General features: G+C 50.0%; 6 non-coding genes and 2 pseudogenes across 6 annotated transcripts; 6 read left to right on the forward strand and 2 right to left on the reverse strand.

The window, feature by feature from the left end:
* Positions 1 to 11,734: 11,734 nt before the first annotated feature.
* On the forward strand, positions 11,735 to 11,807 carry TRNAK-CUU. The gene has a single exon. It is a non-coding gene; the product is annotated as a tRNA-Lys (tRNA).
* A 652-nt stretch (positions 11,808 to 12,459) lies between these two features.
* TRNAE-UUC lies at positions 12,460 to 12,531 on the forward strand. The gene has a single exon. It is a non-coding gene; the product is annotated as a tRNA-Glu (tRNA).
* A 3,910-nt stretch (positions 12,532 to 16,441) lies between these two features.
* Positions 16,442 to 16,550, forward strand: TRNAL-CAA. Its single transcript has 2 exons — positions 16,442 to 16,479; positions 16,505 to 16,550. It is a non-coding gene; the product is annotated as a tRNA-Leu (tRNA).
* Positions 16,551 to 19,028: 2,478 nt separating this feature from the next.
* LOC123359749 lies at positions 19,029 to 19,217 on the forward strand. The gene has a single exon (XR_006575916.1). It is a non-coding gene; the product is annotated as a U2 spliceosomal RNA (small nuclear RNA).
* A 4,358-nt stretch (positions 19,218 to 23,575) lies between these two features.
* On the reverse strand, positions 23,576 to 23,739 carry LOC123359748. Its single transcript, XR_006575915.1, has one exon. It is a non-coding gene; the product is annotated as a U1 spliceosomal RNA (small nuclear RNA).
* A 26,966-nt stretch (positions 23,740 to 50,705) lies between these two features.
* On the forward strand, positions 50,706 to 108,676 carry LOC123359745 (annotated as a pseudogene).
* Positions 108,677 to 112,432: 3,756 nt separating this feature from the next.
* Positions 112,433 to 112,526, forward strand: TRNAI-UAU. Its single transcript has 2 exons — positions 112,433 to 112,470; positions 112,491 to 112,526. It is a non-coding gene; the product is annotated as a tRNA-Ile (tRNA).
* A 19,874-nt stretch (positions 112,527 to 132,400) lies between these two features.
* On the reverse strand, positions 132,401 to 132,571 carry LOC123359756 (annotated as a pseudogene).
* Between the last annotated feature and the right edge of the window lie 11,013 nt (positions 132,572 to 143,584).

Genomic DNA, 143,584 nt, shown 5'->3' on the forward strand with positions numbered 1-143,584 from the left:
CCCAGCTTCGGGGCCTGTACGTGGGGGCACGTTTCAGAGTGGCAAACGGAAATAGGCTGGCCAGGGCCATGAGGACAATGACCCAGACAAACGGGGAGGGACTTGGTCCAGGGGTGGAGGAAGACAGAAAAAGGGACAGGCATGGGATTGGCTTCCTGTCTTTTTTCCTTTGCTCAGCATTTGACCTGTGATTGTAATGGGGAGACTTGAGAAAGACCTGTGGCCGCCGGCGAGGTAGGTGGCCGCCCCGAGAGCGCAGAGCTGAGCATTTTCCGCTGGGCTGCTGCCTGCGCCCCCAGCGCCTGGTCGTGATCGTATAGTGGTTAGTACTCTGCGCTGTGGCCGCAGCAACCTTGGTTCGAATCCGGGTCACGGCGTTGCTTTTTGGTGGGGAGGGGCTATCCTGCAGCACGCCTTGTGGTTTTTCCATCCTGGTGTTACAGAGATAGTGTACTTTCTTTCTTTCTTTTAATAAAATCCTTTTCTTTTTAGAACCTGATTGATTTTTTCCCTTGTTTGGATTTTCAGGGGAAGTGGAGGGGGAAAAGTGAATCCCTCTTTGTTTGATTCAAGGAGTTTGAACCAAGGTATCTTTCCCAACAACTAGGAGAGGGGGAAGAAGGTGGGGGAATGGTTTATTTCCCTTAGGGTTACGAGTCAAGGAGTTTGGATCTATGTTCCCCAGGGAAGGTTTGGGGGAACAGGGCGTGTGATAGACACTGGAACTTCTAGAGGGTGGCAGCTTTACCAGATCTAAACTAGGATTTAAGTTGAGAGGGGCCCATGCAGGTCCCCATCTTGTGGATGCTAAAGTTCGAAGTGGGGAATAAACCTATGACGGGGCGATGCCCACATACTCCGAGCCTGTCGAATAAGGGCTCCTGATGAGCGTGGTGGACGGGAGAGTCGGCCATCTGACTTTTGGCCTTGCTGCCCGTAGCGGTCAGGCCGAAAAATCAAAAGCCATCCTCCCCAGGCCCACAGCCACCCAGGGGCTCCTCTGCACCATCTTGCATGAGCTGGTGGAAGTGGAGCCTGGAACTGAGCTGATGCGCTGAGGGTTATTTGCACTGTGCGCTTCACATGGAGGTGAAAACACGGGGCACAGATCTTTGAGCACAACCCTCATCCTGAGGAATGGTGGCGGGGGGGGGAGGGCTGCATAAAGAGAGACCGGCTCTCCCTGGCGGGGCTGCAGTGGCTCTTCACAGGGGCAGTCCCACGGCCAATTGGTACCAGAGTTTTGCCGGCCTCCTTTCGTGGGCTGACCTGGCTCCTCTCTCTTTAGGGAGACTGGTGACCCCAAACTTTCCAGAAACCATCATAGCGAGGCCAACCTGAGCACAGACACCTGCTCAGCACCCCGGGTTGCAGCCCTGAACCCTGGCAATCAGCTACGCCCAGCTGCCCACCCAACAAGTGTTACACGCAGGAGCCTTCGTGCCCCGTGTGTTCAGGTCCTTCCCAGCGCCAGCTTTAAACTCCGCTGCTCAGTTCTAAGCTTTGGCCACACGGGGGCAGCCTGGAGCTCAGCCAACACCTCCCGTTGCTGGTTGCATTTCCCACTCCTCGTGGCAGGTTCACACCCCGCAGGCAGATCTCTGAATCGGAGCCGAACCGTTCCCCAAATCCAGCGCTTTAGCAGCAGCTTTGCTAGGAAAGCGCTGACGTCCCCAAGTAAAGTAAGAGCCAGAGCGCTGTGTCCAGGATCTTCTCTTGGGCCCCTCACCATGGTGTCTGTCAGGCGCAAGGAGAAACCAGGGAAATGTTTTCATGGCGTTTAAGGGCAGAAAGGGCCATTAGCTCAGCTAGTCTGACCCCCGAATAACACAGAATTACACCATGACACGTATTGATCCCACAGACTTTAGACAGATCAAAGCGTTTCAGCCTCAGGAAGGAGGCTAAACTGGGTGCCAGAGGCAGCGAACAAGGGGCCCCCAAGGCAATGGCAGGGAGCTGACGAGGTGAAATATGCCCAGATGATCCCAGCAGGCAACCCACCCCCATGCTGCAGAAGTGGGAGTCCCTGTTCCTCCTGCCCTTAAGAAACTCTGGTGGTAAGTGGGTCCCCCCAGTTCCCCAGATAAGAATCCTCCATGTGGTTTCCCTGGCTTCACCTCCAGATAAGAACATTGTGTGGAGGGAGTGGGAGGAAGGTTGTCTGGCAGATCTGTAAAGGGGGACTGTGTCTCCCTGTCTGGCCCAGGCTCCTTGGAGGAAGTGATCTCAGTGTGTCTGGCTGTCTCCATTCCTCCCACCCATAAGAATCCCTGGTGTGTGGGTGCACCCTAGACCATTAAGGATCTCTGGTGGGTGGGTGTCTCTCTATCCCTAGTCAGGATCTCTTGGGCGTGCCTGTATAAAAGGAGACTTTGACTCACCCAGGCTGGGCTGCCACCATGGAACAGACCAGGTCCTTCTGTGGGGGGTTTGCGTTCCTCCAAGGCTGTGATCTCAGTGTGTGTGGGTGTCCCTGTCCCTTCAACCCTTAACAATCCCTGGTGCGTGGGTGCGCTGGGCCCCATTACAATCCCCTCTGTCTTACCCCTCATGAGGGATCTGGTGGATGTGGGTGTTCTCCATGCTACTGGGGGTGTCTGGTGCCCCTGTCCCTCCGGGTTAACAGTGGAGTGTGTGGGTGTCCCCCCGCCGGTTAAGTATCCGTGTTGTGTGGATGCCCCCGTTCTTGTCATTAAGAATGGTGCAATGGAGCATATGGGTGTGTCCCCCACCCCATGAACTAGCTCCCGTGTGTGGTTCCCCTGCCCCCATCCAGGCTGTGTGGTGTGTGGGTGTCGTTGTTCCTCTTTTCAAGATACGTGTTGCAGGGGGGCATTCCTCCCCCCAAGTCAGAATTCCCAGCGTGTGGGTGCTCCCATCCCCCCTTCAGGCTCTGCGGGGTGGGGGGGTGTCTAAAAGAGACTGCATCTCACTGTCTTGCGCAGGCTATGCTGCAGGGGCTATTCACTGGTGCGATCCCACTACTGGTCAGCACGGGAGTTTTGACCTGCTCCGTTTCCAATCTGGGCCAGTTCACCCCTTCTTAGGTAACCTGGGGACCACAAGATCACCATATTGATGCCAAACTTAGTGCAGACACCCAATCGGCACAGCCTATTGTAGCTTAGAACTCCTCAGCTCAAGCGACCCGCCAGCCTCAGCCTTCCCAGGAGCTGGGATCACAGGCACCAGCCACAGGGCCCGGCTGCTTTTATTGCTTGGCAGCTGGAGCTTTAAACTCTGTTTGTGAGCTCTGTGCCTTGGCCAGACGGGGACAGCCTGGAACTGGGAAATGCTCCTGCTTCCCCCGCCCCCGTCTCATGTCGCGCTGCAGGCGCCGCTGTCCTCCCAGGTAAGATCCCGGATGTTTCGGTGCCCCCTTCCCCCGCCCAGGTGTCCGGGTACCTCTGCCCCCCATACAGAATCCTGGATGTGTGGGTGTCCGTCCCTCTGCAGAGGATCCTGGAGTGTGGATGTCCTTGTCACCCCCTACAAGATCCTGGGTGTGTGGGTGCCACTATCCCCCCAAGTAGATCTCTGGTGGGTGGGTCCTCAGGGTGTGAGTGCTCCCATCCCCCGATACAGGCTGGGGGGGGGGTATAACTGGCTCTCCCTGTCCTGCCCAGGCGGTGCTACAGCAGCTGTTCACAGGGGCAGCAACCCCACTGTCACCCTGCAGCTTTAACCTGCTCCAGGGGTGACCTGCTTCACCCTCCTTTGGGAGCCCGGGGACCCCGAACTTCCCAGAATCACCTGATGCCAAGCTTAGCACAGACACTGCTCAGGATGGCAGGGTGCTGCCCTGAATTCCTTCAGGTCGCCTCAGCCTCCAACTGCACAGCAAGGATCCCACGTGAGAGCCTTTGTGCCCCACGTGTCCAGCCAGGTCAGTTCCAGCTCCAGCTTTCAACTCTGCTTGTCAGCTCTCCTCTCCGGCCACACGGGGGCAGCACTAACAGTCTCATCTAAATTTGACCCTTCAGACTGCAGATTATAACCAAGCGGGAGATTATAACCCAGGAAGCCAAATCCTTCCCCAAACTGACAGTTGAAGCAGAAGATCCCCTTGGAAAGATCAGGATTTTTGCCTTTAAAAACAAGGAAAATGTGCATTGTTCTCTTCTGTCTACAGCGAGAGATTGAAGAAGCTCAATTGATTTCATTGACTGGAGGTTAAGAGGTGATTTAATCACTGTTTTAAATACGTTTTACAAATTCCCAGAGGGGGGAATATGTGATTTAAAGGGTTCTTTAATTTAAGCAAGCAGACTTCCGAAGAAGTGGGTATTCACCCACGAAAGCTCATGCTGCAAAACGTCTGTTAGTCTATAAGGTGCCACAGGATTCTTTGCTGCTTCTACAGAACCAGACTAACATGGCTACCCCTCTGATATATGAAAAGAAGGTCAATGCATATAGGGATCGAACAGAAATCCTCTTGGGACAGTTCCACGAAGCTTTCGGAGAGGTAATCGAAAAGCCTCCGCAGGAGGTTCCTGGGGAGAGGTGCCTTATTGGGTGCTCCGTGGAAGCACACTCTTCAGCGCCAGGCCATCCTGAGGTATAGTGGGAGCATTGCCTCGACCAGCATGGCAGCATAGGGCCCTGGTCTGTGCAGGGATTCACGCAGCATGCGCTCTCTGTTTCTCCTGGTGACCCGCCTCAGGGTGATCTCGCTCGGCAACTGCTGCATCTAATTACTTTAATGTTACTATTGTGAATGCTTGACTTTTCCTTTGCATAACAATGACCGTCGTTTAACAGCCACGTGTTGGAGGCTGCAGAGGAAAAGCATACAGGGATCTTTCCCGGGGACAGCCGCGAGGGGCTGGAACAGGGTCAGACTTTATGCTTTCCAGATTGCCTGCAGCAGGAGGGCACTGCTATCCATTAACTGTTAAGCAGCCTAAAGTTTACGGCTTACCAGGCCTGGCTGCTACACGGATTCTGCTGTCCTGCCCCGCTTGTCCGATCTCCAGTGCAAGACCCCAGGCAATGAAAGCCAATGCCGAAAATTCGAACTTGTCCTGAGAGCACATGAGATTAGGTGCCCTGTATGGTCTTGTTCACAGAAACTGAGTAGATTGTGTTCAGTGTTCGCAAACATGTATCTTTGCAAGGAAATCACTTCCTTTTTCCCATCACACAGCTGCAGCTCTTTCCCGAACTGCCCCGGCATCCCCCTCACAGAGGCTGGCGCAGATTAGGCGGTGAAAGAAAAAGACTCGGGACGAGATGTTCGCTGAACTGATGGCCTGCTCCAGAGCCGAGGCGGCCCAGCAGAGCCAGTGGAGGGAGACCCTCTCTCAGCAGCAGCGCTCACACAGCGAACGGGAGGACAGGTGGCGGCAGGAAGACCAGCAGGCGACTCAAACGCTGCTTGGACTAATGAGGGAGCAAACGGACACGCTCCGGCGCCTTGTGGATGTTCTGCAGGACCGCAGGCAGGAGCAGAGAGCCCCCCTGAACTGTATCTGCAACCGCCCTCCCACGCCACAAAGTCCTGTCCCCCCCTCACCCAAAATCACAAGAAGGAGGGGCGCTAGGGGCCGTGAAAACTGTCACTCCACCCCAGCAGAGCGCTCATGTACCAAACAGCTCTCATTCCCTAAAGTATGAGAATTGCTTCCCTTCCTGGCTCACCCGATCCCAAATCCCAGTTTCATCCCCCAACTGTGTAGTTGAGTATTAAAAATAGTTTGCTGTTCATTACTGTTTCCGTCATGTTTCTTTGCAGAAGACTTTGTGTGAAGGCGGGGGAGGGGTTTGTTAATTGCATAGGACAGCCACCATTAACAGGGTACAGACATGGGGGCAGGATCAACAGCAGGTCACACACACAGTGCAGTCACTAGGCACCCGGGTCACTCTGCGAGGTGTCTGCTGCCCCAGGTCAGTCTGGGAGGTGTATGTTGCCCCAGGGTCCGAGCGCCTGGCATCCACAAATGGCAAGGCAGGCTGCCCTTACCATGCCCTTCCACCCTAGCCGTGAACCTCTCCGATGCCCTGAGGCCCAGCCAGAGCCATCATCCCCCCACACCTACTCACCCTTCCCACACACCCCTCACCCCTTCCTGCAAACCCACCCCTTCCTGCACACCCTCCTGTAACCGTCCTCCCCCCAGAGACCGCTGTAGGAGCAGGAGCCTGTCAGTCCTCGAGTGTAGAAGCGGACTGTACATCACTGCACACCGTACCCACCACAGTCTGCATCCCTGTTTGAACCCTTGAACGCGAATTCGTTAGTAAAGAAAACTTTGTTAATTAAAAATGTTCCAATAACTTTATTTTTAAACATCTGTTGGAAGGGGGGAAACCTGGTGAATGGGGTATGTAACCGCTGAAAAAAGTGAATAGTAACTGAAACAGGGGCAGGTTCAGCTTCTCTGTAAAGAGACTGGACAGTCACAGGTTACCCTGCTCTCTGAGGAACCTAGCTTTCAAAGCCTCCCGGATGCACAGCGCTTCCCGCTGGGCTCTTCTAATCGCACGGGTGTCTGGCTGAGCGTAATCAGCAGCCAGGCGATTTGCCTCAACCTCCCATCCCGCCATAAAGGTCTCCCCCTTGCTCTCACAGAGATTGTGGAGCACACAGCAAGCTGCAATAACAATGGGGATATTGGTTTCGCTGAGATCTGAGCGAGTCAGTAAGCTCCTCCATCTCCCCTTGAGACGTCCGAAAGCACACTCCACCACCATTCTGCACTTGCTCAGCCGGTAGTTGAAGAGCTCCTTGTCACTGTCCAGGGCGCCTGTATAGGGCTTCATGAGCCAGGGCATTAGCGGGTAGGCTGGGTCCCCGAGGATCACTGTAGGCATCTCCACATCCCCAACACTTACTTTGTGGTCCGGGAAGAAAGTACCTTCCTGCAGGCGTCTAAACAGACCAGAGTTCCTGAAAACACGCGCGTCATGAACCTTGCCCGGCCACCCGACGTAGATGTTGGTAAAACGTCCCCTATGGTCCACCAGTGCTTGCAGCACCATTGAAAAGTAGCCCTTTCGGTTAATATACTGGCTGGCCTGGTGGGCCGGTCCCAGGATAGGGATGTGAGTGCCATCTATAGCCCCACCACAGTTTGGGAATCCCATCGCGGCGAAGCCATCTATGATGACCTGGACGTTTCCCAGGGTCACTACCTTTGAGAGCAGTAGGTCAACGATTGCGTGGCCTACTTGCATCACAGCAACCCCCACGGTAGATTTGCCCACGCCAAAGTGGTTCGCTACTGACCGGTAGCTGTCTGGCGTTGCAAGTTTCCAGAGGGCTATGGCCACTCGCTTCTGCACACTCAGGGCTGCTCGCATCCGGGTGTCCTGGCGCTTCAGGGCAGGGGACAGCAAGTCACACAGTTCAAGGAAAGTGCCCTTACGCATCCTGAAGTTTCGCAGCCACTGTGATTCATCCCAGACCTGCAGCACTATGTGGTCCCACCAGTCCGTGCTTGTTTCCCGGGCCCAGAATCGCCGTCCCATAGCATGAACATGACCCATTGCCACCATGATCTCCGCGGCGCGGGGTCCCGTGCTTTCTGAGAGGTCTGTGCCACTCTGACACTTCATGTCCTCACCGTGCTGCCGGAGCCTCCTCGCCCGATTTCTCAGCAGCTGACTGTGGAAGAGGTGGACGATTAGGTGCGAGGAGTTGACAACGGCCATAAGTGCAGCGATGATCGCAGCGGCTCCATGCTCGCAGTGCTGTGGCGTCTGCGCTGTCACTGACCAGAAAAGTGCGGTAACAGATTTCCCGCCGGCGCTTTCAGGGAGAGAGGGCGGGAGTGATGGTTGAATGACGACAGTTACCCAAAACCACCCTCGACACATTTTTCCCCCAGCAGGCATTGGGGGCTCTACCCAGCATTCCAATGGGAAGCGGGGACTGCGGGAACTGTGGGATAGCTGCCCAGAATCCACGGCTTCCAATGTCGACGCTTGACCCGTTAGTGTGGACTCACAAAGTCGAATTAGTGTCCTTAGTGTGGATACACAAATTCGAATTCATAAGGTCGAATCCACAAATTAGACCTAAGTTAAATCGAACTACTCTTGTAGTGTAGACATACCCTTAGAGACTAACAAATTTTGAGCATAAGATTTTGTGTGCTAAAACCCACTTCATCAGATGCATGCAGTGGAAAATGCAGCAGGAAGATATATATATATATATATATATATATATACTCAGAGAACATGAAAAAATGGGTGTTGCCATACACGCAATAACAAGAGTGAGCACTTAAGGTGAGCTATTATGAGCAGGAGAAAAAAGCCTTTTGTAGTGATTATCGGGATGGCCCATTTCCAACAGTTGACAGGAAGGTGTGAGTAACAGTAGTGGGACAAATAAACATGGGGAAATAGTTTTACTTTGTGTAATGACCCATCCACTCCCAGTCTTTATTCAAGCCTAATTTAATGGTGTCCAGTTTGCAAATTAATTCCAATTCAGCAGTCTCTCGTGGGAGTCTGTTTTTGAAGGTTATTTGTTGTAATATTGCGACTTTTAGGTCTGTAAATGAGTGACCAGAGAAACTGAAGTGTTCTCCAACTGGTTTTTGAATGTTATAATTCTTGACATGTGATTTATGTCCATTTATTCTTTTACGTAGAGACTGTCTGGTTTGGCCAATTTACATGGCAGAGGGGCATTGCTGGCAAATAATAGCATATATCACATTGGTAGATGTGCAGGTGAATGAGCCTCTGATAGTGTGGCTGATGTGATTAGGTCCTATGATGGTGTCCCCTGAATAGATATGTGGACAGAGTTGGCAATGGGCTCTGTTGCAAGGATAGGTTCCTGGGTTAGTGTTTTTGTTGTGTGGTTGCTGGTAAGTATTTGCTTCAGGTTGTGGGGCTGTCTGTAAGCAAGGACTGGCCTGTCTCCCAAGATCTGTGAGAGTGAGGGATCGTCCTTCAGGATAGGTTGTAGATCCTTGATGATGCACTGGAGAAGTTTCAGTTGGGGGCTGAAGGTGACGGCTAGTGGGGTTCTGTTACTTTCTTTGTTGGGCCTGTCCTGTAGTAGGTGACTTCTGGGTACTCTTCTGGCTCTGTCAATCTGTTGTTTCACTTCAGCAGGTTGGTATTGTAGTTGTAAGAACACTTGATACAGATCTTGTAGGTGTTTGTCTCTGTCTGAGGGATTGGAGCAAATGCGGTTGTATCTTAGAGCTTGGCTGTAGACAATGGATTGTGTGGTGTGCTCTGGTGAAAGCTGGAGGCATGTAGGTAAGTATAATGGTCAGTAGGTTTACAGTATAGGGTGGTGTTTATGTGACCATCGCTTATTAGCACTGTAGTGTCCAGGAAGTGGATTTCTTGTGTGGACTGGTCCAGGCTGAGGTTGATGGTGGGATGGAAATTGTTGAAATCATGGTGGAATTCCTCAAGGGCTTCTTTTCCATGGGTCCAGATGATGAAGATGTCATCAGTGTAGGGCAAGTAGAGTAGGGGCATTAGGGGATGAGAGCTGAGGAAGCGTTGTTCTAAGTCAGCCATAAAAATGTTGGCATACTGTGGTGCCATAAGGGTACCCATAGCACTGCCACTGACTTGAAGGTATACATTGTCCCCAAATCTGAAATAGTTATGGGTGAGGACAAAGTCACAAAGTTCAGGCACCAGGTTAGCCGTGACATTATCGGGGATACTGTTCCTGACGGCTTGTAATCCATCTTTGTGTGGAATGTTGGTGTAGACGGCTTTTTGGCCTGCTGCTTCTCTGTCTGGGAGGTTTTTGTCAGCCCTGGCACACAAAAAGGGCATCATTGCGAGCGCCCACGAAGGGGAGATGAATTTTTGCCTGCTTTGCTCAGCTTGACTTGCTTCCTCACCCCATTCCTGCCGTAGATCCTGGGTTGCCTGGTGGCTGAAGATGGTCCATTGTCTCAAGCGGTGCCAGAGCCTGACACAGTGCCCCTGGGCAGCCTTTGCTCTGCACATGCTGCCGTGCACATTTGCAAATACTTTACAGCTCCTGTCAGTAAGTTCTGGGGACAGTTGCTCACCTTCAGAGGAAGCTCCCTAAAATTGGCCTGTCTCACCCAGTGGTACATTGACCTCTGTTCAGACTGAGCCAAAGGGGGGGGGGGGACTCGCTGCTGTGGCCGCCGCTGCTGTGAGGGCGGCCACTGTTGCGGATGAAGCCATTCTGCAAGCACCTTCCACCTAGCCATCCACTGAAAATCGTGTAGGGTGTAAGGTGGGGGTAGAAGAACACTAGAGGGGGGGCTCCCCCTTCCCCCACCATCGGCCATCCCATACCCGGTGCTGCACCCAGTGGGGTAAAAAGAAAATACGGCCATATCGGAAGAGTCAGTTGCGGTCTTTGCATTTGCCCCACCATTCCCCTCGGGCCTGACCTGCCCTCCAGCTCAGCCACCCACTGAAAATTGAAACACAAAACAGTAGAGCCGTACAAGGCTTCAAAGCCCACCAGGCCCAACCCCCCTTCTAATACGGCAGAAAAGCCACACTTCTCCTGACTAGGTGGGGACGTCCTATTGCCCCACAAGAAGTGGAAGGCCACCGTGTTCAGTCTCAGCAGCACTCGTGGAGCAGGGGGAAATACATGGCTGAGGAAATTCCCCACAGATGGGTCAGGAGCATCACAACCTTGTAGATAATGACGAGGTCCACTTACGCCACTGGCTGAGCCATTCCTCACAGGACAGAAACCATTTCTCCCAGTTCACATTCCCCACCTCGTCCCCAACCGAACGCTAGAAGGCGGAGCCATCAACCTGCTCACTCTTGCAGCCCTCCTCTTCCTCCCTGACTGATAGGGGGGAGCATTGAGCCTCCCTCCCTTAGGCCCTTCAGCATCCCTGGGGAACACCAACACCACCCAAGTGACTTTGGGCCAGTAGGTCAACCAATAGGGCTGCCTCCTAGGCCAGGCTGCAGCCCAGCTTCAGGACTCAGAGAAAAGTTGGTCCATTGTCCATTCCCTCAGGGGTTAAGAGCTGGAACCCCTGTGCTCAGGGTCACAACCTCAGCCCAACCGAAGGCACTGAAACAAACTCAAATGATGCTTCAGCTTCCTCCCTCAGCATCACAAGACCAACACAAAGAAAACTCCTGAGGAACGGGGCTCTGAACATTGCCAGGTTGTGAGTTCCGTGCCCTCAGGAAGCAGCCAAAATGCTCGAACCCCCACCCACTTCTCTTGGACCGCTGGCAACATGGTGTTTGCACAGGAGCTGCAAGCCCGTCTTTCCTGTCTTTGTCTACCCCGGCCCCTTCCCCCCAAAAGCTTTCATCGGACGCTGGAGGGACCTAAGGACCTGCAGGTTCCCGCACCCACCTCCTAAAGCAAACAGTCCTTCCCTTCTCTGACATTCCTGGAGCCGCACATCCTTGGAGGAGTTTTACCCCAGGGGGTTCTGATTCCCTGCGAAAAGATGTGTCTGGCGGCCGGCGGGGAACTGTCTTCTCTGCCCCCTCTTGGGGCGCTGAGAAGCTTTTTCTGAGAAACTGCACCTCCTCGTGGGAGAATCCTAAATTCCACCCTCCCACCCAGGTTTCTCTGAGCAGCTGCTAGATGAACCCCACTTCTCTGGTCTAGACACCAGCATCTAACTAGCCTTGGAACGGGCCCTGTTTGCTAGCTGGAGAGCAAAGGAACCAGGAAAGAAGGCAAATGTCAGGAAACGAATCTCAGCACGCAAAGAAACTTCCTTCGCTCTTCTTGTGCACTGTCTGTGCCTTTGCTACCCCTTGAGGCCTAGCCCGACTAGCTCAGTCGGTAGAGCATGACACTCTTAATCTCCGGGTCGTGGGTTCGAGCCCCACGTTGGGCGTTTGATCTTGCACTCTTCGACATCACTCTCTCCCTTAGAGTCTCAGAGCATAACAGAATCCACTCTTTGTCCTCTCAACCAGCTGAGGCAGTCTCGGACCTTTAGTACATCATGAAGACAAGACACATTGACAATTCCATGGTCCTAAGAGAGTTGAGTCTCTTCTAGCCCAGGCAAGAGAGGGGAAAAAAAACCTTTCAGAAGCTGATTGCCCCCCACCCCCTGAGCAGCCATCTAGAGATTCTCTACTTATTTCTATATCTTTGCCAGCGCTCAGTAGTTGAGATAACTGCTTCTTTCTCAAATCCTCCACCAGCCCTCTTCATTCGGATGGAGATTGCTTAAGGCTGATGATTCCAACCACATCTTATTCATCCCTTGTACATTTCTGTAAGCCCATGGAGAGTAAAACAAGATAGCAATAAAACTGTTTTTTAAAAAAAAAAAGACATGGCCTCAATGTATAACAATACTGGAAATTGTTTTAATATGTTTTCTGTTTCTTTTTCATATCAGTGCTAAAAATAGGAAGGGAACCGTAAGGAAACGAAGAGCTCAGAGCTTGTGTTAACCCTCTTTGAAGACGAACGAATGGCCTCAGTTGGACAGAAAGTAGGCCTAGAAAGTCAAGCCCAACCCCCAAAATGCAATCTCCCTGGTGGTCTAGTGGTTAGGATTTGGCGCTTTCACCGCCATGGCCCGGGTTCGTTTCCCGGTCAGGGAGTTACTCTCTTCAAGAAAAGTCTACTTTTCCTTCCTCGCTTGGAGTTCAACTGGAAGAATGCAACTTCCTGGCCTCCTTCAGAATGCTTGGAAACTCTTTGGAGGCCATGGGGAAAGCAAAGCTTCCAATTACTACAATATGGCTATCTGCCCCTTAAAGCCCAGCCTCTGCACCCTTTTACACAAATACACTTACTTGTGCAAACAATTTAATTTTTCCTTCTTACCTAGCCTAACCTAAATTAGAACAACATTGCACTTTGACCCAAGATCTTTTTTTTTTCTTTTCACTTTTCTTGGTGAAACCAAACCAAACCAAACAATCATTTTGGGTCCACCAAAATATTTCACTAAATATAATATTCATCCAAAAACCTTTCACCCAGCGCTATATACAAGTCTTTGGAAGTAACCACCCCGGAGAAAGATCATTAAGCTTTTCCATTCCTAAGATCTAGCCGCTGAAGGCTTCTGAGCATGGGCTATGGGCCTTTCACCTCTAGGCCAGTGGTTACCCTCTTGCTCAGGTGGCTACTGATGAAAGGCAACGTGGTTTAGTGGCAGATCCATTTCAGCCTCCCTCTTCCAATGTCTACAGGAGGGTGTTTGTTTCGTATTGCATCTAAGAATCAAATCAATTCTCTTGAAACCTCAACCTGGAATCAAGGTGATTGTAGGTCAAGGAAGGAAGGTTTTGTTCATCCTGTTCTAGTAAATGCTCAAAGTTGCGATGGTTCTTGGAGCTTCCAGACACATTGGCCAGAATTTTCAGAAGGTCTCACACCCACCGCTAGGGCCAGATTTGCAGAAGAACTAGGCTCCCAGTTAGGCACTAAAATCTTTAGCCAGATTGTCAAAAAGGCTTAACCTATTTTTCCAAAAGATGAGTTATTTTGGAAAAAAGCTTGTAAAGATTGTGGGTGCTGGTTACTTGTCTATGTGGCCCACACTGCTGGAGTTGGAGGTTCACCATTGTTTTCTCAGAATGCGGTGTCCGTAGTCTGCCTCAGTTCTGGTGTCCATCTTTTATTCTCCTAATAAATCAGCAGGGAGACTAAAACAACATCAGACTCACAGGGCTCCCGGAAACCTGCCAATTTGGCTCACGGTGAAGGTGTATACAAATCATCTGTGCTGCAGAAGGGCTCTGGGAGTTGAAAGAGTTGTGAATTTAACCCTCTAGGTTTCGGGCCTAATCTGAAACTGTTTCAAAACCAATTCCTTAAATAGACCATAGTTTGAAGCATCAGCAATAGGCATCTTACTGAATATATCCAGAGCTTTCCCAGCCAATTTGGCAACCAAAGTTGTCATCTTCCCTTTCCCGAATAAGCACTTTGTCTGTCCTCCGGGCAACACGCTTAAAAATCACTACCAGTGTCTCAAAGCAATCAGCTGTGCACATATCCTGCTCGACTACGCCACTGTGATGGGTTCGGTCACAGAGATCCCCTTGGGACTGAAATTACTTCCGAGCCCGTTTTCCCTGCCAGCTTGGGACTCCAGAACCCTGCCTTGTTGAGCCAGACACCCTAGCCTGCTGCAACACAGACCCAGGCTCTGGGCCACACCCCCAAAGCTGCAGACTTTAACTCAAAAGAGCTCAGCACCTGTCTCCAGCACCCAGCTCCCAGTGGGATCCAAAACCCCAAATAAATCCCTTGTACTCTCTATAAAGCTTATACACGGTAACTTCCTAAATTCTTCACCCTCTAGGTCACTGATAGAGAGAGATGCACAGCTGTTTGCTCCCCCAGGGATTAATCACTTCCTCTGGGTTTATTAATAAACAAAAGTCATTTTTATTAAGGTTAAAAAGTAGGAGTTAAGTGATTTCAAGTAATAACAGACAGAACAAAGGAAGTCACCAAGCAAACTAAAACAAAACACGCAAGCCTAAGCCTAATACATTAAGAAACTGATTCCAGGGAATAGCTCACCCTCAGAGGTGTTCCAATCAGCTTCTTTCACAGACTAGACTCCTGCCTAGTCTGGGCCCAATCCTTTCCCCTGCTTCGGTCTTTGTTACTTCCAGCAGACATCTTAGGTTTTCTCATGACTGGCAGCCCCTTTGTCCTGCTTCACCCCCTTTTATAGCTTTGGCATAAGGCGGGAATCTTTTGTCTCTCCGGGTCCTCACCCTTCCTTCTAAACGGAAAAATACCAGATTTAAGATGGATTCCACTATCGTGGTCTCTGTAAGACCCCTAGTTTCCATTCTTCCTGGGTTGGCCCACATGTACACAGGAAGGTTTGCAGGTCAATAAACCATTTACAACCAATTGTCAATGGGAGCCGTCAAGGTTTTAAACAGCCATTAGTGGCCCACGCTTTGCACAATTACAATAGGACATCAGAGTTAGACTTCATATTTCCAGCTTCAGAGACAAGAATGAGATATGCATACAAATAGGAGGCATATATTCAGTAGGTTAGAACCTTTGTTATGATACCTTACAAGAGACCTTTTGCATCAAGCATATTCCACTTACATCATACTCACACTTATAAACATCTTTTCATAAAACGTATGGAGTGCAACGTCACCGGGTGCCCTACCTACCCTGCTTTCGCTGCTTCCTGATGGCACAGAATTGACAACAAAAGAGCCAGGCTAGGAGGCTTCTAAAACCAAGAGAGCTGTTCTATCGCATCCACATCCTCTCAGGAGGTGTCAAACCCCCTCTCTCCGTTTCCATCCCCCAAATCCTATCAGCTCAATGAGTTTTGTCCCTGGAAGAGCCTCGAGGGAGGCAGAAGAAGCGGAGAGGATTGCGTTGGGGGTAAATAAAACAGAGACGAGTTGTTCCTCTTGGGATTTTGGTGTGTTTCCCTGGTGATCCTGACGGAGGAACGGGAAGCATAATTCCATTTTTTTCAATGCCTCGGATTGGGTTCAGCTGGTGAACTCTCTGCTCTTGTTCTCACAGGGGAATGGAGACTGGACCGGTTTCCCAATTTGGACAGAAAGTGGCTTGCCAAAGCCGAGGAGAGCCTGCTTCCTGCCTGCACCGAGTTGACAAACTGGGGAAGCCAAAGCTGAGAGACCCTGTAGATGAAGTCAGAATGCTATCCACTCACATGGAGGGGGAGCACAAGCCCTCCCTGGGTTTCTCTGCCCAAATTATAATCAGTTGAGTGATTTTCCTGGACGAGCCTCTAGGTAGGCAGAAGAAGAAGTGAAGAGGGTTGTGATGGGGTAAATGAAAGCCGAGGACTCTTCCTCTTGAGATGTCTTTGTCTTGCTCTTGTGATTCTGATGGATGAACCTAAAGCGTCATTTGAGCGTGTTTCAGTGCTTTTCCTTGGGCTCAGGTTGTGATGCTGAGCACAGGGGTTCCTTCACTCTCTCTGCTTGGACCCTCTGTAATGGGGAACGGACCAGCTTTCGAAACAGCCTAGTGGAGCTGAACGAAAACAGCAATAAACATCCAGGTTCACCCTAGATTAATCTTTTTTCCCCAATTTTCTTGGGGAAACAAAACAAAAACATGGTTTTCTTAAGAACTCAACACCCATTCAGGCTCCAAACTCTTTTGCAAGATTTCCAGAAGGGCTCAACACCCTGAGTGCTGAGCTAGTTTGGGAAAAAAACCCAAACAAGGCCGGTACCGATTGTGAGTGCTGGCTGCTTGACTCTGTGGCCCACCGTGCGGGAGTTTGAGGTTCTCATTAAGCTAAGGGTCTCTATTCTGCCTCTGTCCTAGTGTCCATCTAATAAGTGAGGGGGGAGATTAGAACACCTCAGAAGGCACAGGGTTGTAGGAAACCTGAAACTTTAGATGAGGGTGATGGTGTCTAAAAATCAGATGTGATGTAGGTATTGAACGAGAGATGCTGTCTTGGCCTCCTTGAGCGGCTCATACAATATTGAAGAAAAGGAGGGTTGAGAGAGCTGCTTTTGTCCCAGCATCAGGATGGCCGAGTGGTCTAAGGCGCCAGACTCAAGGCTCTGTCTTTCCCACAACTGGGGCTTCTGGTCTCCTGCAGGAGACGTGGGCTCAAATCCCACTCCTGACACAGCCTCTTGATTCCACCTCAAGAGGTGGCCTGGTTTCAATTGCCATTGGAAGAGCCCTTTTTTAGGAGCTTTCTTAGAGTAGCGGCAAGAGAAGTTAGAGGGAATCGCAGCAATAGCCCTGGGAAAAGCCCTGGTCCTCCTCACCTGCCCTTGCCCAGCAGGACGCCTTTTCGGGCCTACACAGCTCCTCACACAACACCCGCCTGGGACCTTGCCCTCACCTACCAGCTCAGCAGCACCTTTTTTCCTCTCAAAACCTCCTCTTGCCACCCTCCCCCTTCCACACTTCACACTCACCTCATCACAAACTCACCCATGGCCCCTTTTGTTTCTCAAGCGCCTCTGGAGGGACGCATCTTCCCAGGCACACAGATCCTTCCCTTCAACGCGCACTGGACGGACATTCGAAACACAGCCCTTTCCAGGAGGGAATGCGCTGCTTTTGGACCCTGGCGCCCAGCAAGAAGTCCTGGGACTCTTTTTCTGACCGATGGACCCCACTGACTTGCCTTTACCAAGCAGAAACTAAGGACCGGCTGATGGCTCTCTTTGCAAACGGACGCCATCAGACTGAGCCACGAGGCGTGCTGCAGGATAGCCCCTCCCCACCAAAAAGCAATGCCGTGACCCGGATTCGAACCGAGGTTGCTGCGGCCAGAGCGCAGAGTACTAACCACTATTCGATCACAGCCAGGTGCTGGGGGTGTAGGCAACAACCCACTGGAAAACGCTCAGCTCTGTGGTCTCGGGGCAGCCACCTACCTCGCCGGCATCACAGGTATTTCTCAAGTCTCCCCATTACAGTCACAGGTCAAATGCTGAGCAAAGGAAAAAAGACAGGAAGCCAATCCCATGCCTGTCCCTTTTTCTGTCTTCCTCCACCCCTGGACCAAGTCCCTCCCCGTTTGTATGGGCCATTGTCCTCATGCCCCTGGCCAGCCTATTTCCCTTTGCATTTTTCCGTGGAGAGGAATGTTTATGAGTTTGTACCCAATTTTTTAAGGCTTTGCTTTGGCAAGGCTGTTGCCTGCTGTGAGAAAAACAGAAGGGGGCTACCTGAACTGGTGTCACTGGCTGAAGCTTTTCTATAGTATATGAAAAAAGCTCAGAGCTCTGAAAATGGTTTTTTTTCTTTAAGATTCTCATGTTAGTGAGATGGTTTCCTAGCTAGCAGGGGACTGTTTTGTGATGTGCATTCTGCTGACTCTTTGGTTTTGTATGTTTTTGGAAGGAACGGTGGAGGAGAGTATCACGGTTGAAGAGCAGCAAAGAAATGCGTTGTTGTTTGTGTTAACGTTTGGTTTGTCCTAAGAGTGTCTGGTTTGGAGTCATTTGTAACTCTTTGGTTAGTTATTGGTAACGGCTTCTTATTGGGCCCCTGAGTTGAAAAGCTGCTCTTGCAGATTTTAGTTTGTCATTGTTGGAAGGTCAGTTCAAGAGCTGCTTTCTTAGTCTAGTCCGTGAGGGTTCTTCCGCCGCCCTCCTTAATATACCGGTACCTTCCAGAAGGTGATTGCATGGTTTCCCTCTTCTTCCCACCGAAGAGAAATTGTCCATCCCTTTCCTGTTGGGAAAACACCAGTGTTTTAACTTAGGAAATGGTCAACGTTTTGCCCAGACGAGGGCTAGTTCATAGGAGCAGAAGAAGAGGAAGGTTGTTGCCCTTTGAGTCAGATTCCTAGCGTTTCAGGCCAGAAGGAACCATCCGATCACCTCAGAGGGACTAAGGGGCACCAATGCCCCAAATGGCGAGGAATTGCTTTGATCCAATTGACTGTCTGTTTGAGCTAGGTCTGTGGGAAGGAGCAGAAAAGAGCCTCGGGGCTGCGGAATAGCGCTTGCATAGGCTTTCTTTGCCCTGTTTTGCTGTAAGAGTTAACAGTGAGAGATTGGTAGTCCAGGTCAGTGGGTGGCTTTATGGAAATTAGGAGTATAGAGGGGAAACTAGGGAGAGGAAGGCGTCTGCAAGACTTGTCTGTCTTTGAACAGAATTGTGTGTTAAGGGTTCTTGCTTCGAAGTCTTCCACTGGAGTCATTTCGGGGAAGTGATTCTCAGGTAGAGTTCCCGAGTTGTGGTGTTTGTTTCGTGTCTGGGAGCTCGTCCTGGTGAGGTCGAAATGGGTGGGCGCAGGGGTGTGCATGCGTGGCAGAGTGTGAGCATTGTTTCTTGGCTCCTTGGTGCTCAGATCAAAGTGTAGTAGAAGGTCACTTTATTGCCATTACCCAGTCCGCTCATTTATTCGTGCCCACGATTACCTATAACCTGTTTGTATGAGTGATGTACCCTCACTGTTTGCTGCCTGTACCTTGAACTCACCCACGGTATAGCCCGCATTGGGGACATGACAGACTGTGTATATGTATATGCCGTCCAATACCCAAACGCTAATATTCCCCTACAACCTGTATGTTACCCCCAATGACACAATAACTGATGCTTCAAACACTTTGTATTGTTTATTTTTAAATATCCTCTAATAAATTTTCAAATATTCTCTAATAAACTTTAAATCTGTTCTTATCAGTTTAATCTCTGATATGTCCTTGATGTGAGGGCTGTATATTAGCTTAATTTTTGAAGCAGGGGTGGTTAGAACTGAAGCTTGCTTTGTCTGCCCCATGCATCGACCTGGTATTGCAGTGCTTCCAGGAACGGTGTATCTCCTTTAGGGGAGAACCTTCTGGTTAGAAAAGCAGAAAAGAGTTGAACTGTGACACTTTCTTTAATGCAGATGTTTTTTTGAAGTAGCAGAAAAATCTGGGTGTTTTTCTTTCTTTACAGTTTCTTGGAAGTGTTTTTTGAGACTATAGATGTAAGAGGTTCTTCTTTGTCTTGCTAGAGAATTATTTAAGAAGCTGGACTCCTTCTTTCTGCTGTGAGTCTTTTCAACAGTATGAGGGACAAATGCTTTCCAGATTCTGGGTCTGTTGGGGAGATGGGGTTTTTTGGTTTGTTTTTGTTTGTTTTTTGGGGGGTGGTTTGGGGTGGGGCGGTTGGTAATATTCGAGGTCATGTGTATATCCACAACTGCATGAGTTACATAGACTTCTCCCCACCCGGCCTACGTTCTATGTATCTTGGTTCGTAAGATCAAGACAAGGCACTAGGTGTCGTGCTGCACCCGGCACACAGGGCCCCCAATCCTGATTTTTTCCCCCCAAGCCTACTGTAATCTAAATGCTAAATAATAACCCTTAGCTTCTCATTGTTGCCACCCTCACTATTGGAAAATCCCCAAAATCACGACAGTGGCTTACAAATCAGGAGGATTCTTTTTTTAAAAAATGTAATGTGGGTTCTCTTTCTTTCCCTTCTGGTTTTCTGAACCAGGCAAGCTAGAAACTTACCTTTCTAGTATGGCCAGAGCCCCAGAGAACAGGAGCCCCCGGCGCCTGGGGCTGGCAGGCAGCGGGGCTCCTCACGGTTGTGTGTTGCACACTTTGATTTCACCCACCAAGTATCAAGTGTGAACTCCTCAGACACTAGAACAGCCTTAACATGGAGTCACAGACAGACCCCTTGGGCACCCTGACTCTATCTTGCCACCCAGGTGTAGTAGAAGCTGCTGTAACATGCAAGCTCTGTATGACCTTTAGGGCTAACCCTAGCCAAACTGCCGGGATCCCTTGCTGATGCTTAGAAGGTGTGCCGGCTCCCTTAAGTCCAAGCAGCATCGGGGCGGGGGGAACAACAGTTTTTTCCTGACAGGGATTTTTATTCCATTCCCCCAGAGCTCAAGCTGATGGGGGCAAGTGTTTGTGCAGGGCTCTGCCTCCTCGGGGGTGTGTGAGGGGGAGCAATCAACCAAGTCTTTTGTCCACGGATGATCCACAGTGGCTTGTCTGATGTCTCAGTCAGGGCCTTCTCTTGTTGGAAAGGAGATGATGCCTCTTCTGGTAAACTAGCATTTCACACTAGGTAATGCTTCTCTCCTGACTGGTGGCGAGGCGGCGGCAAGGGGGTTTACAGCTTTAGTGCCAACGCTTATATATCACCTTACAACATGGGCTACGGCTATTATAGGTGAGAATAATGCATGCAGCAACTCACGAGCTTTTCGTAAACTCTAAACACGTTTTTATAAAGCTAATGCCTGTTTTAACAACACTAACAAACAGGTGAGCAAGACTAGTTTCCAGCCATGAGTTTGTCACTTTTCAGTAAGGCCTAGGGGCCTTGGCATGAGCTGGCACCTGGTCTGCCAGTGTCCGAAGAGGATCTGCCATCTCTTATCCCCAGGTGTCTGTACTGGGAGCAGTACTGTTCAACTTATTCATAAATGATCTGGGGAAAGGGCTAAACAGTGAGGTGGCAAAATTGCTCAAGATAATTAAGTCCCGGGCAGACCGCCAAGAGCCACAAAGAGATCTCACAAAACTGGGTGACGGGACAACCGAATGGCAGATGAACGTCGGTGCTCATAAGTGCAAAGTAATGCACATTGGCAAACATAATCCCAACTATCCCTGTAAAATGATGGGGTCTAAATTAGCTGTTACCACTCGAGAAAGAGATCTGGGAGTCGTCGTGGATAGGTCTTTGAAAACATCCACTCAATGTGCAGCGGAGCGTTGGGACTCATTAAGAAAGGGACAGGTAATAAGACAGAAACTATCATATTGCCTCAATATCAATCCATGGTACGCCCACTTCTTGAACACTGCGTGCTGATGCGGTCGCCCCAATCTCAAAAAAGATATATGGGAATGGAAAAGATTCAGAAACGGACAACAAAGATGATGAGGGGATATGGACCAGCTTCCATCTAAGAAGAGATTCATAAGATTGGGACTTTTCATCTTGGAAAAGAGACGACTAAAGGGGGATACGAGGGAGATCTATAAAACCATGACCGGCGTGGAGCAAGTAAATAAGGAAGAGTTATTTACTCCTTCTCATAACACACGAACTAGGGGTCACCAAATGAAATTAATAGGCAGCAGCTTTAAAACAAACAAAAGGAAGTCTTTCTTCACGCACCACACAGTCAACCTGTGGAACTCTTTGCCAGAGGATGTCGTGAAGGCCAAGACTATAACAGGGTTCAAAAAAGCACTAGATAAATTCATGGAGGATAGGTCCATCTATGGTGCTTTGCCAGCGGTATCCCTAGCTAGGTATCCCTGTTTGCCAGAAGCTGGGCATGGGCGACAGGGGATGGAGCACTTGATGATTCCCTGTTCTGTTCATTCCCTCTGGGGCACCTGGAATTGGCCGCTGTCAGCAGACAGGATACTGGGCTAGGTCTTTAACTTGGACGGGTAGCTGGGAAGACGGTAAATCAGACAGAACCCGTTCAACAAACCTCTTCATTTCCTTGTTATTGCCTGACTCCTTTAATTCATTTCCTTTTCCTTATTTCCCAGCAGACTGACTAGCCACCAGATTTGGGTGCTAGCAGAGGGACCTGACGAGCTCCTTCTTTTCGGCAGCGTTGAACTTGCCAGGGCACAGTCAGATTCTGGATGCTCATCTGAATGTAACGCCTAGCGCTCACCTTTATTTCTGTGTCTTAGCTCTTTTGGGCCATCGATCTTTGGTCTGACCTGTAGGATCCCTGCATTAGGAGAGATGGCTAATTAATGAGCCCATAAACCTTGGAAATCAAATGAAACCTGAAGTCCGTAGAAGACCCTCGAAAGGCCCTTGGGGGGTGGAGTGCGAGCTGAGGAAGCGTTCCCTGAACAGCTTACCTCTCCATTCTCGTTTTCCTGTCCTGAGCGCAAAAGCCAGGAAGCAGCTCCGGGTAAGGAGGGGATACCATATGTGTGCAGTGGTTAGACAGGAAACAGCGAGGAATTGGACTCGTATGGAGTGAAACTGTAAGCATCTTCTGTATGCCTGATGACTGCAGGTTTGAGAGAGTTATGTGGGAAGTGGAGGCTTTCGGTGGGCTTTCAGAGGAAATGGAATGGAAAGGCAGCCGAAAGTGGAATCCCAGGTTTTTAAACAGTCCTCCACTAACACACCAAACAGCTCAGGTCTAGTTACTCATTGAAAATTAGAATAAAGTTACAGCAAGATTTCATCATAAATGAAGTCAAACCCTAAAGATTTCAGAACACAACTGCTATAAGGAGCCACGAGGGAAGCAATACAAAGTCAACCTTGCCTCAGAGAAAGGCAGTTAAACAATTTCTCTTTTTTAAAGCAGCATAATCTCCCCAAACGGAAGGGCACTGTTCCCGGAGAAGGGTCCTGGAGAGGGTTTTCCTCGTTGGTGCCGGCCATCCACCTCCCCGAAAGGCGGGAGCTAGGTCGACGGAAGAATTCTTCCGACCAAGGCGCGGACTGATGTAGCCGCGCCGATTTACGTTCCCCGTGCAGACCAGGCCCGAGGGTCGGTGCGTGCTGAACAGTTAAGTCAAAACAGCTCCGTCCGTCAGAGGTGTGCAAAAGGGAAAACCCGCTCCTGGGTGACGCGGCCACGCCTACCCTAACCCCCAGCGTAGCTAAGGGCATTCGGGGAGGCGGTGGGTGGGCCTCAAGCGACGGAAAGCCCTCCTCCAGCACGGGGTTGTGACAACCTAGTCTCCGTAGCACAGACAGGGTGGCCAGCAAGCAACAAGAACAGACAGCGAAAGCCAAAGCGGCCCCAGGGCAGGGGGTGAGGCTGCCTGTTGGACGAGGGGACCAGGTGGGACAGGCGTTTTGGACAGGCCGTCCTCTCGTCAAAGGCGGAAGAGCCTGAGAAGGAGGGCTGGGCAAGAAACTACAAGCAGGCAAAGAAGCAGAGCAGGCAGGCAGCTCCCCTTAGAGCCAAAGAAGGCACCGGTCCAAGCCCCCCCAAAAGCAGACTAGAGAACAGACCAGGGAAAGCCAAGAACACAGAGAGCCTTATAAGGCCCGAGTAAAGTTTCAGAGCTGAGCTTTGTTTACGAGAAGGAATGACAAAAGTGCAGGGCCTGTGGAAAAGAGCACTCCCAAAGCTACAGAAAAAAACCTGCTTTCCTTAGAGTGTGCTTTGCAGGGCACTAAACCTAAGCAGCCCATTTTTGGTTTTCTGTTGTTCCAACCAATTGCCAGGGGAGAGCGCAAACGCAGTCCCCCACTACCACAAATTATGCAGTTGAGTTTCCCACATTTGGGGAAATCGCAAGGATCAGCCCACCCGCAGTGCAATGGATGAACCTCACCCTAGGAAAACCACCTTCATGATCATGGTATCTCCCCTGCCAGGTAAGTATGAGTTCCTGCTGCCCGGCCGCCGCCCGCCCTCGCTCGCCCCGCACTTATAACACACGGGGCGGACCGACCGCCGGCCTCACCCACACCGGCCCCCACTGCCGACAGCCGCCCTGACGCGTCCCCCGGAGACCGTCCCTTCTCCACGCCGAGCTCCCGGTGCCAAAGTCTGGCCCTGCCTGGCAGCCTGCATCCGCTCCCACAATGCTCTGCTCGCACACAGATCTGCATACCTGCTCCCGCGGCTCCGCCCCTCCGCTCGGGCCCCGCCCCCTGCCCGCCCGGGCCGCCGCTCTTGCCTGCCCTGTAGTGGTAGCCGGGTCCCGTCCCGGGCAGCCAGGCCAGCAGAGAGACGACGTGGCCCACCTGCTGCTGGGGAACGAGCGCAGCCTGCGTGTCGCTTCTCTCTCGCTCGCTCTCCCCCCACCGGAAGTTGGTCCAATACAGGAATGACCTCCCCTGCCTTGTCTCACGTCAGTTTCTCCTCAGGGCAGAAGGTCGGGCGTTGTCAGCCACTCTCCAGAAACTGGACGGCCACTCGATCCCTTTTGTTATCTGCCAAGTGAGGCTGAGTGCACTGGCAGGCAGGGCCGCCCAGAGGGGGGGCAAGAGGGGCAATTTGCCCCAGGCACCGAGCCCCACAGAGGCCCCCACCAGAGTTTTTCGGGGCCCCTGGAGCAGGGTCCTTCATTCGCTCTGGGGGGCCTGCAATACTCTTGCGGGGCCAGGTGCAGGAGCTTCTTCCGCTCCGGGTCTTCGCCGGCGGCTGGGGTCCTTCCGACCCGGAGCGGAAGGACCCCCCCGCTGGCAAATTACCGCCGAAGACGGAGCGGGACCCGCCGCTGAAGTTCAGCTCGGTCTTCGGCGGTAATTCGGCGGTGGGGGGGCCCCCACCGCGGGTCTTCGGGGCACTTCGGCGGCGGGTCCTGGAACGGAAGGGCCCCCCGCTGCCAAAGACCCCAGGATCCCAGAATCCTCTGGGTGGCCCTGCTGGCAGGCAGCTCCACATGGAGCTTCCCTCCTAGACATCCCTGGACGAGATGAGGTGGTGCATTGCCAAAGGGGGCGGTTTGAGCAGGGTTGTGTGTGTGTGTGTGTGTGTGTATCTAATTTTGGGAAGTGAAGTCACAAACTGCTGGAGCTGGTTTCCTATTGGTGTGACTGATTTTTGCAAAGCTTCCCCCCCCATCTTCTTTTGGCACTAGGGCTTTCTGCGCTGCCGTTGACAAGGGCAGCGGCACAAGGGGCTCAGGGTGGAGAATCAGGGAGCCGGCGGGGGGGGGGGAGGGGAAAGGGTGCACGGGGGTGTGTGTGTCACAGGGATAAGAATAACATTTAGCCCTTGCACGGCAATGGTGGTGCACTCACGCACTGCCACAGCTTCTAGTACCATGATTATTTATCTGTACAACAGCAGCACCTACAGAGACCGGGGCAGAATCAAGGCCCCCATTGGGCCAGGCGCTGCCCAGACACAGCGAGAGACAGGCCATGCCCCAGAGAGTTTACAGGCTCCACACCCAAAAAGTGGGAGGAGAAACAGACCCAGTGTCACACAGCAGCACTGAGAGCAAAACCCAGGACTCCTGGCTCCTCCTGCTCTAACAACTAGACCCCACTCTGCTCCCAGAGTTGGAGACAGAACCCAGGAGTCCTGGCTTCCCAAAAGGGCAGGAGTGGGGTCTAGTGGTTAGAGGAAAGGAAGATGGGTGTCAGGACTCCTAGGTTCCAGTCCCAGCGCTGGGGTTAGAGTGGAGTTTCGTACGTTAGCACAGGTGGGGCTGGGAGCCAGGACTCCTGGGTTCTTCCCATCCCTGTTGGAAAATTATAGTGCTAATGAAGCCTTTCCGTATCCCCCCCTGAACCACCTTGCACAGCAGGAGGGGGGCTGGGCAGGAAGCGGTGATGGGGTGAAAACTACCAAGAAATGCAAATCCTGGAAGAAGCCTGTGCCAGGAACCGGGTGGTACAGAAACCACGGCCCCATCCACACCTCTAACCTCCCCCTTGGCTGGCACCCAATCCACCCCCTGTGAGCCCTGGAGGGCAGGGAATAGCCATGGTGCTGGGCCCCCCATCAAATTGAAGTATTCATTGTCACAGTGACTCAAGGTGTGTGCACAGAATGGGGATGGAGTGTGTGTGTGTGGGTGGATGGATGGATTTCTGCATGTGTTTGTGTGGTTTTCTGTGAGGGTGTTTGTGGCTGTGCAAGTGTGTGTGTTCATGTGGCTGGATTTGTGCATGTGTTTGCATCTGTTAGCAGTTGTGTTGATCATAGAATCATAGAACTTAAGATCAGAAGGGACCATTATGATCATCTAGTCTGACCTCCCGCAAGATGCAGGCCACAAAAGCCGATCCACCCACTCCTGAAATAATTCTCTCCCTTGACTCAGCTGTTGAAGTCCCCAAATCCTGATTTAAAGACTTCAAGTAGCAGATAATCCTCCAGCAAGCGACCCCTGCCCCATGCTGCAGAGGAAGGTGAAAAAACTCCAGGGCTACTGCCAATCTACCCTGGAGGAAAATTCCTTCCCGACCCCAAATATGGCGATCAGCTGAACCCCGAGCATGCGGGCAAGGCTCTCCAGCCAGACACTCAAGAAAAAGACTTTCAATATCCCAACATTGACCCTCGGTACTAATTACCAGTGGTCGCACGTTATTGACCTATTGACTAAATCACGTTATCCTATCAAACCATTCCCTCCATAAACTTATCAAGCTTAATCTTAAAGCCAGAGAGGTCCTTCGCCCCCACTGTTTCCCTCGGTAGGCTGTTCCAGAATTTCACTCCCCTGATGGTTAGAAACCTTCGTCTAATTTCAAGCCTAAACTTCCCGACTGCCAATTTATATCCATTTGTTCTCGTGTCCACATTAGTATTGATGTTGGCTGGATTTGTGTGGGTGTTTGTGTATATTAGCAAGTGTGTGTGAGTGTGTGTGGCTGCATTCATGCATGTGTTTGTGTATGTTTGCAATTGTGTGTGTGTGTGTGCTCTGCTGCCTCTCTCAGCACAACAACTGTTTCTCTGTATGTCACAGCCCCCATACCACCGACCCCAGTGGTGATTTCCCCATGTTACAAGGGCTGGCTGGCCTGACCCTTCTCCCCTCTGCGGAGTGTGGCGGGGGCTGCAGCTCACCCCCTGTGGGGCAGGAGGGCCCAGGTGTGGGGCACTGGGCTCCGATGCACCTGGAGAGCAGCTCCGATGAGGTGGGGCAGGGCGTGTGGTGTCCGTTCTGTGTTGCCTGGTGCTGGGCCATTGCACAATCCCCAGCCACGCCGCACAGCGCGCCCCGAGAGGGGGCAGGGGGCCAAGCAGACGATCCAGCACGAGGCGGGTGAGGACGTGTGGTTGGGGGGAGGAAAAGCCTTGGGTTGCACTGGGGGAGTGCAGAGCAGGGGTGACACCCCAGAAACCTGCAGCAAAGGGATGGACAGGTGGGGTGGGTGGATAGAAGAGGCAGCAGGACTAAAATCTAAAAGGGGAGTGTGGGGTCTAGTAGTCAGAATGGGGGAGGGGGGTTGGTGGTCAGAATTCCTGGGTTCTATCTCCAGCCCTGGGAGGGGAGTGGGAGTCAGTCAGGGCCGGCTTTAGGAAGTGCGGGGCCCAATTCGAACATTTTTGGCGGGGCCCTGGCAGGGATGACTAAAAAAAAAGCGCCTTTCATTTCTTCCTTGTATTATTTACTTTCCATAACTATATAAATAATAAAATTATATATTATGTACATTGATCCATATATGCTGTTGATTGGTTATTAATGACTGCCGTTTCACATGTGTGGGTCACCGCCAATCCCTGGGGGTGTGCACATGTGTGGGTCCCAGCTGCTCCCTGCCCTCCCTCATTGAAGCAGGTATGCAGGGTTACTGCCCTGGGAACTGCAGGGCAGCAGTGGACATGGGGCTGGTTGGAGGCAGGGCAGGGGCTGACTGGAGGTAGGGTCTGGCTGCAGGCAAGGCAAGGGGTGCGGGGCTGGCTGCCTTCAGGCAGGGCCACAGGGGAGTGCAGCAGGAGTTGGCAGGGCTGGAGACAGAGGATTGTGGGACTGGCTGGCTTCAGGCAGGGGGGTGCAGCAGGGGTTGGCTGGAGACAGAGCAGGGGGTGCAGGGCTGGGTGCGGGCAGGGGTGTGTGTAGGGCTGGCTGGCTTTGGGCAGGGCCACAGGGGTGTGTGGCAGGGGTTGGCTGGAGACAGGGCAGGGGGTTTGGCAGGGGCTAGCTGTGGGCACGGGGTGCAGAGCTGGCTGCAGGCATGGGGGGGCAGAGCTGGTGCAGGCAGGGCAAGGCAAGGGCTGCAGTAGAGGCAGCTGGAGCCCTGGCCCTTTAAATAGCCCCCAAGACCCCCGCTATCCCAGGGCTCTGGGGGCTATTTAAAGGGCCCGGGGCTCCCCTGCTTCTACCCCGCCTCAGACCTTTTAAATAGCCGCGGGAGCCCTGATGAATGCATAGGGGCAATGGGGCTCTGGCGGCTATTTAAAGGACCGGGGTGGCAGAGGCAGCTGGAGCCCCAGCCCTTTAAATAGTCCCCGGAGCCCCCCTACTACCCCAGGGCGCCAACTGGGAGAGCGGGGCTGCAGGGTAGGGCTTGCCGCACTACGGCCGAAGCTCCAGCCGGGGCCGTGGGGCTTGCCGCACTCTGGCCGGAGCTCCAGCTGGGGCCGCAGGGCTTGCCACGCTCCAGCCGGAGTTCCAGCTGGGAGAGCGAGGCTGTGGGGCAGCCGCGCTCCCGCCTGCGCTTTGGTCAGGGGAGTGGGGCCACAGAAGACCCCGGAGCAGGGAGACGGCAGCCGGAGTAAGTAAAAAAGAAAATTAAAAAGGCGCCAAAGGCGCGGGGCCCAATTCCCAGGAATCGGGCGAATCGCCCTAAAGCCGGCCCTGGAGCCAGTGGTTAGGGTGTGTGTCGGGGGGGAGAGCCAGGACTCCTGGGTTCTCTCCCTGGCTCTGACTCTCTTGTGCAATCCCTCGGCAGTTACCCAACTCGCCAGCGTGTGGGAGCGAGGGGCTGGGGCCTGGTTGTGACACAGCCCAGAGTCCCGTACTGCCCCTTTGTTACCCAACCGGGGCAGGGTGGGGGATGGCCTGGGAGACCCGCTAAGAAAGGCGCTCCTGGTGGGTTTGTGTGTGGGTCACGCTGCCCCCTGCTGGATAGACCCCCCTCTAGGTCAGAACCAGTCTCAGCCCGGGTCAGACCCTGGGAGCCCAGCCCCCTGTGTCGCCATGGCCATGTCTATTGGTCTCCTGGAAAGGTCCATTCTCATTGGTAGCTGTTCAGTGGCAGTGAGTTCCACAGGCCTCGGCACAGGCTGTGTGGGGCAGGAGGTCCTTGTGTTGGGAGCAGTGGGAGTGAACTGTGTGCGGTTGTGTCTCTGAGCACAATTGTGAATATTCTGGTGTGTGTGTGTGTGATTGTGAGTGTGGCTGGGGGTGTGATTGTTTCTCTCTTTGGGGGTTGGGCTAGCAGGCCCCTCTGGGTGTGTTGTGTGTGAGTGTTCTTGGGACTGAGAGTCCCTTTGTGCGTCAATGTGTGTCACTTGCTGCAGGATGCAAAATCCTGCAAAGAAAGACACACACACACACACACACACACACACACACACCGGGGCTGAGCCCCACCGGCAGGGGGCAGCAGGGACACACACGTCTCTCCTGGGCCAGCTTGGACAATTTCCCATCACGACCCGGCACAGTGCTGGTGCCCCCACACGGGGGTGGGCAGCGACCGGGCGGGGGGGGCAGATGTGCTGGATTCAGAAGGAAGCACTTTGGGAAAATCAGTCACGGCCCTTAGCAGAGCTGGGACACAGACCCAGTGACCCTGCACCACCCTGGGAGGGGAGTGGGGTCGAGTGGTCAGAGCAGGGAGGGGGCTGGGCACCAGGACCCCTGGCTTCTATCCCTGGCTATGGGAGTGGAGGGGGTCTAGAGCAGGGGGACTGGGAGCCAGGACTCCTGGGTTCCACAGGGGAGACTGTTTTTTCCTGGGCTCCCCTCCCTAGAGATCCCAGCCCAGCCCCCTAGTGGAGAGTGAGTGGAAGCCGGGGAAGTTGCTCTCCCACTTCAGAAACATGATTCAACACCCTCCCCCCATGGGCTGTGACATCATGGAACCCCCCCTCCCCCAGGCAGACAGTGGAAGCCCCGCCCCACCAGAGAAGGGGGGGTCTAGTTGCACCCACAACAATCCCACTCATGGTTGCAAAGAAACCCCACCCAGCCCCACAAACCACTGCTAGGACAGGATCTGCTGCTTTCTTTACCAGCATGAGCTGCTCCCGGCCAGGCACCACACCCCAGTCACACACCTTTGGTCACTATGCAGCTCAGTGGCAATCACTGCCCCGAAGTGACTCCGGTGCAGGCACCCACAGCACGAACTCCCCACACCGGATTCTGGCCACACGCAGAGAATTCTCTCCGCGGGCTCCTTCGGTTCCTCTCGCTGCTCTCCGTCCTGCCGCCAGACACTGCTCATCTGCATAGCCCCGCCCATGGACACGTGACACCTTCTGTCGTTTTGGTCTCCAGTGAATGAGTTGCCTGCGGGGAGTGAGCACGTCAGCGCACGTCACAGCCGCCGGGCGGGGATTGTCTGTGAGCCCCGCGCTGGGGGCGGGGCTTCAGGGAGAGACCCAGCCCCATAGACAGCCTGGGGCAGGGAGATATTGGGGGAAGGGATGAGGGGATGGGGGGAGAAGGGGGGAGGGAGAGACCCAGCCCCATAGACCTGCAGGGACAGGGGATCTTGGGGTCAGGAGGGGAGAAGGGGGGTTGGCAGAGACCCAGCCTGGGGTGCAGGAGAAATGGGGTGGGGTGGAGGGAGACATGTGGGGTAGGGGTGGGGTGTGTGAAATGTTGGTCCAGGGAAACTGAGTCACTCCCAGGACATCTTGTGCAGGGGGGAGAGCACAGGGGCAGGGAGAGAGCCCCAGCCCCACAGAGCCCCAGAGGGATATTGGGGGCAGGGGAGGGGATGGAGGGAGGAGAGACCCAGCCCCATAGACCCATAGAGGCAGCGGGATATGGGGGGTAGGAGAGGGGATGGCAGAGGAAAGGCCCATCTCCATAGACCCGCAGAGGCAGGAAATGAAGGGAGAAGGGGGGAGGGAGGGATCCAGCCCTATAGACCTGTAGGGGCAGGGAGATATTGGGGGCAGGAGTGGAGAAGGGGGTTGGCAGAGACCCAGCCCGGGGTGCAGGGGAAATGGGCTGGTTTGGAGGGAGCTGGGGAGGAGAAGAGACACAGGGCAGGACACATGTTGGGACAGGGAAACTGACTCACTCCGAATACATGCGGAGCAGGGCAGGGTGGAGGCAGATCATGCTGGTCCCAGGGTAATTTCGGGGGGTTCTGATTCCCCACTCAGCCGGGGGGCTCCCCTCTGGGCTGAGGAGCCCTGGGGTGGGCGGGTGCAGGGGCTGGGTGTGTGTGTCAGGCTGAGGGAGCTGCCTGGGCAGAGGGGCTGGAACCAGGGGCGGCTCCAGGCACCAGCACACCCAGCGCCTGGTTGGGGTGACAAGCTGCGGGGAGGGGGGCTCTGCTGGTCACCGCTAGGGCAGCAGGCAGCCCTGCCCCTCCCCCACTCTACCCCCCTCCCCTCCCCTCCCCTCCCCTCCCAGAGCTGGGGGAGAACCCAGGAGTCCTGGCTCCCAGCCCTGCCCCTCCCCCGTATTTCCATATGGCTCCATCCAACAGCCCCGCCCCCGAGTGGGGAGAGACGAGGCCAAGGGAGAAGCAGGCGGCGGGGGGGGGGGGCGGGCCGAGACCCCGGGACACGCGAGTTCGCGTCACGAGCCGGAGGGGGGCGGGGCGGGGATGAGGAGTTGCTTTGTGGGGGAGGTGTCAGGTTTGTTAGACAAAAGGGCCAGATATATGCTTAAGCCAAATAAGGCCAGATATATGCTTAAGCCAAATATATCTTCAGGCATTTGTCATTTTCCCCACTTGTTTTTCCAGTTGCTACCCCCGTCCAAAATTACACAAGATATATATATATTGTATACCAAAAATGGGAATGAGTTAAACAAATGTGCCTGCCATGGGAGAGGATGCAAAGAAAGGGGGGAGGCGAACAGGTGGTCTCTAATTTCTGCCAGACACAAATGTAAAGAATGCATAGGTTAGCAGAACTCGACACGCTAAGTTGTCTGTTTGTGGGTATAAAAGGACATGTTTCGGACCTGTATATTGTGCTCCTTCTCAGGCACGAGCCGAGAAAGACACCCACTCAGCTGATTGAATAAAGAATCTGGTAGCCGTCCCCCTGTCTCTCCGTGCCTCCTTGGGGTAATTGGAAACGCTCCAGGGAGAACGAGCCTATTTGGCTAACAAATGGCGACCGCGAAGGGACTTCTCTCCCTGTAGGGGGCATTTGACCGGCGGCCGAGGACGACCTAGGAGAGTGGCCACCTCGGGCTGTGGTTTGCTCGAGCTCCAGGTCGCCTCAATCGGCCGGGACGGCTGCGCCCCCTCTATAGAGAACTCCACAGGACACGGAAGCAGGGCGGATGAAGCAGAGGGGAGTCCAACTGCCGGACGCGGCCACTCCAGGCGGTAAGTGCGTTTGCCTGTCGGGTTTGAGGTATAATACCTAACAGGAGCGCCCCTGCAGTGTAGGTTGGACACGGGAACCCTCTAGGTAGCACGTGCATGGGATAGTGGACTGCAGTATGCTATGTTGTTATATCAAATGTGTAATGTTCCTTGTTAAATAATTACTTGCCAATGACTAACTCCACCAGTTCGTGGGCTGTTCTGGGCAATTACTGGGACTTGGAACAACCCCAGGGATTGATTCTGTTTTTGACAACAGTATTCTTATTCTTTCTATTAATGTTTTGTTGGAGACCAAAATTATAATCATTTGAGCAGGCAGTTAGGGAACCTGTGTGTGTATGAAAGGAGTGAATGCCGCTGACCAGGTCTGGGACTTAAGCTGATCCTAGCCGCCCCAAGATTTCTGCGAGAGGAAACTCGATGACCAGAAAATCTTGATCGCAAGGGGGGTCAGCTGAACCTCGTGACCCAGTGGAACCCTGAATGAATGATACTCCTCCTCTTCTTTCCCTCTAATAGATCAGGTCAAAATATAATGGGGTCCTCTCAAAGCACCTTTCCTGGGACACCCCTAGGGTGTATGTTGAATAATTGGAAAGCGTTTAGACGCCAGGCTGATTATGGCATTGTATTATGTAAGGACAATCTTATAAAGTTCTGTACTCTGGAATGGGCATCCCTCGGGGTGGAATGGCCCGAGGGGGGAACACTCAAACCAGAAATCGTACAAGCTGTGCATAGCACTGTAACCCAAAAAGGCAATTGGGATCAGTATCCTTATATAGATATTTGGCAGGACCTCGTGGCCAACCCCCCCCCATGGTTGCAAAAATGTAAAACACGGACTATTAAAACTCTAATGGCCCGTGCCCCCATTAGGAAGGCCGGTACCCCTGTTAAGAAATCTTGTCCACCAGCTGTAATTCCCTCTGCCCCTGATCCTATGCCCCCTCCCCCTCTGTATCCCGGCCTCCCGGTCCTGGCAGCCCCAATAAAAGGCCCCCCTCCCTCTGAGGATATTGCCTCAACTGCGAAACAGGAGGACAAGTCAAGCATCCCAGGAACCTCCAGGCAGGAGCCCCCTCAAACCCCCTCAGGCCCCTGGGAGAACACTAGGAGCAGGGCAACGATTCACCTCAGCCCCGCAATATCTTTCACAAGGAAGGTGGGGAAGATACCACCTGAAGATACCCAACTAACCCTTACTCACTCCCCAGACGGGGGTGAGGGTAACACGGCACACACGATGCCCTTAAGGGAGGCTTTAACCTCAAACGGTCAACTCACTATGCTTTATGTCCCCTTCACTAGCAGTGATTTATATAATTGGAAGCACCAAAATCCCCCGTTCTCAGAGGATCCAGCCCCGCTAACGGCAGTATTCGAGACCTTAATCTCGGCCCATAATCCTACCTAGGGCGATATGAGAGTAGCTCTAAATACCCTACTCACTGCTGAAGAAAGGCGTTTAGTCCTCTTAAAAGCCCGTGAACAGCTAGAAGAGACAGAAAAAAACGCAGCCAAGCTGGCAGAACTATTGCCAGAAAGCCCTCCTGATTGGGGGCATGGTAGCGATGACTTAGATAAGCACCGCAACTATGCCGCCGCTATAGTACAGGGCATGAAGCGCTGTATTAGAAAAACACCAAATTGGGCTAAGCTGTATAATATTCGACAGGAAAAGAGTGAGAATCCAGCTGCCTTTTATGAACGTCTGTGTAGCACTTGTAAGAAATACACAGACCTTGATCCGGAAGGTGCCAATGGAAAGCAGGTGTTGATTCCCCTCTTCATTGGACAATCTTATGAGGACATTAGGAAAAAGTTGCAAAAATTGGAGGGGGCATCGGGTAAAAATATAGGGGAGCTTTTAGAGATTGCAATGAAGGTTTATGATCGCAGAGACGATGAGGAACGAAAGAAAGGGGCTCGCGTTTTGGCACTGGCCCTAAGGGAGGGAAATGAGGAGAAGGGGGGTAAGGCTAGAGGACGCTCGGGGCCACCGAGTAGGAGTAAGGGAAAGGGTCCCCGTTTAGGTCGGAATCAATGTGCTATCTGTAAGGAGGAGGGACACTGGAAAAATGAATGCCCCCGGAGGCATGCAAAGGGAAAAGAGTACACGGACAGGGCTTTTCCCTCCCCCGTTTACTACAGCAATACGGGACTTTCGGGGGAGGGATCTTCCCCATAGGGGGGCCGGGGGACCCAGCGGCCCCTCCTGGCAGCACAAGCTGCCAGCTTGGATCCCACGGTAAAAATTAAAGTGGAGGGCCGCCCAATTGAAGCCCTAATCGATACTGGGGCTACCCTTAGTTTACTCCCCCTCAATAAGGCTCCCCGGGGTAGAGCTCAGGGACGTGCTGTTGTTCAAGGGATTGAGGGACAGACTACAGCTTTGGAGAAAACTCTCCCTCTCCTAGTAAAAGTCGGGGATCAACAAATCTCTCACCAGTTTGTTTGCAGTCCCTCTTGCCCCATAGCATTGCTCGGACGAGACATCCTCACTAAATTACAGGCGGAGATCTCGTTCGAAAACGGGAAAATGGAAGTTAGAATCCCAAAGCAACAAACCTCTAACTACCAGATGGCTCTCATAAGTGCTAGAAATCACTCCTCGGAGTGTCAGGAGAGTGGCGAGAGCCAGCTGCCGGGGGTTAACTCTGAAGTTTGGGCGGAGGGGGGAGGGGCTGCCCGAGCTAAGAATGCTGCACCAGTCCATATCTCCCTTAAGGCAGGAAGCAGCCCGGCCCGAATTCGACAATACCCCCTTAAGTTAACCATTCGGATCGGGCTGAAACCTCTGATTCAAAAGTTCCTGCAGTGTGGATGGCTAAGGGAAGGCACATCCCCGTACAATACTCCGATAATGGGAGTGCCTAAACCTAATGGACAGTATCGATTGGTCCAGGACCTGAGACAGATTAACAAGCTAATAGAAGCCCCCTACCCGGTCGTCCCAAATCCCCATACGATTTTAGGCCAAGTACCTAAAAACCACGGCTGGTTCTCGGTAATAGATTTAAAAGACGCCTTCTTTTCCATTCCCCTTGATTTAGAATCTCAAAAGTTGTTTGCCTTTGAATGGGAGGATCCGGACACCCACTACAAGGCCCAATATCTCTGGACCGTTGTCCCACAGGGGCTCACCTGTGCGCCTGAGATTTTTGGCAGCCAGCTAAAAAGGGACCTGGCCCCATTCCTAGCTAACCATCCTGCATGTAACATAGTCCAGTATTGTGATGATCTGCTCTTAAGTACTGAGACAGGGGCAGCCTGCAAGGAGCACACTATAGAGCTCCTTAATTACCTCGGGGAACAAGGATATAAAGTTTCAAGGGAAAAAGCTCAATTAGTTAAGCAGCAGGTCACCTTCCTTGGATACCACCTCTGCCAAGGGAGTCGTAGTTTGGGTAAAGAGCGGATCCAGGTTATACTTGATAGTCCTCAGCCCCGGAATCCCCGAGAATTAAGGGCATTTCTGGGACTGACTGGCTTTTGTCGGCTGTGGATCCCTGACTATGGGGAAAAGCCAGACCATTATATGAGTCCCTGACTAAGGAAGGTTTGCTTCACTGGGTATGGACCAAGGAAATGGAAAAAGCATTTCGAGAGCTTAAAGAAGCCTTGGTTCAGCCTCCGGCTCTAGCCCTCCCAGATTCCCGAAAGCCATTCACCCTATACGTTCATGAAAGGGGAGGGGTGGCAGCTGGAGTCCTGTGCCAGAGGTCAGGACCAACCTGGCGACCCATTGGCTACTATTCAAAAGTCTTGGACCCTGTCGCCAAGGGATGGCCTGCCTGTTTACGGGCCGTAGCAGCAACTGCCCTCCTCGTTCAGGAAGCCGAAAAATTAACCCTGGGTGGAGATACTGAAGTTGTGGTCCCCCACGGGGTGCCTCAAATACTGGGAACTGGTGCGGGGGAAAAGCATCTAAACCCCAGTCGGCATACTAGATATGAGGTGGGGCTCCTGTTGGCCCCCAATCTGACCTTTAAGACAGTCAGTTCCCTTAACCCGGCCACCCTACTGCCCGATCCCCAGGCCTCCTCTGAGGCCGGTCCTATTCATGACTGTATTGAAGTCTTACAACAAGAGACCAAACCCCGATCTGATCTCTCAGACCTGCCCTGGCCCAACCCCGATGTTGAGGGATATGTCGATGGGTCTAGTTATGTGGTAAATGGCAAGCGATTTACTGGGGCAGCAGTGGTGATTAAGGATAAAGGGATACACAAATTTAAACTCAGCCCCAACTTATCTGCTCAGGCAGCGGAACTAGTGGCTCTCATTGAGGCTCTCCGCTTGGGAGCCGGGAAAACCCTTAACTTGTATACCGACAGTCGGTATGCCTACATGGTAGTGCATGCACATGGGACCCTGTGGAGAGAAAGAGGATTCATTACGGCCTCAGGCCAAAAGATTGCACATGGGAGCCCTAATGCTCCCTCTCCGGGTTGCCGTGATACATGTGCGTGCCCATGGGAAAGCCCCAGAGGCCGAACAGCGAAGGTATAATCAGCTGGCTGATCAGGCTGCGAAGGAGGCCGCCCGAGATGGGGCCCTATGGCTTCTCATGGTTCAGGACACTGAGGCTAAAACCCCTCCTCCCCAATACACGGCCGAGGAGATAGGTCAAGCCCAGGCTGCGGGAGGCCGGCAGGTTTCCTCTGGATGGTGGAGACTGCCTGGGGGAGAGGTTTTTGTACCCAGGCCAGTACTCCAGGAAATCTTCCGGCTCTTGCATAGAGAGGGACATTTGGGGTCTGGGGCAATGGTTGATTTGGCCTCCAGATCCCTTAAGGGGCTGGGTATGCACATGGAGAATTGTTAATAACTGTGCCGTCTGTCAGCAAACAAACCAGAAGGGATGTGGCCCTCCTGCCCCGATGGGAGGCCGACCATGGGCTATGTTCCCTTTTCAAAGGTGGCAAGTTGACTTCGCTGAGGTGCCCCCTTGCAGGGGCTATAAATACCTGCTTGTATTTGTTGATCAACTTACCGGATGGGTGGAATGTTACCCCACCCGGCATTGTCAGGCCCGGGCTGTCACCAAGGCCCTGGTACAAGAAATACTTCCTCGTTTCCATCTCCCCGAAGTAATTGAGTCTGATAGGGGAAGCCACTTTGTTTCACAAGTGGTCCAGCAGGTGTCCCAGGCTCTCGGCATACAGTGGAAACTACACACACCCTGGAGGCCGCAGAGCTCGGGTCAAGTGGAAAGGATGAATAGAACTCTCAAAGATACTCTTACTAAAATATGCACAGAATCTAACTTAAAGTGGCTCGATGCTTTGCCACTCGCCCTCACCCGCATTCGGAGGGCCCCGCGAAAGGGTCTTAAACTTTCACCCTTTGAGCTGGTCTTTGGGTTTCCTCCCCGAGTACTTATCCCAGGGTTCCGGGAGGACGTAACCTGGGAAGTGGGAAATGACTTATTATGGAAACAGGTTTCCGGGTTGCAATCTGTTTTGTTACAGCTGCATCGATACGCGGCGCCTTTCCAGGCCCTTCCCTTGGACCAGACCGTGCATCCATTCCGGATCGGTGACCAGGTCCTTATCAAAAAGTGGAAGCGCGACCCTCTCACGCCAAGGTGGGACGGTCCACACACTGTTTCACTCATCAGCCAGGCCGCGGTTAAAATCCTCGGGAGCGACAAATGGACACACCACACACGGGTTAAGCGGTTCCTGAGTCCGGACCTGGAAACCGACTCAACAGACAAGGACACCAGCCCTCTGTCCGCCCCAGCTCCGGAGGCCCGGGGTGGCACGGGCGAAGACACCGTCTGGGAATATCAAGGACTTGACGGACTGAAAGGGCTATTTAAGAAAAAACGATAATGAACTTATTACTGATACTATTGCTTATGTATTCACACTGCTACTATGGTTGGGAAAATAGGTTTGTACAACTAGGGGAAACAATAGCTAATTCCTTTAATCTTAGTAGTTGCTGGGTATGTGGGGGCCCAGGGGATTGGAATGAGTGGCCTTGGGTAGCCCAGCCGGTACAAGATAAATGGTGGATTAGTAATTTGAGTATAGTCCATGATGGAACGGGACATTGGACTGAGGATAGCAGTCCTTGGCGCCTCTATTCTTCTGGAGTAGGGATCCTTTGTCTCAATCGGACTCGACCAGAGGGAGTGTATGTGGGAGAAAGCCGATGTGACTGGACCCTATCTCTAGGGTTTGACTGCTACGATCACCCTAGTTGCCATACGTATGACTGTTCTAAATATCAAGGGCGATGGAACGACACCCACGTACAACTCACTAATCATAGCTGGGTACAGTGTTCTTTCCAACATCATCGCAGCGAGGGTTGTAAGGCGGTAGCAGGGGATCATTTCTTTGATTCCCTCTTTATAAGCTGCCAGCGCGATGATACCATCAGTAAGGACCATGTGGTACGTTGGTATCAGTGGGCATGGCAGCACCTTAACGGAACTCGGGTAACCCATTTTAACCATTTCTGGTCTACGACCGATAGCCCTAAATTTGGCTGTAATTGTGCTTGGAGGGAAGGGGCTGGGGCGTGGAAATGTGACTATTGTAATCCCGACGGTACGTCCATTGTCCTAGGGGGTCCCCTAGAAATGGGTAACTCTTTATATTATGAAGAGCCAGGCCCCGAAGACGACCCCGAAACCTGGGAGGGCCCCTTTGCAAAAGGAAAATGGGCCCTAAAAGGCCATTATTGGATATGTGGGCAATACGCTTATCGAAGATTGCCTCCAAATTGGTCAGGAATATGTTATGTCGGGTACATTAGGCCCTTGTTCTTTCTACTACCCCAGGTGCAGGGAGGCAAATTGGGAATTAAGGTATATGATGATCTGATTAGGGAGAGGCGGTCTGTGGATTCTTCATTGACCGCTGGAAGCTCCCAAACGTGGGGAGCTCAGGAATGGCCCCCTGAAAGAATTATAAAACATTATGGACCAGCTACATGGAATCCAAATGAGTGGATTTCAGGGGCAAGGGAGCCCATTTACAACTTAAATCGGATAATTAGGCTGCAAGCCATCTTAGAAATAATAACTAATCAAACGGCTGCGGCTCTTGATCTTTTAGCCGATCAGTCCACTCAGATGAGAAATGTGATTTATCAGCACCATCTAGTTCTTGATTATTTGTTGGCAGAGGAAGGAGGAATCTGTGCCAAATTAAACGAGTCTAATTGCTGCTTACAAATAGATGATAATGGAAAAGCAGTAAAACAAATAACAAAGGAATTGAGGAAGTTAGCCCATGTCCCGGTCCAAACCTGGGGTGGGTGGAATACAGATTGGTTTACATCCTGGTTGCCGCAACTAGGATGGCTCCGAGAAGGTTTTCTTCTCTTTGTATTCTTTATTACAACCCTATTAACCCTAGCTTGCTTCGCTCCCTGTGTAGTTACCTTGGTCCGACGAGTGGTGAATCGAATGATACATCAACGGATGATGGCCATGTATCAGCCAGTAAAAGCTGAAGACTGGGGGCCGTAAGGCTCTCAAATTGCTTTTTAGGGGTGAATTGTTAGACAAAAGGGCCAGATATATGCTTAAGCCAAATACGGCCAGATATATGCTTAAGCCAAATATATCTTCAGGCATTTGTCATTTTCCCCGCTTGTTTTTCCAGTTGCTACCCCCGTCCAAAATTACACAAGATATATATATATTGTATACCAAAAATGGGAATGAGTTAAACAAATGTGCCTGCCATGGGAGAGGATGCAAAGAAAGGGGGGAGGCGAACAGGTGGTCTCTAATTTCTGCCAGACACAAATGTAAAGAATGCATAGGTTAGCAGAACTCGACACGCTAAGCTGTCTGTTTGTGGGTATAAAAGGACATGTTTCGGACCTGTATATTGTGCTCCTTCTCAGGCACGAGCCGAGAAAGACACCCACTCAGCTGATTGAATAAAGAATCTGGTAGCCGTCCCCCTGTCTCTCCGTGCCTCCTTGGGGTAATTGGAAACGCTCCAGGGAGAACGAGCCTATTTGGCTAACAGGTTGACCCAGGGACCCGCCCTCACCTGGGCTGGAGAGGACGGAGGCGCCCCGGGGCAGGCTGGGAGTTGTAGTTCCTGGCTCGTCTCAGAGCGGAAGTGAAGCGCCGGTTGCTCAGACAACGCGCCCTCCCGGTGCACACTGGGAAGCGTAGTTCTCTCTCTCTCGCTCCGTCACACACACGCGGCCTCTATCGGAGGAGGGGCCGTAACTCGTCACTTCGCCGCGCCCCTCCCCGCTCCCTGATTGGCGGAGAGAGCGCGGGACAGAGACTCGGCGCTTGGCGGGAGGCCCCGGTTCCCTCGCCCCGAGGCTTCGCTGCCCGTCGCCCCCCCGCCCCCGGGCGTGCGCTGCGGCCGTTGGGATTCAAATCCTGCTGGCGGCCAGGTGGGCTGCGCGGCTCAGTCCCCACGGGCGGCTCCGGAGCGGGGGGGTGGGGGACGCGGCTCGGGGGCAGCTGGTGTAACGTCAGAAACATGAACCGCTCCCGATTCGCTACTTTGGCTGCACTGAGCATGCGCGGATTGAACTGAGCATGCCCAGTAACCCTCGCTGTCGCCGCTGCCCTCTCTCTGCCCTCACCTCTACTCGCGATTTGCTGCCTGCTCTTGGGGGGTGTTTAAAATGCTCAAGGGGGCAAATCACAGCCGGGGGGGGCTGCCAGGGTCTGAGCGGGGCAGAAATTTACTGGCCGGGGTGGTCAAGCTGCTGTAGGCAGCGGCAGGAGAGAGGCTGAAGGGGGAAAATCGGGGGTGGGGGTGGGAGCCGCGGTTAAGCCGGGCGGGGGGGGGGGGAAACGCTGCCAGACCCTGTGTGGGGACAAAACCCCCGTTTAGGGAGGGGGGACAGGGGCCCCTCGGGATGAGCCCCCCGCTGCGCTCGCAGATCTGGGGGGGTCGGGGCTGTGGGGGGGGCACAGGCTGTTTTCAGTTCTGCCGCGTGTCAGCCCTGGAGCAGGCGGGTTCCTGGGGCTGGGGCTTAGAGGCACCGGCAGCCCAGCTCCCAGACTGTCAAAGCCCAGACACCGCAGCTCCTCGCTATCCTGTACAAGTGCTGCGGGGCTGTTACTGCTCCAGCCAGGAGACTGAATGCGGGAAATATTGCACAGACGCCCCCTCCCTCCCTCCCTCCCTCACACTCTGCCTCTCACATTGTGACTATGGAAAAGTGTCTTCTATCATTTTCTATGTCTATATGAAATCACTGCAGCTCCTTTCTCTTATACAACGTGCTGAGCTGCTAACTCCCTCCCAGAGCCCGCGTGTCCGCACCCCCTCCTGTACCCGAATCCTCTGCCCCAGGTCAGAGCCTGCACCCCTCACTCAAACTCCCCACAGCCTGCAACCCTCCTGCACCCCCAACTCCACCCCAGAGCCTGCACCCCAAACAGGGACGGATTAACCTGTTGTGGGCCCGGTGCTAAACATTTGTGGGTCCCCATGGGGGAAATGGGGACATGAGGCATGGGCTCAAGGTCAGACACCAAGAAGACCAGCGCCATTCGTATTCTGGTTTTGGATAAAATACTTGATCTTGCCTACATCATAGAAACCTTCCTCCCTCCAAGTCTACACCCCACTGCACCCTTTAGCAATAAAGTACCCATTAAAGAAGTTCTGAATCAGTCGTCTTTCTTCCCAATTTAGTTTTAACAATAAAGCTGCAACCTAAGTAGCTATGGGAGATGACAGTGCAACTACTAGGTATTGGTGGGGGAAAAGTGTGCTAGTAATGTCCTGGATATACTGGCAGGGCCGGCTTTAGGCCAATTCAACCAATTCCCCTGAATCGGGCCCTGCCCCTAAGAGGGTCCCGCGCCCAAGCCCCGGTTCGGTGTATTGGCAAGAGTCAGTGCACTGTACCGGGGTGGCCCGGCTTCTCCAGGGGACAATTTAAAGGGCCTGGGGGCCCTTTAAATTGCTACCCCTGCCACACTGCTGGAGCCATGGGGTAGGGCTGTTGGGATCTGTGGGCTATTTAAAAAGTCCGTGGCCCCCGTTGTTTCTATCGCCCCAGCCCTTTAAATAGCCACTGGAGCCCCGCCGCTTCCCCAGGGCTCTGGCAGCTGTGTACATGGCCAGGGCTGTGGAAGCAGGGGAGCCCCAGGTGGCTGCTGCTACTCTGGTGGGGGAGGGAGGAGGAGGAGGGAGCACTTACCATATCGGGTGGTCTGTACCCCCTGTACCTGCACCCCCTGCCCTGTCTCCAGCCAACCCCTGCTGCACCCCCCCCGCCTGAAGCCAGCCATTCCTGCACTTCTCTGTCTTCAGCACTGCCAATCTATGCCGCACCCCCCTATGGCCCTGCTTGAAGCCAGCCACTCCACCCCACCCCACCCCACACACCCCTGTCTCCAGCCATTGCTGCACCCCTTGCCCTGCCTGCAGCCAGCCCCATGTCCACTGGTGCCCTGCAATTCCCTGGGCAGTAACCCTGCACACCTGCTTCAATGATGGGAGAAGAGAGCAGCTGGTACCCAGACATGTGCACACCCTAGAGTGACCAGACATCAAGTGTGAAAAATCAGGATGGGGTGGAGGTTAATAGGATCCTATATAAGAAAAAGACCCCAAGATTGGGACTGTCTCTATAAAATCGGGACATCTGGTCACTCTAGCACACTCCCAGGGAGTGGTGGGGACCCACACATGTGAAGCGGAGTTCATTTCTAGTTCAGTCCCATCTTTTTTAAAAAGAACTGTAGGTAGTGTTAACATACAGCCATATTTTCCCGGACATGTCAGACTTTTTGGTTCTTAAATTGCTGTCCGGGAGGAATTTTTAAATCTGGAAATATAGTAACCCTATTGGTACCAGAAATACATATCCTGGCACATCCCTTAAACCAGAACTTTTTATAGGGAACCGGTTGCTAAGAAAGGAAAGGCTTTTTTTTTCCCACTTTTTTTTCCTTTTTTTTAAAGTAATCCCTGCTGGGGCCCTGCCGAAAATGTTTGAATTGGGTGGGCCCCAAACTTCCTAAAGCCAGCCCTAACTAGTCTGTTCAGTGTTATAGCTTTTAATATGCTACTGCAAACACTGTAATAGAGCATTAATGTCCCAATGTACTGTAGCTTGTTTTAACTTACCGTAATACTAGAAGTGGTGCATGTGAACATTGCCGTAACGAGGGCAAGGCGAGTGAGGCACTTGCCTCAGGCACGGAAAGTGAGGGGCTCAGAAAGTCTCTCCTTCAGCGGCAATTAGGCAGCAAGTCCTTCCCTCTGAGAGGGACTGGGGGACCCGTTGCCGAATTGCCGCTGGTTGTCAGCAATGGAGAGGGGCAGCACATATGGCTCTTTTGCAGAAATTCGTTGGTGGATCCTTCCCTCCAATAGGGAAGAGCCGGACATGCTTCCTCTGTTCCTTGCCTTGTGTGCAAAAATCCCTAGTTACAGCTCTGCATGTGAAGCTCTCTTAAAAGCTGACACTACAGTAGTGATATTCCCAAGCCAGCATGCATAGGGCTGGGAGTGAGGAAGGGGAATGCATTTAGGTATAAGTAACATTTCTCACACCAAACAGGAACTTTTCCAAAGTTCATTATTATACGTTGTCTTACAAACACCAAAAACTATTACATATGCACAAAGGTCAATAATCACCCCCTCCCCATATATACAGAGTTGTGCTTCTGCATATAGTATCTATCTCAGATTAATATTGAGCTACCAGCTGTTCAGGAATCAGTAAAGAGTCAGCTGCCAAGCCACATGTTGAATCCTATTGCAAACAGTATGGGTGACCCATGAGGCATTCTGAAGCAAGAGATTACTGTAAAACTTTAAATAAGACGCAGAAAGAATAAAATTTTCCTAGGTTTTGTTTGTGTCAGATTTATTGTATTATGTATAGTAGGTGTTTAATATAAAAACCAGGTACTATGGTTTACAATGTTATAACAAGAGATTATGCTATTACCATTATCCAGTCAACTTGCACACTACTATTTTGAATGAGTGATAATTCACAGAGAGAGAAAAAAGAAAGCTGAATTTAGATAATTATTAACCAGGTTCCTGATTATTCACCAGCCACTTTGCTTCAGGCCATGGCATAAAGCACCATAAACCCAGGACAGTATGAACAAGACAATATTCACCTCGAATTGGCATCTACTACACTCCCTGCCCCCGCATTGATTCAATAAGTAAACAATCACTTGAATGTGGCACAACATATTTAAGTCCAAATACCCTTGAAATATCAACAGACACCTGTTATCGCAACATTTCTGTGTATTTACTGCTGCCAAAAATTTAGTAAAATGTATTTGGAGGTGCATATCAGACATACAATAGAGGGCCCCATTAGTTTTGCTGTACAGTTCATAGGGTCCATTAATTGTACACAAGTATGCGAACAGCTTAGTCACATTTTAAAATTAAGTAAGACAGAGCACATTGATTACAAATCATTTTGTTTTTATAGGACACTCTTACATATACGTATCTTATTTGTAAAACGAAGGATCCCTTGCATGTCTGTCTATATTAATTATGTGCTCGACGTGCCCCAATTATTAATGCATTAATAACTTTGTTGACTGTCAACAGGTACAAGCCATCTCAGCAGTAGTTTCCACTGTCATTCTCTCAGGCAGAGCTACTCAAATGAAAGTGAAGGTAAATGCTAACACACTTTCATACATAGCATGAGAAAAGCACAGTTTCATTCAGTGAGATAAACACAGGTTGAAACAGCAAATACAGTGGTATGTTTGATGTGGAGGAGTAGTCTAATAGTAATACATGTAATGATTTTGGGAAATACAGTATAATGTATATTTCATGGTTTGGTTCACTGGAAACTATAATTGAAATTCTAATTTTTTGTTTTTTAAATAAACACAGAGTGAATTACTTCAAAATGATATATTATTGCTTCCTTACCACACACCAGGTCATTGGGTTATTGTGGTAAGATGTTTTGTATTGTACTATAATTTCCCTTGTTGCGGGTTTTCAGTGAGTTCAGTGCATGCAAAGGAAAGAGGAATGTGAATGTTATAAAAAATTGCTACTGTCACTTTACATTGTTCATGTATACTGGAAGAATACATTCTGTAAATAATTGATTGATTTCACAACATGCTTATATCTTGTGTGTTACTGAGACATTACAAACGACAATATGTTAGTAGCATAATGCTTGTTGATAAATCAGTATAAAGTTTTTGAAAAAATCTCATTACCAATAAAATTTGTGAATATATTGAAACTTACAGATAGCCTTGATGGAAAAAAAAGGAATTGTTAATAATTGACTCCTTGTGTGATGAGATCAGATATGAAAGGACATGTCTGAGGAATTGGAGGTGATTTATTAGATACTTACTTTTACATTGGACATTAACTGTTCCATTTAAATTTTTTTAAAGGGAATGTAACAATAGTGAGACTAATATCTTCCTGTTAGCTACAAGTAAACATTGAAACAGCATGTACTTCTACTGAATATGCTTAATAATGGACTTTGAGTGAACTTGTGTGATTTGACTCTGGGGAAAGACTTCACAGAATGTGGACACGAAACAGTAGCATGTCGCATGTTTGAGAATGTGTTATTATCAACATGGGGCACAGCAAATCAGGTGATACATTGTGTAAGTGTGAGACAATAATATGAAAACAAGTGTGTATATATGTGAGCAATAAGTCATTTAAATGACTAATTAAAAAGAGAGAGAGAATGGATTTTTATCTATGTCCAGAAACCAGAGGGGGGGAAAAAGGAAAGCAAAGCTCATTTATGCAGTCTGCTAATGTACCATATTCATCATTTCATAACGCTATATTTATTTTTAAGAAAGCGTGGAGGACTACTGCATATACTGCAACTGTATCAACTGTGAAAGAGAAAATGAGGATTGCACAATGGTAAGAAACATAGTATTGAATGAGAAATATATGCCATAAACTGGTTAAGGATCATGATTCCTGTAAAAATTCCACAACAGTAATCATTTTCTTCATGCTGATAGTCATATATTAGGTAACGCTCCCATGTGGAAGGAATAGCATGAGTGAATGCTAAGTATGTGTAACATTATAACTTCTGTGATTTCATTTCTTAATTGTTACTTATCAAAGGTCCAGTGTGATTCTTGCAAGAGGTGGGCACATATACCCTGCATTACAGAAGGAACCAATCAAGAAAACCTGACAGATGAGAAGAAAGAGTACAACTGCAAGAAATGTGCATAGTTCACTTCATTACCCCCCAAAAAAAACCCAATAGAAAAACCCATAGTTTAAATGCCTCTTGTTCAAAACATAAAACTATATTTCTTTGGGTTGCATTATGTATAATCAGAATTTAATAAAACGTGTTTTTACTTGAAAAAATTATTCTCCGTATTTGTGTCCATATATATAATGCAAATTATAAAATTATAAAAATAAATTTAAAAAAAGAAAGTGGTCTCATCATGGGCATTCTCCATGCCCCCAAACCTTACCTCCCTTTTCACGTATTCACACGCAAACAAGGGAAAGCGCGCACCTCAATCATCCAATAGGTCCATTTGGCACATTAGCCAGGAGGAAGCAGATCGTGAGCGTTTACGACCGCAAACCCCATCCCTCCAGATTTGCAACCATCCCCGGACCAGTGACAAGGGCACAACCATCCCCAGACCAGTGACAGGTGCACAACCATCCCCGGACCAGTGACGGGTGCATAGGCAGCCAAGTCATTGGAAATAATCAAGGAGGAAGCCAGTGGAAAAAATGAATGGGGCCACTCTGGTTATCACCTTGGGGTCGGGGCGTCCTCTGTACCCCCAAACCTTATCTCCCTTTTCACTTATTCACACTGTGACGAGGCGGTTCTGGCGGGACCAAACTGAGAGTGCCAATTCAGGACAAATTGCTCAAACAGGGCAGTCACAGCCCTAGGCTGGGGCTTTTCCACCTCTATGGCAAACCAAACCAGCCAGACAAAAAGGACTTTGGTTACACCCCACTGGCTAACACAAGTCACATAAGCAATTTCCTTAGACACTCCAGTCTCCCAGTATCACCACCAGACCCACTCATCCTGGGGATGAATGGTTATGAAAACCAACACCCCAATAAAAGAAAACGGTTCTCTCGATCCCAAAGGACCAAGCCGCAGACCCAGGTCAATATACACATCAGATCTTACCCACAAATCACGCTGTTACCAATCCTTTAGAATCTAAAATCTAAAGATTTATTCATAAAGGGAAAAAGGTAGAGATGAGAGCTAGAATTGGTTAAATGGAATCAATTACATACAGTAATGGCAAAGTTCTTAGTTCAGGCTTGTAGCAGTGATGGAGTAAACTGCAGGTTCAAATCAAGCCTCTGGAGAACATCCCCTGCTGGGATGGGTCATCAGTCCCTTGTGTAGAGCTTCATTTCCTAGCAAAATCCCTCCAAAGGTAAGAAGCAGGACTGAAGACAAGATGGAAATGAGGCATTAGCCTTATATAGGCTTTTCCAGGTGTAAGAACCTCTTTGTCTTTACTGTGGAAAATTACAGCAAAATGGAGTCTAGAGTCACATGGGCAAGTCCCTGCATACTTTGCTGAGTTTCAAGGCATATCTGCCTTTTCTCCATGGGTCAATTGTGTAGCTGATGGTCCTTAATGAGCCATCAAGCAGGCTAGGCAGAGCTAACACCAACTTGTCTGCGGTGTCACCCAGAAGCAGAGCACAAATACAAAATACAGACAGTACAGAGCCAATACGTATAACTTCAACTACAAAATGATACATACATATAGACAGCATAATCATAACCAGCAACCCATAACCTGGTCTTAGACACCTTATATGACCCCCTTTACCTAAGATTTGGTGCCACTGCAGGACCTTGGTTGCAAACCATGTTCTATATGGTCCCAGTTTATATCAATAACGTCACACACACACAAAACAGTGAAAGAGCGCGCCTCACTCATCCAATAGGTCAATTTGGCACATTAGCCAGGAGGAAGCAAATCGTGAGCATTTTCGACCACAAACCCCATCCCTCCAGATTTGCAACCATCCCTGGACCAGTGACAGGTGCATAGGCAGCCAAGTCATTGGAAATAATCAAGGAGGAAGCCAGTGGAAAAAATGAATGGGACCACTCTGGTTATCACCTTGGGGTCAGGGGAGTGCTCTGTACCCACAAACCTTACCTCCCTATTCACGTATTCACACACAAAAAAGTGAAAGAGCATGCCTCAAGCATCCAAAAGATCAGGGTTCGGCAACCTTTCAGAAGAGCTGTGCCGAGTCTTCATTTGTCTCTCTCATTTAAGGTTTCGCATGCCAGTAATACATTTTAATATTTTTAGAAGGTCTCTTTTTATGGCTATAATATATAACTAAACTATTGTTGTATATAAAGTATATAAGGTTTTTAAAATGTTTAAGAAGCTTCATTTAAAATTAAATTAAAATGCAGAACCCCCCAGGGCCCTGCAATAGGTCAATTTGGCACATTAGCCAGGAGGAAGCAGAATATGAGTGCTTTTTACCACAAACCCTGTCCCTCCTGATTCGCAACCCCATGGATCAGGCGGCAGCAAGTCCTGAGCAGGAGCCCAGATGGTTACGTTGTGCGGCAGAAACTGCAACTGGTTGCAAAATGGGAGGGTTTTGAAATGTGTCGTCGCACCGGCCCTCACAGAACATATTAAAAATCCCCACTCCAACTGGTAGTATCAAAAAGGAACCGCAGGATAGACTATGCATGCACACTAACTTTTTTCCACCTGGTGACAGTACATTGTTAGTGTGGTGTAAGGCTTCCACATCCGCTGCCCTGCAGTTTTGTTCTGCAAATAAATAGAAGTCATCAGCACTCTCACCATAGGCACTTACAGGAGTAAGAAAGAAAAAGAGTAAGAAAGACAAAAATGCCAGCAAACGGGCTTTTAGAGGGTTTTTTTCCAGAGCGATTGGCAATACCACCCATCAATTATTTACCATTATTTTGTCCTGTAAACGTCAAGCAGATACAATTAAACCTGCTCCAGTTTTTAAGTAAGAGTTGTTAGACTTGACATTATTGACACAGAATATTTTGTTTCTACTACTAAATAATCAAGTACGGTAATTGTGCAATTGGTCTTAAATGTCACTCCATTAAATACTGTTTTGCTCTGCATGTAGGTGTTTGATGTGTAGTTACACCCCTTATTAACACCTGAGAAACTACAAGTGACAGCTGTCTTCAGAATCAAAGAATTTGTATTCAAATACTGCACTGTAACCAGTTTATCTGCTGTCCAATGGCACAAGAGTGAATTTTTCTAATCCTCAAAAATTTTCATCCAGGAGATTTTCACTTCCTAAATTGGCAAACAAAACACGGCTTTGTTAATATTTACCACTTTAGACCCAACTCCTGCAAGACACAGAGTCCCTATGAAACTACTTAGCGTTTTTGGCTGAGTAGGGACTGAAGGATTGAACCCCCAAAATGCCACATTTTATTTATAGTCATATATAGGCACATCGAGGAAAAAAAGCTCTAAATAATCAATATGGACTCAGCCTAGCAAGAAATCCCTTCTCTCCCTGGGGTTGGCTGAAGAACTAGAGAGCATCTGTTTCCAGTATTTTATTTATCTTTTAGTCAAAGAACAATCCATTTCAAGAAAAAAAAGCACAGATACACATATGGCCCCTGAAGCTGCACATGAGGAATTTTCCATGGGAACAGTGCCACTGAGTTCAATGGTTTGCAGGATTGGGGCCTCCAAACATAAACAAGAAAGCCAAATGCTTTTTTCTATCTTGCACTACATCTACAGGAATCTAGTAAAGCAGCTACATGTGCATGCATGTTCTCCTCGCTGCTGCCTCCTTGGCTAAGTGGAACTGAATTGGCAGCAGCTCTGTGGATTAGGCAGAAAAGGAGCAGAAGCGCCTTTGCACCTGCTACGAAGCAGATGTGAAAGGGGACTATAACCACCCCCCTAGGCCAAAGCAGAGCACCTCGGAGTGGCATTCCAAGGAACTACAGCCTGGGACGGGCTCTGCGGTTCAAACTTGATTACATTTTGATGCATTCCAGCAGGCAAGTTAGCGCACATGTGCAAAGCAGCCCCCAGCTAGCTTCTACTGCAGGCGCAGGAAACACTCCTTGCTTGGAGCAGCCAGCGCTGCCAGGACTCGGAGAACCAGCCCCCCAGCACCGAGAGCGAGCTCTGGGTGCTTGGTAAACTCCCCCAAGCAGCGCCCTGGCTGGGGCTTCGCGCACCGACTGACTCCGGGGCTCGCTGGCTGCAGCAGGGCTCCCGGGGAGCCACGTGAGCGCAGCGGCGCCTCCCCTCCACGCCAGTCCCCGGGGCCAGCGCAGCCGCCTCGCCCGAGGGCTCGCCGGTCCCCGCGCGCTTGCCCGGCACACGCAGGAGTTCCCCGCTCGGAAGATGCAGCCGCTCTGGAAGAAATACTTCGGCCACAAGTCCGTGCACGAGGTCGCCATGGACGCGTATCTGGCCAGCCTGGGGCTGTACGGCAAGCTCACGGCCCGAGACGCCTCCTGCCTCTTTCGGGCCGTTTCCGAGCAGGTAGCAGGAGTTTCACCCCCGCCCCCCCTTGCGGGCTGGGCTTGTGCCTGTGCCGCTCCCCCGGCCCTTCCTAGCAGCCAGTTCATAACTTCGCCTCTCCCTGCCCCCACGTTTCTGGGCCCCTCTCTCCTAAACAGGGGCCGCTCAGCTTGCAAGTCCAACCCCACTTACTTTCTTGGGTTGGGGTTGGCTGAGGTAAGGCCCCATTTGGATTTTGAAGCAGAGCGGGAGCTGGGTTAGGCTGCAGCAGTATAAAGTGACAGGGGTGCCTGTGGCACCTTGTAGGCTAACAGAAGTCTTGGAGCATAAGCGTGCGTCTGACCAAGTGGGTGTTCACCCACAAAAGCTCCTGCTCCAGGACTTCTGTTAGTCCAGAAGATGCCACAGGACTCTGTGTCACCTGGTATTTTTGGCTTTGAAGTATCCACCTTAGAGACATCTTCATCTTTCTCTCCATTCCCAAAGCTGGAGCAGCAGGAGTTGCATCAAAGTTTCCAGTTTTGGTCTCCCTCTTACAAAATGGGGGTTGGTTCTAGTTTTGCAAAGTGAGCTGTAGCTAGGGTCTAGTTTACCTTTTCTCCCAGCTGCCAAAGGTTGGGGTAAAGGGTTGCATTTGGGCTAATGCTCTACCAGTGGTTACCTAATTAACAATCATTGATTTTCCTTTAGCAAATTCAAATTCTTCCCCTTACAAATGCATGGACAAATAACAGAAGGCACAGATGTGTATCCAAAAAGGGGGGAGGGATAGCTCAGTGGTTTGAGCACTGGCCTGCTAAACCCAGGGTTGCAAGTTCAATCCTTGAGGGGGCCACTTAGGGATTGGGGGCAAAATCAGTACTTGGTCTTGCTAGTGAAGGCAGGGGGCTAGACTCAACAAGGTTTCTTCCACTTCTAGGAGATAGGTATATCTCCAATTATATATATATATATATATATAAAGGTTCTATTTATGAGTAGCTTATAAAGGGTTTTATTAAATGATTAATCACTTTCTATAGACTGTTAGTTGTAATTGACCTATAGACCTGTTGGACTGTCTATCACAGCCATTTGCAAACTTTTGTACTGGTGACCTCTTTCACATAGCAAGGGCCCCCCTTACACATTAAAAAACACCTGTTTATATATTTAACACCATTATAAATGCTGGATGCAAGTTGCTCAGGCATTGGCTTCCACCTCAGGTGGCAGGGCTCAGGCCTTCAGCCCCATTCAGTGGGGCTTCAGCTTCCTGCCCTGGGCCCCAGTGAATCTAACGCTGGCCCTGCTTGGCGGTCCCCCTGTAACTTGCTTACCGCCCCCCAGCAGGCCCTGGACCCCCAGTTGAGAGCCACTGATATGAACTATATGGAAAAGGAGCCTTAGTGTAAAAGTACAATTTAAAATGAGCTGCAACCCTTTCGTTTCAGTGCCTTTTAACACCTTCTCTATTTTCTAGGTCTTTTCTTGTCAGATTCATCACAGGGAAGTCAGGAAGGCTTGTGTTTCATTTATGAGGGAAAACCGACAGAACGTTGAGGTTGTAAGTAGACTTGTGTTTATGAGATGCAACGTTTTTTGTGTAAACTTAAGAAATAATGGGGGTGTTTACACATCAACGTTATTTACATAGATCTGTGCACTGAAAACCTACATGGCGCTGTACTGTGTTTTGTTGTTAGTGTCTATGTTTTGACTAAGCACAGGTTTAAGCTAGAGAAATTGAGGGGAAAATGCTTGCTCATTTGCCTTGCTCTGTATACTGTCCATTAGTTTCTAGTCAACTTACATTTGTTTTTAAACCTTGGAAATATATGGCACAACATTTATTTGTAAAAGATAATATACATTTATTCTAAACCTCTGATCTCTCGCTTTAAGGAACTGTGATTACAGTACCATATAGACATTAATAAGCTGTCTTGTGAAACTGAATCTTCGTGTGTGTGTGTGTGTGTGTGAGACAGACATTCTGTTTTGAAGTAAAACATGCATCTGTAAGAAAAGTGGAATACTGCACGGCTCTTAAAGCACATAAAACACCATGGTTAAATGTCACTGCACACTTTCAGTGGATGACCACTATTTTCACCCAGCGAAGACTCTACTATAACGGAAGTGGTAGAGGTCTGTGGTTTTCATTCAGAAGATCACAAATTCAACCCCTGCCAACAACTGCGGTGCCTTTATATACCTAGCCTTAGTTTGTTACAATACTACTGAATATTCAGAAATGTACTTGTTGCTACTGATGGATCAGTGGTTGTCAGCAACAGGTAAACTTACCAGTATAGACAGGTCCTGTGAATCCTTTGAAACAACTTGGTTCTGGAAGAGCATTCTGAACACTCTACTGGCTATCAGAGCTCTAATTCATCCCTGCATCTTAAGGGATCAATTCTAAATGTTTTATCCACAGAACAGATGTTGAAAGCAATAAACTCGCTTCTTTAGTATTGTAATACTGTCCAGTCTTTCACATCAAATGATTTTAAAGTGCTTTGTACACTGTGGACGTGCCCCACATAATGACAGGTGTCAGAGTAGCAGCCATGTTAGTCTCTATCCGCAAAAAGAACAGGAGAACTTGTGGCACCTTAGAAACTAACACATTTATTTGAGCGTAAGCTTTCGTGGGCTACAGCCCACTTCATTGGATGCATAGACTGGAACATACAGCAAGAAAATATTTATACATACAGAGAACATGAAAAGGTGGAAGTAGCCAGACCAACTGTAAGAGGCCAATCAATTGAGATGACCCCACTTAAATGCAGCTACCCTTGGGGTGGAGGGAGACATCCAGCTGGTCTCAGAACATGCTGCATAATAGTGAGATAAGAGATTTTTTTGGTGACAGGCACAAGTGCCTACTCACAATTATTGCTGTGCTATTTTAACTTCCATACAGAGCAGACAAGATCTTTGTCTTATCCAATAAAAGAAAAAGACAGTAAATCTATGTGGCATTTAATAGATTGGCTTCAGGGAGAAGGGCTGGGGTGAGCAATGCTATGTATTTGCACTTGTGTATTTTAGGATATCTACCTTCCCAACCTTAAGCTATCCGTTTTCAACTTGAGGAACAGATATAAAATTAGATAATAGCTAAAATTGTTACCCTGCAATTTAAAAACAAACATGCTTGAAAAGTCACTTTTGCAATGCACTGCATGGGAGCAGGTGGGGCAAATTGTTAAAATTAAACTATATTCAGACCAAAGTATTAGTCCCAGATAACCAAATTGTACATTTAGTTGTGCATGAGATATCTGTAGAAGCAGCAAAGAATCCTGTGGCACCTTATAGACTAACAGACGTTTTGCAGCATTAGTCTATAAGGTGCCACAGGATTCTTTGCTGCTTCTACAGAAGAAGACTAACACGGCTACCCCTCTGATACATGAGATATCTGGACCTTCCAGACCTCATGTTTGACACAAGACATTCCCATGTGCTTCCTTAATATGTTTGAGGAAACACTGCTATAATTCTGACTTTGACTTTTTTTTTTCTGTTCGATCTAGTGCAGGGTTTGGCAACCTTTCAGAAGTGCTGTGCCGAGTCTTCATTTAGTCACTCATTTAAGGTTTCGCGTGGCAGTCATACATTTTAATGTTTTTAGAAGGTCTCTTTCTATAAGTCTATAATTTATAATGAAACTCTTGTATGTCAAGTAAAGAAGGTTTTTAAAATGTTTAAGATGCTTCATTTAAAATTAAATTAAAATGCAGAGCCCCCCAGACTGGTGGCCAGGACCCGGGCAGTGTGAGTGCCACTGAAAATCAGCTCGCATACTGCAGGCTGCCTACCCCAATCTAGTGCATATAGATAAAACAGCTTTTCAGCAAGAAGTTACCTCCTTTACTAAGCACATACCTATGCAATTGTTCCTAAATGTGGGGGGCAAGGGAGAAATCATTCATGATCAGGAAGGCTACTTACTTGCCTTATGAATCTGAAGGCTGTTGGGCTAAGACCACTGCCTATATGTTGACCAATATGGTCTCATTGTTTCTTTGTACTCCTTCCTCCCCCAATTAGACAACAGATGGATATAGACTTGAATTGTAAGCTCCTTGGAGCAGGGCCCATCTGTTGTTTGTACATTGCCAAGCACAATGGAGTCCTGAGCCATGACTTGGTCCTAGGCACTATGTAATACAAAAAGAAAAATATTTTCAGTTTTCTTCTAAACTCTTTAAATACAAAGTGCAAATTCTGACTCTTAATGTTTCCAGCAGATTGAATAATGATATGCATCTAATTAAATCAATTCTATCTTTTCTTTTTAAGTATGTGGAAGGATCATTTGAAGAATATCTGGAATGGCTGGGAGATCCAGAGGTAAGGCCAGATTCGTATTCCTGAGGCTGAGCCCAAAAAGCTCAGGATGTTTGCTAGAATGTGGGTTTGAATGTTGTTTCTGTTGTACCTCAGTCCTGCTGTCAGATCCACATGCACCTGAACAGAGCTCTCTTGATTTCAGTAGGACGTTGCGTGGGTGCAGTAGGACTCCAGATCTGATGGCAGGATCAGGGCCTTGGTTCTTGCTTGTGGGCAAAAGAGAGGCATTGTCAAACCACAACAATGTAATTTCAGCTGAGGGAACCAAACTTTGGTCCTGTCAGCCTGGACCTTTAAAAGGCTGTTCCAAAATTGGGTGCATAATTCATAGCAAATGTTTGACAAATTTTGCATTTTTCCCAGTTTTTGTGGGGGAACCCTGCTTTCTTACTGTAGCAGGGTGGTCACCCGCTCCTGCCTTAAAAGGTTTGGAACAGCCCCGGGGGAGCCTAAGGCTGGGCTGATGGGGAAGCAGCCACAGCTGGGCCATGCCCCAATCAGACCGTAGCTGGCCTTGTAAAAGGCTGTGAGCCAGGCACTCAGGCAGGCTCCCTGCAGGCTGGGAGAGAGCAGGGCCCGGCTGATGGGATGGAGGGTGGAGCTGGGGAAGGAGCAGGTGGAGCTGGGGAGCTGAGGCCTGGTGACCTCCCAGGCTACAGGCCTGATATCAAGGCCTAAAAAGGTACTGGGTGGCAGGGGAAGACAGCAGGCCCGAACCCTCTTGCCTAGGATGAGTGGCTTGTACACTGCAGTCTGCCGTGGGGGCTTGGTGGTGACTGGCAGTAGCCCAGACTAAGGCAAGATGGGGATAGTGGGTTGGGGTTTCTCCAGGAAGGGGAGACCCAGAGGCAGAGTGTGGGGGGGGTTACTGCCAGGGGCAGCACCCCAGGGTAAAGGGGCACCGGGGTCTGGGAGGGACATGGAGGCCAGCGGCAACAGGACACCGGCCTGTAGCGGGTGCTCTGGTCTGGAAAAGAGCTAATTCCCAATGACCAGCAGGAGGCGCCGCAGGGGTGAGCACACCCTTTATACTTACTGTTTCTTTGAAGATTTTTAACTAGTGAACATGAGCAGGATACAACAGTATCTAAAGCAAATGTAGCATGTTTATCAAAGAAATATTTAAAAATATATTTGAGACTGCCTCAGGTCTAGCTAGTAGAGTTTAGCTGCAACTTTGCGCAGGATTATTGGGCCAAAACTTGAATACTTAATTGTCCCATGTCTGTGATCTTCTCTTCAGGAATCCTCATATTTTTACAAATTTCCAGATGCAGAAAGAATCAGAATTTTAAAAAAGATGGAACTTAAGTATTTTAGGGGTACATCATCACTTCACATTGATTCTCTCCTCCCACCCCTTGTTGGGTTTTCTTCAATGCCCACAAATATTTAAGGCAGCCTCTGAGAGGTTTTACACTTACCACTAACTTGTAAGGATTGAGGAGTAGACCCTTCTCCTTTTCACTATAAAACACTGTTATTGCAGAGGGAAGTATATTCAGATTTACTCCTTTGCGTAGGCGTGCGCAGCACATTTCATTAGGGTGCGCACCCAGGGAATTTTATTTTAAAGGCAAACATTTATTGAATACTCAATCATAAGGATGTTATTTTTATTCATCAAACAAACTAAAGAAACTAAAACTTAACTAAACTTAATTAAAAAAAAATTAACAACTAAACTTTACTTAAAATGAGACACAAAATACCACATTTTTGCTGTAGTGATAACCAGGCGTATACAAAGATGCAGTCAATTTTCATGATCTTTAACCAGATAATGAGCTAACCCAAAGTGACCAAAACAGATTAAGGTTTCTTCATCTTCCTGTCCTAGAGAATGAGCCGTCGCTCACCAGGTGTTATGGACTTAAATTCCTCAGTCACATCATTGTAATTAACTGACACAGCCAATTCTTGTTCATTGTACAAAATCATGAGTTGCGGCGCTGTTGGGACAGTGTACTTCTTAGTTTGTTTTTTACATGTGCTAGTTTCGAAAAGGCGCTTTCGCATGAACAGCTTGTCTGCTCCTTTTCTTCTCTTAACAACGAACTGATCCATATTTTAAAATTAAAAGGAGGTGTCATACGATTGAATTAAAACATAAAGCCACGGGCTTGTTATGCTATTTCAGTAGAGAACACGCGACAAAGATTACAAATACTGTAGACACTGTGCTGGGCACGCCTGACGCGGCCACTGATCTAGGTCAAAGAATTTTCTAGAATCATAGTCGGAGGGGAGGACCAATGGTAATGCGGTGCCACAGCAGTGGGGACGCATGCTGCGAGCGAACGTGAGCTTTCTATATAGAGTATCATGCGATTTAAATTAAAACGCAAAGCCATTTTTTTTGAGACATTAGGGCAGGCGTGGGCAAACTTTATGGCCCGAGGGTTCCAAAATTGTATGGAGGGCCAGGTAGGGAAGGCTGTGTCTCCCCAAACAGCCTGGCCCTGCCCACTATCTGACCCCCACCCACTTCCTGCCCCCAACTGCCCCCCTCAGAATCTCCGACCTGTCCTGCTCCTTGTCTGCTGACCGCACCCCCAAGACCCCACCTCCCCCTGCTCCCTGTCCCCTAACTGCCCTGACCCCTATCCACCCCCTGGCTGAGTCCTGACAGACCCCCGGGACTCCCACGATCCAACCCCCCGTTCCCCATCCCCTGAACGCACCTCTCCCCCGGCCAAACCTCTGCCCCATCCAACCCCCTCACTCCCTGTCCCCTGACTGTCCCCGGGACTCCCCGCCCCTTATCCAGCCCCCCGGCCCTGGCCCCTTACCATGCCGCTTACCCCCGCCTCCCCCCTCTCCTGGAGCCTCAGCGAACCATGTCCAGGAGCTCCTGCCGCTCGGCCCATCAGGGCTGACCACATGGCTCCATGCAGCAGGAGCTCACGTCCCGCCGAAGCCACGCTGCTGCCGCACTGTCCAGGGCTGCTCCTGGACATGGAGCGCTGAGGTGCCGGGGGATGAGGGGGGAGCCTCCCTGGCCAGGAGCTTAGGCGGGCCGGGCAGGACGAGCTTGCCCACCCCTGCATTAAGGTGTGCTTGGGCACACCCTGTACGCACGCCTATGCTCCTTTGTAGAACTTGGTTTGAGTCTTTTAGAGCTTTAAAGATAGGGGCTAAGAATTTTACACAGTAGTTAGAGCTGGTCAGAAAATGCTTTTAAAAAAAATCATGAAAAATGTTGACTAGCTGAATTAATGGTATATAGAGAACCAGTATAGCGTTCCAGGGACTGCAGGGCAGGCTCGGTGCTCAGCTCTACTCCATGTTTGATGAAGAACAGTTATTTTCGTACCTTCTAACATGATCTCAAAATATTTGTATACACATAGGGAAGGGCTGGCCAACTGGAAATAAGCGCTCTATCACTGATGTATAAGTAAGTCTCTTTCTTTTTTATTTTAAATTAAAATTAATTTTGTAATGGGCTTTGGATGCTTAAGGGTACTAGCTGTGGGGCCCAGAATCTCTTGATTAATAGATTTTTAAGGCTAGGAGGGATCATTATGATCATCTAGCTTTGAGGCCAGCTTGGCTTAGGAGTGACTGCCGGTCAATATTTATTACATGAATGGGTGGCTGCAGACCAATGCCAGGTAAAGAGGATCCCACGTCCTGAAATGTACTGAATTGGCATCCTAGGTAAGTCTCCCAAGAGGACAAAGACCTGGTGGCCATGGAGATTGAGCTAACCCCGACTACTGGAGGTTTCATTGCTGCTGCCCAGGCAATACTGGCTCTGTGAATTATCAGAGGGCTTTGGTCTCTAATGATGTCTATTTGGCATTTTTCATAACTATTAAACTCTTTTTTTTAAAAAAAAGTCTACGGTGAGAGACTTACTGATGGGAAGTGTGTGAAATGATGTGGAGTTGTGTGCACTGGAAACATCTAATGCTGGCTGTAAAAGTTAACTGCCAACACAAAAGTAAAACTCTGTGCTCGCTATATGAGGTGGCCTTGAAAATTCAGGAAGTGAGACGTGCTGCTCGGTGCACATGCCTAGAAATGCATTTAAAATAAATTATCATTTCAACTGACATGTGCATCTGCCGCAGGCACTGTCTGTCTTGCTAAAAAAAAAAATACTGCCACTTCTGGAGAAACAGTTTAGGAGTCTACTGGCAGAGACGCTAAAACACTCTGCATTCTGTTCCAGTCCAAAATGAACAATTAGATTTCTACAAGGTTCTAATGGCATCCTGTACTGAGGTTTTAACCCGTTCGGGAACTAATTTGTTAAGGGTTAATTGCCTCACTGTCAGAACAATCAGTCTTTAGTTATTGCTTAAATTTAATGTCGGCATTCACTTGTTAGGAAAAATATTCTGCTCCCATTCTCTCTATTAACCAACAGTGGATTCTCCAAATTATTCCTTCCGATATCTTCACAACAAGCACTTGCATTAAATGCCTGCTCTCTCTCAATTCTCTTGATTTTTCCCCTTCTTGCCTAGCCGAGACTTTATTCTGTACTAGAACCCTGGACGGCCACCCACTTGTGCTACAAACAATGGCTTTGAAGACAAGGTAAGGAAATGGGAGCCAATTTTCTACCCTCCCACTCCTAGATGGCTCTAATTTCACTCCATTCGAATGAGCTTGTCACTTCCATTTTGCTCTTGTAACTCCAGTGAAGTGTCTGCACTTTTTGCCCACTCAAAAAACAAAACCAAAGCTAACTTCAACAGGGGCTAGGGACACCATTCCTTACCCATCCTGGCTAATGTCCATTTATGGACTTAACCACCATGAATTTATCCAATTCTCTTTTAAACGCTGTTATGGTCCTAGCCTTCACAACCTCCTCAGGTAAGGAGTTCCACAAGTTGACTGTGTGCTGCGTGAAGAAGAACTTCCTTTTATTTGTTTTAAACCTGCTGCCTATTAATTTCATTTGGTGGCCCCTAGTTCTTGTATTATGGGAACAAGTAAATAACTTTTCCTTATCCACTTTCTCCACATCACTCATGATTTTATAGACCTCTATCATATCCCCCCTTAGTCTTCTCTTTTCCAATACAGTTCCCTGTGGCTATTTTTTATAATCTAGCTAGAATGAGACACTTGGATTTGAGTTGCTAATGAGCAAAGTGAAGGTGTCAAGATTAAACAAATATATGGGTGAAGAAAGGGCACTCTTTTCCCTCCCCCAAAAGTGAGCAGAGGAGATTTTTGGGGTGTATTTTTTTTTCCTTCCTGGATAGAAATTAATTAGCTTGATTTTTTTTTTTGTGGGGTTTGCATTATGTAAAGCGGTAAATAGTCTAAACCCACTTGAGGTTTTGACACAATTACAGGGTGTAGGGAAAGTTCTGTATTTAGCTTTTCCTCTAGTTTGATACTAGTGGGCCAATAAGTTTTTGCAGTTTGGGGATTTGAAATGTAAGAGTGATTGGCATTTAGCGTCTAGACCATTAGTTGGTCATAAGGTAGCTGACTCTCAGAAAAGTCTCTCATATTTGACCTTTAACAGTTCATGAGATGACTAAAGAGTATCCATGGGGGTAATAGACAAACTTATTTGTATACCTGCTACAATCTCTTCTATAAGGATCAACTCTGTTTCTAACACTCTGTTTGTATTTATACTAAGCACCGCCATTGTTTGGACAGTGAGTTAAAGCACTGGCCTTAGAATGAGTAAAGGAGTTGTAGTCTTGAGCTAGAACATGTTTAGTTTTCTTTGATTTCTTCCTCAAAGCTTTTTGTTTTTTTTCTTCAAGATCTTGCTGTGTTGTTCCGGTGACTCCCATTACGACTCTGTGTATACAAAACAATTTCAGGCAGATGCTGCTGTTTGTCAGGGTAAAATAACTCTCTTACTCTTTCCATTACAAATAGTGTATTTGAAGTACTTCTCAACATTGTGGTCTTTCTTGGGAGGAGAGGGGTACTGAAGGGAGAAGAAAGTGGAAAGCTCGTTAACCATTTTGAATGGCGTTTAGTGTAATTGGTATGTGGTGGAAGTCCACAATGAGCACATCCGCCACTCTAAGGTCACCTATCAGACTCCAGGTGTTCTTTGTTTTGACTCGGTGCCAGACCATTGGGTTCTGTGTGCTTTGTTTTCCTAGCTGTCTTGTACGAGATCCTGTACAAAGATGTGTTTGGCGTGGAGAAGGAGGAATTGAGAACTGCAGTTGACATGTTTGGAAGTGGGGCAAAAAGAACAGAAACAGTGCCTCTGTTGGCAGTGAGGATGCAAACTTTTATTGCCTTCCCAAGGAAGGGTCCAACACTTCATCAGAAAAGAGGTACTAGTTTAAAAACAAAATATCCTGTGAATGGTAACTGATCACTTAAAGGTGGGTTTTTGTTTTTATTTTGCGGGGGGGAGACTAGCCTACCAGTTGTTTTCTGAGCTGCCACGTGGAACATCTGCCTTCATTCTCCAATGTCCTGGTACCGAGCCAGAGTCTGAGCATATTGTAGAAAAAGCAGCATGCTTTCCCTGGGACTGGGAAGTGACGTGTGGTTGAGCAGCAACCTCTCCCACTGGCTATAGTCAACTGGCACTTTCTTACTGAACAAATCACAAGTAAGCAGAAACATTGGCTTCTTTTAGCGAGAAACAATTATGCTACTTTAATTCCTATTAGTATGGCAGCAGCAAGACTGCTAATACTATGAGAAAGTGAGCTGGATTCTATTCTGGCTTGTACATCGTTAACAAAACTATGCCCTAAGTTTAGGACCAAACCCTGCCCTCATTTGCAGTGCCACTGTGGAGCCCGTTTATTTCTGATGGGGTAGGAACCAATGGGATTGTACAGATGAGAGGACAACATTTGACCTTATTAATGGTGATGAAGTGCAAGCCAGAAAGAACTCAACTTAAGTTGCTGGCTCTGGCAGTTCTTAAACATTTTGTCACTTAAGGACTCCTTAACAAGGGTGTCTAAGATTTAAAAAAATAAAATAAAAAATAAGGGTGGGGGGACTCCATAATGCCCATGAGTGGAACAACTGAAGGAGTGTTCAAGTTTGCAGAATGGAATGGGGCTGACCTTTCCTTAAACATAAAACAGTGTTAGCTGCTATTGCATGAAAGACCTGAATTGAAGGGGTTGGAGTGCGGGGGAGAGCATTTTATTTACAATCAGAAAAAGGTTTAGTGTGTTTGAGTGTTGCAGGTGCACAACTTCATATTTGTACTACATTAAATAGTGTTCGGTTCTGGCTTGCATCTTATCACTTGATGGCACCATAATTCTTCTGTAAGGTCATTCAGCCACTTTGATCTTGTTGATTTCAGTGCTGGTCAGAAATCTTGCTTTGTATTTTGTAATCCTATTTTTAAATTGCTTAGAGAGGAAGACTGGGAAGGCAACAATACTGACAATCCACCTGAAGATAAACTCAGACAAGGCACTGAAGAGGCAAAGGTTTGGCAATTAAGGGAGAAGCCTTCAATTCTTTCTCATTAGTGTTTATGATACTGTGATTAAGGTTGAATCAGCCCTTCCTATTCTAAATGCTGCTGTTGAGGAAATAAAACAGGTGTAAATCCCCAGGCTTACATGTACATGTTTCGTTTTTAGCCCTGGTATTCTTTATCTCGTCTTCAAAATTAATTGTTGAGCCTCTCAGAAATAAGCTTTTTATGAGATAAGACTCTCTTGTTCTCTAGCTAGCTTAAAAACAAAATTTGGCAAACAATCCCTCATCTGGACTCTTACTTAGAAACCATCTAATTTATCTTATTTAATCTAATTTTATTTTAGGCACATGAACAGTGCTGCTGTTCCATTTTACCAGGCCTGGCTCAAAACACTGCTCTAGCTAACATTCAAGGAGCCTGTGTGTGTGTGTGTGTGTGTGTGTGTGTAATATATATTACACACACTCATTGACTTTGATTTGAAGTTGTGTGGTCAGCCGCTTCTGAACGTCAGCCCCTAGTTAGTTTCCTTACCTATTTTTACCTTGTCACTAAAAACTTTCTATCCTGAAATCATAGAATCTCAGGGTTGGAAGGGACCTCAGGAGGTCATCTAGTCCAACCCCCTGCTCAAAGCAGGACCAATTCCCAACTAAATCATCCCAGCCAGGGCTTTGTCAAGCCTGACCTTAAAAACCTCTAAGGAAGGAGATTCCACCACCTCCCTAGGTAACCCATTCCAGTTCTTCACCACCCTACTAGTGAAAAAGTTTTTCCTAATGTCCAACCTAAACCTCCCCCTCTGCAACTTGAGACCATTACTCCTTGTTCTGTCATCTTCTACCACTGAGAACAGTCTAGATCCATCTTCTTTGGAACCCCCATTCAGGTAGTTGAAAGCAGCTATCAAATCCCCCCCTCATTCTTCTCTTCTGCAGACTAAACAATCCCAGTTCCCTCAGCCTCTCCTCATAAGTCATGTGGTCCAGCTCCCTAATCATTTTTGTTGCCCTCCGCTGGACTCTCTCCAATTTATCCACATCCTTCTTGTAGTGTGGGGCCCAAAACTGGACACAGTACTCCAAATGAGGCCTCACCAGTGCTGAGTAGAGGGGAATGATCACATCCCTCGATCTGCTGGAAATGCCCCTATTTATACAACCCAAAATGCCATTAGTCTTCTTGGCAACAAGGGCACACTGTTGACTCATATTCAGCTTTTCGTCCAACGTAATCCCTAGGTCCTTTTCTGCAGAACTGCTGCCCAGCCATTCGGTCCCTAGTCTGTAGCAGTGCATGGGATTCTTCCATCCTAAGTGCAGGACTCTGCACTTGTCCTTGTTGAACCTCATCAGATTTCTTTTGGCCCAATCCTCTAATTTGTCTAGGTCCCTCTGTATCCTATCCCTACCCTCCAGCGTATCAACCACTCCTCCCAGTTTAGTGTCATCTGCAAACTTGCTAAGGGTGCAGTCCACACCAGAGTATCGTCTTGTAACACTGTTTTCGGATAGTGTTCAGATGTAAAATGGGGGGGTTATTTTTTTACTTTTATGGTAGCAGTGTCTGCACAAAGGCTCATGTTCCATAAACGTGTTTGGGTTCAGAGTAACAGTAAAGGAGCGGGGTCAGTTAGTGTGCACTCTGAACTGTCAAATGAGACAAGTGGTCCCTTCCTCTCCAGCTCTCCAGGGGCTTGAGCACTAGGGAAATGTTACCCGTTCTCCCCACATCTCATCTTACACACCAGAGAATCCCAAATCGTGAATGCAACACTAGGTTCACTTCGCTCATCACGGAAATTCAGTCCATTCCTTTCTGGGACTAAACAGGGCAGCCAGTTCCCAGTGTGCAACAGCACTATACAGACACTTTGGGAGTGATAAAGGAAGAATAACTTTTCAGAATTTCCCTGTCAGGGAGATGTAAGTAGATTACAATTATCCAGCTACATCCCATCCCGCCTTACAAAATGATCACAACTGGTCAGCATTTGGTGTTTTCATCTCTTCCATCAGCCAGGCTGGGCTTTCGACTCCCAGTACAGCTACACTGCCTGCTCCTTTTGGTGAGGTGCGGAGTAGATACACTGTACACACCTCTAGCATGGGTATTTCTAGCAGTGTAGACAGTGAGGCACCGCTTAGGCAAGTAGAGTGAAGACCTGCCTGAACCTGGTGTGTGTGTACTTGCACAAGCAGTGCTTCTCCTGTCTCTCTGCTCGCTGCAGGGAAAGGCTGCAGGAGCCTTTCTCTGCTGCAACGGCCTGCCAGAGCCTTTTCTCACAGAAGGGAAAGGCTTAGGCAGGAGGACGGTAGTGGAGACAGACCCTGGTAGTTCCCTCCTACCAGAGCTTTTCACTGACGCATGTAGCTACGTGCCACTGTGTGGATGCAGCCTGCTCTTCACTGATGTGTAGCTACACATACCCTACGTACCACTGCAGGTGGTATGCAGTGAAGCCATAGCCTCACTGCTGACTCAGACCTTTGCTACACTGGAGAGTTGCAGCGCTTGTGGTGGCTTTACAGTGCTGTAACTCACTCCCCATCCACACTGGCAAGGCACATACAGCGCTGTATCTCCCTGGCTACAGCGCTGCATGTACTCCACCTCGACGAGAGGAATAAAGAGAACAGCGCTGGTGCTGCAGCTCTGGGGTGCCAGTGTAAACAGGGAATAATCTTATTACGCTGTAACTGACCTCTGGAAGCTTCCCATAATGCTTTTAAGTAAAGATTACGCTCTTTGTTTTGTTGTGATGCCTCTGTTTGTTTTGTTGTGAACTCTGGGCTCCTGGAGCTGCATATCAAAAAAACAAACACAGCTCCTGTTTGCTGTGAATGAGCTCCCTTTGGAACGCCCACTGCTAGTGTTTGCTTGAAGAGAGAGGGCTTGAGGAGAGAAGCAGCATGGTGGGAGGGAGGGGAGTGGGGATCCATTTCAGGGAGGCTGCTTATCTGGTGCTTTCAGTGAGCGAGAGAGGGGTGCGGGAGGGGGTTGTAACTTGCAAGGCAGCTGCTGACAGAGTGTCAGCTCCAAAAATGCACACACTCTCTCTCTCTCTCTCCCCCACGCTCCCTGTCACACTCCACCCCACCCCCTTTTGAAAAGTACGTTGCAGCCACTTGAACGCTGGGATAGCTGCCCATAATGCACCGCTCCCAATGCCGCTGCAAATGTGGCCACGACAGTGTGCTGGCAGCTGTCAGTGTGGCCAGACTGCAGCGCTTTCCCTACACAGATGTACGAAGACAGGTTTAACTCCCAGCGCTGTACAGCTGCAAGTGTAGCCATACCCTCAGAAGAAAGGGACATCCTTTGTTTCTGGCCCAACATTTCTATATAGCATTGCTGCACACTGGTCCCAGAAAAGACTGAATTTCAGTGATGAGCAAAGTGATCCTCTTGTTGCATATGTATTTCGTAAAGTGCTTTTGGATCCTTTGTGCCTCCCAGATTGTCTTGCATGCCAATCTTCCTCCAGAGCCCGACTGCTGGCAGTCACATGGGAGTTGTCACTATGCTTTGTGGCATCCCAAGTTGTGGGGAGAGTGCAACGTTTCCCTAGTGTTCAAGCCTTGGAAGGGACTACTTGGTAGTTCAGAGTGCTCACACAATGATGTCCAGGAAAATACAGGAGATAATTCACTCATTTCAGCCTATAATACTTGAGTGCAATTCTGGGTAATGGGTAAAAAATGAACCGAGCTTAAGCTTTCACTTTGATCTCTTGTAGAACTTAAAAAAACTGATTACTTCATGTTTGCTGGGAGACGGTACTATGTAGGAGACAAGTGTCAGGTTAGTACTTGAAGCAGATTCAGTAATGATGAATGATTAAAGTTGCTTTAAATAAAGTATATTAAGTCATAAAACTATCTGAACTCATAGGATCTTCAGAGATTTCTTCTCTCATTATAGCTATTAAATATGATGGGGTCATCTGAATTATTTTTTTTTAATTAACTTTCTGTAAATTCAAAACTAGCACAAGATAGTACATGGGAAAGGCTGCTTGGAAGCTGACCAGGAACCAGTGCTATAAATCCTGAAAGTAGAGGAGTTTAAGACTGAACTCTTGAAATGCACAGACGCCACAGCGACTGGCACTGTATACAAACCTCAGCAGAATGGAGATGAAAGATGGACAATAAGGGTTTTTTACGTGCGTGCAGTGGGTCATGTTTAGTAGTTGAATCGTACAAGGCAGTTTTGGTTCTGACCTGTCTGCTCCCTGCCTTTGTTCCATCCATGAGGTCATCTCTTCTTCTTTTTCTTCTTGTTGTTTGTATCTGTTCCTGCAGTCTCTCTCCCTCTGCTGCCCACTCTTCTACTGTCTCTGTCAGGTAGGGCAGGGAGTGCTGGACTGAGGTATTCCAAGACTCTGAAGCTAACTCAGTGGTATGTGAGCAGCATGAAAACAGCTCCTATGTTACCAACCATTGGGGGGAACCAGAGCACCATTAATGTGTCACCATTTGGGTTTACCTACCCCCCCCCCTTTATTTCCTCCTCCAGGTATGTCTGGAGCCTGGGGTTAAGTACTACAGTGCTCATATCCAGGAAGTTGGACCTGATGACAACATGGTGGCCGTGTTCATTGAAGAGCTGGCAGAAAAGTGAGTCTGCACATACACACCTCTCTCCCAACAGGCGTTTAAATTGTGGCTGTCGGAATGTTTTGAAACTCTGGGTTCAGTTTCTCTTCAAAATATAAAATAAAAACCAGACCCCATTCCTTACCAGTTTAACAGCATGGCAGTAGCTACCATTCCACTGGTAGCAGATGGCAGGGGTAATACCTCTTGGATTTTCACTGAAAACATTCAAAGTATAATCTAACTACCATGCAGAAGAGTCTCCTGCTTGTTGGGCTGAGTTCATGGTGAACAATGAGTCTATACAACAGGGTTCTAGAACTTCTTAGGAGTGGGACTTACATCACAGCTAAATAGCAGGTTGGCTTTAGTCCTTGAAGTTCATTCTGACAACTCTCATTCAAGTTCTCTCCTTGCCCCTCCCCCTTAATTTGGGGAGTTTTGTAAATGCCATACAATCAATGTCATACCTCTAGCAAAAATGCCACTTGTTGGGACATCCCAAAATTACCTCTGATGATCTGTCTGGATTGTTATCTGTAAGATTAAAAAGCCCAACTCTGGTGCTATGTGCACGTTATAAGTGACAGGTATTGCAGTGTGCCCTTGAGTGAAAGAATGTGCAGGAGTTAAAGACTGGATTAAAGATAAATTAAAAACAATCCTGAGAGTAGCTAGCTAGTCTCTGAAAGCCAAGACAATGCTGGGATCCAAATTTTAAAAAGTAGGCGGGGGGGCATTGACTAGTGTACACATTTTACATTACTGTGCATGCTACTAGTGCTGTTCCGGGGATGATGCTGCTTCTGACACTGGATCTGTCTCTAAAGGATGGCGTTGCCATCAATGCAAGTTCCATGTCTATAGCAGGGGAGTCTTTTGTTTTGCCCTCATCTAGCTCTGAGAAATCTCAAGTAGGGTTACTATACGCATGGGTTGGAAGGCTAAAAAAGCTATATTTAAACTGTCCCCTGGCTTTGGCTAACACAGATGTACATAGTTTAGAAATGTATGTCTTTGTTTTTATGAGCTTCTTAAATAAAGAGAAGTCTGTTTAGTAAGAGCTGCTCACACTTGATGGCAGTGTTTTTTGTCTAACGTGGCACTGACCTGCATTAGCATGCATTCCTTGGGCACTACTTACACTAGTATTTTTCATGTAGGTATATTGTTCCATTGGCAAACTTTAAACCAGTGACACAAGTGACTCCTGACCCTGTCTGCAAAGGGGTTCCCAGTCAAAGAGGAGGAAACGATGAGGAAACGACTCATTCCCCATGGGAATCACAAAGTAAGGTCTTAAGGGAGGGGTTCGAATGATGAGTACTGGCTTGGCCTAGCCAAAATTGGGAGGCCACTCTGTGCGTACGAAGCTAATTAAACATTCTGCTCATCTACCTCTTAAGACTTAAATTAGTATTTTAATAAGATCACACATTTGGTTGCATTTTTCTGGGTGGGTGACTTCCCCCCCCCCAAACTCCATATGCAAATATTAACTTACAGAATTTCTTATGAGAAATTGACTAGCACTACTTTATAATCTGAATGTACCTCTGGAGTTTGTTGTTTCTCCATTTAAGGCAGTCACGTAGATCCGTACAGATGTTTAATTGGTCTAACTTCTCTTTTCCACTTGCACCCCCATTATTTTTTTTTCCTGTGCTTCTTTGAAATTGCAGGAATGGATATGAAATCATGGAAGAGACCGTTTAAGAGAGCCCATGGGAAAGAAGCTTACATGACAATGGCTTATAATCGGAGTCAGACAGTTCTTCCACCCTGGCTACAGCACAATGTTCCTTCAGGTCACCCTTCTCCATTTAATTACTCTCAAACTTCTGGGAATACAGCATCCTATGGTCACTACCATCCTCCGAGGCATGGCAGGGGATATAGAATGCCCAGGTATGAATCTTAATAAAGACCAGTATTCATTCCCTGTTCGGGCTCCCACAGCTTTAGCCCTAGCTAATCTTCAGCTATTTAATAGATGATTCTACAGGTGAGTTTCATCTGAGAGACTCTGTAGGCGCTTCTTGGTAGCTGGATATATATATATTGACTGGGAACATTTCACTTCAGGACGAAATGCAGAGATAAAATTTCTCGATACTTTAAATGACTGCTTCATGGAGCAGCTGGTACGGGAACCTACAAGGGGAGAGGCGACTCTAGATTTAATCCTGAGTGGAGCGCAGGAGCTGGTCCAAGAGGTAACTATAGCAGGACCGCTTGGAAATAGTGACCATAATACAATAGCATTCAACATCCCTGTGGTGGGAAGAACATCTCAACTGCCCAACACTGTGGCCTTTAATTTCAAAAGGGGGAACTATACAAAAATGAGGGGGTTAGTTAGACAAAAGTTAAAAGGTACAGTGACTAAAGTGAAATCCCTGCAAGTTGCGTGGGCCCTTTTTAAAGACACCATAATAGAGGCCCAACTTCAATGTATACCCCAAATTAAGAAAAACAGGAAAAGAACTAAAAAAGAGCCACCGTGGCTTAACAACCATGTAAAAGAAGCAGTGAGAGATAAAAAGACTTCCTTTAAAAAGTGGAAGTCAAATCCTAGTGAGGCAAATAGAAAGGAGCACAAACACTGCCAACTTAAGTGCAAGAGTGTAATAAGAAAAGCCAAAGAGGAGTTTGAAGAACGGCTAGCCAAAAACTCCAAAGGTAATAACAAAATGTTTTTTAAGTACATCAGAAGCAGAAAGCCTGCTAAACAACCAGTGGGGCCCCTTGACGATGAAAATACAAAAGGAGTGCTTAAAGATGATAAAGTCATTGCGGAGAAACTAAATGGATTCTTTGCTTCAGTCTTCACGGCTGAGGATGTTAGGGAGATTCCCAAACCTGAGCTGGCTTTTGTAGGTGACAAATCTGAGGAACTGTCACAGATTGAAGTATCACTAGAGGAGGTTTTTGGAATTAATTGATAAACTCAACATTAACAAGTCACCGGGACCAGATGGCATTCACCCAAGAGTTCTGAAAGAACTCAAATGTGAAGTTGCGGAACTATTAACTAAGGTTTGTAACCTGTCCTTTAAATCGGCTTCGGTACCCAATGACTGGAAGTTAGCTAATGTAACGCCAATATTTAAAAAGGGCTCTAGGGGTGATCCCAGCAATTACAGACCAGTAAGTCTAACGTCGGTACCGGGCAAATTAGTTGAAAGAATAGTAAAGAATAAAATTGTCAGACACATAGAAAAACAAACTCTTGAGCAATAGTCAACATGGTTTCTGTAAAGGGAAATCGTGTCTTACTAATCTATTAGAGTTCTTTGAAGGGGTCAACAAACATGTGGACAAGGGGGATCCGGTGGACATAGTGTACTTAGATTTCCAGAAAGCCTTTGACAAGGTCCCTCACCAAAGGCTCTTACGTAAATTAAGCTGTCATGGGATAAAAGGGAAGGTCCTTTCATGGATTGAGAACTGGTTAAAGGACAGGGAACAAAGGGTAGGAATTAATGGTAAATTCTCAGAATGGAGAGGGGTAACTAGTGGTGTTCCCCAAGGGTCAGTCCTCGGACCAATCCTATTCAATTTATTCATAAATGATCTGGAGAAAGGGGTAAACAGTGAGGTGGCAAAGTTTGCAGATGATACTAAACTACTCAAGATAGTTAAGACCAAAGCAGACTGTGAAGAACTTCAAAAAGATCTCACAAAACTAAGTGATTGGGCAACAAAATGGCAAATGAAATTTAATGTGGATAAATGTAAAGTAATGCACATTGGAAAAAATAACCCCAACTATACATACAACATGATGGGGGCTAATTTAGCTACAACAAGTCAGGAAAAAGATCTTGGAGTTATCGTGGATAGTTCTCTGAAGATGTCCATGCAGTGTGCAGAGGCGGTTAAAAAAGCAAACAGGATGTTAGGAATCATTAAAAAGGGGATAGAGAATAAGACTGAGAATATATTATTGCCCTTATATAAATCCATGGTACGCCCACATCTCGAATACTGTGTACAGATGTGGTCTCCTCACCTCAAAAAAGACATTCTAGCACTAGAAAAGGTTCAGAAAAGAGCAACTAAAATGATTAGGGGTTTAGAGAGGGTCCCATATGAGGAAAGATTAAAGAGGTTAGGACTCTTCAGTTTGGAAAAGAGAAGACTAAGGGGGGACATGATAGAGGTATATAAAATCATGAGTGATGTTGAGAAAGTGGATAAGGAAAAGTTATTTACTTATTCCCATAATACAAGAACTAGGGGTCACCAAATGAAATTGATAGGCAGCAGGTTTAAAACAAATAAAAGGAAGTTCTTCTTCACACAGCGCACAGTCAACTTGTGGAACTCCTTACCTGAGGAGGTTGTGAAGGCTAGGACTATAACAATGTTTAAAAGGGGACTGGATAAATTCATGGTGGCTAAGTCCATAAATGGCTATTAGCCAGGATGGGTAAGAATGGTGTCCCTAGCCTCTGTTCATCAGAGGATGGAGATGGATGGCAGGAGAGAGATCACTTGATCATTGCCTGTTAGGTTCACTCCCTCAGGGGCACCTGGCATTGGCCACTGTCGGTAGACAGATACTGGGCTAGATGGACCTTTGGTCTGACCCGGTACGGCCTTTGTTATGTTCTTATGTTCTTATATTTTTTACCCTTTAAACTTAGGGGTTCTGCCCGATTTACAAACAGGAACAACATGGTTGGCCCTCAGATACCATTGTACCCTGATCCAGGGAAGAGATGTTATCAGAGCTATGGCAATTTCTCCTATCTGTCCCAGTAAGTGAGTATACATTTCTTTACAAAACATTGTACTACAAATAAGTGGAAAATAAGCTTTTAAAATGGCATGATACTAAACAATAGGTAAATAGCACTTCTGCAAACATATGTAAGGACATTTCCAAAAGAAGTATAATTTAAGAATATTTCCATTAAGTTTTAACGCCCGTGTGTGTGTCTTGATTTTTCTCTACAGTTCGTATAGCCATAGTCACCAGCAGTTGCAGTATCTCCATCAGGCAGGTCCACATGTACCACAGACTGGGGAGGAGCCTCAGGCTTTGGAAGAAACCGTAACTTCCAATGAAACTGAAGGAGGAGATGAGGCCGCTTTCCCTGCTGTCCCAGTAAGTCATGAGCCAGAAGTTCATGTAAAAATGTTTGCGAAAAGGAAAAGCCGGTACAAGTGTTCAATGTTGGGGTGGGTTGTTAACACACTGCTCATATTTCCTGCAATAGGCTTTTCAGACTTGCACGTGCAGCTTTGAAAGATGCAGAAGGGAGCTCTCTTGTTTGCCATGCTCTAATTAGAGTCTCTTAGTTAAATAACTATGAAAGCTTTGTAGAGATTCAACTCTTAGGAATTTACTCCAACTTTCTACAGAAAGTCTTGCCACTCCCCTGTTGCATTTATGTGTAGTATGAAGTGACACGTTGTTGTGATGTTAGAGAACAGCACGCTAATACTCAGAAGCTACTTTCTTCTGCACAAGGAAATAGCAACAACCTCCAAACGGACTTTTTCCTGAAATCGCCTTTGCACAGCAAGTTTCTATAAAAGGAAGCGTACTACAGAACTGCTCCCCACCAAGACAGTCAGGCCTTTGGGGAGCCTTCTCTCCCTTGGAGCAGACTTGTTCAGGGCAAGAAGCTCCCATGGCTTCACTTCCTGGGTCTCTCCTTGGAGCATTCAGCATATGCCCCTCCGTGCGCTTCCCACAGCGAGCCCGCCCTAGTGGGGTCCTGGGGAAGCCACAGGGTCCTGCACCCCCACTTTGCAGTCAGACGTGACTCTCAGCCAGCCAGTAACACAGAGGTTTATTCGATGACAGGAACACGGTCTAAAACAGAGCTTGGTACAGAGAACCGGACCCCTCAGCTGGGTCCATTCTGGGGGGCAGTGAGCCAGACCCCCACGTTTGCACTTCACTCCTCATCCCCAGCCAGCTCCAGACTGAAAACCCCTCCAGCCCCACCTTCTTTCCCGGGCCAGGAGGTCACCTGACCTCTTTGTTCTCCCACACCTTTAGCATCCCCTTGCAGGGGGGAAGGGCCTGGCCATTAGTTGCTAGGTGACAGAGTGCCAGGCATTTAGGTGCACTGGCCCCTTGCTCTGCAGCAATCACACCCCCTTATTCTACCACCTAGATATTAAGAACTGCATAGGGGACACTGAGGCACCAACACAGTATTCAGAGCAAACATTAAGAACATTAAGAACATAAGAACGGCTGTACCGGGTCAGACCAAAGGTCCATCTAGCCCAGTATCTGTCTACCGACAGTGGCCAATGCCAGGTGCCCCAGAGGGAGTAAACCTAACAGGCAATGATCAAGTGATCTCTCTCCTGCCAACCATCTCCATCCTCTGACGAACAGAGGCTAGGGACACCATTCTTACCCATCCTAACTAATAGCCATTTATGGACTTAGTCACCATGAATTTATCCAGTCCCCTTTTAAACGTTGTTATAGTCCTAGCCTTCACAACCTCCCCAGGTAAGGCGTTCCACAAGTTGACTGTGCGCTGTGTGAAGAAGAACTTCCTTTTATTTGTTTTAAACCTGCTGCCTATTAATTTCATTTGGTGACCCCTAGTTCCTGTATTATGGGAATAAGTAAATAACTTTTCCTTATCCACTTTCTCAACATCACTCATGATTTTATATACATCTATCATATCCCCCTTAGTCTTCTCTTTTCCAAGCTGAAGAGTCCTAGCCTCTTTAATCTTTCCTCGTATGGGACCCTCTCTAAACCCCTAATCATTTTAGTTGCCCTTTTCTGAACCTTTTCTAGTGCTAGAATATCTTTCTTTAAGGTGAGGAGACCACATCTGTACACAGTATTCGAGATGTGGGTGTACCATGGATTTATATAAGGGCAATAATATATTCTCAGTCTTATTCTCTATACTCTTTTTAATGATTACTAACATCCTGTTTGCTTTTTTGACCGCCTCTGCACACTTCATGGACATCTTCAGAGAATTATCCACGATGACTCCAAGATCTTTTTCCTGACTCGTTGTAGCTAAATTAGCCCCCATCATGTTGTATGTATAGTTGGGGTTATTTTTTCCAATGTGCATTACTTTACATTTATCCACATTAAATTTCATTTGCCATTTTGTTGCCCAATCACTTAGTTTTGTGAGATCTTTTTGAAGTTCTTCACAATCTGCTTTGGTCTTAACTATCTTGAGCAGTTTAGTATCATCTGCAAACTTTGCCACCTCACTGTTTACCCCTTTCTCCAGATCATTTATGAATAAATTGAATAGGATTGGTCCGAGGACTGACCCTTGGGGAACACCACTAGTTACCCCTCTCCATTCTGAGAATTTACCATTAATTCCTACCCTTTGTTCCCTGTCCTTTAACCAGTTCTCAATCCATGAAAGGACCTTCCCTTTTATCCCATGACAGCTTAATTTACGTAAGAGCCTTTGGTGAGGGACCTTGTCAAAGGCTTTCTGGAAATCTAAGTACACTATGTCCACCGGATCCCCCTTGTCCACATGTTTGTTGACCCCTTCAAAGAACTCTAATAGATTAGTAAGACACGATTTCCCTTTACAGAAACCATGTTGACTATTGCTCAAGAGTTTGTTTTCCTATGTGTCTGACAATTTTATTCTTAACTATTGTTTCGACTAATTTGCCCGGTACCGACGTTAGACTTAATGGTCTGTAATTGCCGGGATCACCTCTAGAGCCCTTTTTAAATATTGGCGTTACATTAGCTAACTTCCAGTCATTGGGTACCGATGCCGATTTAAAGGACAGGTTACAAACCTTAGTTAATAGTTCCGCAACTTCACATTTGAGTTCTTTCAGAACTCTTGGGTGAATGCCATCTGGTCCCGGTGACTTGTTAATGTTGAGTTTATCAATCAATTCCAAAACCTCCTCTAGTGACACTTTAATCTGTGACAGTTCCTCAGATTTGTCACCTACAAAGCCAGCTCAGGTTTGGGAATCTCCCTAACATCCTCAGCCGTGAAGACTGAAGCAAAGAATCCATTTAGTTTATCCACAATGACTTTATCGTCTTTAAGCGCTCCTTTTGTATTTCGATCATCAAGGGTCCCCACTGGTTGTTTAGCATGCTTCCTGCTTCTGATGTACTTAAAAAAACATTTTGTTATTACCTTTGGAGTTTTTGGCTAACCGTTCTTGAAACTCCTCTTTGGCTTTTCTTATTACACTCTTGCACTTAAGTTGGCAGTGTTTGTGCTCCTTTCTATTTGCCTCACTAGGATTTGACTTCCACTTTTTAAAGGAAGTCTTTTTATCTCTCACTGCTTCTTTTACATGGTTGTTAAGCCACGGTGGCTCTCTTTTAGTTCTTTTACTGTTTTTCTTTATTTGGGGTATACATTGAAGTTGGGCCTTTATTATGGTGTCTTTAAAAAGGGCCCATGCAACTTGCAGGGATTTCACTTTAGTCACTGTACCTTTTAACTTTTGTCTAACTAATCCCCTCATTTTTGTATAGTTCCCGCTTTTGAAATTAAATGCCACAGTGTTGGGCAGTTGAGGTGTTCTTCCCACCACAGGGATGTTGAATGCTTTTGTATTATGCTCACTATTTCCAAGCAGTCCTCCTATAGTTACCTCTTGGACCAGCTCCTGCGCTCCACTCAGGATTAAATCTAGAGTTGCCTCTCCCCTTGTGGGTTCCCGTACCAGCTGCTCCATGAAGCAGTCATTTAAAGTATCGAGAAATTTTATCTCTGCATTTCGTCCTGAAGTGAAATGTTCCCAGTCAATACGGGGATAATTGAAATCCCCCACTATTATTGGGTTCTTAATTTTGATAGCCTCTCTAATTTCCCTTAGCATTTCATCATCACTATTACTGTCCTGGTCAGGTGGTCGATAATAGATCCCTAATGTTATATTTTTACTAGAGCATGAAATTTCTATCCATAGAGATTCTATGGAACATGTGGATTTGCTTAAGATTTTACTTCATTTGAATCTACACTTTCTTTCACATATAGTGCCACTCCTCCCCCTGCACGACCTGTTCTGTCCTTCCGATATATTTTGTACCCCCGAATGATTGTGTCCCATTGATTGCTCTCAGTCCACCAGGATTCTGTGATGCCTATTATATCAATATCCTCCTTTATCACAAGGCACTCTAGTTCACCCATCTTATTATTTAGACTTCTAGCATTTGTGTACAAGCACTTTTAAAAGTGTCCCTGTTTATTTGTCTGCCCTTTTCTGATGTGCCAGATTCTTTTTTATGTGACTGTTTATCATCTGATCCAGCCCTTACTTTTATCCTCTTCCGTCCTCTGCTCCTGACTATAACCTGGAGATTCTCTATCATCAGACTCTCCCCTAAGAGAAGTCTGTGTCCGATCCACACGCTCCTCTGCAGCAGTCAGCTTTCCCCCATCTCCTAGTTTAAAAACTGCTCTACAACCTTTTTAATGTTTAGTGCCAGCAGTCTGGTTCCACTTTGGTTTAGGTGGAGCCCATCTCTCCTGTATAGGCTCCTCCCATCCCAGAAGTTTCCCCAGTTCCTAATGAACGTGAACCCCTCCTCTCTACACCATTGTCTCATCCACGCATTAAGACTCTGAAGCTCTGCCTGCCTACCTGGCCCTGCGCGTGGAACTGGGAGCATTTCTGAGAATGCCACTATAGAGGTCCTGGATTTCAATCTCTTCCCTAGCAGCCTAAATTTGGCCTCCAGGACATCTCTCCTACCCTTCCCTATGTCATTGGTACCTACATGTACCACGACCACCGGCTCCTCCCCAGCACTACATTCCCAGTTCGTCACACCTCCAAACGGACATTTTCCTGAATTCGCCTTTGCACAGCAAGTTTCTATAAAAGGAAATGTACTACAGTATGTGAATCCTTTTGTAAGCACAGTTATTGCCCAAACTAAGACCAATCCAAAATGAAAAGTTTTCAATTCTGCAAGTAAAATGACAGACTTGAGCCTCCAGTCTAAGTTGTGAAGCCTCTTTGGTGTCTGCTCTTGAAGAATCATCCTTTTATCAGTCTACTTGCTTTTCCAATTCCTGTTGTAGATTTAGACTAAACCAAACGGAATGTGCTAAAAACAGTCAGTCAGTATTTAGCTGTCTGGACTGGAGTTCAGGCATAAACCTGTTTCAGTGCTGACAGTTGTGAATTCAACCGTCCTGTCTTCCAGAATTTTTTCGCCACCGCCATTTGATATAATGAATTTCGCAAACATAGATTTGGGGTATAAATTGGTATCTTCAGTGTTTAAATGCCAGAAGAGAAGGAAAAAACTCAGGATTATGTTTCAGCAGCCATACGTTAGTCCCTTCCTCTGTTCTGGGCTCAACCTATGACCTTTGCTCAGCGTTCTTGGAAGAAGACATTCGTTAGCAACTTAGATACACTATTCTACTTCCTTTTCAGACTCAGAATCATGAGCGTTTAGCAGGAATGTGTGCATCCCATTTTCCCTTTCCCCCGCCCCCCCCTCCCATATGTTTGCCTGTAATTATTATTGGGTTATTTCTCATGTTCAGCCAACTATTTTGTATTACCTTTTCTTTCATATTTCTTCTTTCTTCACTTGCAGTACTTAACGGCAGCGCTGCAGCTCTTTAGTGTAGACACTACCTACACCAACTGTCCATCTCCCTGAGAGGTGGTAGCTAAGTCGATGGAGGAATTCTTCCATTGACCTAGTGCTGTTTACGGTGCGGGAGGTAATCTTAACTATGCCACTCGGAGGGTGTGGATTTTTCACACCCCAGCGTGAAGCAGTTAAGCCAACTTAATTTTCTAGTGTAGACCAGGCCTCATTCTCCAGCCCAAAGTTACACAGCTGTGTGCTAAGGCAGGGAGCTTAGAGATCAGAGGGGCATGCAGACACTCCCACCAGACCCGTTTCTGTGTCTCTCACCGGAAACACCACACTCGCAATCCCCCCACCCTGAGTCCTTTTTAGTCACGTAATGTCCCTTGGATCTCTAGGCTCCAAGCCTTGGCAAAATAGGGGTGTAACTTGGGCTGGAACCTGACGTATGCCATTGTCTTGGAATTGCCCCCCATGTGTGGGTTTGGAAGGTTGTTCTATCTAGGGCCATGGTGCTGCTTTTTCTGAAAGTCTCTAATGACCCTGTATGTGGTAACTTTACCTCACTAAGCATGTCACATACAGTAATCTGTAAAATGATTACATTGCAGTTCCATGTCTGCCACAGGAAGCTAAAGCCCAGCTGCCATCAGAAAGCTTCTGACTCTACTGCTTACTATGCAGTAGTAGTGTTTGCAGATTCAGTGTAATGAAGAACTGCTTCTGCCCAAGACAGGGTTAATATAGTTTGTAAATCTGGAATTCAGCAAAACCTTTTCTGTGAGCAGTGTGGCCCAGTTCCAGGCCTCTTGTTCTGAGTCCCCGTCAGGGGCCCTAACCACTGACCATCATTCCTCTCCTCAGTAACCAGGCAGTATTGAACAGGAAGTGTCATGACATTTGTGAGCTCCGCGACACGAAGTGAATGGCCTGCCACGAAGGCATCACAGGCTTTGGGTCCTGCTACAGTTCAGTTGGCAGAAAGGGGAGCAGGTTCCGTAACCACCAGGAGGATTTTAGGACAGGATATCTCGGATCTTGTCACTGGCGAAAGCAGTTCCCTTTAACTCTGCTGCTGAGCCTCGTTGCCTGAGTGATGTTCACTGGGTACACAGAGATGTCTTCCATTTTTCTCTTGGGATGCCCAGCTTTAGGGCAGACGTCTGTTTCAAGTACTTTGAGCAGGGGCGGCTCTAGACACCAGCGCGCCAAGCAGGCGCGTGGGGCGGCCCTTTCCCGGGGGGCGGCATTTGGCTCCGGTGGACCTGCCGCAGGCATGAGTGCGGCGGGTGCCGTGGTCCCGCGGCTCCGGTTGAGCTCCCGCAGGGATGCCTGCGGCAGGTCAACCGGAGCCCGGGAGGAGCGGACCTGCCGCAGGCATGCCTGCGGGAGCTCAACCGGAGCCGCGGGACCACGGCACCCGCCGCACTCATGCCTGCGGCAGGTCCGCTCGTCCCGGGCTCCGGTTGACCTGCCGCAGGCATCCCTGCGGGAGCTCAACCGGAGCCGCGGGAAGAGGGGACCCGCCGCGGGACCGGGGAAGGGCGGCGCAGCGCACCGCGCTGCTTGGGGCAGCCTGATTTCTAGAGCCGCCCCTGACTTTGAGGTGTTGCACATGTGCATACTTCTGGTTGTATGGCATGGCAAAAGTGTTAATCCATTTCATTTCGTAGTTTGCCATATTAGTGCTGATGTGGCTCTGCAGGTTTGGAGCATGACAACTCATTGCTTGAAACATGCAACCAAATTCCATTTGATGACCGTTACTATGGTCTCTGGTGGCATGGAATAAACTAGTGTTTTTATTTTCTTCTGACATTCCTCACAAAGTAATAAACTTAGTTACTAATGAGATACACTTTGCTTTAGTTTGTATGCTTTTAGCAGTAGCCTTGGGTATTAGCATTTGCCTTATTGACAAAAAGGAGCATTGTCCAAGACACCTTAGTAATCTTTCTAAAAATGCCAATGGCTCCTTTTTTTCATCTATCACGGAAGCCAGGAAGCGCACTCAGTTTAATATCTCTTGATTAAAAATGAGCGGTTTTGGAGAGTGTACCAGTATAGTTCGTTTCTCATTTCGCTATCCCTTAATACTCTCCCAAATGCATTGCCTATTAATTACAGGGTATAAGGAGTAAAAGATGCATTTTTCAGATACTTCACTGTAGATCTCCTATTTATACATAAAACACTTCATACATAGTGACTAGAGGATGGTAGGAATATAGTGCTATAGATAACTATTGTTTCAGTGATTTTGCATTTGAAATTATTATGGGAATGTAACTCCTTTTGGGGGGGAACAGTCCTGTACAGACTTGAAACACTCGTGGCTTTTTTTCTCCATGTGTTCTTTACTTAACGATCTTAATCTGTAACTCCTATTACACAGAGGTGTATTAAGTCAAGCTATAAACTTAGCACTACTATTCAAATGAATGTAAACTAGGGTTTCCAGTCTTGGATGTATCTAGCTACGCTTTGTTCTGCACATTTAGACTCAAATTTCAGTTTTCAGGGACTATAGATGATGTGTTTGACTTTGGCCTATTTCGTTAATGTCACTTGAGCTGTGAAAGAACTGACCTTGTGTCATGGAGTCCCCGGGCGATGCTCTGGAACTGCTCCCCACAAAGCCAGGCAGGACTCTGGGGAGCCTCCTCTCCCTTGGAGCAGACTGTCTTCAGGGCAAGAAGCTCACACGGCTTCACCTCCTGGGTCTCTCCTTGGAGCATTCAGCATCCTCTGCCCCTCCGTGCGCTTCCCACAGCGAGTCTGCCCAGGCAGGGTCCTGGGGAAGCCAGAGGGTCCTGCACCCCCACTTCACAGTCAGACGTGACTCTCAGACAGCCCATGAAACAGAGGTTTATTAGATGACAGGAACATGGTACATGGAACATGGTACAGCAAACGGGACCCCTCAGCCGGGTCCATTCTGGGGCCCAGCAAGCCAGACAACCCCATCTGCACTCACTTCCCGTCCCCAGCCAGCTCCAAACTGAAACTCCCTCCAGCCCCTCCTTTCTGGCCTTTGTCTCTTTCCTGGGCCAGGAGGTCACCTGATCTTTTTGTTCACCTTTAGCATCCCTTTGCAAGTGGGGAAGGGCCCTGGTCATTTATTGCTAAGAGACAGACTGTTGGTGATTTATGCACACTGGAGACTTAAGAAATGCCTAGGGGAAACTGAGGCACCCACACAGTATTCAGAGGAAACGTTAAGAACAGTCCCACTTCGTCACACCATGCAATGGTAGATGTTTGTAGGAAAAGCAGAAATGATGCAAGATTGGTGTATCCCATTCTAGTAATCCTTTTTCTTATGACAGCTCAATTCACCTTTTGCTGGTGACCGAAATGTAATTATGATCTTTTCAGTGTTTAACTTCTTTCTGAAATGAAGCTATCCATTTCCTCTTTCCTAAGGAAATTTCACAAAGAATATATGTACACCCCTTCCGGTTGGTAAGAGTTGGACTCTCCCATATTACACACAGCGAATGTAAAACAATCGTTTATGATCGCTCAAGTTTTTGAAGGATTAGATTTAATGCTCTTGTTTCAATTAATTTTGCCCATGCCCTCCAGATCCAGACTGTGAAACTCCAACAGTATTTAGTTCAGCAGAGACTACAGCAAACTTGGTAAACTTTAGTCACTGTTTGGATTAGGCTTCCTAGAGACACATAACATCCTTCAAAGAACTTGGCCCTGGAAGCAAGCTTAGGCCTGGTTTACACTACTCTGTTATTTCGAAAAAATGATTCCGTCCACATGACCAAATGGTTTTTTTCAATTTAAAGGGCTCTTTAATTCAATTTCTGTACTCCACCTCAGCAAGTGGTGCAGCACTTAAATTGAGATCGCAATCACGGGTTAAAGGTATTGTGGACACAATTCGACATTATTGGCCTCAGCTATCCCAGGATGCTCCCTCGTAACCGCTCTGGACGATACTCTCAACTCCAGTGCACTAGCCAGGTGGACAGGAAAAGCCATGGGAACTTTTTTGAATTTAATTTCCTGTTTGGTCACCAGCAGCACATGTGTCCATCAGCACAGTCCACCATCACAAGAGATCACGCAGTCCCGGATTCGCAGACAAGCTCCAGCGTGGTCCAAACGGGAGGTACTGAATCTCATCGCATGATGGGGAGCTGAGTCTGTTATGGCAGAACTACTTTCCAAAAAAAGGAACACAAATACCTACGCTAAAGTCTCCAGGGCCATGATGGAAAGAGGCTACTCCAGGGAGACAGAGCAGTGTCGTACAAAAATCAAGGAGTTCAGGCAAGCATACCAAAAAACCAGGGAGGCAAACGGGCGCTCTGGGTCACAGCCCCATACATTCTGCTTTTACTGTGAGCTCCATGCAATTATGGGGGGTGATGCCACCACTACCCCACCACTGTCCGTGGACACCCACAAGGTGGGAGTTGCACGGAGTGAGGAGGAAGAGACATTGCGGGATGAAGAGAACGGTGCACAGGTGGCAAGTGAGGAATCCGTTTTCCCCCTAGCCAGGAACTAATCTTAACGCTGGATCCAATAGCCTCCCCTCACTCCCAAGGCAGGCTCCTGTTCCATGACCCTGGAGAAGTACTTCTGGTGAGTGAGAGCCTGATCAGAGCCACGTGGCAGGGGGTGGCTGGGGGTGGTGGTTGTTGTGTGAAGTGAACATCCCAGAGAGCCCGCAGCCCCTCCTTTTATATGGCGAACCCACCAGGCATTGCTTGGTATGGGAAAGGGGGCCCAGCAGTGTGAAAGCATTGAAATGAACGTAGAAGAAGCAGAACCCTGCGTGCCCCTAGGCTGCCTGCAAGCTGAATTCTGTTGCCCGGTCGTGTGTGATGGCTTCCTCATACCAAAGTGCCCCCTTTGTTCTCTGCAATGTATTTTTTAAAGTACTACCCTCCCTTTTTCTCCTCTCGCAGGGGCCACATTGAAACATTTGCACCTATCTACTCCATCCCAGAGGTTGGTCCAGATTAGAAGATGAGAAAAAAACGAACTCGGGGCAACATGTTCGCTGAGCTCATGCAGTCCTCCCGCACTGATAGGGCCCAGCTGAATGCGTGGAGGCAAACAATTGTGGAGTCCGATATGGCATTACAGGCACACAGAGAGGATGGACGCGTGCGATGAGAGCAGGCAGGACGCTATGCTCAAGCTCATGGGGGAGCAAACTGACATGCCCCGCTGTATGATGGATCTAATGCAGGAAAGGCAGCAACACTGCAGACTGCCACTGCAGCCCCTGTATAACCACCCTCCCTCCTCCCCAAGTTCCATAGCCTCCTCACCCAGACACCCAAGAACATGTGGGGGGAGGCTACGGTGACCCACACACTCACTCCCAGAGGATCGCCCACGCACCAGAAAGCTGGGATATGCGAACTTTTGATTTGGTTTCTGGACTTCAATACATTGTGCATCAAATAAAGAACAGTTTTTAAACAATTTTGACTTTAGTTCCTTTCTCTCATATAATATATATACACATATGGTGTAGGTAACTTCAAGAGAAACAAACACAACTGTCACACTGTACCCTGGCCAGTCATGAAACTGGCTTTCAAAGCTTCTCTGAGGCGCAGCGCTTCCTGGTGTGCTCTTCTAATCGCTCTGTTGTCTGGCCGTGCGAAATTGGCAGCCAGACGAGTTGCCTCAACCTCCCACCCTGCTATAGAAGTCTCCCTCTTACTCTCATAGATATTGTGGAGCACACAATAAGCAGCAATTACAATTGGAATATTGGTTGTGCTGAGATCTAACTGAGTCAGTAAAAGCAGCAAAGAGTCCTGTGGCAACTTATAGACTAACAGACGTATTGGAGCAGGAGCTTTCGTGGGTGAATACCCACTTCATTGGATGCATCCACGTGAATACCCACGAAAGCTCATGCTCCAATACGTCTGTTAGTCTATAAGGTGCCACAGGACTCTGCTGCTTTTACAGATCCAGACTAACACGGCTACCCCTCTGATACAAGTCAGTAAACTGCGCCAGCACCCTTTCAAACGTCCAAAAGCACACTCTACCACCATTCTGCACTTGCTCAGCCTATAGTTGAACTGCTCCTTACTACTGTCCAGGGTTCCTGTGTACGGCTTCATGAGCCATGGCATTAAGGGGTAGGCTGGGTCCCTGAGGATAACTGTAGGCATTTCAACATCCCCAACAGTAATTTTCTGGTTTAGAAAGTAAGTCCCTTCCTGCAGCTGTTCAAACAGACCAGAGTTCCTGAAGATGCGAGCATCATGCACCAATCCCGGCCATCCCACGTTGATGTTGGTGAAACGTCCCTTGTGATCCACCAGTGCTTGCAGCACCATGGAAAAGTATCCCTTGCAGTTTATGTACTGGTCACCCCAGTGTCCCGGGGCCAAGATGGGGATATGCAGTCCATCTATCGCCCCGCCACAGTTAGGGAACCCCAGCGCATTAAAGCCATCCACAGTGGCCTGCACATTTTCCAAAGTCACTACCCTTGATAGCAGCTGCTCAATGACTGCGTTGGCTATTTGCAGCACAACAGCCCCTACAGTAGCTTTGCCTACTCCAAACTGATTCCTGACTGACTGGTTGCTGTCGGGTGTTGCAAGCTTCCACAGTGCTATGGCCACTCACTTCTCAACGGTCAGGGCTGCTCTCATTTTGATGTCTTTGTGCTTCAGGGCAGGGGACAGCAAGTCACAAAGTTCCATGAAAGTGGCCCTACGCATACAAAAGTTTCGCAGCCACTGGGAATCTTCCCAGACCCACAACACTATGCGGTCCCACCAGTCTGTGCTTGTTTCCTGGGCCCAGAATCGGCGTTCCATGGCATGAACCTGGCCTAATGCCACCATGATCTCCCAATCGCCACATGCCGTGCATCTAGGAATGTCTGTGTCCATGTCCTCATCAGTATAGTAATTGCACTGTCATTGCTTCCTCGCCCAGTTTTGCAGGTACTGAACATACTGCTGGATAATGCACGAGGTATTTACAATGGTTAAAACTGCAGCAGAGATCTGAGTGGGCTCTATGTTTGCTGCACAATGGCGCCTGCACGGGTAATCCTTGAAAAAGGGTGCGAAATGAGCTGTTTGATTCAAGATGGCCAATAAAAGGTGGTAAATGGTTGTCTTCTGTAGCTTCCATGGGAGGCGAGGACAGCTTCCGCCTCTTTCTCCAGATTGTCTATGAGGCTCCGTTCACGATGGGCGAGTAACAGCAGGGAATGGTTGCCTTCAGTAGCTTCCACAGGAGCCCAGGACCGACAACATGGAAAAAGCGGCGAGAGCAGAGTTTGCGGCGGAAGCTGTGTGGCTCTGTTCATGATGGCCAAGAAATGGCGGGAAATGGTTAGATGAAAGAGGAGAGGACATTCAAAGTGGATTCGACATACCAGGAGACAGGCGGTGTATTGTGCTGCACTGTCGGCTGGCAGCATGGCATCTGCCGTAGCTTTCACAGAGGGAGGAGCGAGTGACGGCACACACCCAGAAAAACCCGCAAGAATATTTTTGCCCCATCATGCACTGGGAGATTAACCCACAATTCCAATGGGCAGCAGAGACTGCAGGAACTGTGAGATAGCTACCCCAGTGCAACGCTCCTCCATTCGATGCTGGCCTCGGTACTGTGGATGCACTCTGCCGAATTCACGTGCTTTAGTGGGGACACATAACATCGAATGTGTGAGCTTGATTCAGGAAATTAAAATAAAATAACTTTGAATTTCATACTGTAGACATACCCTTAGTGTAGATGCTCAGGGGTGGTTTTTAGGAGGAAGGAATAATAGTTCCATTTCTATTTCACATTTCTCCCACTCCCCACCCATTCCAGCTACATAGTGAATGCTTGGCTCTGAAGGGGATCCTGTGGAAATGTGACCTCATTACAGTATCATTGTAAAGTGGGTCTTTAAATCAGTGCACAGTGCTTATCAAGTATAAACACATCCTGGTGGTGGCTTTTACAGTCTGAATTTTGTTTGTAAGAGTTCTGCTCCACGTCTGTCTTCACACTTTTGTGGGGAGAAGGGAGGTGGAAAACCATCTATGTTCTTTGTAAAGCCCTGAATCTCCCCACTCCTAATTCTGTTTTATGTACTACTCTTCAAGTCTCACACCAGTGTATGCTAGCCTTCAGAGACAGGACTGGACCAGACCTTGCCTTTGAAATCAGTCAGTTTGTTAATGGGCTTGGAGAAGCTACTGTTTAGTAAAACAAGGTGTTTTTTCTTCTCTACCCCACACCCCTGCAGCTTGCTGGTCCAGAGATCAGGTACAGGAACTCATCACTTAAAGTCGTCCCAGTTAACGTTGTTTCGTTGCTGATCAATTAGGGAACATACTTGTTTAAAGTTGTGCAATGCTCCAATCTAACATCCTTTGGCAGCTGCCTGCTTTGTCCACTGCTTGCAGGAAGAGCAGCCCGTTACCAGTAGCTGGTGGGTAGTTGGAACCAGGGTGCCCAGCACCCTCCCCCAATCAGCTCCTCGCTCCCCTAAGTTCCCTGTGTAGCAGCCACCCAGAAGGCTATCAGTTACCGGCAGTTCAGCTGTCCCTCCCCAACTGCCATGTGCTGCTCCTGCCCTCTGCCTTGGAGCTGCTGCTGGAGAAAAAACAAGTTCTCACTCTCTGGGTGCAGCAACTCAGATACTTTATTCTCTCTAAAAGCAGCAAAGAGTCCTGTGGCACCTTATAGACTAACAGACGTATTGGAGCATGAGCTTTCATGGGTGAATACCCACTTCATTGGATGCATGCGTCTGATGAAGTGGGTATTCACCCATGAAAGCTCATGCTCCAATACGTCTGTTAGTCTATAAGGTGCCACAGGGCTCTTTGCTGCTTTTACAGATCCAGACTAACGCAGCGACCCTTCTGATCCTTTATTTTCTCTAGCAATTGCATAGAGGGAGAGAGCTAAACAGGTCTCTCTCCAGGTAAACAATTCAGCAAGCATGTATACCTTTGTTACAGACAACAATGAGCAACAGCTGCAGTTTGTTTAGACATAGGTCATCCTGATATCTTATTTTTCTCACTTCTATTTAGCCTCTAGTCTACATTCCATACTTATCTAACACAAGGCCGCAACAACTTCTCCCACAGTTCTTTCCCCCTCGCCTCACACAATCCTCACTTCTACAAATCTCGCATTAGTAGGGTTACAGCTTAGCCTAACTCTTGCTCAGAGAGGGGACTGTTTGCATTGAAATCCCCTTCAAATCCCTGTCAGTTCTTGCTCTACTTCCACACTGCTCCCCGAGATTCCTGCTTGCTGTGCGGAGGGGGCGGGAGGAAGAGGGGGGCTAATGTCATGGTGTCCCCCCCCTGCTCCTGCACCCCATCTTCCATAGAGCAGGGTGGGGACAGGACAGGGCTTTGCTGGCAGCAGCTGTGGTTTCAACAAGCTGATCTAATTAACAAGGCAGTGTACTTAAAAGGGAAATGTGCATCTCTCTCTCCCCTCCCTCCATCCCTGCTGCCTTGTAGAGTGTCAGAGTTAATCCTTGAGGGCTCAGCCAATTTCTCAGTAAGGCATTCCCTGGGAAATATCCCACCCTCTGCCTCCTCCACCTCAACCAAGCTTCACAGTCATCATCACTGTGAACCAGTATTAAATTGTTGGTTTAAAACTTATACTCTGTGTATATTGTGGCAGAGCTCTGACCTTGCTCCCGTGGGTCCTGCGCTTCTAGGCAGTTTATGCTGCCTCAGTGGCTCACTGTGACCCTCCACGTAGCCCTTCTCACTCTAGGGCCCGGGTTACAGTCTACTGAGCCCTGTTCATCATAGGCTGCAAGGAGATTGGTGAGAGAACTCCCACAGTCTCTGTTCAGCCTCCTGTCCTGACAGGGACCTGACTTCCCCTCCCAGGAGCTGTTCCTGTAGTGGTGGGTTGGGGGGAACCCGGGCCCACCCTCTACTCCGGGTTCCAGCCCAGGGACCCTAATGGTAGCAGTTGTTGGCAGCCAACCTTTCACTGCTAGAGTTGCTACATTTCCCTGGGCCACTTCCCCAAAGCTCTCCTGTTTCTCCCTTCTTCACTCTTACGTTAGGGCTTCTTTAACGATGGTTTGGGGGTGTCTTCAGTAACCAGCCCTTCAGCCGCACTTCCTCTCCTCTGGCTCCCTGGCTCCCCTGCCTGACTGGAGTGAGCCCTTTTTATAGTATCAGCAGGGCCTTAATTAGAGTCAGGTGGTCACATTAACTTAATGGGCTCACCCGACTCGTTACAGGTTAATTAGAGTCAGGTGTTCTCATTAGCCTGGAGCAACCCCTGCTCTGGTCAGTCAGGGAACAGAAAACTGTTAATCCAGTGGCCAGGATATCTGCCTTCTGCAATTCTGCTGTACCCAACTGGCCTGGGTCTATCACAATATATATATATAATATAGTCTTTTCTCCGGTGGAAAAAAGTTCCCTGGAACCTAACCCCCTCATTTACATTAACTCTTACGGGGAAATTGGATTCACTTAACATTGTTTTGCTTAAAGTCACATTTTTCAGGAATACAACTACAACATTAAGTGAGGAGTTACTGTATAGAAGACTACTCTGCACCTGGCAATGCAGAGAGCAATTGTGAACTGGCCTGACTCCAGTTAATTGCAGGGAGGGGGGTTAAGCAAACTGAAGAATCTTTGAGTATATTTTAGAAAATTAAAGAATAAGTAGAAGACTTTTGGGTTTCTGGCTCACACACCCTCCCCCGCTCCTTTCCCCCAGAAATCTTGTAGCTTCTCTACATTTTAAATACACTGTTTTGCTTTGAAATCTCTTCACGGTGGAGGTGTTATACCAATAAATACTAGCAGGATCTTATTAAAAGGGATAAGGCAAAGATGCCACATTTATTGTAAATACCATAACAAAACAAAAGACAACAGTAAACAACGTTGTTTTAATACTTATTTCTATTACTACTTATTCCTTATACACACACACACACATATATTCATCCACACAATCATTCATTCAGGTTTTGTATAGATGTTATAGTTACCAGCCTAGATGTTGCTCATGCCAAGTTACTGGCCAGGTATCTTGGTCATGAGGATGGAGCCGAGTCTGTGTCAGATGCATCTGATGCTCCTGGAGGCTGGCAGCAGAACCATAGACTCAAAGTCCTCAGTCTTTAGAGTCCAGTTTTATAGGAATTTATTCCTATGTCAGTTCATGAGAGTTGCTTCATCTTGCTGTTGCTAAATCAATCAGCAGGTGGCTGGCTCCATGTTGTCAGATGCTTTGTTTTTCCTTCCTTTGAGGTGTGGTGGGTGGATTCCAGTTTGCCCTCCGGGGGTCATCTGGTTGATCCCACTTGACACCTTCTTCAGCCGACACTGAATTCTTCAGACTGGTAACTCCCTAACCATTCATTCACATACATTCTCTATCTTAATTACATGTATTTCACTTTCTCTTTACCTTTTGGGGTGTTACCAATTTATGTGAGACTCCCTGTCTTTTAACAATCAAAGATAAAGTGAGATGAAAACTTACAGAGGGTGGGGGTCTCTATTTATACACTATAACAGCTACTGTTTTGGCTTACTTAGAGTTAATTAATGTTTAACAAGTTTTATACAAGGTATTTCTTTGAGCAGGCTTCACACAGACACAGCTGGTGGCTTGCAGGTTAGAATCACAAATTTACTTTTAACATAAACTTTTAGTCATAAGGCATCAATTAACAATGTCATTTTTCATATAAACCATGTTTAATATAAACCTACTTTAATATCCCTACAGAGGGAGAGGTTCTGTCTCACCTCAAGATTCCCAGAAGGTAATCTCAATCATAGACCATTAAGTCACATGTGACAATGAAAAGTTGAAAAATGAATGAAGGAAAACAAAAATAACCCTTTCTGCTCTAAAGAGGTGGTCTGCCTACCTATGTTCACAGGGTTGGGGCTAAAGCCTACTTGCTTTATGATGAGAGTAGTCCCGTTGACGTTGATAGTCTTACTTGAGTCAGCGAGGAAGCAGGATTTGGCCTGAACTGCATTAAATTTACATAATTTCCCCTCTGCCCCCCATCACACACACACACACACACACTCACTGTTGCTGGAATAATTTTTTTAAAAAGAAATTACACAGTACTGTAGCTGTGCGCTCAATTTAAACACTAGAAGGGAAGTGATATTGGTGATTACTCAATTGCTGCATGAATTCCTTCAGAATATATATGTGAACTCTCAGGATAGCATCCCTGTGTAGTGGACATATTGCGTTTGTTCATTTAATATTATAAGCCCTCGTGGAGATGGTGGAATTTTTTGCATAGTGTGTTATGATGTAAAATGCCATGTAGAATCCCAGCACAATACAAATATTGATATCATTGAAATCAAAATGGGGAGGGGGGGTCACTGGTCCATATTCTCTGCAGGATTTTAGGCTGGAATTGGACTCCTAATTCCTTTATGCTCCTCTGAGTATCTCACCCTAAATATATAGTTTTCCTATCAGACCCAGGTAGTATTTCAGAGATGTGGGTTTCTTGTTTTTTTGTTTTTGTTTTTTTTTTTAAATCAAAGTTGGCAGTGTATTGAAAACTCTCCTGGCTCTTTTGCAGGTGATGGAGAAATCTGCAGAGATCTCAACCTCCTCTTGTGTTAATAATGCTCCAGCAACAGTCTTTTCCTCCAGCGTGGCAACATCCACTCAAGACAATGTTACCACACCCATTCCCCCACAGACTGCAGTTCAGCCCATCCTGGAATCCCCTTCTTCTGCTAGGAGGCCAGGTAGAGTGTTAGATACAAAACTGTAAATTTCAGGTTCTACTCCTTCTCCCCCCACACGCTGATGAGTGCTTCGAGGTATTTCCATAGAATGTGGTTCACTTTGCTATGAACAGGGGCGGCTCTAGGAACTGCGCTGCCCCAAGCAGGGCGGCACGCCGCGGGGGGGCGCTCTGGCGGTCGCCGGTCCTGCGGTTCCGGTGGACCTCCTGCAGGCATGCTGCGGATGCTCCACCGGAGCCGTGGGACCAGCGGACTCTCCGCAGGCACGCCTGTGAGAGGTCCACCGGAGCTGCCTGCCACCCTCCCGTGGCACGCTGCCCCAAGCACGCGCTTGGCCCGCAGGGGTCTGGAGCCGGCCCTTGCTATGAATCTTGCTTACCCTCACTGCTGACTTTCCTCATATGGATCACATTTTGGAGGGAGCACTGACAAGCAAGGTTTACATCTCCTTGGGAGTCACTCTTCAGCACAAACAAACATTGATGGCTCCCTAACTTGCATAGGAACTGCGCCCATCTAGTCTGGTATCCTGTCTTGGACAGTAGCTGGTTCCAGATGCATCATGGGAAGGTGTAGGTGCAGTGGGCAGATGTGGGTTAATCTGCTCCCAGCATCAGGTCCCATCCTTGTCTCTAATAGAGATTGGCTTAAGCCCTGAAGCACAAAGTTTCATATTGTTGCCTCAGCACAAGTGCCTAGCTGATATGCAAGGCTTGGCTGTAAGGAGTTGAAATTGGTGATATGGATCAGGTATTTCTTTGTGTACATTCTTTGTAAATAGAGATTGCACCAATGTCCTGTTTTCCTGAACACAATAGGAACAAAGCTGACACTTCGCTTGCTCACAATCTCCACACCTACCTTTCCAGCCAAGCACCTGTGTCTCTACTCCCCACAACTGCAGGATTCCTGCTCACTTCCTCATTTTTCTACCTCTAGTACACACAGCTGCAACCGGTTAATGCCTGGGTCACTGTACTTGCAATCAATCCTTAGGGAAATCCCTCAGCCCACATGGGTTAGCTGCTCATTGGCCTAGTACCTCATGTGGTGGCTTTCATTGGCTCCAGCTACCCAACTCCATAAAAGATCTTAATTGCTTTTTCCACTTGCTGCACTCTCAGCAAGTTTGCAGATGACACTAAACTGGGAGGAGTGGTAGATATGCTGGAGGGTAGGGATAGGATACAGAAGGACCTAGACAAATTAGAGGATTGGGCCAAAAGAAACCTGATGAGGTTCAGCAAGGACAAGTGCAGAGTCCCGCACTTAGGACGGAAGAATCCCATGCACTGCTACAGACTAGGGACCGAATGGCTAGGCAGCAGTTCTGCAGAAAAGCACCTAGGGGTTACAGTGGACGAGAAGCTGGATATCAATCAACAGTGTAGCCTTGTTGCCAAGAAAGCTAATGGCATTTTGGGCTGTATAAGTAGGGGCATTTCCAGCAGATCAAGGGATGTGATTATTTCCCTCTATTCGACATTGGTGAGGCCTCATCTAGAGTACTGTGTCCAGTTTTGGGCCCCACACTACAAGAAGGATGTGGAGAAATTGGAAAGAGTCCAGCGGAGGGCAACTAAAATGATTAGGGGGCTGGCACACATGACTTACGAGGAGAGGCTGAGGGACTTATGAGAAGAGGCAGAGGAAACTGGGATTATTTTGTCTGCAGACGAGAAGAATGAGGGGGGATTTGATAGCTGCTTTTGGCTACCTGAAAGGGGATTCCAAAGAGGATGGATCTAGACTGTTCTCAGTGGTACCTGATGACAGAACAAGGAGTAATGGTCTCAAGTTGCAGTGGGGGAGGTTTAGGTTGGATATTAGGAAAAACTTTTTCACTAGGAGGGTGGTGAAGCACTGGAATGGGTTATCTAGGGAAGTGGTGGACTCTCCTTCCTTAGAGGTTTTTAAGGTCAGACTTGACAAAGCCCTGGCTGGGATGACTTGTTTGGGAATTGGTCCTGCTTTGAGCAGGGGGTTGGACTAGATGACCTCCTGAGGTCCCTTCCAACCCTGATACGCTATGATTCTATGATTCATTTAGCCTGAATCTGCCCTCAGTCCTCGTCCCCAGCCAGCTCCCAAAACTGAAAACCCCTCCAGCCCCATCTCCTCTGCTGAGTTCCTTTCCCAGGCAAGGAGTTCACCTGATCTTTTTGATCTCCCACTCCTTTAGCATCCCCTTGCAGGGGGGAAGGGCCTGGCCATTAGTTGCCATGGAGACAGAGTGTCAGTGATTTATGCACACTGGCCTTTATCCCACCACCTAGAGACTTAAGAAATGCATAGGGGAAACTGAGGCACCCACACAATATTCAGAGGAAACATTGAGAGCAGTCCAACTTTGTCACACCCATCCAAAGCTTTTATCCTAATTCTGGATATTTTGATATCCATGTAAATGTCTGATCCCACTTTGAACCTTGCTACTTCTTTGCCTCAGTGTCTTTCTGTGGCAATGAGTTCCACAGCCTAACTGTTCATTGTGTGACAAAATATTTTGTTTTTATGTTTTAAATTTGTCACCTTTACCTTTTGTCCCTCCCCGCCCTTAAGTTATGAGACAAGGACAAGAGAAGTTCCTTAGCTAACTTCTCTAGAGCATTATTTTATACAGAGAACATTAATCGTATCCACTCTGTCATCTGCTTTCTAAAATAAATAATCTGAATCTCTCCACACTTTCCTTGACTTTCTTCCTGTTGCTAACATACCTAAAGAAACCCTTCTTGTTACTCCTAACATCTCCGGCTAGCTGCAACTCCAAGTGTGATTTGGCCTTCCTGATTTCACACCTGCATGCCTGAACAATACTTTTATACTCCTCCCTGGTTATTTGTCCAATCTTCCACTTCTTGTAAGCTGTTCTTTTGTGTTTAAGACGAGCAAGGATTTCACTGTTAAGCCAAGCTGGTCGCCTGCCATATTTACTTTCTTCCTACACATCGGGATGGTTTGTTCCTGCAACCTCAATAAGGTTTCTTTGAAATACAGCCAGCTTTCCTCGACTCCTTTCCCCGTCATGTTATTCTCCCAGGGGACCTTGCCCATCAGTTCCCTGAGGGAGTCAAAGTCTGCTTTTCTGAAGTCCAGGGTCTCTGTTCTACTGCTTTCCCTTTTTCCTTGTGTCAGGATCCTGAACTCGACCATCTCATGGTCACTGCCCCCCAGGTTCCCATCCACTATTGCTTCCTCTACTATTTCTTCCCTGTTTGTGAGCAGCAGGTCAAGAAGAGCTTTTCCCCTAGTTGGTTCCTCCAGCACTTGCACCAGGAAATTGTCCCCTACACTTTCCAGAAACTTCCTAGATTGTCTGTGCACCGCTGTATTGCTCTCCCAGCAGATATCGGGGTGATTAAAGTCACCCATGAGAACCAGGGCCTGTGATCTAGCAACTTCTGTTAGTTGCTGGAAGAAAGCCTCGTCCACCTCATCCCCCTGGTCCGGTGGTCTGTAGCAGACTCCCACCACGACATTACCCTTGTTGTTCATACTTCTAAATTTAATCCAGAGACACTCAGGTTTTTCTGCAGTTTCATACTGGAGCTCTGAGCAGTCATACTGCTCTCTTACGTACAACGCCACTCCCCCACCTTTTCTGCCCTGCCTGTCCTTCCTGAACAGTTTATATCCATCCATGACAGTGCTCCAGTCATGTGAGTTATCCCACCAAGTCTCTGTTATTCCACCAAGTCTCTGTTATACTTGGGGTTCCTCTCGGTGGCTGGAGTTCCTGAAAGGTGTGGGTGTCCTGCAGGGGGTTGCCCCTCGGCGGCGGGGGTTGCTGGGGTGCAGGAGGCATGTCCGGCGACCGTAGGAGGATGGGGGAGTCATCTCGCAGCGGCTGGAGCTCCTGGGGTGCGGGGGGGGGGTGTTCGGTGAGCGCAGGAGGACAGGGGAGGCATCTCTTGGCAGCTGGAGCAATCGGTGGTCGGCGGTCATGTCTCGCGGGGTCTGGAGCGGCGCGTTCCCGGGAGGGCAGACTCCTGGTTGCTGAAAAACATCGAGGGGCTCCCCAGGCGCCGCGAGTGGCGGCTGCTGGGGCTCCCGACAAGAGTCTCCCGACGGGCTGGGCGGCGGCAGCCCGGGCACGCCGCGAGGCTCTCCGGGCCGCTCGGGCAGCGGCAGCCAGGGCACGGGGCAGGGATCCCCCGGCCAGAGCAGGGGCGGCAGGAACACGTGGCCGAGCCCCTCGGGCAGCAGCAGTCGGGGTGTGGGGCAGGGATCCTCTGGCTGCTTCGGCCAGAGCGTGTAGTAGGGCTCCCCAGGCTGCACAGGCGGCTCGGACATGGGGCAGGGATCCCCCGGCGTCAGCGGCTGAAGCACGCAGCCGGGCTCCTCGGGCTACACGAGCGGCAGCCCGGACGCAGGACAGGAGTCCCCCGGCTGCCCGAGCAGCAGCGCGTGGCGCGGCCCCCGGGGCAGCGGCAGCCGGGGCGCGGGGCTGGGATCCCCTGGTGGCTCGGGCGGCGGCCGCTGGGGCACGGGGCAGGAGTCCCCCTGCGGCTCGAGTGGCGGTGGCAGCGCTCCACAGGGCCCCCTGGGCAGTGGCCGCTGGGGTACAGGGCCGGGATCCCCCGGCAGCTCGGGCAGCGGCGGCGGGAGCACGCCCCAGGGACCCCCGGGGAGTGGCGAGCGGGCCGTGGGCCAGGAGTCCCCCAGCGGCTCGGGCAGTGGCGGCGGGAGCACGCCGCAGGGCTCCCTTGGCCGCTCAGGCGGCGGCAGCTGGGGCGCGGAGCCGGGATCCCCCGGCGGCTCGGGCAGCGGCGGCCGGGGCGCGGAGCAGGGGTCCCCCGGCGGCCCGAGTAGGAGCGGCACGCCGGGGGGGTCCCCCGACCGCCAGGGCAGCAGCAGCTGGGGCACATGGCGGGGCTTCCCCGGCGACCGCGTTGGCCAGGGTATGGGGCAGGGACTCTTCCGCGTTAAGGTGGTTCCTGAGGCATAGCCACCAGTGGGGTAGCATCGTTACTGGTTGTTGGTGGGATCAGGTTCGGGCCGGTGGGTTCAGAGTTGACGCCCGGTCTTCCGTGTGCAGCTGTCGTCTGGGGGGTTGCTGTAGGAGCGCATGACCTTCTGGTGGTCGGGATTGGCCTGGCGTCTTTTTGGGCCGTGCCGGTCTGTCTGACGATGGGGGTCTGGTGCTGTGGTCTGGTCATAGCAGTGGGGCCTCCAGTGGTAGCAGTGTGCGGGGCGGTCTGAGGGGTGGTCCCCGCTCCTCCGGTGGGTGAGGTTCGCAGGGCAGGCTGAAGAGTTGCGTTGGTGACCCTTGTGGCTGGAGCTCGCAGGGTGGGCCAAGTGCCAGCGTTGGTGCCTCCCGAGGCAGGGTCTCGGGCAGCCACGCGTGGCGGATGTTGTACTCAAAGTACTATACAGGATCTTTTCAGAGGGATTAAGGCAAAACGCCACATGTATTAGTAATACAGATATTAATTAATACTCTATGATATGCATATGAGATATATCTCACAGTCGTGCATTCACACACACACACACAGACACAAACACACTCCGTCTTGCTGTTGTTACCTACTAGTTGCTCCCCTTAACTGCACTGGCCAGGTGAGTTAGATGGAGGAGGGGTGGAGCCGGGCTTCTGCCGATCCGGATCAATGCTCCGATGGTGACAAGACGAGACCCGGGGTCCTTCTGCAAGACACCTCACATTTATAGCAGCTTCCCTCTTATGCAAATCTAGACCAGATTCAAAATCTGGGTCTGTGTCCATTGGTCTGTGTCCGTTGGTCTTTGTGCTGCTTTTCTCTGGGTGTTGTCCCAATGCTGCTCAAAGAGGGTGTTTTCTAAAGAAGGTGCTTGCTTCTAATCCCTGAGGCCGTCAATATGTCTGCTCTTCTTTGTTGGGCCCACTTGACAAATTGTATTGTCCTTTGCTCTGGCTCCCATTCCCTCTGCAACTGTTGTAGCTGTCTGGAGGTGGGGGTCTTCCAAGCCTCACTCATTCACACCTCATTCAGTCAATAGGGCAATTGATTACAGAGTGGGGGGAAGATCTTATTCTACTTCTAGCAAAAAGGCACATGTTTCTTTTACTTTAACTATACTATCCTTAGGGGCTATAACATTTGATACAAAGTTTTCTACCAATTTTCTATATAGGGATCTAATACAAAGTTGTATGAAAATAGAGAGGCACAATGCCAAGTCATATGAAATACAAAACAACATCATGCAAGATGCAATGTCATAAAGATACTTAATACAAAATAACACAATGCAACGTCATAAAGATTTACAGAGATAGTTAATACAGAGATTTCTCTACACTTGGAGGATCCAGGCTGGGGGGCAGGCCGAGACTGCCTCTGTGGGCACCTCTTATAGTCCCACGACTTCTTATAAGCGGTTTTGTATTTTGGGTGGGTGGCCTGAGCGGGAGTCTGCTGCGGCTTGAACTTCTTAGGTTTAGCCGGAGCCGGAACATAGAGACCCAGAGTCTGGAGAGTCATGCAGGAGTCCTTCAGACCATGTAGCTTTGTATCCGTTTGTTCCTCAAAGAGAACATTGCCATCAAATGGGAGATCCTGCATGGCAGCATACGCCTCGCTGGACACTGCATCCAAAACTGCCTGCAGGGTTGCCCTGGCAGCCGCTGTATCCTCTTCCACCAGCGCTTTGAACTCCTTCCTGTTGCACTCCTGGAGGAAGTCCTCGAACTTGGTCACGGATCCCAACAGATAGAATCCATACCAGCCCAGGAGAGCCACCCGTACATGGAAGCTCGAGAGCAAATTCATTTTTTCTTCCAAAAGAGTCCAGCCTCCATGAATCTTTATTTTTGGGGGTAGGGGCTGGCTGGCCCTGCCGCTCCCTGTGGTTGACCGACTCGACCACCAGGGAGTTAGGAGCAGGGTGGGTGTATAAGTATCCATGCCCCTTGGCAGGTACAAAATACTTGCGTTCCACTCTCAGAGATGGGGGCCAGTGAGGTCGGTGTTTGCCACAGGGCATTTGAAATTTTTGCCACCCCTTCATGGAGAGGCAAGGCCACCCTGTCCAGTGCCGAGGAGGACAGCACATTAAACAGGGAGTCCGAGGGCTCCTCCATCTCCTCTGCTTGGAGGTGAAGGCTTGATGCCACCCTTTTTAAGAGTTCTTGGTGGGCCCTAAAGTCCTCCTGCAGGGAGGGAGGCAGAACCGTAATCGCCTCATCCAGGGAGGGTGAGGAGGCCAGCATGGTACTTTCTGTGTCCACCGGCACTGGAGGGTCCACCATGTGGTCGGTCTCCGGGCATGGCACTGAGGATGTACATCCCACCGACCCCTTCCTCTGAGGTCTGGAGAGGGTGGCCGATGGTCCTTCTGAGGCTCCAGCCACCGAGCGAGCCCCCACCAGGGGCTGTCTTGGGGGCCACAGTGCCCACTGGTACCATTGGGCTGGCCACAGGGCCTGGTGCACCTGACCCAACCTATTGATGGATGACTATAAAGGGAGGCTGGGCTGACATACTACCTGCCACTGTCCCCGGACTGGGAGGAGCGGCAGCGCCAGGAGCGATGCTGACCACGGGACCGCGACCCTGACATGGAGGACTGGTACTGCCTAACAGGTGCTCCGTGATCGGCTCTGGCAGGTGGACCCACAACGGCAAGACGCTGTTGATCGACGCCCAGGCCTGCGGAGGTGGTGCCTTGGCAGGGCCCTGGAGCAGGACACCAAACGGGAATGACATTGACATCCGTGCCATGACTGGCTGTGATAACCCCACCGAGATGAGGACTTTTGGTGATGTCTGCCTTGGTCACGACGGTGTTCGCTCCTCGAGGCAGAGCGGTGCCCAGAGTCTTGGTCAGATGGAACCCAACCAGACAGCCTGGTAGGCGTCGAGAGCAATTCACGAGGACTTTGCCCTGAACGGTCATTGGGAGGCGAACGGTGTCAGGAACATTCCCTTGACCGAGACCGGTACCGAGCCCGGAGCAACTGCGGAGATCCCAGCGGCGACTTGCCTCTAGAGCACAGGGCCGACATCAGCGGTGCTCCTGGTACCAGCATGGACATAACATCCTGGGCTGCCTGCGGGGCCTCCAGCATGGAGGACATCTGGGGAGGCCTGCTCCAAATGGGCTGGGCTACTCTGCTCGACTTGAGTCAGAGGCCTAGAGGATCGAGGACTGCCCAAGGACTGCCCGAGGACTAGCCTCTGTCCCGGGTTTACTCCGGTGCCGGGGCGAAGGCAGCCTTTTCCTAGCCTTCTTGGCGTGCCCTGTGGACGGGGAGCGGTGCCAACTAGTCAATGGCGCCGAAGGGTCACCACGCACCGACATCACGGTTCCCGGCGCCGACTCGGAGCGGCCCGCCGGAGCCAGGGTCAGCGCCGACTCCATCAGGATAGCCCGGAGCTTAATGTCCCTTTCTCTCTTGGTCCGAGGCTTAAATGACTTGCAAATCTTGCAGCGACCACTGAGATGGGTTTCCTCCAAACAGTGCAGACAGTCTGTGTGCGGATCACTCAGTGGCACAGATAGCCTACAAGTGTCACATGACTTGAAACCCAGGGCCCGGCCCTAGCCTAACTAAACTAACTAACTAACGGTACATACACTGAACGAACAAGCAGTTCTGGGGACGAGCTACAGCAAAGCTGGAGTAGGGCAGTTCCGAAGCACCTTCACCGGGTGCAAGAAGGAACTGAGGGTGGGGGGAGCTTGCAGCGCCCCTTATACTGCGCCATGGAGGCGCAACTCCAGGGGTCGCTGGGGCGCTCCCTTACAGGTACTGCTAGGGGAAAAACTTCCGGCACCGGTGCACGTGGCGAGCACGCACACCTATTGAGGAATACACCTGAGCAATCACTCGAAGAAGAACCAGGAACATATACACAAAATTATGTATAAAAAGAGAGTGTCTAGACTTCAAGTTGGGGTGTCTAAGTTTCAAGTAATAAGATTGAACTGTTGATTTTCAAAGCTGGTAGGGGACTTGGACACCCAAAATGATTAAGAGCTGGCAAACCACAGCCATGCTTCTTTGTGATGCCACCTTACTGTTCTGAGCTACTAAAGATTTGAGATCTAAATATTAACATGATTTCTTGCACCAGAGCAGCTACTTCCACAGCGTCAGTCCAAAGACTGGACAAGTTGAGCAGAGAAGGAACTGACAGTAGCAACTCTCTTTAGAGCTAGAGTTGATAAAATCTGAATCTCTACTCATCTTCATTAAAAGAGCCAGAAAAGGTGCCACAACATTAATCTTCCTTTTTCAAGCAGAATAATCCTATAATCTAAGCAAGATGTTGCAGAGGTACTGAAGTGATGTACTATCTTATCCTGCTAGGAGTCTGAGTAATTATTCTTCAAGAGTTTTCCATAAATCAACAAAACAGATACAAATTAAAAAAAATTAACTCACTTCTGTGGTTTAGAATTTAAAGTTAAGCTTTTCTAATCCGAGTAGGGGATTTAAAGACAACCACTGCCCCATTATTTTAAAATCTCAGCTTTAAAAACCTGAAAATCAAGTCTTTACTATTATAAACTGGTAAGGCTTAGTTACAACCTCCTACCCACCAAAGGACCTAGAAGTTTTGAAATAATTCTAGAGAATCAAAATGTATCTAGTTTAACTATAAACAACTCTGAACTTCATACTGAATTAATCCTAGGACATGTTCTCTAATACCCGCTTACACCATGCCTATCCTTATAGAATTTGACAAACTTTTCAAAGTGCACTTTCCATTGTTTGTACTATATGGCACTGAGGTGGGGGGTGGGGGAAGAGAGGAATAAGGATAACATTGCAAAAATTCAGCCAATTAAAAAAAAGAAGTTAAGCTCCTTTGTCCAAATAGGGATCAGTAGCATAGCATGTCCTATTGGTGGGAAGTCTACTTTCAGCAATTACTAACCTTCAATTAGCAGCAGCTAAATTCAGAGCAAAAGAAATTAAGGTATTTAAAAAACCCCTAATGGTGGAAAGCACATTTCCCTGAAGATGGTGAAGAGGAAACTATTTTCCAGAGAATTTTACACAGGGCACCTTCCTGACAATTCTCCCAAGGGGACAGACCCTAGCTAGTATTCATTGCAGTTGTGATGTTGGGCTGCGTCAGCCCATCAATAACCAATGCACGCTCAAAGCTTTAGAAAAATGGACCAACAGAGAAGGTATAAAATTATTTCAAAATTGGTGGCACCACCCAGGCAGGGAACAGGTATACACAGTGTAAATAAGGTTAAAAATGAACTTAATTAAAAAGGAGAAATTTAATTAATTAAAACAACCTGTATTTTTCTTGCCTTTATGGAAACAATACATACCTCATAACATCAAGGCCATGTCAAATCCAAACCCCAACACAATTATGGAAAGTCACCTTCCCAATGACACACATTTGGGGCAGTAAAAGAATGGACTGCTCTTTAGCTGCTCCCCCCCCCTCGGCCCCCCTAACAGTTGCTCCGGATCCCTTGGTGGCCTGCCTCTTCTCACTACTTGGCTCTCTCACCAGGTCACATTTTTTCCCACCTCTCCTGCGTGGACAGAATGTCATTACATCTGATCCTTGACCCCAACTCTTCACCCCATGATGCTTACACCCATCTCGTAGACATTAAGTTGCCCGTATCCCTTTAAATGAGGGAGCTCAACACCATCTTCCAAAGGGCTAGTGGGGGAACAAAAGCCCTCACCTTGCACTGGCTTCCAAGGTCTGCTCTGTGAGACACCTTGCCACTGCCTCCCCGGACTACTACTTACGATAGCCTTCCCTCAAGCCTTTTCCGCTACCCCTTTCTGGGCTCCTTCTAATGAGCAGCATCACCCAGGGTTTCTCCCCAGAGGTCCAGTTCTTGTCCTTGTGTCAGGATCAGCTACAGGAGCTTGCTCCAATCCTGTCTCTGTCAGGTAGCACCCCCTGATCTTCTGCCTTACCCTGCAGGAGCTTTCTTATTCCTGCCGGTCTTTCCCCTCTCATTACCCAGAGAGACTGCAGAGTTCTTCCCTTTCCCCCTGCAACCTCTTTCTGCTTCAGGCTGCCTCTCTTTATAGCGCTCCCCAGCTCCTCCCCAGCTGGGCTTCATTTCTCATTAGGCCTTGCTTACCCTCCAGGTTCAACCAGGTGGGTTAACTGGTCTCTCAAGCCCACATTAAGCCTTTCTGAAACCCCCCAGCACAGGGACCTAAGTGTAAGAGAGAGCACCTGTGTCACACGCAAACAACAGTCTTCAATGAGTATGACATGGAAGAGTATCAGTTTGTGCAGCAACACCTCATTGGACTATGATCTGAAAAGCAACAGAAGTAGGGTTGCACTACACTGGCTTTTTGGCAGTAGAACAAATTTCTGCTTGATTTCACTACTGACTCAAAGCAGGGATTTTGGGGAATATGTTCAGTCCAACTGTCTCCTATGTCCCATAGAAAAACCTATGTGGATTTCTTAACACAAGCCTCATAATCTACTATGCAGGGACATTAGGGAGGGGTTTTGGTCAGAAAAGAAGATTCATTTCCATAGATTAGATGTGTTTTTCTTTATTTAGTACAAGTCAAACACAACTTCTACCAGGGAACTTCCATGAACCAAGACTCACAAATACAATCGTATACAGCAGAACAGGCCAACACTGAGCACTGTCCCACCGTCTAACTCTTCAAAACTATACTGAACAAAATTAAACAGAGAAAGAGCAACTATTACAAATCAGTAGTTACTATTGGAGAACACACCTGGCTGATATGTTTTATTCAGGACTGAGAAAAGTGGCCTATTTCAACAGTAATTACTTTCCTCAAATGGACTAGAACCCAACCATTCTCCTGCTTAAGTGATGAAGTAGGTTACCATTACAAGCAAACTGATATAATATGTAAGATGCATCGTTCTCTTGTGCAAGACTAATTCCTCCATACATTCCTCAGATGAAACAGTTGTACAATTTGTAGCCATTTTAAAAAAGCTAGCAGAACACTGTGAATTTAAAGAAATATTAAATGATGCCCTGTGTGACAGGTTAGTGTGTGGCCTCTACAGTGAAGCTATATGGAAGCGCCTACTGACAGAGGCTCAGCTTACCTTACAGAAGGCTGTTGATATTGCTCTCTCCATGGGACTGGCTACAAGGGAGGCGCAATACATCGGTGCATCCCCTAGGGTGCAAAAAGTGTCACAAGAACCGACCCACAAAACTGTGCAGAGTCAAGAATGTTACCGCTGTGGTAAGCCGGGTCACCAGGCATCAGAATGCTGGTGTAAGGACCTGGTGTGTCGACACTGTGGCAAAAAGGGACACATTGAGTGTGCCTGTAAACAAAAGAAAAAGAGGCCTGTGGTCTGGCTGACAAAAAGAGGAACCCTGCATACCCTAGAGCAGACCCAGGATGATCAAAGTGACACCTCATCGCAAGAGGAAGTGCCACTGCATGTTTTGTCTTTGGCAATGGGCTCACATGAATACTGGGTAACGCCGTTGTTCGATGGCAAACCTATACGCATGGAACTGGACACCGGTGCAGCCGTCTCGCTGGTCTCCAAGACTGTGTATAAAGAAAAGCTACAGCATCTTCCGCTTAAGGCAACAAAAACTGTTCTGAAGACGTATACGGGAGAAGCTGTGCCCATGTTGGGCACTATTGATGTTAAGGTGGAGCTCAATGGACAGGCTGCTAAATTGCCACTGTTTGTGGTGAGAGGTAACTACCCAGCCTTAATGGGTAGGTCTTGGCTTGGGAAGATTCAACTGAACTGGGCAGATGTGCACCGGATGACTAAAGAAGAAACCAGTCTAACCCCTATACTAAGGAAATATGCTGCTGTTTTTGGAGATGATTTGGGAAGTATGAAGGGAATCACTGTGACATTGAACATTAAACCTGACAGTCCACCAAAATATCTGAAAGCCCGAACTGTGCCATATGCCATCAGGCCGAAAGTTGAAGCGGACCTGGAGCACCTGGTCACCAGTGGAGTCCTAATACCAGTTACCCATAGCTCATGGGCCACTCCTATCGTTCCAATAGTGAAGAAAGATGTCTCTCTCCGGATTTGCGGTGATTTTAAAGTCACTGTCAACCCAGTGTTGTGTGCAGAGCAATACCCGCTTCCCCGCATCAATGACCTCTTCGCAGGCTTGGCTGGGGGACAAAAGTTCAGTAAGATTGATCTGAGTCAAGCATATTTACAGATGCACGTCGATGAAAAGTCCCAAGAGCTGTTGACTATTGTGACTCATAAGGGGCTTTATCGATACTGTCGCCTACCCTTCGGAATAACATCTGCTCCCGCCCTGTTCCAGAGGGCTATGGACCAGATCTTGTGTGGCTTGTCAGGAGTTCAGTGCTATCTGGATGATATCCTGGTCAATGGAAGAAATGAAGAGGATCACTTAAAGAATTTAGAGGCTACCCTACAAAGACTGGAAGAGTATGGCCTACGAGTTCGCAAAGACAAGTGTGAATTCTTCAAGCCTTCTGTTGAATATTTGGGACACATCATCGATTCTGCAAGTCTTCATAAGGCCCCTGCAAAAGTTAAAGCTATTGTGGAGGCTCCCCCATCTCGAAATGTAAGCCAGCTGCGCTCATTTCTAGGACTACTGAACTATTATGGAAAGTTCATCTCACAGTTAGCCACACTGTTAAAACCACTTCATGAGCTCCTTGAGCAGAACAAGGCCTGGAAGTGGACTGAAGCCTGTGATGTTGCATTTAACAAAGCTAAGGATGCATTGCTAAATTCTGAAGTTCTAACGCACTTTGATCCATCCTTACCCCTACAATTGGCCTGTGATGCCTCCCCTTATGGAGTGGGAGCAGTCGTGTCACACATTATGCCTTCGGGAGAAGAGAGACCTATTGCTTTTGCTTCACGCACGCTAAGCAAAGCAGAAACTAACTATGCCCAAATCGAACGTGAGGCATTAGGAATTGTTTTTGGAATTCGGAAGTTTCATCAGTACCTGTTTGGGCGAAAGTTTACTCTTCTCACAGACCATCAACCTCTGACATCAATTTTTGGACCCTACACAGGCATTCCCCCATTAGCTGCTAGTCGTATGCAACGTTGGGCATTGTTACTTTCAGCACACACATATGACATCAAATATTGGAAATCCACTCTGCACGGCAATGCAGATGGCCTCTCAAGGTTGCCTTTGCCGGTCAAACATCAAGGTAGTGCCCAAAAGGAAATCTTCTACTTTGAACAGGTAGAGAATACACCCATCACTGCTACTCAGATAAAGAAGGCAACTCGCGTTGACCCAGCATTGTCCCAAGTTATGGACCTGGTGATGCATGGAAAATCTCGACAAACCTCTCCTGTCTCACCCGACCTTGTTACATACATGTCCAGGAGGACGGAGTTATCGGTCCAATCTGGTTGTTTGTTGTGGGGGAGACGTGTCATTATTCCACCACCACTGAGATCACAGATGTTAGAACAGCTACATTCTGGTCACTGTGGAATAGTGCGCATGAAGGAAATTGCACAAAGCTATTTTTGGTGGCCTGGATTGGACAGTGCTATTGAAAAGAAGGCAAAAGTTTGTATGTCATGTCAGGGTGTGAGGAATGCACCCCAGTGGGCACCCCTACACCCATGGGACTGGCCTGAAAACCCGTGGCAACGTATTCACGTTGACTTCGCTGGCCCCCTTGAAGGAAGCATGTTCTTGGTGGCAGTAGATGCCCATTCTAAATGGCCAGAAGTCTCTATAATGCAGTCCACTACTGCAGAGAGTACTATCCAAAAACTACGAGGACTCTTTAGTCGTTTTGGTCTGCCAGAACAACTTGTGAGCGACAACGGACCGCAGTTCGTCTCTTGGGAGTTTCAAAATTTTATGAAGGCAAACGGGATACACCACATCACGTCAGCACCATATCATCCATCCACCAACGGATTAGCTGAAAGATTTGTGCAGACAATGAAACACGCTTTGAAATCAGCAAGGGGACAACACTCCATTCAAAAGCGTCTGGATACCTTCTTACTTTCCTACAGAAACACACCTCATGCTACGACCCACGCATCTCTGGCCTTTCTAATGATGGGACGACAGCTGCGCACTTGCTTTGATCTGCTGAAACCTTCTGAACCCTGACAAATTGTGCAACATCAGCAGCAAAATCAAGTTATCAGACGAGCACCCAGAGCAAAAGAGCGAACCTTTAGCCCGGGACAGCCAGTTTTGGCTCAGAATTATACTTCCAGAGCTACATGGGTCCCTGCCACAATCATCACTCAAACAGGACCTGTTTCCTACACAGTCCGAACTGCAGAGAATCTTACCTGGCGGAGACATGTAGATCAGCTGTTGCCAGGTCATGCCAGTCCTCAGGACACATCTGCAGTTGAGGGGTGTGGAAGCAGGGAAAGAATTAACAAGGATTTGAAGGGGATCTTAATGCATGTCAGTCAGTTAGCAAGAGTTAGCCCAGCTGTAACCCTAATGACGTGAGACTTCTAGAAGCAAGAATAGTGTGAGGCAGAGGGAAAGAACTATGTAAAAAGTTATTACGACCTTGTAACTGATAAACCAAATATGCAGACTGGTCTCTTTTAGGAGTGAGAAAAATAAGATAGCAGGATGGCTTATGTATAAACAAAATGAAGTTGTTGCTCATTATCGTCTGTATTATTGCTAGTTATTGTTTGTAACAAAGGTATAAATGCTTGCTGTAATTGTTTACCAGTTGAGAGACCTGTCCGGGACTGGGGCGACCCTGTGTCCTAGGGCACTCTCTCCCTCCATTGTAATTACTGGAGAAATAATAAAGTATTTGATTTTGCTGCACCCAAAATGCTAAAGCGAGAACTGAGTTTTTCTCTGACAATTTGGGGGCTCGTCCGGGATGGCAACTCCCACAGACCCACAGACAGCTACTACGGATCATTCCCCTTCGAACCCCATGGCGCCACATGAGAGGTATGAGACCTTTCGAAATCTCTATTGGGGTATCGGAGGAGGACTGTCCGTGGGGACGTCTGTCTCTGTTGGGCTCACGCCATCTGAACTTATTGACTGTGCAGCAAGATCAGATGCAGAGTAGTATTGGGGAAAGGCCCCAACAAGGTTAGTCTATGGCAGTATTGGGAACTGCTGAGTTGGCCAACAAAGAAATGCATAAGGTAAATGCATAAGGTAAATGCATTAGAATGCACCGGTGCTGAGGGGTTTTTACCGCCTCAAGAGGGGTTGTCATACCGCCTCATGGTATTGGGTCCGGACCAGGTAAAGATGCATCGTGGTTAAAAAAAAAAAAAAAAAAAAGAGGAAAAAAAAAGAGGCCTTGGTGTGTGTGTGTGTGTGTACACCAGCGTGAGTGACTGTTACCGGAAGACGCCCAGAGTACCCTGTGAAGCGAAAGCTCATGACCAGGACTACTCTAACGCAAGCCCGGTAACTAGTGGATCTTTAGGAGATCCGACCCACGGTGGGATGACTCGGCCTGGCATAGTCCGGCGAGGCATCTGCCTGGGTCTAGGGGTGTGTGAACCCATCTTCCCTCCCCTTTCCTTTCCATGTGGGCTACTGACAGTCTGATCATCTCACTGGATGCAATCAGAGTAAGCGGTGCCGTCTCCCAGAGACTAGCCGATGCTCTTTGCTGAAGGGAGGTGTAGGAGAGTCGTGGTCATCCTCGTTAGTCTCTCCCGTGTGAGTACCCTGTAGGGAGAGATCCTTAGTTTCTGAGCCGCTAGCGCGGACAGGGCACCCTCTCTGTGTGTGTAAGTGGAAAATGGGTAAGGGACAGTCTAAACATTCCACCTCACCCCCTAAGGGTACCCCAGCATATTACATGTACGTACATTATGGTCCTAAAACCTGTAGGTATTTAGAGAATTGGAATCTTCACACGCATGAAGATCCATCTAAACAATGCCCATTAGAAGGTACCTTCAATCTAGATAAGATCATACATCTCAGAGGAGCTTTTAATCACCAAAGAAAAGCCTCTGACACAGTGTGAGCAATTTGTCTAGGAACGGGTTAATTTGAAATTCAGCTTAGCCCAGAGATAAAGAGAAGTTGTTTTGTGTTCAAGGTCAAGAATCAGCACAGACTATGCTAAGTGCAAAGAAAAACTGCTTTCAGCCCCAGCTGATTGTGGAAAAATAGAGACAGAGGCAAACCAAAAGCAATATAAGTTACAGAACTGAAATTACATTTGCAAAGCTTAACTGTTCAGTGAGATCCAACAGTCTTTGCAACCCCGAAGCTGGACAGGCAGCTGACCTGGACTGGAATCTCTGAAAGAAACACCGCAGGAAATTCCAGGGTGTAAAAGAACAGCCATCCCAAGAGCAGAAGTATGTTGGAAATTCTGAACAAGCTGTATACAGGATAATCTCCCGTCCACCTATTCCCCCTTCTCTGACCGTTATACACAGACGTGGCCAGTCTGGACATGTGTGAGTATTAAAGTGGCTTAAGGCTTGGAGCATTCATATTTTTCCCGAGTGATGTGGGAGCGTTCCCAACACTCTCCATTGTTGTTTTATTATTTTTAATGAAGCTTTCAGATTTGGTTATATGGTGTGTTTTCTTCTCCCAACCTCCTGCAGTGTCAGCCTGATCACCTGACATGAGCGATAAATTGGTAACAGATATTTGTCACAGTTTGGTGAGCAATTAAGAATGGGGGAGCCCTGCAGAATTTACACCATCTATCTGTTTTACCCTTGTTATTTTATGTTTGCTTTGTTTGGTACTATTGGTGTTATATGTTAAGAATTGCATGATTAATGGTGAGCCCTAATAGAATAAGGAAACACTATCTGGTTTTGGTGCACTATCTGGTTCTGGTTCTGTTCTGTTTAACCGGTTACTGTTGTGTTTCTGCTCTGTTCATTTGGGCGTTAGGTGTGTGGGCAGAACTGAACTTCTCGTTCATAATTCCTCAGAGTGGAAGCCATGTGTGCGATGAAGCTCTGAGGTTGTATTGAGATCCTTCTGTCCCGTCCCCTGTAACGGACAATGTAATAGAAGTAGGAAAATCTGGCTTACACTGTAATTCTCTCTGCTCTCTGTGTAATTTTCTTTTCTGTTTAAGTGTCAGCAGACAAATGGGTGGGTCTCTGGATAAACCCCCTAAAGTGGTTTGGATAATATGTTAAGTAAATGGCCTTTACCCAATGGTCATGCGTTTTTGCCCAGGTGGCAAGCCTCATGAGGGAGGATTCGAATAGCCTTGTTAGTAAGAATGTTTAAGAGAAGAGACCAGGAAGGGTGGGGGCTAGTTGAGAAGCCCACCCTCCTAGCTAAACTGATATTGGAACAAGCTAGTGCCCATGGAAGGGACGGTTCAGCGAGAAAAGCAGGATCGGGCCCAAGCGGGCAGGCAACAGACAGAGAGATTGGAAAACAGGTTGGGAAATTTTGAGGATGTAGTGGAAGGAAGAAGTAAGTAAGTATAAGCATGGGGATTTCAAATACCCAGGAGAATATTTGGAATGGTGATGTGAATTGATAAGTGATTTAAGCAAATGATTTAAGGGAGAGTGAAGAGTTAACTCTGTAGTTGCTGGAGGGAACAGCAGTTGAACTTTGTAAAAATGCTAAAGAGGAAGGTCCTTGGTGTCTTTGAAATGTTTGTAAATAGATTCAGGCAAAGAAATTCTTATATTGCAATCATTTGGCTATAAACAATTTCATTGAATTAGCTGAAGAATGTATACAGTGCTATGTAATTGAAATCCTATTAGGCTCTAAGGGGCACTATAAGAAGTGCTTTTCTTTCAGTATTTGAAAGCAGGCCCACTGCCCTTACAGACACATCAGGAGTACCATCTAATCTGTGGCCATGGAGACATACTTGGAGACTTTCTGGATGGAAGTGTGGACATTCACAGTGCTCCTTTCAAGCATTTGGGCTGGTTAGGGGTGTGTGTGCTCCCACATACTGAATTCTGCCGGGTCCATGGGGAGGATGAATGTGGGACTGAATTATTTACCGAGACATCTGGGAAATTAGACCACCTGATATACCTAACTGATTTATAGTCAGTGTCCCTAGAATAACACCTGACATTTTGGATAGGAATAGGGAGTCAATGGACATTTTGGCTGTTAGAACCCCTACAACTTCAGTGTATCCGTAACTGAATCCAGGGGAAGTTGTCACTGTTCATGATAACGTTTGCTGGAAGGGTAGAGAACAAGGAACTATCCTGACAGAACACCTACTTTTTTTCAAGTTAATGATAGCTGTGTGTATGTTAAAACCACCACTTTATGTACTAAGTGTGATGTATTGTGCTTTGTGACCAAAACTGTATAATAACCCCATCATATTATTGCTATGGAAATGTTATTGCTTGTATTGATATTAGTTAGCTTAGAATTATGTTGTTGTTGTAAAGGATGCACTAAAAGTAATATCTTTCATGTTCATGCTAATCATGCATTGTCATTACATCCAATGAAAACCCCTAAGGTTGAAACATCTGATGTAGAATCTGAACTCCATGGCTTAAGGCAAATAGAGATTTGAAAATATCTGTTGTACTAGAAGTACAAAACAGGGGAGTGTGGAAGTAGGGAAAGAATTAACAAGGATTTGAAGGGGATTTTAATGCATGTCAGTTAGTTAGCAAGAGTTAAGCTAGTAGTTAGCAAGAGTTAGGCCACACTGTAACCCTAATGACGTGAGACTTGTAGAAGTGAGGATGGTGTGAGGCAAGCAGAAAAGAACTGTGTAAAAAGTTATTACGACCTTGCAACTGATAACCAAATACGTAGACTGGCGTCTCCTAGAAGTGAGAAAAATAAGATAGCAGGATGGCTTATGTATAAACCAAATACAGTTGTTGCTCATTATTGTCTGTATTATTGCTTGTTATTGTCTGTAACAAAGGTATAAAGGCTTGCTGTGATTGTTTACCTGTTGAGAGACCTGTCCGGGACTGGGGCGACCCTGTGTCCTAGGGCACTCTCTCCCTCCATTGTACTTACTGGAGAAATAATAAAGTATTTGATTTTGCTGCACCCAAAGAAAAAGCGAGAACTGAGTTTTTCTCCGACACACTCCTCACCACACATACTGCACACACACACACACACACACACAGAGTTCCACTGTCCACCACACACACTACACACACACACAGTGCCACTGTACACCACACATACTGCACACACACACACAGTGCCACTGTCCACACACACACAGACAAATACAGACACGCACACACACACACAGACACAGAGTGCCACTGTCCACCACACACACTGCACACACACACACACACACACACACACACACACAGTGCCACTGTCCACACACACACAGACACACACAGACACGCACACACACACACAGACACAGAGTGCCACTGTCCACCACACACAGTGCACATACACACTCTCACACACACACAGAGTGCCACTGTCCACCACACATTAAGGCGAACTAGGCGGGTGCCCTGGGCGCCAAGATTTGGGGGCACCAAAAAGCGGTGCCCCCAATTTTTTTTTTACAGCGGTTCCTCCCTGAGCTGCTCCACTTCTCCTGCCTCCCAGGCTTGCAGCGCCAATCAGCTGTTTGGCGCCGCAAGCCTGGGAGGAGAATTAGAGTGGGGGCGGCGTGCTCAGGGAGGATGCGGAGCAGAGGTGAGCTGGGGTGGGGAGGTGCTGCACGGCTCCCCAGCGGGGGAGCTGCCGCGGAGGGGGGGGAGCTGATGCAGGGGTGGGGGTGGGGGGCGCAAGGTGGAAGTTTTGCCTAGGGTGCGAAACTTCCTTGCACCGGCCCTGCACACACATACACACAGTGCCACTGTCCACCACACACACTGCACATAGACACACACACCATGCCCCTGTCCACTGCACACATACACACACACACACACCGTGCATGCTGTGCACACATCAACTGCAACAAAAGAAACACAAACTACACACTCTGGAGACAGTTGGTTTGTTTCCAGGTTGCTTTTACTTACAAAGGTACTGACGTGTGATCTCTCTTCTTTTTCCATGGGCAGAAACGCACTGGAGGAGAAAAATGCAGATCACTGAAATTTTAAAACACTCATAAATAATTTCACACTGTGGGTTGGGGTGTCCAGGAGGACCCAAGGGAAGGGACTAGGGAGATTAGGGGGAGAGGAGGGTGGGGTTACCAGGGTGCATTGTGGGAATGTGGGATTTAGAGAGCCCAGAGTGGATGGGTGGAGGCGGGTTGGACGACCCCAAAGTGGCTGAAAAGGGGAACCTGGCAGGTTGGGGGGTAGCAGAGATTGGAAATGAGGAACCTCACACCCTGGGGATGGACTGGGGGAGTGGGGGGATGGGAAAGTGGGGCCCAGCAATGGAGAAATGGGTTGGAGGCAATTGAGGGAGAGGTGCTGAGGACGGGGGGGGGGGGGAGGAGGATGTCGGGGGGGTGCTGAGGGCAGGGGGGGAGGAGGAGGTTGGGGGAGGGGCAGTGAGGACGGGGGGAGGAGGAGGTCAGGGGCAGGGCACTGAGGATGGGGGGGAGGACGAGGGGGTGGGCCCATGGGACGGGGAGGTGGGATGGGTGGGGGAGGGGCCCCACAGACAGAGGGAGGCACCGTGCGGAAGATGGGAAAATGGGGGACCCAGGGATGGGGCAGGTGTGGGGGGCTGAGGTGGGTGTTAGTGAGGGAGCCTCACTGCTAGTGCAGACTCGGCAGTTTCTGCATGAGAGACACTGTCCCAAAGCAGGACTAATGCTTAGAGCTGGTTCTCAGTGATTTCAGCTCTGTTGTTCTGCAGCAAGACTCTCCATTGAGTCTTAACCAGCTCTGTTATTACACAGCGACGAAGAAAAGGGTCAAATGGTGCCTGGAACCCTTAAGAAGAATCCACCCCACCGAGTACAACACTTGTCGCTACCTGCTCTCAGCCCCACTGAGAATGTTTTGGGGGTCATTCCTTGCCTGTATCAACCTAGGGGTCTCGGAGAATGATAATTAACAGGTGTTCCAGTGGCACAATTGGTTAGTGCACAGTACTTATAGGGCAGTGCTGAGAGGAGCTATGCTGAGGTTGTGAGTTCGAGCCTCACCTGGAGCACTGGTTTTCATTAACCAAATGGCTTCACCCTCTTATTTGGCTCTGTGGAATGTAGAATTCCAGCCCTGGGGACACTGAGGAGGGGAAGAGTTAATAATGCCCCCTTCACTTGTTACCTCCTCTCCAGAGTGCAGGTGAGAATCTACAATCCTTTCTCTGCCCCAGCCCCTGTGCCAGGATCCCTCAAGCAGAGCCTGGAGTCCTGCCCAACCTTGACCCCTGAGCCTGGAGGGAGAGGAGCAAGGAGCCATTGTTAGAGGGCTTTCCCTTCCCCTGCCCACTTCCCTGGCTCTTGTCACGCAGACAGCAAGCAGCAAAAGGCCAGAAGTCGGAAGCGCAGACAAAGGGATGTTTATTGGGGTTAGTTTCCAAGCAAGCAGATTTCAAAGCCCTTCACACCAGTGGGGCTTATCTCTATACACCCACAGAGTCTGTTCCACGTTGTTCCCTTCCCAGCTCTGACACCGCAGAGCGTTTACCCCACATCCCTACAGACAATTCTTTCCTGGATGCTGGCGGGTGAGTCCTGCCCACATGCTCAGGGTTTAGCTGATCCCCATATTTGTGGTCAGGAAGGAATTTTCCTCCAGGGCAGGTTGGCAGAGACCCTGGGGGGTTTTCACCTTCCTCTGCAGCGTGGGGCACGGGTCACTTGCTGGAGGATTCTCTGCACCTTGAAGTCTTTAAACAATGAGTTGAGGACTTCGCTAGCTCAGACATAGGCCAGGGGTTTGTTACAGGAGTGGGTGGGTGAGAGTCTGTGGCCTGTGTTGTGCAGGAGGTCGGACTGGACGATCATAATGGTCCCTTCTGACCTTAAAATCTATGAGTCTATGAGCTCTGACACTGCAGAGTGTTTACCCCACGTCCCCGTTCCCAGCTCTGACACCGCAGAGCCTTGTCTGTGTCCCTGTTCCCTATTCCCATCCCCCCCGTTAGCATGATTCCAATTTCCTCTTCCACTTCCTGTCTGACCCCAGTTTACACAGTAATATTCTCAGCTAGACCTTAACCAATCATTGTAACTAACCAATTCTAACCTATTGTAACAGAATTCTCTAACCAATTACATCCCACTCCCCTAATTAACTTACACCTAGCAAAATTAATTTGGCAGCAGCCAGAAACAATTAAAGAACCAGACAGATTGACAATAGAAAAGTGGGGGCCAGAAAGATAAACCCTACAGAAATGAGGGTTTCACAACCACAACCATTGAGAAGGGATTTCGTGCCAGACCGGATGCTCCCTTAAGATCTGTTTCGTTATCTGGTGGTGATGGGCACTATCGGGACAGGATCGTCTTCCTAACAGCCCAACCCCACCTTGTTCAGTGTGACGGGTTTGGGAGGTGAGGATGGGACCGTTCGCTTCCCAGCTTATGGCTGCCCCTGCTGCTTAGCCAAAGGCTTTAGCCTACAAACAAGGCTCAGACTCTCCGAGGGGGAGAAGGCCCAGACACAGGCAGACTGGGATTTTGGGTCTTTGTTTTATACCCCTGTCACTAGCTAAGTGATAAAAATACACCTAAGTCCTTAAAGTCTAGGCCTGTACAGGCAGCCTGAATATCTCTATTCTAACAGCCATTGGTCCCTGTGGAAAAATGATCTATTCAGGGTTGTCCCTAGACATTTTGGTGCCCTACACAGCACCCCCGTCCCCCAGCCCGAGCTGGCAGAGCAGAGCGGCCAAGAAGAAGTTCCAGCCCTGAAGGAAACAGGACTTTCAGCCCAAAGGTAAAACCACACAAGCATAACCACAAAGGGACTCAAACCCTCAATCACCTAAGCTGAAATCAGACGCCTCATCTGTTAGGCCACATAGTCACACTGGAAAAATCTCTCCAAGTACTTCTTTAGAGAAGCCGGACACTGTGTTTCTCAGACTCAGGTCATCTACTGAGGGGACTGAGACTCTCTGGGCACAAGAAGTTGAGTTCCCAGCGAGATGTGAGACTTAATTCTATGGAGCCAGGTGCAGGGCTTTGGCAGGGAGGCTTAGGTACGGGGGACTGGGGTGCAGCGGATGGACCGGCTGTCTAGGTACAGAGATTTAGTTGCACTGAGGCACAGGAGGGAGGAGGAATCCCGCTGATGGTCAGTGGCTGTGCAGAAAAACGGGTGTTGATTCCCCCATCCTAAATGGGCTGGTTGGCTTGACCCTTCTCCCCTCTGCAGAGCATGGTGGGGACTGCAGCTCACCCCTTGTGGGGCAGGAGTGCCAAGGTGCAGGGCGCTGGGCTCCGATGCACCTGGAAGGCAGCTCCGGTGGGGCAGGGCAGGGCCTGTGGTTTACGTTCTGCGTTGCCTGGTGCTGGGCCATTGCACAATCCCCAGCCACACCACACAGCACACCCCAAGAGATGGTGGGGGGCCAAGCAGACGATCCAGCACGAGGAGGGAGAGGATGTGTGGTTGGGGGAAGGAAAAGCCTTGGGCTGCACTGGGGGAGTGTAGAGCAGGGGTGACACCCCAGAAACCTGCAGCAAAGGGATGGACAGGTGGGCTGGGTGGATAGAAAAGGCAGTGAGCCTAAAAGGGGAGTGGGGTCTAGTGGTCAGAGCAGGGAGGGGGCTGGGTGGTAGGACCTCTGGGTTCTATCCCTGGCTCTGGGAGCAGAGGGGGGTCTAGAGGTGAGAGCTGGGGGACTGGGAGCATCTTCCTAATTCACAGGGTAGTTCTCGTCCCAGCTCGTGCGAGGGCGGGAAGCGCCACCAGCCCCATTTCCTGGACGGGAGAACTGAGGCCCAGAGAGGCTGAGTGATGTGCCCAAGGACATTCGGGAAGTCTGTGGCAGAGCACAGCATGTTTCTCCCCCTCCCCTGCCGGGGTCTGGCCTGCTACTGGGTGGTGCGGGGGCAGTGTCTCAGGAGAAGGAGCAGTGGGAGGGTGGGGTCTTGGGGCAATACGAGGGCGGGGTCTCGGGTGAATGGGTGGTGCAGGGGTGGGGTCATAAGGGGAAGGGGCAGTGTGGGGGCGGAGACCCAGGGGGAAATGGGCAGTGTGGCATTGGGGGAAGAGGCGCTGTGAGGGTGGGCTCTCGGGGGAAAGAGGAAGCATGTGGGTGGGCTCTCGGGGGAAGGGGCGATACAGGGGCAGGGATTAGAGGGAACAGGTGGTGCAGGGGTGGGGTCTAGGGGCAATGTGAGGGTGGGGTCCCAGGGGGAAGGGGCGGTGCAGGGGCTGGGTCCCATGGGGAAGGGGCGGTGCAGGGGTGGGGTCATAAGGGGAAGGGGCAGTGTGGGGGCGGGGACCCAGGGGGAAAGGGGCAGTGTGGCATTGGGGAAAGAGGCGCTGTGAGGGTGGGCTCTTGGGGGAAAGGGGAAGCATGTGGGTGGGCTCTCGGAGGAAGGAGCGATGCAGGGGCAGGGATTAGAGGGAACAGGTGGTGCAGGGGTGGGGTCTCAGGGCAGTGTGAGGGCGGGGTCCCAGGGGGAAGGGGTGGTGCAGGCGCAGGGTCTCGGGGGTGGTGCGGGGGCAGGCTCTTAGGGAGAAAGGGAATCTCAAGGGCGGGAACTCGGGGGAAGGGGCCATGTGGGGGTGGGTCCTTGGGGAAAGAGTGCAGGGGAGGGGTGTATTGGGGGGGCAATGTGGGAGTGGGGACTCGGGGGAAGGGGCAGAGTGAGGTGGGGTGCTGGGGAAAAGGGGCAATGGGAGGGTGGTGCCTTGCGGGAAGGGGTGGGGTGGGGCAGAACTTCAGGGAAAGGGGCGGGGATTAGGGGGAACAGGCGATGTGAGGGGGGAACCTCGGGGTTAGGGACAGAGTGAGGGCAGGGCCTCGGGGGGGTGGGGAAGGGCTTTGGAGGAAGGGGGTCCGGGGGTAGGGCTTTGGGGGGTGGACACAGCGGGGGGGCAGGACCTCGGGGGAAGGGGCGGGGCGGGGCGGGGCAGGGCTTTGGGGGCGGGCACAGCAGGGGGGGATGGGGGAAGGAGCAGGGGCAGGGCTTTGGGGGCAGGCACAGCGGGGCTGGGGGGGGGGGGCTGGGGAAAGAGCAGGACTCATTCCAGCCAGGGGCGGGTCTGTCTGGGGGTGACGCTGTCCCTGCAGCGGGTGTTTAGAGCCGGGCTCCCCCGGGGAGGGGCGGGGCCGGCGGCAGCAGGAGTCGGGGGGTGACACGCGGCCGGTGCCTGGGCCCGTCGGACCCACCCAGACCCGCTCACACCCAGCCGGGGGGGGGGTTACAAGGGGCGCCGGGAACATCCCCGCGGGGCGGGCACAGGGATCCAGCCCCCGCACAGAGCCAGACCCGGCCCCGCCCCGACCAACTGCTTTGTGCCGGGGGGTGAAAGGGGCGAAGCGGCGCAGCACGTTCCTGCACGGGGCAGCGTCACACCCTGCACGGGGGGGCGGGGCCGGGGCTCTCTGGGGGGCGGGGCGGGGGTGAGGAGTTGCGTTTGGGGGGGTGTCAGGTTGACCCAGGGACCCGCCCTCACCTGGGCTGGAGAGGACGGAGGCGCCCCGGGGCAGGCTGGGAGTTGTAGTTCCTGGCTCGTCTCAGAGCGGAAGTGATGCGGAGGTTGCTCAGGCAACGCGCCCCCTCCCAGTGCACTCTGGGAAGCGTAGTTCTCTCTCTCTCTCTCTCTCTCTGTCAAACACACGTGGCCTCTATTGGAGGAGTGGCCGTAACTCGTCACTTCGCCGCGCCCCTCCCTGCTCCCTGATTGGCGGAGAGAGCGCGGGACAGAGACTCGGCGCGTGGAGGGAGGCCCCGGTTCCCCCGCCCCGACCCCCGGGCGCGCGCTGCGGCCGTTGGGATTCGAATCCCGCTCGCGGCCAGGGGCGGTGCCGGAGGCGGGGGCGCGAGCTCGGGGGCAGGGGGGACGGTGATTGGCGGCTCCGCGCGGGGGGGCCGGGGGCTCAGACCCCCAGTTCCAGGCGCCAGGCCCAGCCCCTGCCCCGGGCCCGTGGGATCCGGGTGGGGGGAGGCACAGGGGAGGCAGCGCGGAGTGAAAGGGCTTCACCCCTCCCAGCCCCGCCCCCTCCTCTCCCTCTGTAGGGCCCCGACAGCCCCTTCAAGCCCCCCAACCTGCCCCCCCATGTCCCTCCATCCTCTGCTGTGACCCTCCCGCCAGCCCCACCCCCACCTGTGGGGATCCCTCCACCGCCAGCGTCCCCTCCCCCACCCTGTCCCTCAGCGCCCCGACCCCGCCCTCCTCTCGCCCCACCCCCCCTCAGTGACCCGCCCCTAATTGCCTCCAGCCCATTTCTCCACGGCTGGGCCCCACTTTCCCATCCCCCCACTGCCCCAGTCCATCCCCAGGGTGTGAGGTTCCTCATCTCCAATCTCTGCTGCCCCCAACCTGCCGGGTTCCCCTTTTCAGCCACTGTGGGGTCCTCCAACCCACCCCCACCCATCCACTCTGGGCTCTCTAAATCCCACATTCCCACAATGCACCTTGGTAACCCCACCCTCCTCTATCCCTAATCCCCCTAGTCCCTTCCCTTGGGTCCTCCTGGACACCCCAACCCACAGTCCGGCCCCCACATACATCCCAGTCACTCATCACACGCTGAGCTAGTCCTTCAGGTGTAGGGATATTAAAGAAGGTTTAATATTAAACATGTTTTATATGAAAAATAATAAAAATAATTTATTGTTAAAAATGATTTATTGTTAATTGATACTTTATAACTGAAGGTTTATATTAGAAGTAAATGTGATTCCCAAGATTTAGCCTCTAACCTGCAAGCCACCAGCTGTGTCTGTGTGAAGCCTGCTCAAAGAAATACTTTGTATAAAATTTCTTAAACATTAATTAACTCTAAGTAAGCCAAAACAGTAGTTGTTATAGTATATAGATAGAGACCCCCACCCTCTGTAAGTTTTCATCTCACTTTATTTTTGATTGTTAAAAGACAGGGAGTCTCACATATTGGTAACACCCCAAAAGGTAAAGAGACAGTAAAATAGATGTAACTTTAGCGCCCTCGTAGCCAAGATGGAGTCTGCTCTGCAGGCAGCTCTGGCCAAGAGACAGCGCGCGCAGGAATGCAGCAGGAGAAATCCCTTCCACCCCAGGGGCACCTGTTCCAAACCCCCCAGAGTGAACACACACACCCACAGGAAAAGTACAATGGACATAACAAAGGGAGATATTTATTTACAGAGGGCTGGGAGGAGAAAAACAACAAGGAGAAATATAGGGGGAGCAGTAAAACAGGGCTGCATTCAAAACAAGGCCCCACGGACCCAGTGGTAGCACAGTCTGGAGGGGCAGACACTAAGCAATGTGTCTGCACACAAAGTTCAGGAGGCCTGAGCTTAGTTCCAGTCCGGTGGTGAGTCTTGGGTGCTCCTGGTCGTCTTCGGCGCCAGTGAACTCTCCCCAGCAAACCCCTCCGGTGCCTCTTCTGCCGCTCTCTGCAAAGCCACACAGAGCGACCACCTCCCCACTTAACTATCTAACAGCCTCCCTCCTTATTTCCAGTGCAGAGTCACCAGCCCCAGTACTCACAGCCCCAGGCAGCTCCGGGCAGCCGTGATCCTGGGTCCAGCTCCGGCCTGTCCTTCTCGGGTGATTCCCCCCGGCACAGGGCTCCTCCTGGCTCCTGTCCTGGGCTGTCCCCGATCGGGCCTGTCCTCCTCAGGCCTCCGGCAGGTTCTCTCTGCTTCCTTCTCCAGGGCCAGCCATGCTGCTCTCCTCTCTCTCCCTCCAGCTCCAGCCCTGCCCCCTGGAGTTTCCCTCCTTTTCCTTACTCTCCCCCTCCCCCTTGGGAAAAAGATTTAAAGGGGCCATGCTCTCTAGACCCCAAAGGGGTTACATAGATGTGATTAAAATAGAGAATGTATGTGAATGAGTGCCTAGTTTAAATAATGAATGAATGGTTAGGGAGTTACCAGCCTGAAGAATTCAGTGTCGGCCAAAGAAGGTGTCAAGTGGGATCAACCAGATAACCCCCGGAGGGCAAACTGGAATCCACCTCACCACACCTCAAAGGAAGGAAAAACAAACAACTGACAACATGGAGCCAGCCACCTGCTGATTGATTTAGCAACAGCAGAATGAAACAACTCTCATGGGCTGACATAAGAATAAATTCCTATAAAACTGAACTCTGAAGACTAAGGACTTTGAGTCTGTGGTTCTGCTGCCAGCCTCCAGGAGCATCAGGTGCATCTGACACAGACTCGGCTCCATCCTCATGACCAAGATACCTGGCCAGTAACTTGGCATGAGCAACATCTAGACTGGTAACTATAACACCTATACAGAACCTGAATGAATAAGTGTGTGTGTGTGTAAGAAATAAGTAGTGATAGAAATAAGTAGTAAAACAATGTTGTTTGCTTTTATCTTTTGCTTTACTATTATATTTACAATAAATGTGGCATCTTTGCCTTATCCCTCTTAATAAGATCCTGCTGGTTTTTATTATGGTATAACACAGGGACCCCCACAGTCCAGCAAACTTCTCCATCAATGAGCCCCATGGACCTGTGGCCGGGAAGGTGGGGAAGCTCCCACTTTGGCTGGGCTGGGTGTGGGTGTTAATCTGTCTTGTGTGTGCTGTGCTCACAAAGGGTTTTTGCTCCCTCGGAGTGGGGTGTGGTTTTGGCCAAAGGTGACGTGGTTTGGTGTTGCAGCGCAGGCGTGCGTGAACAAAGCTCAACAATCAATATGATTGAAAGCAAAGTCATTTTATTTCTCTCCAGCATACATCTTTATACACTTAAAGCAAGCAATCAAGCAATTGCTAATTGGTTAATAAAATACACACAGGCAGCAGCTGTAACTTCATTGGGTAACATCATCCTAGACAGCTTTTTAATTTATTATCCTATTACTGCCTACCAGCAGATAAGAACTAGCCTCATCCTAGAAACTTGCATATCAGTTTCCCACACTCTCATGCACAACAATCCCACACTTCCCCCCTTTTCTCATAATAAAAAAGGGAAGGCACAGCAAAACATTCCCAGCTCATAGCATCACATTACTACAATCTATTACACAGCAAAACTAAAAGCAAATCTAAACACCAGTTGCCTAACTAAACCGTAACAATATCTTCCGCAGTGCCCTACTTTTACCTATACATCCCTCTTCCAGGTAACGCAAGTGGCCCAAGGGGCCAGGAGGGTTCTGCCAATGTGCAAACACCCACAAAGCAGGTTTCCAATAAGGGCTTCCACTGCAGCAACATGGGGCAAGCAAAAGGCCGTAGTATTTATGGCACTCTGCGCCAAAATCAGCCAAGGCCGGACCCACTTCGCCGGAATCCATCTGGGACCTTGAAAACAATCTCAGCTAGGCCACCTGGCATTTGCCTCGCTCTGGCATAACGACTTTATCTCATCCCTCTGTTCTTGTAACCACGCTGCTGTAATTTTCCACCAAGGCAGCATAGGGAAGATGCAACCGGACATCTCCCCCCTATTCTTAAACACAAAAAAATTAAAAACATCCAATAAACTACACCAAACTTATAACAAAAGGCATACAAACAAAACAAAAAAATTAATATATCTTATGCTACAAGGCTCACCTATAACCATGCAATTCATAACATACAATACCAACAACATCAAACAAAACAAAACATAAAACATTAAAATACAACAACAACAAAAAATAATATAAATTCTGCAGGATTCCCCCATACTCTATTGCACACCAAATTGTGACAAATTTCTGTTACCAATTCATCCCTCATATGTCAGGTGATCAAACTGACAGTGAGGGAGGGGGGGTCCTAAAAAAAAATACAACATAAACCACATAAAAATCTTAACAACACAACAATAATTCTGGCCAGAAACAAACATAAAACATAAAACATAAATTTAAACTCCATAATAAATGCATGGTCCTTATTAAATACTATGCAGCTAACACCAATTTTCTTTAATATCTAAAAAACAAAAACAAAACTACCCCTACTGGGCAAGCAATCATTACATACAATATACAAATACCCTTATTACTATCAGGCAAAAAAAAAAATTACATCATCCATTAAATCATTTACAATAATACAATTGCATCCTGATTTACTTCTAAATTCAAAGCTATTCACAGCTTAAGGGTTCTTACTATTAACTTCTACTTTTTAACACTAAAAAAAAAAAAAACATCACCACTTGTATGCCCTTAGCCTAATACAATTACAATTACATAGCACAATATACAATCTTCAACTAATGCAACAAAATATTTATGGCCAAACAATTGCAAACTAATTTCTTTGCCTAAATTTATTTACAAACATTTCAAAAATACCAAAAACTTTACTCTTTAGCATCTTTACAAAATTCAACTGCTATTCCCTCCAGCAACCACAGAGTTAACTTTTTACTCTGCCTAACATTACTCACTTGTAGTTAATTACCTTTTCTATCAACTATACCCTCAAGGTTATCAACCAGTTTTCCAAGCTTGTTGTCTGTTGCCCGCCGCCTGGGCCCGATCCTTTTTTCCTCTTCAGCTTCTCTGTCTGTTGCCCGCCGCCTGGCCGCTTGGGCCCGATCCTTTTTTCCTTTTGCTAAACCATTCCTATCATAAACACTAACTTATCCCACTATCAATTTAGCTAGGAGGGTGTACTTCTTAACTAGCCCCCACCCTTCTAGTCTCTACAACAAGCAATTATCTATACTTTCCCACCGTGGGGGCTACATTTTCATGCATAACTTTAAGTACAACATCTGCAATCAGCCTATCTATTTTAAATATAGGCTACATCTAGTATCAAGCAATCTACAACAACCAATAATCAGCACATAACACAAAATTAACAAAAACCTAATAAGGCTAACAAAAGCACTTTACATGAAGGTACTTTGGGTCACATAAATTCAAAGCCATTCTCCCAAATTACCTAAATTTATGCCTAAATAACCCACAATTCCCCCCTTGAGAATACTCAACAAACCCTTTGGCTGAGTTTTCCCAAACTTAAAAAACAACAAACAAATAAACTCTAAAAAGCTGGGATAATTAATTCCACAATCATCCTCCCCATGAACCCAGCAGGGGTTCGGTATGTGAGAGCCCTCACCCCCCAACCCAACCGGTCCACATGCTGGGGTTAGTAATGGGGGGGGGGAATATCATTTACAATCCAATTAGGGGGGGGGCAATACATGCTAAAATTTTTATCCAAAACACAGGGCGCAGCCTGTAGAACAAATCCCAAAATCCAATTGATACCACATTTTTCAGCAGGAGTCCCAAATTTCTTCCTGCCTGTGTACAATTCTTCGTTTCTTCACCAGGGTCAGTTCTCAATGTCCTTGACCGGGGCCAGAAAAGAATGAGCTGTCTCCAATTAGCTCATTCTGATTCCTTTTCTTTCCCTGCTTGGCTTCTTTTAATCTGTAAATCCTGTGTCAGAACACCCAGCTGTTGCTGCTCATCCCGGAGAAGCATAACGATTTTCCCGGCATTGTCCCAGGCTCAGACCAGCCAGCGTAGGACGCCTTCTCCGGGCTCCTGTAGGTCCGAACGACCTCCGGGGCCACGGCACGAGCCTCTGCCTGCGCCATGCACTCCAAAGTTTTCCCGTCCAGGGCTTGCTTGCAGCGGAGCACCTCCTCACGTGCCTCTGCCTGCTCACGAGCCTCTGCCTGTGCCATGCACTCCAAGGCTTTCCCGTCCAGGGCTCGCTTCCAGCGGAGCACCTCCTCACGAGCCTCTGTCTGCTCCCCCTCTTTCCACAATGATCCAGCTGGAAGACCTTGCATTTGATTTAACTTATTATAAATTGCCTGCAGCTGTTGACCCTGGCGCTCCATTTTCTTATAAAAGACATTAAACTGGGTAAACTGAATAGGCGTAGTCAAATTGGGATAGACCTGTGATGGCATGTGTCTCACCCGAGCCTCCTTTATTTCCCCGCATTCGGGACATCCCCAGGTCCCGTGGACATGGCATGGCTTGGGAGGGGGTGCATACGGCAAAGCTGTTTTCATAGGCTCGGGCGTATTGGAGGGTAGTGGAACCATAACAGGGGCAACATTATCCAGGTCGGAAGCCAAAGGTATCACCGTGTCCTTGCCACCGAAAAACTCCCTGGCTCCAACCGACAACACAGAAGGCATTTCAGGCGTTGGGCGGAAAAGCTTAAAAAGGGCCGCCTGCACTCCTGCCTCGGCCACGAGAGTTTTTACTATCTTCTTTGTCTTATTCCATACTGGACTCAGGGAAAAGGCTTCCTTATCGCCCTGAGCCACTGACTTCCAAAGCTTGGAGCCTAGCCGCTCCCACACAGTGTTATTAAAAATTGTACTCGGCTTAACAAAAGGTTCCCTTCTCTGTCCCCACCGCAGCAGGCGGGATAGCATATCAAAGGGGAGCCTTTCTCCCTGCCGCTTCATAATGTGCAATAAAGGCTTCTGTGTTATCTTTTCTTCAGCTGATACAGCGGTACTCACGTTAGCTGCTCTGCCCTTCTCCACCGCGGCTTATAGCCGCTCTCCTGAGGGCTCAGGTGCGCCTCTCTTTTCGGACGCCCGGGGGCTTCTCCAGCACTCCCCGTCGCGGCTCCCAGCCGCCCGCCTCTGGGCTCAGGCTCCTGGCCGTTCGCCTCTGGGCTCAGGCTCCCGACACTATCATCACTCGATACGAGTCACGTCGGATAAGCACTCCCCGCCTCTGGGCTCAGGCTCCTGGCCGTTCGCCTCTGGGCTCAGGGCTTCTCTGCCTGGGTCAGGCCACCGACACTTTCATTCGATACGAATCACGTCGGGGTCACCATTTGTTGCAGCGCAGGTGTGCGTGAACAAAGCTCAACAATCAATATGATTGAAAGCAAAGTCATTTTATTTCTCTCCAGTATACATCTTTATACACTTAAAGCAAGCAATCAAGCAATTGCTAATTGGTTAATAAAATACACACAGGCAGCAGCTGTAACTTCATTGGGTAACATCATCCTAGACAGCTTTTTAATTTATTATCCTATTACTGCCTACCAGCAGATAAGAACTAGCCTCATCCTAGAAACTTGCATATCAGTTTCCCACACTCTCATGCACAACAATCCCACAGTTTGGTAGCCCTGTGGATGCTGCGTGGTGTCTGGAATGGGGCATGTGTGTTCCCATCATGCCCCTTCCCCTCTGCCTGCAGCGCTGAGGACAGACAGGTCTGAGGAGCAGAGCAGGAGCTCTGGGAAGGAGAAGAGCAATATGAAGATGGAGTCTAAGATGAGACCAGGTGACTTCTGTAGAGGGAGACATGCTGGACAGCGCCAAGGATTGGGGAGACAATGAGGTGTGAGCCCAGGCTCAGATTTCTGATTGTAGCTGTGATGGCAGACTGGGAGGAGGGTTGAAGCCGGAGCCCTGGGGTGCGGGAGTAGCGAGAAGAGGAGCCTCGCCACCATTGCTTTTTCTTTTCCTCTTGTGTTGTGTTTCATACCAAGGGAAAAGAAGTCGCGGGGACGGAGTCCAGCCCCGAGGTGAGATGGAAAGTGAGCGAGAGCAGTGACAGGGTGAATCCTGTTGATGCCAGGCAAGACCTGCCCAGCTGGGATGAGAGTAGCTGTCTCTGTCGGTGAGAGAAGTGTCTGGTTTGGGGAGGGCTCTGGTCACAGCCCCCCTGGCTCCAGGCAGGGACGTCCCGTTACCTGGGTGTGGGTTTCTGGACTAGCTGTGGCTTCAAGGGAGATGATGTTGCCATTTGCGGGGGCTGATCATCTCTCTGGCCAGGAGTGGTGTGTGCTCCCTAGCAGAAAGTTGGATCCATGAGGGTGACTCCCTGTTCTGAGTTTCTTTCTTCCTCCGAGGTTTCTCTCTCTGTGTTGGCCAACTTACACTCAAACTCTATCTCTCCTTTCATGGACACCTGTCATGTTCAGTTGCCTTCATCCTCTTCCTCTGCTCCTCCTCCCCCAGTCTCCTATGGGCTCAGCTGGGTCTATCTGCCCATGGGCAAGGTCTCTGCTGTACTGGGAAGGATGTGTCCTGCCTGCCAGGATAAGGGGGTTGCTACTCCCACCCCGTATCTTCGGGGAGACCTCATTGCTGTAACTGGGTCACAGCGTGAGTGGCCAGTCATGTCTTTGGGGCTGTGGGGTCTGAGACTGAGAGGAGTGGGCTCGCAGTCATGGCTTTGGGCACAGGATTAGAGATGCCCAGAACCCCCCTTATCACCTGCTAACTCCATTACTGCATCACCCAAAAGCCTCGCTCAGGGTCCACTATGCCTCCTTGTGCTGGGCACTGCAGGGACAATCAGAGGGACAGCAGGACGCATGAGGAAATAGATGAGTGTGTGAGGCAGATGGGTGAAGGGGGGGTGTGGCATACATTGGGGATGGATGGGAGGTTGAGAGTTGGACGGACAGCGGGACAGATGGAGAGCTGCAGGGATGGATGGTGACGTCACAGGCTGGACTTGTGATGGGTTCAGCTCATGGCCGCTGGCCCTGTCATCTCCTGCCCCCATCTGCCCGTCTGACTCTGCCCCTGTCTCTCACAGGCAGCACTCAGCAGAGTCTGGCCCTGTCGTTACACTGGTGCCTACATGCAGTGCACACCTGTGTGTTATGTGCTCCTGGAGAGCTCAGGCAGGGACAAGCGTGCGGCTCACGGCTGCTGAACCAGCTACTCCAAAACTGCCACAGATCTCCCCCTCCTTGGGCAGCAAGACCCTGGCCGGGGGGTTCCCTGTCCCTCCTCGCTGCCAAAGCAGCCTGCTCAGCACAGAGACCGAGGTCACCTGCCTCCGCCCAGCCTCTAGCTGGAGCTGATCCAGCCCCGAATTGCTGGTATCCAGCCTGGCCGGAGTTGGTGCGATGTCCTAGCGGAGTCCGTTCCTTCTCCCCGGGTAGATGACGATTTTCCCCACTGCAGTTAGTTGCTCTTTCTCTGCTTCCCCATAGCCCCTCCCCAGTGATAGTGACCCCTGCTGGCCAGGCACAGGAGTGTCCTGTAGGTGCCTTCTTGTAGGAGCAGTGACTCCTGGTGGCGAGGGGGAGCAATGCCTGGCTTGTATCCCCCCTAGCATTGCTGCAGCGACCCCTGGTGGCCACTGAGGGCAGTTGCCTATGTGACCCCACCACTGCCATTGCGCCTGTGAGCACTGGTGGGTAGGTGAGGCAGGGCCCTGTATGTATATCAGCCATTGGGGCAGTGCCCTCTGCGTATCCCACTCTCATCTCGGTGACTTGTGTTGTCCCAGTGGGGCAGTCCCTTGTGTGTATTTACTCCCCCCAACCCCTGCCTTGGGCCAGTGACCACTGGTAGCCAGAGGAGTCAGTTCCTGAGGTGTGTTCTTCACCTCCCCCAAGGTGGCAGGGTGCCTGGGTGGCCGTGTCAGGCAGTGCCCTGGGTATCTTCCAACCCCTTTGTGGCAGTGAGCCCTGCTCCTGGTGTGCGTCACTCCCCCACTAGGGATGTGCACTGGTGGCCAAGTATGGCAGTGCCCTGTGTGTAGCCCCCTCTCTCCCTGCCCCCGCCCCCCAGGGTGACCAGATAGAAAGTGTGAAGAATCGGGACGGGGTGGAGGGTAATAGGCACCTACATAAGAAAAAGCCCCGAATATTGGGACTGTCCCTATTAAATTAGGACATCTGGTCACCCTATCCCCTCTACCCCTGTGCCAGGTATGGCAGGCACTGATCCCTGGCATCCCCATGGGGCAATGTCCTCTGTATATCCCCCAATTGGGGCAGTGACCCCTGCTGGTCAGGTGGGGCAGTGCCCTGTGTGTGTGTCCCCCCCTATTTAGGTAGTGACCCCTGGTGGCTAAGTGAGGCAGTGGCCTTTGATTTCCTCTTCTCTCCCCCGCCCCCTCTCTCTCTGGGGTAGGGCCCCCAGTTGGGGCACTACCCGATGTGTATCTCTACTAATTGGAGCAGTGACCTCCCCGTGGTGCCCTGGTGGGGCAGTGCCCTATTGGTATCTCCCTCCCCCTCTCCCCCCACCATTGTGGTAGTGGCCACTTCAGGCAGTGGCCTGTTTATCATCCCCCCCAACCACCACCATTGCAGCAGTGCCCCCTGGTGGCCATGTGCAGCAGTGCCCTGCATGTATCCCCCCCAACCATTGCTGCAGTGACCCCAGGTGCCCAGTTTGAGTAGTAGCCTGTGTGTACCTCACCTCTTGGGGCAGTAACGTGTGGGGCCAGCTAAGACAGTGCACAGTCTGTGATGTCTGGGGGCCACGGAGGGCAGTGGCCTGTATGTACCATCTCCTCTGGAGCAGTGACCACTGGTGTCTTGGTGCTAAGATGCAGCCACCTCTGGGTTACATGGTGGGGCTCTTTACAGGACAATGGGGACAGGCCCCCTCCCCGTTCCAGGAAGTAGGGGAATGTCTGGTGTTTGGGGCAGAGCGTTCCACCTTCTATTGAACTGTGATGCTCTGAGCACCTTTCCCCTGCATGAAGAAGACCCTGTGTGGCTCCAAAGCTGGTCCAGTAACAGGTATCACCTCACCCGCCTTGTCTCCCTGGTATTCTGGCCAGTGTCCAACTTCCCCTTCGCTGTTGGTCCTCAAACCTCTTCCAAGCAAGCCCCCCACCCAGTCCCTTAAGCTGCCAAACCTCCCCTGGAGCTCAACCCTGGCGGGGGAGCACCCCACCTGAAAACCCTACGGCACCATGGGAGTGGTAGTGTCCGCTGCCTCCATCTCCCACCAGCCAGGACAGGCCCCACAGCTCCATGGGAGTGGTTGTGTCCCCTGCCTCCATCTCCCACCAGCCAGGACGGGCCCCACAGCACCATGGGAGTGGTTGTGTCTCCTGCTTCCATTTCCTGACAGCCGCTGCCAGGCCCGGCCCAGACTTCCCGTTTCTGGTGCGAGTCCGGAAGCAGATGCTGCCATGAGGCGGTGCTGGGAAGGGTGGTGCTGGTGTCAGGAGAAAGCAGGAGGAGCAGGTGGGGTCTGTGCTCCTGCGGGGAGGTGCTGCCCTTGCTGTGAAAAGGCCCCGCCCTTAGGGGAGATGTCATCTCCCTGCCCTGCCACGCTCTGCACCAGCCCCTGCTTGTCACGGGAGCAGGGCTGGCTCCAGGCACCAGTGTAGCAAGCAGGCGCTTGGAGCGGCCCGTCCGGTATCGGGGCAGCACGGCTGGGTCTTTGGTTTGGCGGCGGGTCCCTCATTCCCTGTCTTAGTCTTTGAGCTGCCGCCAAATTGCTGCCAAAGAGGAAGGGGGGGAGGACTCGCTGCCGAACTGCCGCGGAAGCAGCAGTGTGGTTGAGCTGCCGCCGAAGAGCCACAGCTTGTCCTTTCCCCCCTCCTGCTTGGGGCGGCAGAAAAGCTGGAGCTGGCCCTGCACAGGAGGAGCAGGCTCCAGTCTGCGGAGCTGCAGCAGGGAACCCCGCAGCAGGGAACCCCGCAGCCCAACGCCTGTCAGGCCCCCCCGTTCTCCATGCCCCTAATCCCTGCTGCCCCCCCCCCATCAGTTATAGAACAGGAGGCAACTTAACTTCTGCTCCCTGTTCCCGGTGGGACTCTAACAGAGCTTGTCCCGGAGCCACTTCACTTCCACTCGCTGTTCCCTTTATAGACGCACAGTCAGAGCTCTCACAGGCTGGGCAGCAAGGAGCTGATGCCGTTTGTCTCACCCCAGTGGATATTGCAGCCCTTAGTATAGAGGTTTGTTCTTTAAACATGGGGTCAGTCTCCTGTGGGGTTGGGCCAAAGGAGAGCCCCGTGCCCCTTCCTGTGCTTCTAACTCTGCACTGTTCACCCTGCGTCCTCCCCCACGCCCCTAACCCTGTGCCCCCCTCTGGCACCCCTAACCCTGTGCTCCCCCCTGCACTCCCTCCAGCACCCCTAACCTCTACATCCCCAACCTCTGGCGCCCCTAACCCTGCACCCCCTCCTGCACCCTTACATCCCTCACCCCCAACCCTGCACCCCCTCCAGCACCCTTACATCCCTAACCCTGTGCCCCTACACCCCTAACCCTGTGCCCCCACGAACCCCTAACCTCTGACCTCTGGCACCCCTACACCCCAACCCTGCACTCCCCTCCTGCCCCCCCTCACCCTGCCCCCTTACCTCTGCACCCCTAACCCCTGTGCCCCCTCCTGTCCCCCTAACCCCTGCGCCCCCCGTGGCACCCAACCCCTGAACCCCCTCTGGTGCCCCCAAGCTCTGCACCCCTAACCCTGTACCCCAACCCCTGCATCCCTAACCCCTGCCTCCTCCCGCACCCGTAATCCCTGCACTGTGCCCCCTTTTCCCCTAACCCCTGCACCCCCTCCTGTGCCCACTTGGGGAAACTGACCTGGATGCACGGAGTAGCTGGCATTGCTGCTCGCTCCCCCCGCCGCCCCTGAACACTGCTCCTCCGCACATCGCTAGGGGGCTGTGAGGGGGAGCAAGGAGCGACATCAGGGCTCCCTGCATCCAGGTCACCTTCTCCCTCTGGGCTGCTGCTCTCTGTCCTCCCCTTATGCAGCCCAAGTGGGGAAGGTGACCTGGATGCAGGGAGCCCTGATGTCGCTCCTTGCTCCCCCCTCACAGCCCCCTAGGGGGGCACGGAGGAACATTGGGGGGAGCAGTATCCGCTCATCACTGCTCTCTCCCCCTTCTCTTCCCCTCCCTCCCCCCATGTTCCTATGCCGGGAGGGAGCAGGGAGAAATCTGGGCACCACCCCAAGCAGCACTCCCCTGCCAGCCGGGAGCAGTTTAAGACTTTACACCGGCAGCACACACCTCTCTGCCACCGTACAGCACCGCCCTTGACCATGGTACCCCCGGGCAATTCCCTGGTGGCCCCCACCCCTAAGGCTGGCCCTGGCTACGGGCTTCAGAGGGAGTGACCAGACCAGGCCGCCATGGAGAGGTTCAGCCCCTGTTCTCCCCTCCCAGCTTCTAGCAATCAGAGGCCAGGGACATGCTTCCATGCTGATGACAGGTACTGCTCCATAACGAGCCAAAGTACCTTCATATTCCTCATCTGAGTCAGATGCCACCCACCGAAGATTGATTTTCCTGTCTAGTGGTTCAGGTTCTGTAGTGTCTGCATCACAGTGTTGCTCTTTGAGGACTTCTGACAACATGTTTCACACCTCGTCCCTCTTGGATTTTGGAAGGCTCTTCAGATTCTTAGCTACAGCGCTCGAGCCAAGGTTTATCTCTAGAAATCTCACATTATACCTTCTTTGCGTTTTTTGTCAAATTTGCAGTGAAAGTGTTCTTAAAGTGAACAACATGTGCTGGGTCATCACCCAAGACTGCCATAAAACGAAATATATGGCAGAATGCGGATAGAACCATGGAGCAGGAGACATACAGTTCTTCATCAAGGTCTTCAGTCACAAATTAATGCATTATTTTTTTAACGCGCGTTTTCAGCATGGAAGCATGTCCTCTGGAATGGTGGTTGAAGTATGAAGGCATATGGATGTTAGCATATCTGGCACGTTAATACCTTGCAACGCTGGCTGCAAAAGTGCCATGAGAGAGCCTGTTCTCACTTTTAGGTGACGTATATAAGACACGGGCAGCATTATCTCCAGTAAATGTAAACAAACTTGTTTGTCTTAGCGATTGGCTGAACAAGAAGTAGGACTGACTGGACTCTAAAGTTTTACATTGTTTTCTTTTTGAGTGCACTTATGCAACAACAACAAAAATCTACATATGCAAGTTGCACTTTAATGATAAAGAGATTGCACTGCAGTACTTTATATTTTACAGTGTAAATATTTGTAATAAAACTATATATAGTGAGCACTGTACACTTCGTATTCTGTTGTAATTGAAATCAATATATTTGAATACGTAGAAAAACATCAAGAATATAATACATTTAAATTGGTTTTCTATTGTTTAACAGTGTGATTAAAACTGAGATTGAAAAAATCATGATTAAAGCTAATTGCGCAAGTTAACTGCGATTAATTGACAGCCCTAGATTTGAATGTTTCTGTCACATGCAGGACAAGCTAGAATATCTGTGTGCAGGGAAAGAGCCTGGGGGGAATTGTGCTGGGAAATTATTTCCTGTTCTGACATGTCCCCAATTGCCCTTTTTGCCCTAACAGGCTGCAGCGCAACATCCATGTTTTGCTCCAGCTCATTCTGTCCTTCCAGGGGCCAGGGAAAGGAAATGGCTGCAGTGGAGCCAGTTGAGGTAGGGATTAGCAGGGAGTTGCTGGCGGGTTCCCTTGGCGGGGAGAAAGGGCAGTAAATAGATAGGGGGTGGGAACTTGCAGGAAGGTTGGTCTGGGTGGGAGAGGGCAGGAAATCCCCAGGGTGGGGGAAGGGTGGGGGACAGGGTGTGACAAACCTGCTGGGATTTGTTTACTGTGAAGCTCCAGCATTTCTCAAGTGTGGCCACCAGGGGCTTTTATTGTGGCCACAGCCTCCCGGGCTGTAACTGAGGGGGAGTCGGGGGCAGCAAAGCAGCGGCTCTTCCCCCGGGCTGCCTGCAGGGGCTGGTCCCTACCCCCTTCCGGAGTCATAAACACTGCAGGAGCCGGCAACCAGCGGGAGTTCCCCTCCTCCCCACGTGCGGTGGGGCTCAGGCTTCAGGCTTCTGCTCTGGGATGGTGGGTGGCAGGCTCAGTCAAGATACATGGAACGTAGGCTGGGTGGGGAGAAGTCTGTAACTCATCCAGTTATTGATATACATGTGACCTCAAATATTACCAATCTGTGTCTGCCCCCCCCCACAACCCACCATCTCCCAAACAGACCCTCAGTCTGGAAAGCATTTGTCCCTCATATTGTTGAAAAGACTCACAGCAAAGAGAAGAATCCCAGCTTTCAAAACAATCCTCCAGCAAAACAAAGAAACTCACATCTGTAGACTCAGAAAACACTCCTAAGAAATTTTAACAATATGTGGTTATGAAGAAACCAAAGTGCTAAAGAGGCCTGATTTTTCAACTACTTTAAAAAAATCTTCTCAAATCAGCATCTTTAGAGTAAAACTTTTTCTGCTTTTCTAACCAGACAATTCTCCCCAGAAGGAGAGGCACTGATCCTGGAGACACTGCAATACCAGGTCAATGCATGGGGTGGACAGAGCAAGCTCCATTACATCCCCTTGTTTCAAAAATCAATTTAATATACAGTCCTCAAATAAAGGACCTATCAGATATTAAACTGATAAGAACAGACATAATTTAGATAATTTTTTCTTCAAGGCTCCCAAGACACAGACCAGGTTTTCATCTCGAGGCCAAAAGACCAATAACACCAAGACGCTTGATCACGGCCTTGGATAGGCCAAGACACTACTCACCCCATCTGAGCTCTACACTTGATCTTAGCTCCAAGAAGCTGAGAGGCAATGCTGAGAGTTTCGGATGTTAGGCAGTCGCTCTTCCCCCACTGCTTTCTACTTCAGCACGAGGAGCTCCCAGACACGCACTAAACACCATTCCCGACACTTTGATAACTAGGTAACTCGAAGTGATGACCACTTCCCCGAAATGACTCCACTGGAAGAATTCAAAGCAAGAACCCTTAACACACAGTTCTGTTCAAAGACAGAGAAGTCTTTCAGCCTCCTTCCTCTTGCTGGTTTCCCTGTACTCTCCTAATTTGCATAAAACCACCCACTGACCTGTGACTAACAATCTCTCACTGTTTTAACTCTTACAGCAAAACAGGCCACAGAAAGCCTATGCAAGCGCTATACCGCAGCCCCAATGCTCTTTTCTGCTCCTTCTCAAACGTACAGTCATCAGGCACGCACAAGAGTTTTGCTCCATACCAGTCCAGTTCCTTGTCTAACCACTGCACACACATGGTATAACCCTACCCTGAGCTGATTCCTGACTTTTGCGCTCAGTACAGGAAAACGAGAATTGAGAGAGAAGCTGTGCAGGGAAGTCTTCCTCAACTTGCACTTCACTCCCCAAGGGCCTTTCGGGGTCTTCTGTGGACTTCAGGTTCCATTTGATTGCCAAGGTTTATGGTCTTATTAATTAGCCATCTCCTAATGCAAGGATGCTGCATGTCAGACTAAAGATTGATTTTCCAAAAGAGCTGAGAAACAGAACTAAAGCTGAGCCTGAGGTGTTACATTTACATGAGCATCCAGAATCTGACTGTGCCCTGGCAAGTTCAATGCTTCCAAAAGAAATCAGAAAATAAGGAGTCCGTCAGGTCCCCCTGCTAGCACCCACATCTGCTGTCTAGTCAATCTGCTGGGAAATAAGGAAAAGGCGATGAATAAAGAAGTCAGGAAATAACAAGGAAATGAAGAGGTTTCTGTCCAATTTACCATCTTCTCAGCTACCAATCAAAGTTAAAGACCTAAAGTCAACCTATCGGCATAAGTACAGGTGGTTGGATGGAAATTAACACTTGCCACAGCAGCTCCTTTTAGGAGCCTGCAAGCAGCATGCAGATCGTTTAAAAATGCCGCAATTAGAGGCTGCGACAAAGTTCCTCCTCTACCTTGGTGGGTCCTGCGCTTATTGGCAGATTTTCTCACCTCAGTGATCTTCCCCTCTGGTGGAACCCACAGTCTGGGTCAACTCCTCCTGTGTCTGATCAGGAGTTGGGAGGTTTGGGGGGAACCCAGGCCCGCCCTCTACTCCGGGTTCCAGCCCAGGGCCCTGTGGATTGCAGCTGTCTATAGCGCCTCCTGTAACAGCTGCATGACAGCTACAACTCCCTGGGCTACTTCCCCCTGGCCTCCTCCCAACACCTTCTTTATCCTCACCACAGGACCTTCCTCCTGGTGTCTGATAACACTTGTACTCCTTAGTCCTCCAGCAGCTACACCCTCTCACTCTCCCTCTCCCTCTCCCTCTCAGCTCCTTGTGTCTCTTGCTCCCAGCTCCTCACACACACACCACAAACTGAAGTGAGCTCCTATTTAAACCCAGGTGCCCTGATTAGCTCTGCCTTGATTGGCTGCAGGTGTTCTAATCAGCCTGTCAGGGGTGCTGAAAGCCTGTGAACTGTACCCAGGTATGTTCACAAGCAATGTGAAAACGTGCAATTCCTGCTCACACTCCACAGGGGCAGCACAGCTCCGGGGTTCTCTGGAATCGCACAATAATGCTGGCTTTGTTCCCACAGCACCTGGAGCTTTTCACAGTGAGACATGGGGGTGCTGCAGCTCCCACCGCAGCCCTCGTTCCCGCCCCTCTGCTTCTCTGCAGGGAACTTGTTATGCCACGAGGGGGAGCAGGGAGACTGTGCAGGAGACCCAGGCCCACGCGCTGAGCACTGCAGCTCCAGTGCTGTGTTCGGGATTCATTTCTGCTCTCTGATAAAACTCCCCCATGCTCCTCTGTCCAACTAATATTCGTCCAGGCTCCCTGGCGCTGTTAGTATCTGTCCAGAGCTTTCGCCAGCCCTGCCCCAGGAGAGCTGGGCGCTCGCCCTGCTCTAGGAGAGCCAGGCAGGCCCTGAGCACTAGACGGTGAGCCTAGGCCAGTGGTGCCAGAACAATCTGTATAGTGGGGGGTGCTGAGCCACCGAAACAACTGTAACCCCTGGGTGTGATGGAAACCACGTCAAGCCAGGGGCTGCTGCAGCCCCCCCAGTTCCAGCCCTCCATCCCCTTCCCTGCCCCCAATATCTCCCTGCCCCTACAGGTCTATAGGGCTGGATCCCTCCCTACCCCCTTCTCCCCTCATTTCCTGCCTCTAGGGGTCTATGGGGCTGGGTCTCTCCTCCCTCCATCCCCTCCCCTGCCCCCAATATCCCTCTGGGGCTCCGTGGGGCTGGGTCTCTCTCCCTGCCCCTGTGCTCCCCCCTGCACAGCATGTCCTGGGAGTGACTCAGATTACTTGGACCAACATTTCCCCCCGCCCACACACCACACATGTCTCTTCTCTCCCCCAGCTCCCTGCACCCACCCCAATTCTCCTGCATCCCAGGCTGGGTCTCTGCCAACTCCCTCTCCTCCTGACCCCAATATCTCCTGCACCTATGGGGCTGGGTTTCTCCATTCCCCCCCATCCCCTCCCCCAATATCTCCCTGTCCCTACAGGTCTATGGGGCTGGGTCTCTCCCTTCCCCCCATCCCCTCCCCCAATGTCTCCCTGCCCCAGGCTGTCTATGGGGCTGGGTCTCTCCCTGAAGCCCCGCCCCCAGCGCGGGGCTCACAGACAATCCCCGCCCGGCGGCTGTGACGTGCGCTGGGGCTGTGACATGAGGTGACGTGCTCAGTCCCCGCAGGCAACTCATTCAATTGAGACCAAAACGACAGAAGGTGTCACGTGTCTATGGGCGGGGCTATGCAGATGAGCAGTGTCTGGCGGCAGGACGGAGAGCAGCGAGAGGAACCGAAGGAGCCCGGCGGAGAGAATTCTCTGTGTGTGGACAGAATCCGGTGTGGGGAGTTCGTGCTGTGGGTGCCTGCACCGGAGTCACTTTGGGGCAGTGATTGCCACTGAGCTACATAGTGACCAAAGGCGTGTGAATGGGGTGTGGTGTCTGGTGGGGAGCAGCTCATGGTGATAAGGAAAGCAGTGGGAACAGCAGATCTGGTCCTAGCAGGGGACTGTGAGGTTTTTTTGCAACCATGAGTGGGTGTCTTGTGGGTGCAATTAGATCCCCCCCTTCTGTGGTGGGCGGGGCTTCTACTGTCTGCAGGGGGGGGTGTACCATGATGTCACAGCCCATGGGGGGAGGTTTGAATCATGTTTCTGAGGTGCGAGAGCAATTTCCCCCACTCCCACTCACTCTCCACTAGGGGGCTGGGCTGGGATCTCTAGGGAGGGGAGTACAGGAAAAAACAGTCTCCCCTATGGAACCCAGGAGTCCTGGCTCCCAGCCCCCCTGCTCTAGACCCCCTCCACTCCCAGAGCCAGGGATAGAACCCAGGGGTCCTGGTGCCCAGCCCCCTCCCTGCTCTGACCACTCGACCTCACTCCCCTCCCAGGGTGGTGCAGGGTCACTGGGTCTGTGTCCCAGCTCTGCTAAGGGCCTTGACTGATTTTCCCAAAGTGCTTCCTTCTGGATCCAGCACATCTGCCCCCCCCTGCCCAGTCACTGCCCACCCCCGTGTCGTGGGCCGGGTCGTGATGGGAAATTGTCCAAGCTGGCCAAGGGGAGACGTGTGTGTCCCTGCTGCCCCCTGCTGGTGGGGCTGAGCCCTGCTGTGTGTGTGTGTGTGGTGGCTTTGCAGGCTTTTGGATCCTGCAGCAAGTGACACACATTGACGCACAAAGGGACTCTCAGTCCCAAGAACACTCACACACAACACACCCAGAGGGGCCTGCTAGCCCAACCCCCAAAGAGAGAAACAATCACACCCCCAGCCACACTCACAATCACACACACACACACCAGAATATTCACAATTGTGCTCAGAGACACAACTGCACACAGTTCACTCCCACCGCTCCCAACACAAGGGCCTCCTGCCCCACACAGCCTGTGCCGAGGCCTGTGGAACTCACTGCCACTGAACAGCTACCAATGAGAATGGACCTTTCCAGGAGACCAATAGACATAGCCGTGGCGACAGAGGGGGCTGGGCTCCCAGGGTCTGACCCGGGCTGAGACTGGTTCTGACCTAGAGGGGTCTATCCAGCAGGGGGCAGCGTGACCCACACACAGACCCACCAGAAGTGCCTTTCTTAGCGGGTCTCCCAGGCCATCCCCCACCCTGCACCGGGCTGGGTAACAAAGGGGCAGTACGGGACTCTGGACTGTGTCACAACCCGGCCCCAGCCCCCCACTCACACAAGCTGGTGAGTTGGGTAACTGCCGAGGGATTGCACAAGAGAGAGTCAGAGCCAGGGAGAGAACCCAGGAGTCCTGGCTCTCCCCCTGACACACACCCTAACCACTGGCTCCCACTCCCCTCCCAGGGCTGGAGATAGAACCCAGGAATTCTGACCACCAAACCCGCCCCCCCCCCCGCTCTGACCACCAGACCCCATACTCCCCTTTTAGATTTTAGTCTCGCTGCCTCTTCTATCCACCCACCCCACCTGTCCATCCCTTTGCTGCAGGTTTTTGGGGTGTCACCCCTGCTCTGCACTCCCCCAGTGCAACCCAAGGCTTTTCCTGCCCCCAACCACACATCCTCTCCCCTCTCGTGCTGGATCGTCTGCTTGGCCCCCTGCCCCCTCTTCGGGCACGCTGTGCGGCGTGGCTGGGGATTGTGCAATGGCCCAGCACCAGGCAACGCAGAACGGACACCACACGCCCTGCCCTGCCTCACCTGAGCTGCTCTCCAGGTGCATCAGAGCCCAGCACCCCGCACTTTGGCACTCCTGCCCCACAGGGGGTGAGCTGCAGCCCCCGCCACACTCCGCAGAGGGGAGTGGGTCAGGCCAGCCAGCCCTTGTAACATGTGGAAATCACCACCGGGGTCGACGGTATGGGGGCTTTGACATACAGAGAAACGGTTGTTGCACCGGCAGAGAGCAGCAGAGCATTCGCACACATACACACACGCACAATTGCAAACGTACACAAACACATATATGTATCCAGCAACACAGACACACAATTGCTAATATACACAAACACCTGCACAAATCCAGCCAACATCAACACACACACTTGCACAGTCACAAACACAACCCTCACAGCTGTAATAACACCCCTCCCAGAAAACCCTTGCAGAAAACCACACATACACAAACACATGCAGAAATCCATCCCTCCATCCATCCATCTTACCCCCCCCCCAACACACCCACCATCCCCATTCTGTGCACACACCTTGGGTCACTGCGACACTGAATACTTCAATTGGATGGGGGGCCCATCACCGTGGCTATTCCCTGCCCCCCAGGGCTCACAGGGGGCAGATTGGGGGCACAGGGGGCACGATCCAGTGCCAGCCAAGGGGGGTTAGAGGTGGGGATGAGGCCTTGGTTTCTGCACCACCCAATTCCTGACACAGGCTCCTTCTAGGATTTGCATTTCTTGGTAGTTTTCACCCCATCAGCACTTCCTGCCCAGCCCCCTCCTGCTGTGCAAGATGGTTCAGGGGGGATGGGAAGAACCCAGGAGTCCTGGCTCCCAGCCCCACCTGTGCTAAGGTACGAGACTCCACTCTAACCCCAGCGCTGGGACTGGAACCTAGGAGTCCTGACACCCATCTTCCTTTCCTCTAACCACTAGACTCCACTCCCGCCCTTTTGGGGAGCCAGGACTCCTGGGTTCTGTCCCCAACTCTGGGAGCAGAGTGGGGTCTAGTGGTTAGAGCAGGAGGAGCCAGGACTCCTGGGTTCTATTCTCAGTGCTGCTGTGTGACACTAGGCCTCTGTTTCTCCTCCAACTTTTTGGGTGTGGAGCCTGTAAACTCTCTGGGGCGTGGCCTGTCTCTCACTGTGTCTGGGCAGCCCCTGGCACAACGGGGGCCTTGATTCTGCCCCAGTGCTGCTGTTGTACAGATAAGTAGTCGTGATACTAGAAGGCGTGGCAGTGCGTGAGTGCACCAGCATTTCCGTGCAAGGGCTAAATGTGATTCTTATCTCCGTGACCTCCCGTGCACCCTTCCCCCCCACCGGCTCCCCGATTCTCCGCCCTGAGCCCCTTGTGCCACTGCTGAAAGCCACCCAGCCCTAGCGCCAAAAGAAGATGTGTGTGTGGGGGGGGAAGCTTTGCAAAAATCGGTCACACCAATAGGAAACCCAGCAGTTTGTGACATCACTTCCCAAAATTAGATGCATGCAGACACGCACACACACACACACACACACACACGCTCAAACAGCCCCCTTTGCCAATGCACCACCTCATCTCATCCAGGGAGGTCTAGGTGGGGAGCTCCGTGTGGGAGCAGCGACGGACGACACCATCAAGGTAGGTTCTGGAGATGGTCCTCCAGATGCAGGTGTCTCGGCTCCAACTGGCACTGGGTTCACACTGGGCTGCGTTCAGTTCCTTTCTCTGGTGTGCGCCCCGGCTCCACAAACGCCCCCACCCCCTGCTCTTTCCTTCTGGTACAAAAAATATCCTCTTCCTTCGCCCCAGAGAGACACCCACGGTGCTGCTCAGCACACGCCTTCCCCCCTTTCCCCCATTCCCAGGAGTGTGCAGGAAGGGAGTCATGATTGGGGAGAGTCCGTGTCCCGAGGGGAGGGTATGCGGGGGCTTGTAGCAAAGTCCTACAGGGAGCAGTTTCTGGCACTACACCTGCCCAGCTCTGCTCCCCGGCTCTTCTCGGGCTCCTGCTCTCTCCTTAGCTCCGCCCCACTCTGGCCCAGGCAGTTCCAGCTCCCACGGAGGATGGGACCCCCTGGCCTGGTGACTCCCTCATTACACTGCCTGACCTGTCAGTGCGGCTAACTTGGAGCTTTGGCCTCTCCCCATTGCCCCTGGGGACTGTCAGTCTCAGGGTCCTGATTTCCCATTGGCCCTTCCTCCTTCTATTGGAACTGGGAACTAGCCAACCAAAACCCCCACTAAGTTTTAGTGAGGGGCCAACAGTTCCTTATATGAGCCAGCCCCGTAAGGGTCACTGATGTGCAGAAAAAGCAGCATGAGTTGGTCCCATGGTGTAACGGGCCGCACTGAAGACTCTGAATCCTGCAATCTGAGTTCAAATCTCAGTAAGACCTTGTATTGGCTTGTGGTAAAGCCCTGGAGCTCACAGTGCTCAACTTCCCTGTCTCCAGCTGTGCAAGAGCAAATCTTTCCCCTCCTGCTGGGTGATTCGCCCACTGGAGCCAGGTCTTGGGTGGTGAATGGCCAAAATTGGTTGGGGCTCTAGAACTTGTTACCCTGGTTCCTGATGCCTGTGGTTTGACCAGGTGGTTGGTATTCTTGCTGCTTCACATGAGGGCCACAAGTTTGGCCATTTTGCTTGCAGCCACGTTGCCTCTTGTCCACCTGGCACTTGAAGGAAGGAGTGCCAGGGCCAGGCTTCATAGTCAGGGCTAGGCAGGAGGGAGGCAGAGTCCCAGGCTGGAGCCCAGCACCTCTCCTCCTCTGGGCACCTGGAGCAGAGGCGGCTGGTGCTGACAGCTCCCAGGGAAGGCTTAAAAGCTACAGAGCAACTGAGGGTGAGGCAAGAGGAGGAGAGGACCATGCCTATGTGTGGCCAGCAGACAGGCACAGAGACACCCGGCCAGCCTGCTCCCTGCTATGCCAAACCCCCACTGGAGACGTGCTTAATCCACTTGCTGATTTGGAGGAAAACCTGTCAAAATCTAGTGCAAGGAGAAACCGCTTGGCTCAGAAGGGAGCGAGGAAAAAGAGCGAGTGAAAAAAATAATCACCAAGAGAGAGAGTGAAAAGAACGTGAAAGGCAGAGAAAGAAATAAAGGGAGAGAAAAAAACATTAGAAAAAGAAGGAAAGAAAGGAAGAGCATGAAAGGTAGAGGGGAAAAAAGAAAGCAAGAACATACAAGCTAGAGAAGGAAAGGAATGAAAAAGAACGAATGAACCACAAGCGCTAGTTGAAGCTGGAATGGGAGAGTCAGAGAAAGGACAGACTGACCCATTAAGTAAGGTTGCACCCCAGATTCTCCATGTTGGGGGCACAGGCCTCCCATTTCCATCCTGGCCCTGCTTGGGTTGACCATCCATAGGTGCCTACGGGCACCTCCATGCTCCGTGGAGGGGACAAGCCCCCCCATACCCTCCCCTCGGGACACGGACTCTCCCCAATCATGACTCCCTTCCTGCACACTCCTGGGAATGGGGGAAGGTTGGGGGAAGGCGTGTGCTGAGCAGCACCGTGGGTGTCTCTCTCTGGGGCGAAGGAAGAGGATATTTTTTGTACCAGAAGGAAAGAGCAGGGGGTGGGGGCGTTTGTGGAGCCGGGGCGCACACCAGAGAAAGGAACTGCATGCAGCCCAGTGTGAACCCAGTGCCAGTTGGAGCCGAGACACCTGCATCTGGAGGACCATCTCCAGAACCTACCTTGATGGTGTCGTCCGTCGCTGCTCCCACACGGAGCTCCCCACCTAGACCTCCCTGGACGAGATGAGGTGGTGCATTGGCAAAGGGGGCTGTTTGAGCGTGTGTGTGTGTGTGTGTGTGTGTGTGCGTGTCTGCATGCATCTAATTTTGGGAAGTGATGTCACAAACTGCTGGGTTTCCTATTGGTGTGACCGATTTTTGCAAAGCTTCCCCCCCCCCCACACACATCTTCTTTTGGCGCTAGGGTTGGGTGGCTTTCAGCAGTGGCACAAGGGGCTCAGGGCGGAGAATCGGGGTGCCGGGGGGGGGAAGGGTGCACGGGAGGTCACGGAGATAAGAATCACATTTAGCCCTTGCACGGAAATGCTGGTGCACTCACGCACTGCCACGCCTTCTAGTATCACGACTACTTATCTGTACAACAGCAGCACCGGGGCAGAATCAAGGCCCCCGTTGTGCCAGGGGCTGCCCAGACACAACGAGAGATGGGCCATGCCCCAGAGAGTTTACAGGCTGCATACCCAAAAAGTGGGAGGAGAAACAGAGGCCCAGTGTCACACAGCAGCACTGAGAATAGAACCCAGGAGTCCTGGCTCCTCCTGCTCTAACCACTAGACCCCACTCTGCTCCCAGAGTTGGGGACAGAACCCAGGAGTCCTGGCTCCCCAAAAGGGCGGGAGTGGGGTCTAGTGGTTAGAGGAAAGGAAGATGGGTGTCAGGACTCCTATGTTCCAGTCCCAGCACTGGGGTTAGAGTGGAGTCTCGTACCTTAGCACAGGTGGGGCTGGGAGCCAGGACTCCTGGGTTCTTCCCATCCCCCACTGAACCACCTTGCACAGCAGGAGCGGGCTGGGCAGGAAGTGGCGATGGGGTGAAAACTACCAAGAAATGCAAATCCTCGAAGGAGCCTGTGCCAGGAACTGGGTGGTGCAGAAACCACGGCCCCATCCCCACGTCTAACCCCCCTTGGCTGGCACTGGATCGTGCCCCCTATGCCAGTCCCCCCCATGGAGCCCTGGAGGGGCAGAGAATAGCCATGGGGCTGGGCCCCCCATCCAACTGAAGTATTCAGTGTCACAGTGACCCAAGGTGTATGCACAGAATGGGGATGGGGGGGTGGGGCTGGATGGATTGATTTCTGCGTATGTTTGTGTACATGTGGTTTTTTGCAAGGTTTTCTGGGAGGGGTGTTATTACAGCGGTGGGGGTTGTGTTTGTGACTGTGCAAGTGTGTGTGTTGATGTTGGCTGGATTTGTGCAGGTGTTTGTGTATATTAGCAATTGTGTGTGTGTGTGGCTGGATACATATAATGTGTTTGTGTATGTTCGAAACTGTGTATGTCTGTATGTGTGCGTGCATGCTCTACTGCTCTCTGCCAGTGCAACAACTGTTTCTCTGTATGTCACAGCCCCCATACCGTCGACCCCGATGGTGATTTCCCCATCTTACAAGGGCTGGCTGGCCTGACACTTCTCCCCTCTGTGGAGTGTGGCGGGAGCTGCAGCTCACCCCCTGTGGGGCAGGAGGGCCCAGGTGCGGGGCACTGGGCTCCGATGCACCTGGAGAGAAGCTCAGGTGAGGCGGGGCAGGGCATGTGGTGTCCGTTCTGCGTTGCCTGGTGTTGGGCCATTGCACAATCCCCAGCCACGCCGCACAGCGCACCCCGAGAGGGGGCAGGGGGCCAAGCAGTTAATCCAGCACGAGTGGGGTGAGGATGTGTGGTTGGGGGGAGGAAAAGCCTTGGGGGAATGCAGAGCAGGGGTGACACCCCAGAAACCTGCAGCAAAGGGATGGACAGGTGGGGTGGGTGGATAGAAGAGGCAGCGAGCCTAAAATCTAAAAGGGGAGTGTGGGGTCTAGTGGTCAGAGTGGGGGAAGGGGGTTGGTGGTCAGAATTCCTGGGTTCTATCTCCAGCCCAGGGAGGGATGTCGGGTCCAGTGGTTACAGTGTGTGTCGGGGGGGAGCCAGGACTCCTGGGTTCTCTCCCTGGCTCTGACTCTCTCTTGTGCAATCCCTCGGCAGTTACCCAACTCGCCAGCTTGTGGGAGTGAGGGGCTGGGGCCAGGTTGTGACATGGCCCAGTGTCCCGTACTGCCCCTTTGTTACCCAACCCGGGCAGGGTGGGGGATGGCCTGGGAGACCCGCTAAGAAAGGCGCTTCTGGTGGGTTTGTGTGTGGGTCACGCTGCCCCCTGCTGGATAGACCCCTCTAGGTCAGAACCAGTCTCAGCCTGGATCAGACCCTGGGAGCCCAGCCCCCTCTGTCGCCATGGCCATGTCTATTGGTCTCCTGGAAAGGTCCATTCTCATTGGTAGCTGTCCAGTGGCAGTGAGTTCCACAGGCCTCGGCA

The sequence above is a fragment of the Mauremys mutica genome, unplaced genomic scaffold (genome assembly GCF_020497125.1).
Source record: "Mauremys mutica isolate MM-2020 ecotype Southern unplaced genomic scaffold, ASM2049712v1 Super-Scaffold_100186, whole genome shotgun sequence".
Classification (NCBI taxonomy): Eukaryota; Metazoa; Chordata; order Testudines; family Geoemydidae; genus Mauremys; species Mauremys mutica.